Below are 128602 nucleotides of genomic sequence, written 5' to 3'. Positions count from 1 at the left end.
GGCCTTTATTTTAATGTGTGACTTAGTTGCAACTGTGGAATGGTGACTAGTAACTAAGAACGCCCCGTGCTCCCTAGGGCTCTGTCTGGCTGCTCTCTGTCATACTACCCTAAGGGCAGAGGGTACCCCTAAGCCTCACGTTTATCCTCAGTGATTTACCTTGTCCAGAAATGCCTGGGGATTGGGTGACTTTACTCTGCCACCTACTAGTGTTCATGGTTTCCACTGGAGCCTTAACAGTTGGCAACACTCACAATGTTATTGTGAGTCACACAATATTTGATGCTTTTCTTACAGCTCCAGCATCTGGAGTCCTGGGATCAGGTGAGAAACTCAGCTTTCATTTTTAAAACATCTAAGTTCTCAGCCCCCAGGATTGCAGAGAAAAGCTTGAAAACATGAACCCTAAATGTTCTGAAACCAGAAGGAAAATAATAAGAATCCCAAATGTATTATTGTTAAAAAGATCTCATGATTCTAGGGGGGTTGTCTCACAATTTTTAAACACTTACGGTTTTACAGTATGATTTTCAGATACGTTCTGCACTTTGGTGTACAGCTTTAGAACTTATTCCAGTAGGATAATCTCCTTTGACGCAATGCTGTGATATTATGTTCCAATACCACGGTATATGTTATACATCATAGCACCACTGTCTGAGATGTGTGCATTAGATCATCTAGGCCAGGGGTTGGCAACCTTCCGCACACAGCCCATCAGGGTAATCCGCTGGCTGGCCGTGAGACATTGTATTTACGTTGACCTGCAGGCACGGCTCCCCCCGCAGCTCCCAGTGGCCGCAGTTCACTGTTCCCGCAGCTACCATTGGCCAAGAACTGCAGGAACTGAGCCATTGGGATCTGTGGGGGACCATGCCTGCGGACGGTCAATGTAAACAACATGTCTTGCGGCCCGCCAGCGGATTACCCTGATGGACCACGTGCCAAAGGTTGCCGACCCCTGATCTAGTCCCTCCTCTTGCCATTGCAGAATAGCTCCACCAATTTTCTCATGCTAGTTTCAGAGGCAACGCATGAGGGGCATGCAGGGTCATGTGACCATTTGCTGTTTGGCTTGTACTAAGTATGGGCATGCGGACTAAGCATGCTAAGTAACACTGCTGAAGATGGCTGCCCTCACTGTCCCCCCCTCTGTCAGCAGGCGTGGGTCATCTCTGGCTAGTTTTATAAACCGCTAGTACAGCGGTTCTCAAATTGTGGGTTGGGACCCCAAAGTGGGTCTCGAACACGTTTTAATGGGGTTTCCAGGGCTGGTGTTTGACTTGCTGGGACCCAGAGACGATACCCGAGCCCCACCACCCTGGGCCAAAGCTGAAGCCCGAGGGCTTCAGCCTGGGTGGCGGGGCTCAGATTACAGGCCCCCTCATCTGGGGCTGAAGCCCTTGGGTGGGTGGGGCTCAAGCTTTGGTTCCCCTCCTGGGGTGATGTAGTAATTTTTGTTGTCAGAAGGGGGTCGTGGTGCAGTGAAGAAGAGGAGGAATAGAGTTTTGGTATGAGGAAGAGGGAAGGGGTCAGAGCTCCCTGCCAATATCTTCCTGATGAGGAAGTAAAGTGTCTTAAGGAGGAGGGACAAATTATTAGACACTTCATTTATATTCTTGTACAGCAGCAAGGTGCATTTTCAGTGACAGGCACTACATAAATTATGTACATAAAAATAAGCCTTTTCTATTCACTGTAGATTATGAGTGACTCCCTTTAAAGTGCTTTCTGAGGTACTACAGAACATGACCCTCATCCTGCAAGCTGCTCTGTATAGGCAGGCCCCTGAGTCCACTGCAGAGTCCCTTTAAGACAATGGGGCTCCACAAGGGTGCATAGGATCTGCCTGTATGCACGAGTTTGGAAAATCAGCTCCTATGAATAGGGCCATACCAAATTCATGGTCCATTTTGGTCAATTTCATGGTCATAGGATTTTAAAAATTGTAAATTTCGTGATTTCAGCTATTTACGTTTGAGATTTCAGGATGTTGTAACCGTAGGGGTCCTGACCCAAAGAGGAGTTGTGGGGGGGTCGCAAGGTTATTGTCGGGGGGTTGAGGTACTGCTACCCTTACCTCTGCGCTGCTGCTGGCGGCGGCGCTGCCTTCAGAGCTGAGCAGCTAGACAGGGGCAGTTGTTGGCCGGGAGCCCAGCTCTGAAGGCAGCGCCACCACCAGCAGCAGCGCAGAAGTAAAGGCCTGGTCGGGTATTGCCACCCTTCCTTCTGCGCTGCTGGGGTGGTGGGGTGCTGCCTTCAGAGCTCGGTGCCCAGCCAACAGCCGCCACCCTCTTGCCGCCCAGCTCTGAAAGCAGCTCAGAAGTAAGAGTGGCAATACCGTGACCCCTCTAAAATAAACTTGTGACCCCCCTACAACTCCCTTTTGGGTCAGGACCCCCAATTTGAGAAACGTGGGTCTCTCCCATTAAATCTGTATAGTATAGGGTAAAAGCACACAAAAGACCAGATTTCACGGTCCGTGCTGTGTTTTTCATGGCCATGAATTTGATGGGGCCCTACCTGTGAAAGATTTTGCATACAAACACATAGTTTATTCAATTCCTGGTATAAAGAAGCATCTACTTCATTTCTACCAAAGTATCAATATATGTAATGTAAGTAGAAGGTTAAGAGCTACATTGGTGGGGTTTAACGACAAATCCAAAGCAGGCGTGCAGCTTAACAGCATGTGAAGATAAATAGCATGCGGAGAAGACATGAGAATATGATGGGGTCTGATGGAGTGGCAAACAGTGCAAATACTACATGGGAACTAAAACCAAGAAGGGTATGGTATCTCCATACTGCAGTTGTTTGTTACATGCAACTTATTAAACATTTCTAAAGTTTTCCCAGTATGGAGGGTGGGGGAACATGCTTACAAACGGAGATGTTACTGAGTTAAGGAGGTTCAGGGTGGTTACCTTATCAAGTCCACTTTGGCTATTTATTTTTCAAAGGTAATTTACTTAAGACACCTCAGTTTTAAAAGTCCTCATTAATTCTTAATTTGCTTCTCCAAATGCAGTAGCTTCCAATAATCTCTGTTAGTTATATATCTTTCTGTGAGATGGGGGACAAATAAGAAACAATTACAGCAAACTACTATTAAACCATTTTCCTAGCAAAGGGAAGTTTCACATGGAATTTAAACAGTTACTGTATTGATACTTAGTACTATATTCAACACATCTGTGCTGCTGTCACTTTAAAAGGCCTTTGCTCAGTAGTAATATTTTAATAGGACTACACTGGGAATTTTGGTGAGGAAGGAGGAAAAAGGAGTTTAAAAGTTGGTAAAAATATGTCAAAAGCTTAAAGGAAGGAGAAGCAGGAAGAACAAAGAGGTCAGGCTCAAGGAAAGTAATGATATGTCCTCGCTACAGGGAAAGGTTTGTTAGGCACTAAGCAAAACAAAGGGTAAGTAAAAGACTAATCCATTCAAATGGCTTCTTATCACAGCTGTTCCCTTGAACTACTACTCCCTACATTGATCTAAGCCAAGAGGTGTCACTTTGTAACAGATAGTTTGCTCCCCTCTTTATTACAAAACTTTGGGAAATCCCTGGCTCTAAGTATTTAATGCATTTCCATGTATAGAACAGAGTTAAGGCGAGATGGTCAAGATGGTATCTCTATAATTCTTATTGCCTAAACATCCTATTGGTCACTTTTGAAACTCCCTAACAGATGGATGCTACAAACTTACTGGGGAGATGTTTTGATTATTGAGGAGCTGTTTCTCTGCTGAAGGAGTGTCCCTCCCACATCACTACTAGTAGGGGTGCTGGAACAATTTTTATAGTTGAGGGTGCTGAGAGCCATTGAACCAAACTGTAAACCCTGTAGAAATGGAAACCACTTCAAGCCAAGGGGTGCTGCAGCATCCCTAGTTCCAGCACCTTTGAATTCTGCTGACTTTATGACCATTTTCCTTTGTCATATGCAAAAAGAAAGTAGTAACTGTCTCCAGTAGACTATAAAATAACTAAACAACCCCCACTCTTATTAGTGTAAGTACTCTGGTGAACTAACTCACAAAAACAAAATGGGCAAGCATTTGAAAACAGCATACTTCATCAGGTCATGGAAACAACGTTAGGATAACAGCAGCTACAGCTCCACTGGTAAGAGTTTTTTAGCTCTTATAAACTAAATGTAGGACTAAATCAAAGAGGAGTGGAAAAAATGGAAAACTGGAATATTCCTTCAGTTTCCCAATCTACACTCCATTATAGCTGAGAAGGCACTTTAATTTTAAACCTCTGATTTCAGCGATGTATCTTTCCTCCAAAATGAGCTTTGTCATGCTTTGTCTCCACCTAGCTCTGAAACTATTGTATGGCAGAAAATGTGGGGTTTAGATGTCCTTTTGCAATGCAATAATCTAAACCGTTTGGTTTCATAATTTTAGATCTCGCATGTGATAGTCTTTGGTGAGTGAGAAATATGTATATTACTATGTTTTAGGGAATAACTGAAAACCAATAATAACGAGTTAAACTTGGTAGAAACTCATACTAAGTATTTGCCTTAACAAGTTACTTCATTATTGGCTTTTTATATCTGGATGTCTGCAAACACATAATCTCCTCAGGCTCCTTCCATCACTGGTTTCCCCTCTGTTCTTAAAGTCATAGCAAATCTGATGGCTTCCCTTGAATCACGTTGGCATGTGCAGTTTCAAAGTTTGTACATATTGGCGTATAAATACATCCTGTGATGTGTTGATCAAAACCCCGCATGAGTTGAAATGGCTTGATTATGTGGAGGCAAGTAAATGCACTTTACTTTTTTCTCTTCTAAATATTTTTCCCTCTTTCCCTTGGGCTGTTCCTTGTTAATTTGTTGCAGAGAACAAAGAAATTCATGCAAGCAAATTGTTAATTTAACTTTAGATTTGAAAGTTGTAGAACATTGCCAAAACTGGAAGTTCTGGTTCCCACAGTGACTTTAATCTAGCTACTCTGAGCATATATAATAAATAATTAGACTATGAAATAGACTGTAAAATGAAATATTACTCATGTGCAAGTATGCAAGAGTTGTGGCTGCTGTGAGGTTAAAACCTTTAAATTTCTGCACTTTTGTGCATTTACTGTCTCAACCATAATGTTGCATTAAGGTTACTTTTCTTATACAACAACATGAGCTGAGACCAGCAAACTGGACAGAGAACATCACTTGGAAAAACAGGATCTCAAATTTTGTCAAACTGCCACTTTCAAATATGTAAACATGTATCCAGCTCATCCAATGTAACCCTTATAAAAGTCAACTCAATATCTCTGGATCATTTTCTTAAATTCCCAGAAAATACATGTGATAAAAGACAAATTACATTGATGAATTTGAAAACCAGAAAAAATGTTCATAATACAAAACAGAGGGATGTCTATTGAGGAATATTTGTCACCAATACAATGCTCCATATCTAATTTACCCACTACAGTTTTTTTATATAGTTGAGGCTGGTTGAGAGATTCCCAGTTTTGTGTTTTAACAAAAAGGTTATCTCTCTTTTTGGCAACGGGCACCTTTCTGACAATCTTGGAAAGGCCAAGGATTTAATGGGAGGTTGAATTAATAAACCTCACCCTCACAGGAGGGTTTAGGCCAATTGGCAGAGCTGTAAGGGAAAACCTCTATGGCTTACAGTCTGCAATATTTCACCTTTTGCTAGCAGTAAATTACCAAATTTAATAATATCTAGGTAAGAACCCAGGTAGTTACTGCAAAAGGAAAAACAACTATTTACATATAGACAACAGTCTCTATTAGGATCACACAGAGGAAACATCTCTAAAGATAGCAAAGAGAAAATATAACTAATATACACCAACAGAAGGACTTGGGTATTGTACCTTGCAGCCATGATATCACTCAAATCTGCTTCTTACAGTAACTGAACTTTCAAAAAAAGAAAAGGAGTACTTGTGGCACCTTAGAGACTAACCAATTTATTTGAGCATAAGCTTTCGTGAGCTACAGCTCACTTCATCGGATGCATTCTGTAGCTCATGAAAGCTTATGCTCAAATAAATTGATTAGTCCCTAAGGTTCCAAAAGTACTCCTTTTCTTTTTGCGAATACAGACTAACACGGCTGTTACTCTGAAACCTGAACTTTCAAATTCCCTCTTGCCACATGCAGATTTTTTTGAGACCATATAAGACTCCCAATGGAAAGTTTCATTGGGGTTACCAAGGCAGTGTTAGATGCCATTCTTGAACTATGGGCCTGCTACTGTTCTGTAGTTATAAGTTTCCAAAGGACCAGCTGTGACCCAGGAACCTCTTAGTGCCAACTGGGAAGTGGCACGGAATCTCCTGAATCTGGTATGTACATTCTAATGCACCAAATCGTGTCATGTAAAGACTCAAATAAAAGCTGGTGTCACAGTGGTCATCAATATCACTGTAAAATGCATGCATGTATGGATGTTGTGTAAGGAGTTATTTATAGGGCCCTCCCAAATTCAGGGTCCATTTTGGTCAATTTCACAGTCAGGATTTTAAAAATAGTAAATTTCAGATTTCAGCTATTTAAATCTGAAATTTCAGGGTGTTGTAGCTGTCGGGATCCTGACCCAAAAAGGAGTTGTGGGGTAGTTGCCAGGTTATTGTAGGAGGTGTTGCAGTACTGCTACCCTTACTTCTGCACCGCTGCAAGTGGCGGTGCTGCCTTCAGAGCTGGGAGGCTGGAGAGCAGTGGATGCTGGCCGGGATCCCAGCTCTGAAGGCATAGCCGCTGCCAGCAGCAGCACAGGACTAAGGATGGCATGGTGTGGCATTGCCACCCTTACTTCTGCGCTGCTGCCTGCAGAGCTGGGCCCTCAGTCAGCAGCCGCCACTCTCCCGCCACCCAGCTCTGAAGGCAGCGGCGCAGAAGTAAGGGTGGCATGGTCTGGTATTGCCACCCTTACTTCTGCCCTGCTGCTGGTGGGGCCCTGCCTTCAGAGCTGGGCACTTGGCCAACAGCTGCCGCTCTCTGGCTACCCAGCTCTGAAGGCAGTACAGAAGGACAGGTGGCAATGCCATACCCCCCCAATAACCTTGTGACCCCCCCACCCCCACCCCTCTGCAACTCTCTTTTGGGTCAGGACCCCCAGTTTGAGAAATGCTAGTCTCACCTGTGAAATTTGTATAGGATAGGGTAAAAGCACACACAAAAGACCAGATTTCATGGGGGAAGACTGGATTTCACAGTCTGTGATGTGTTTTTCATGGCCATTAATTTTGTAGGGCCCTAATTATGTATATACAGTTAAAATTATGTTCTTAATGTCCGTGTCTAGGGCCAGGTCACCAGCAAAGGTGAAAAACAGATGAACAGTTTTTTGTCAGACAAAAAACCTATCTGTCTCTTTACATGTAAATTTAGTATTTGGTCCTAGAGGAATTCTCTGTCAAAAAATTAAAAATTCTGTGCACAATATTTAAAAATTCTGCATATTTTATTTGTCAAAATAACACAATATAATCACACTGTTTTCAATTATTTTGGTAATTTATTTCAAAATACCTGTTAGCAAGTATGTCTCTAACAATATAGACAACAAAAAAGATTCAGGAAAGATTTTTTTGACACATAGATTTCTTACTAGGCATATTAATACAGAACTTTGAGTAATAATTCATTTAAACTACAATATAGAAATGTATTTCCTGCTCCCTTCTGAAGCAGTGCAAAGGCTTGGGGAAGTCAGATTTAACAGAGGAGCTGAGGGACAGGGAAAGGTTACAAGATTACACGGAAATCTGAGAAACTAATGCAATACGGATTTCAAGTCTGTGTGACCAAAGTCTTCTAGGGAAGACTTTTTACTATATGCAAGGGAAAATGGGCATTTAAATTAATCTGGAATCCATTCCTTGAATCCCTGGAGAAAAAAGACTGCATAATATATCCCAAGTCAATCTGTGTAATACATCCAAATTTGTATCCCTTGCCTTTGTACTCTTTGCACCAGTAGTATACTCCATGCTATGAGACTCCACTCCCCCCCTGCCTCTGCCTGCAGTTCAAAGGTTACTTTTGTCTGTACTCCTTTTCCTCACCAGTAGGGTAGACAATGTTCCAAGCATGAAAGTTTAACCCCAAAGTTAACCATGGCCAGCTAATATGTTCTTAAACATGATCTGCACCTTGTCCACAATAAGAGCAAAACCTGGTGCACTGTAGATGCTAAAGCTTGAGTGCTGGTAACACTACCATTCTGCAATGTGGGCACAGGGTGATGAGGTAGGGGTGGTTTTAAAACATACCTTAACATGTTTACATTAACATGTTTTTAAACATCACTTAGCACCTAGCATAGTCAAAGACAGTCATATCTAAAGCATGTTAGCTGGGTATGGTTAACCTTAAACTCTCCTCCCTCCATCCCCAGGATTAACAAAGTCAGTTAGCTGAGCTTTGTTATACATCAGAACTGTGCCTATATTAGGAAAACGGGTTTGTGTTTTAAGACACATTCAAAAATGAGACTAGTCTTAGTCCAGACAGGACCTAGTTGTTAAGGCGTTAACTCACATTTAATTAGAATGTTTCTGAACATTTAAATCATGCTTGCACTCTATTTGTTTTTAAAGCTCGGGTTCACTGCTAATTAACTAAAGATAAACCGACCTCTAATGAAGACAAATCCTAAAATGCCCCTGGTTTTCCCATGGTAGAAAAAACTGTCTCCCTTTGTCCACCTGTAAAATGCTTATCTCACATCCGCCCTCCAGGACGTTTAACTAGCCGATACTTGTCAGGTGCGGTGCTTTGGATGCAAGATGCTATGGAAAGAAAGTACTAAAACCATTGCATGCATCCGACGAAGTGGGTATTCATCCACGAAAGCTTATGCTCCAATACGTCTCTTAGTCTATAGGGTGCCCCAGGATTCTTTGCCTACTAAAACCATTGTTCACCGACCCAGTAGCTACAAGCTTCAGCGCCGCCGCAGCTGCTCCGTGGTGCCCAGGCCCTGGGAACACGCCTCGCTCTCGGTGCCAGGCGCCGCAGCAGCTGCACAAGGCGAAGCCACGTTTGTGGTTTTAAAGCTGTCTAAGCAGCGGGGCTGCTGCCGCTGTCCCCGCCGGTGGGTTGAAGGCCGCTGGCTCGGGACTCCACGGCAATGCTAGGGGCAGTGCGGGCGGCTGGCTGAAACGGAGCAGCACGCTCTGTCCCCACAGGTCACAGATCCGGCCTTGCAGCCCAGCCTCCCTGGCTGTGTGCACGGCTCGGGCGGCTCCGGATTGGGGTTCGGGGGGTGGGTGGGGCGCGCCTGGTCTCCGGCAGCCTCCCCGGGGAGAAGGGAGGGGAGTTTCTCGGAGCTGCTTCCGCCTCCAGCTGAGGCCTGACCCGGGAGTGGATCGCAGCGGCTCTGAGCGGCGGGGCCAGCATGAGCTGCCCCCGGGAGCTAGCGGGGGAGCTGGCCCGGTTCTACACGGTCACCGAGCCCCAGCGCCACCCCCGGGGATACACCGTGTATAAGGTCACCGCTCGGGTGAGTCCGGGGCGGCGGGGACCTGGACAGCTCCGCTCTTAGCGGGTCGCTCCCCAGGGGCCGGGAGCAGGGCGGGCTTAAAGCAACCCCTTCCCCCCGGTCCCCGACCTGCCTCTGTGAATGGGGGGTGGGGGGCAGAGAGCATCCCTGTCTCCCCCCCTCCCTAGTCCCGGACATGCCACTGTGAATGCGGGGCGGGGGGCAGAGAGCATCTCTCCCACCCCCAATCCCCGACCTGTCCCTGTGAATGGGGGTGGGGGACAGAGAGCATCCCTCCCTGCCCCCCCCACCTGCCCCTGTGAATGGGAGCAGGCAGAGAGCATCCCTCCCTTCCTCCCACCCCCAATTGCTCTGTGAATGGGGGGTGGGGGGCAGAGAGCATCCCTTCCCCCTCCCGTCCCGGACATGCCACTGTGAATGCAGGGCGGGGGGCAGAGAGCATCTCTCCCACCCCCAATCCCCGACCTGTCCCTGTGAATGGGGGCGGGGGACAGAGAGCATCCCTCCCTACCCCTCTCCACCACCTGCCCCTGTGAATGGGGGCAGGCAGAGAGCATCCCTCCCTCCCCCTAGTCCTTGACCTGCCCGTGAATGGGGGCAGGCAGAGAACATCCCTTCCTCCTCCTGCCCCCCCAGTCTTGGACATGCCACTGTGAATGGGAGGGGGGCAGAGAGCATTCTTTCCTGCCCCTCTGAAGGGGGGGAGTCAGAGAGCATCTCTCCCTCCCTCCATCCCCGACCTGCCCCTGTGAATGGCAGCAGGCAGAGAGCAGCCGTCCTCCCCAATCTTCCCCTCTGAAGGGGGGGGATGAGGATAGAGAGCATTCCTCCTTCCCTCCCCACCAGTCCCGGACATGCCACTGAATGGAGAGGAGGGCAGAGAGCATCCCTCCCCCCTCCCTGCCAATCCCGGACCTGCTTCTGGGAATGTGGCCCCAGGCAGAAAGTATCCACCCCATCACAGAGCTTCTCCCAACAGAGGGCCCAGATGAAGCTTCTCAGACCTGCCCTCATGCATGGAAGTGTGTGGGTGGCTAGAGCAGAGATCATCCCTATTCCTTACCCTAGACTTGCATCTATGGGGGGCTTATCAAAGAGCATATCCACCTCATCACCTCCTGCCTCCCACCTGTTCCCTAATGAGAGGAGGATGAGAAAGAGAACATCTTCCCTTCACCTCACCCATCTACCCCAAATGTGGGACAGGTTCTGAGCATCCCCAGCATGCCTATCCAGCTTCATTCAGATCTGCCGCGAGTCTCACATGTGATGGGGATAGATGGGTGAGGAGAGGAGGTGGGAGGAAGGAATGAATGAGACTTCTTCATAAGGGAGTCTGCTTTACAGTATCTCTTTGTCCGTCAGGGGATTGGAAGAAGATGATTTCGACATGTCAGTGAGACATTTAAAATTAGATGCTTGCTGTAACTCGGCCTGTACTGTTTCCCCTTTGCTGTATACTCATCTTAATTTTTTCATAAGTATTAACTCAAGGAGTTGAGTCCACTTCAGTAATATTCCACCCATGCAGATTATCCCAACAGTTAAAGAGCAATCGTAACCCTGACACTAGGGAATGCCCTATCCAGCCTAAAGCACATTGCCTCATGCTCTTCTGGTTTTACCAGGCCACTAGATACCCAGACCTGCTGTGTCTCAAGCTCTGGTACTTTGAATGAAGGTGGTTTTTATTTTATTTAAAAAAATTAAAAAAGCAAGCTTGGTCCACTGAGGGTCAGACTTCAGCAGGTGTCATCAAAATGAATCTTCAAATGAGGGCCCCTGCCACTTCCAAATGAATGAGACTGCAGGTCTGCTTAATGTTTCCTCAGTAGCACTTGAAGCTGATTGTTTTATTTTGAATTTCTCTATCCTGTAATTATTTAAAAAAAATAAAGCTAGAGGGGAGACTGTGTTTGGATAAATGTCTCCAAAGTGCATGTTACACAAGACCAGTGCTTAATTTATAATGAAAGAGGTGCTGGGACTCAAGCAATTTTTATTTTACTTTAATAACTGAGCTGCAAAGCCCAGAGGTGCTGGGGCTATGAACTGCCTAGCTCAGAGGTGCTAAGCCCTGGCACAACTTAAGCACAGCACAAGACCAAATGTGCTGGAGTTGCGAAAAGCCTTAAATACCTTCATAAGTGTTCCTTGGACTTGCCCTAACCTGACAGACTGGTAACCTGAACGTTTGGACTCTAGTGTATATGCAGTAATTCTTGATTTTGCGTGTTTCTTAGTTGTGCATCATCGGTCAGAAGCTATGAGACAGTGTTGGTTTCTATTGTTGAGTTTCTGACTTACACAGGTGTTCTGATAGCATCTTAAGTCTGGTAATGTAATGCTGCTTAGTGACAGAAAATAGTTGTTCTGTCTGATGGAACTGTTAATGCTGTCCTAGAAATTGTTAGCTGCCTTAAAACTGCAATAGTGGACCAGTCCAGAAGTCCATCTAACACAGGATCCTGTATCTCACAGTGGCCAGAATCACAGTTCTGAGGAAGATGCAAGAAGCTCTGTAATGGACAGATAGGGGGTAAGAGTGGGATCCACAAAGGGTCTTAGGCGTTGCAAAGTGAGTGGCATGGCACCTAACTTTTAGGTGCCGAGAAAATCACAGGAACAACACTATGACCCACAAAGCCTCAGTTAGGCATCTAGGCTCCTGTACACTGGGGAGAGAGAGAGAGGTGCCTTAGAATGGGATCCAGAAAGCCAGCGTGCTAGGCGGTGAGCTGCCTAAACTAGCCAGTGGGAGATGCCAATGAGAGGGGTATGTCCCAATCCCTGTCCCCTCCCAGGGATAGGCACCTAAGTCCAGGCTACAGGGAAGTGCCTCTCACAGCATAATGCTTCATGAATGGAAACCCCTCTCTGGGAGTCAGATGACTTAGGCAATAAGGCATTTCTTGTCAGAATGAGTAAGACTCCTGTCTTGCTCTACACAAAATGGCTAGAGGAGGCGGTGCCCACCTTGTAACTTAGCCCAGTTCAAGCACTCAGCTGGGATGGGGAAGACACAGGCTCAATTCCGTCCTCTCTGACAAAGAGGGAGACAGGATTTGAACAGCGCTCTCCGACTTCTCAGGACACTGTTCTAATCACTTAGCTATGACATATTCTGAAGTGGGGCTCCTTCAATCTCTCCTGTTGAAGCTAATCCACTGTGGATAAATAATGAAGAGCGACTGGAGCAGGGGGACTGTACCCTGGGTCTTCCATCTCCCGGGTGAGTGTCCTAAACACTGGACTACATAGTCATTTTCTCTCTCTCTCTCTCTGGCTAATGACTGTTTAGTCACTGAGGAGTATAAGTGGAACTAATTACAGAGCAAGGTATTACTCAGTCTGAGTAACGCCGCAGAATCTGGCCCTTGTAAGAGGGGAGGATGGCCTTGCGTTGGAAGAAAAAACTGGAAATTAGGAGACCTGGTTTCTGTTCCTAGTTTTGCCAAAGGCTTCTTGGGTTCCCTTGGGTAGGCCTCTTACCTTCTTTGTACCTCCACCTTCTTTTTTCACAAATGGGAATAATGCTGGATAGCAGTGAGTGGGAGGGACTTGTGAGTTCAGTTAATTAATTTTGAGATCATTGGATAGGAAGTGGTATAGAAATGCAAACTTTTATTGAAGTGACGTGTCCTTTTGCAATCACTGTTGCTGTAAATTTTCTGCCTGTGCGAGCTGTCCATATTTGCACATATCCTATCTTTATATAAGGAAGAGGATCTAGAAAGTTATCTGTGTAGAATGTAGATATATAAATAAACATAGCTCTCAGGCTGTTTGTCTCCGTGTCAGTTTTCTGCATTAACTGTAAGACCATAGACGACTTGAATAATATTTTGTTCTAGATATGATATATTATTCCATCATAGGGTAATGTAAGATGTTTAAACACTAATTAAAGTGCAATAAAAACGTGGTGTTTTTTTATTGAGAAAAAACACTTTTTCCCCTGTAGGTTCAGTGCTAGAGAAGCTTGTCATGGGACAGAGGCAAGGAAGATAAGGCATTTAGTTTTTCCACATATCATCCTGATTAACTCAGTTCACAGGCTTAATCCAAGAGGTCAATATAGTGGCTTAATTTCATTGGTGGAACTGAAAGCAATGCCCCTTTAGTCAGGACAGTAGAACACAGTCTTGTATTTATCTTAATTCTAATTCTTCACTAATTTTTGTATTCTGCTTGACTTATATTAATTTGAAATACAGCATCACACAGCTGTAGTACATGTGCTGAATTCTCCAAATCGGAATGAAAGTTGTATATAAGTCAGGGGGAATGTCAACATTTTATCAGGTCTCTGAAGTTGCAGGTTCTCAGCTTCTACTCCAAGTGACACATGGCAGTTCACACAAATTGCTGGTGGACAGAGTAATTCAGATTTTTCTTAATTTAAAATCCCAAAATATTAGTTCTTTAAAGTATTTTAACCTTATAGCCCAGAGGTCATAAAATATTATTCATTGTGCCCAAACGTGCTTGGGATTTCACAAACACAGAAATGTTCAGAGCTCTTGCCTCCTAAAGGCTTATGCTCTAATCGGACATGTAATAATAACTGGGCTGGGGGTAAAAACGTGGGACAGTGGAGAATATTAAAAGAAGCTGTTCAAAACTATGTAACAATATTTTGTTTAAGTCTGACCCCCACCACTTTTTGTTTTCTCCCTCCCATCCATGCAGTTGGCTGGCTCCATGGTTGATATGACATCACTACCACAGTGCTTGCTGGGGCTGTGTCACTCATACCGTGAACTGGTGATCTGCAGCTTTGGGTGACTGCATGGAAAAAAGTAAGGTTGACCTGCCCAGTGTACTGAATACCCCTCTTATGCTAGCTATTTTGGGTATTCAGCACATTCTACTAGAGATCTCTGATTTCTTTTGATTCTGTACTTGTGGATCATCTGTAAAACTGGTTTAATAGGTTAAGAGAACTTTACTGTCAAATATAAAATATCACTTTAATATTCGTGATTAGGAGAGTTGCATGTTGAAAGTGTCCTGAACATCTAAACCAAATGCACAGGTCTCATTGGAGACTTTTCTGAATGCTAAGCTGAACTAACTTTGGGAAATTTTTCTTAAGGTCTGTTCTTAGGAGATGATTTTAAAAGAAAGCCAGCTTTAACAGTGTGGAAGCCCTGAAAACATTCCTTTTATATTTTTAGCAAGGCTGGCACAATGTGGAAACTGTATGTAAGATGTGAATTCTACATAATATATTTAAACTTTTGTACTGTGAAAGACATTACATACATCTGCGAAGTTAGGCCTAGTTTACATTGGGGGGAGGGTGGGGGGATCGATCTAAGTTACGCAACTTCAGCTACATGAATAACGTAGCTGAAGTGGGCGTACTTAGATCTACTTACCGCGGTGTCTTCACTGTGGTAAGTCAATGGTTGACGCTCCCCATCAACTCCGCCTGCGCCTCTCGCTCCGGTGGAGTACCGGAGTCTATGGGAGAGTGCTCGGCAGTCGATTTATTGCATCTAGACTAGACGCGATAAATCGGACCCCTCCCTCCCCTGGATTGATTGCAGCCCGCCAATCCGGCGGGTAGTGTAGACAAGCCCTTAGAGAAGCATTACAGGTCCTGTATTCATTTCCAACAATTGAATTCAAGAAAAGATATGAAAGGATTAAAAAAAAAAAAAAGAGGCACCACAAGAGTATAGTATCCAGTGTAGAATTACGAGAGATTTTAAAAATTAGTTTCTTATTAAAAAAGTCTGCTATTTATTGATGCTGAATGTTTACAGAGCAGACAAAAACATAGGATATTCTGACCATCTTGTTAAGTAACAAAGGGAGATTCCTATGGTCCTGTTTTATGATTGTTGTTTCCAGAACTTACAGTATTAGTTATGTATTCATCAGTTTGTATATGCAGGTATGCTATCTATTGATAGCCTATTGATTATTGTGGATGAAAGCTGCTTTCATTAAGGATTTACAAATGATGCTGGTTGCATCATTCCATGCTGAGATTTTTCTGTGCAACTTTTTATCTTCCTAGAGCTTGAGATTTATGGGGTTGTTAACCCATATTCCCTCATGCCAACTATCTGAATTGATGATAGGATCGGTAAAAGTGAAAGAACTCTGTAGAGGTCTCTGGCCTGTGTTGACTTTTATGAAAAGGCTATGGAGAACAAATTAGTCCAGCATATAAATAAATAATTACTGTACAGTGACTTGCAGATGGAATTGGGCAATAGATATGGAAGACGATGTAATCTGTAGAAGAAGGGACTGTGAAACATATGGGTCCTATTCCTGACTCTCACTAGCTTGTTGTATAATCACTCATTGCTCTAGGTCTCCCTTTACCCATTTGAGTAACTTATTTACTGTAACCTCACAAAACTGTTGTAGGCTTTACTGAAAGGTGAACTGCAAAATAAAAAAGTTTATGCCATTTACTGCTTCTTTTGTGATGTGTAAAGATTGTTTAAATTGCCATCACGCACCCCTCCACATGGTTTGCCTATGAAGTGTTCTAAAATTCTCACCAGGGAGAGAGTATAAACTCTTTACTGAACTAGCTATGTGGACTCTGCTATAGACTGAAACAAACATGAAAGTAGAGTGAAAGGAAAAGAACAGCTGAAACATAACTGCAGTAAAGAGGCAAATAGGCCTTCAGACTAATCACAGCAAGGGAAAAGGTGTGTAAGGTTTTGTCAATTGTCGGCTAAACTGGCACAGGAGAGTTTTAAGGTGCAATTTGAAAGAAGTGACTCAGTGTTTGGGAAGAAGAGTGTTTCAGGTTGATGGGGTAGAATAATGGAAAAATAACCCCGTTCTCCTCAGTCTAGTCCCCTCCAAAAACCAAATGGAGGATGAATGGGAACACTACAGTGAGGTTGGGCAGTAGGCTGAAGTTAGGGAAGCATGGAGGAATAAGTCACAGAGATCCTTGAAAACCATAAGGAAGATTTAGAAGAGTAAATCTAATAAAACTGGGGGTGGAGGGCTGGGAGATGAGAACAGTCTGGCTGCAGCACTGCGGATCCTCCAAGTAGCTTAGAGGAGAAGTTTTCAGGTGGCCTATGGTCTGGAGCTCTCCTGGGTAGTGTACTTTACCGCTGAGACAGAAACAACACTGCAGTTCAGGGCTTTCTTACACACAAGCAAACCAAACGAAGGCTGGTTTAATTCACACCTTTAATTATCTTAGTGCATGTCAGTGTATGGACAGTGTTATTTCGAATGAAACTGTCCATACGCTGACTTATGGCGTGAATTAAAGCTGACTTAGTTTAGTTTGCATGTGTGTAGACAAGCCTTCAGTCTTTGAGCAATGGACTTTATTGCTATTTGTAAATCTAATGCAGAACTCAGGCATTCTAGAGGCTCTCTTGACCAATATAATATATATTTCTTTTTTAAAAACACCAAAATCATATTTGCCCGGTGCTGCCATACCTGTCAGTCTTTGTCAGGTATTTCTTTGGGGTAAAGTCAGTGTGATCAAATGTGCAGAAAACACCAACATGTGACAGGTAGCAAATACGCACGAGGACAAAATCAAAATGAAAAGTGATCTGTAGAGAACTGAGCTGTGGGTAGCATGGGGAGATTTTGTCCTAAAAGATACAAAACCCACCCAGGCTGAGGTTGTGTGCAATCTGGATTTCAAAAATGGCTTCGTTACAGCTACCCATATCTATTACATTAATGTTACTTTCCTCTCGTGTTTCTAATAACAATTTCTTCAGGAAAGAATTGGAAGAATGGATGGGACGATGGTCCATATGTGCCCCAGTTCTGAGTGTTCCCTAATAAGAAACTTGCTTGGGGATGTAGCCCTTAGAAGAAGGCATAAGTTATCTATTTTGTAATTTATTTGCTAGTTTCTAACATACCAATTAGCTTTGTTACTAAATACTTCATCTTTTGTTCTATTTCTTATTTTGATAGGTTGAACTTCACTTAACTAACTTAAATCTGCTGAATGCAAATTGAAAAAGATATGCACCTTCTGTGTGGTTTCTTTTTATCAGCAACAGATCACAGTATATTCCTCTTTTAACTCTGCAGACTGAAATTCAGACACTGATCAGGTTTTTGTTTTGTTTTACAGGTTGTTTCAAGAAGAAATCCAGAAGAAGTCCAGGAGGTAACACATTTACATTTGTGAAAATGCTTCAGTTCATGTTCTCATTACTAACTTTTGAAGTATCTTTTACTTAATTTAGTATTTCCTGTGTGTTTTGTCAAAGAAATGAAGCAAACCTTTTTTGTGTCCATCTGTGTTTTTGTCTTAATAATTCAAAACCAAATAGCTAAGGTAGCCTATTGCAACTTTGCCGTCAGTGATGAGTGTTGGGGGTGGGGTGGGGTGGGGTGGGGAAATTATGAATCATGACTTCAAACAAAATTTTTGAGGAGTAAAGTGTCTTTTTATGACAAAACTTCTTTGATAACTTTTTAGCTCCTGTTTCATGGCTGAAATTGGAAATGGAGCTTTACTTTAACCCTTACTGGTAAAATTAGATAAGTTCACTATCAGAGTCTAGGTGTCAGCTGTAAGTGTTCTTTTTCCCTCTTTACCTAATACGTCACTGAAAAGCCTACATTAGTGCTGCCTGTCTGTTAGGTGAACAGAGTAAACTGAAGAGGATGAGGGTGATAAAGAGAGAGAGGGTAGATTTTAATTCTTTCTTACTGTAGGGTGCTCTCAGGCTTCTTAAGAAGTAGCCTGTTATACAATAATAAAAACTAGGGCTGTCAAGCGATTAAAAAAATTGATCGTGCAATTGATCGCGCTGTTAAACAACAATAGAATACCATTTATTTAAATATTTTTGGATGTTTTCTATATTTTCAAATACATTGATTTCAATTACAACACAGAATACAAAGTGTACAATGCTCACTTTATATTTATTATATTTGCACTGTAAAAAACAAAATAAATAGTATTTTTCAATTCATCTCATACAAATACAGTAGTGCAATCTCTTTATCATGAAAGTTGAACTTACAAATGTAGAATTATGTACAAAAAGTAACTGCATTCAAAATTAAAGCATTGTAAAACTTTAGAGCCTACATGTCTACTCAGTCCTACTTCAGCCAATCACTCAGACAAGCAAGTTTAGTTACAATTTGCAGGAGATAAAGCTGCCTGCTTCTTGTTGACAATGTTCCCTGAAAGTGAGAACAGACATTCATTCGCATGGCACTGTTGTAGCTGGCGTCGCAAGATATTTACGTGCCAGATGCACTAAAGATGCATAAGTCCCTTGATGCTTCAACCACCATTCCAGGGGACATGCGTCCTGCTGATGAAAGGTTCTGCTTGATAACAATCCAAAACAGTGAGGACCAACGCATATTCATTTTCATCATCTGAGTCAGATGCCACCTGCAGAATGTTGATTTTCTTTTTTGGTGGTTCGGGTTCTGTAGTTTCTGCATCAGAGTGTTGCTCTTCTAAGACTTCTGAAAGCATGCTCCACACCTCATCCCTCTCAGATTTTGGACGGCACTTCAGATTCTTAAACCTTGGGTCGAGTGCTGTACCTATCTTTAGAAATCTTACATTGGTATCTTCTTTGCCTTTTATCAGATCTGTAGCAAAAGTGTTCTTAAAATGAACAACATGTGCTGAGTCATCGTCCGAGACTACTATAACATGAAATATATGGCAGAATGTGAGTAAAACAGAGCTGGAGACCTACAGTTCTCCCCCCAAGAGCTTCAGTCACAAATTTAATTAACACATTATTTTTTTAACGAGCATCAGCATGGAAGCATGTCCTCTGGAACGGTGGCCAAAGCATGAAGGAACATACAATTGTTTAGCATATCTGTCACATAAATCCCTTGCAATGTTGGCTATAAAAGTCCCATGCGAATGCCTGTTCTCACTTTATGGTGACATTGTAAATAAGATGTGGGCAACATTATCTCCCATAAATGTAAACAAACTTGTTTGTGTTAGCAATTGGCTGAACATGAAGTAGGACTGAGTGGACTTGTAGGCTCTAAAGTTTTACAATGTTTTGTTCTTGAGTGCAGTTATCTAACAAAAAAAAAGTAAGTTGCATTTTCACAATAAAGAGATTTCACTACAGTACTTGTATGAGGTGAATTGAAAAATACTATTTCGTTTATAATTTTACAGTGCAAATATTTGTAATAAAAATAATATAAAGTGAGCACTGTACACTTTATATTCTGTGTTGTAATTGAAATCAATATATTTGAAAATATATTAAATATCTTTGGATGTTTTTCTACATTTCAATTGGTATTCTGTTGTTTAACAGTGTGATTAAAACCGCAATTAATCGCAATTAATTTTTTTTAGTTAATCGCATGAGTTAACTGCGATTAATTGACATCCCTAGTTTACATTCCTGCTTTTTCGCGAAAAGCCAGTTGCCAGTTGTTGTGGAACTTCATACAGTATAAGTTCTTATGCACTCTCGGGATTTTGTGTGTAGTTTTTTACTTGATTTCTCTCCTACGTTTTTAATAGGAAGTCTTCCTAAATTTGAGCTCTGGCTGAAGTTTTTCTTCAGGAGTCCTACTTTTGTTGTTGACTATCTTAAAAATAGTCTATCCAAAATTTAGTAAATAGGTGGCTCCTGAGTAGATCTTAATTTTCAGATGCTCGAGTTAGGATCACTTTTAGCTATTATTCATGTTATAACTGAACATTTAAGCACAGTGCACACAATCCTGTCTAGTGGCCAGGTATGCACCCAACCTCCATCAGGAGCTTTTATATCAGATTTTTATCCCACAACAGAGAAAGATTTATGTACAGTCACTGAAGGACTATCAGCAGCTGCTCTTCCATCCTCTCCCCCTAATAGGGTCTATGCTTATCACCATTAATCATTTTAAAAACCCTAGAAAATAAATACATCTACTTAGTTGTGAAGCAGTTAGGCATGTTGTACATGTAGCACCCCTGACACAAACCCAGAAAAGCTGAGCCACTTTACAATACGTATTTCCTCCACTCACAACATGAACATTGCTACAACTACTGCTATTCATGGGCCATCCACCGCAGCCTTCAGTCTGCTTCCCTCTCTTTGCAGCCTTCCATCTCCCCTTTTAACAGCCCTTCTGGACGTAACCCTTTACCAAATTACCGTCTCCCATCACAACCAACTTCTACATCAAGCACCCCCAACTACTACTGTGGGGAGAGGGAAGGGAGATAATCAGGTAAAGCCGTGTGTGCAGAAGGAGTAAAGGGGTAATGATAACTGTGTGTGTCCAGCCCAGGGTGGAGAAACCATTGTTTATTGTGGAAGGAAGGTGTGTAAAACAGTTACTAGTGCTCCAATTATTCTAACCATGACAAACAGCCTATCACATCAGAACAGTGTAGCCTTTGCAGAATTGGATTAATTTTTTATACAATTTCAACAGATAATATCACTACTTAAGCATTTTTTCTATTTTTAAAATTGCAGAAATTATGGGGGAGTGTCAACAATTATTTAATGACAGCAGACAGAGACTCAAAATTTAAAGCTTTTATAAACCGTGAAAACACAAGTGGTCAACATCACATGTCCGAATATACAAAGTAAATATCCTTAAATCAAATCATACCTGTTTTTGCTGTTCATTTTTTAGTCCATTTGTAACCAGGTTAATTCAGAAGTTTGGATCACTGGATTTTGACTCTACATTTTCAAACAGCATTTTCCTTACTTTTCCTACCTGTAAATTTTGATTATTATTGGTGGAAATATTTTTTTCATCTGTTTGTGTGTGGTTTGTGAAATTGTTTACTGACATTTACCTTTAAAAATCGAATTCTTCCAAGCCTAACTATAACAACTAACAATATATTCACACTCTCACCAGAAAAATACCCTTTACTGCATTTCTTTAGTCCTCAGATTGCAGTTTGTCATCCTCCCTCCGAACCAGATTCCTCTCCATGATCATGGACTTTTCATTCTCTTGAGCAGTTTTATGTGGTGGTTCTGGGATTATCTATAAAACAGTGCTCATTAATCACCCGATTAGAATTTGACTCTTTTGCTTGTGGTAGCTTGGATTGGGCACTCAAAAACTTGAGGCATCCCTAATTATTAGTCCCTTCTGAAAACTTAGGCCAGGGGATCCTCTCCCTCGGGAAGTCCTAGATTTCTTGTTTTGTTCTCCTGAGCCTGATCGCTGCAAAGAGTGTGCCTACATTACTAACTTTTGCTGGCACAAGTTCGTTGGCATAAAGACACTGCAGTTAGTATATCGCTTGTGCACATGCATACTTGGCTTCTTGCGTTGGTGCTGCGGGCACTCACCAGGGGTGCTTGTGTCAATGCACGGTGCAGTGCACCATAGGTAGGTTTCCCAGTGTGCAACTCGTCACTGTCCAGTGCGCTGTCTTTTGGGAACTGTTGGCAATGTATGGTGGGGCAGAAACAAGTCACACGAGGGTGGCTGGGAGTAAGGAGTTAACTTCCCAGCATGTAACTCTCCATCCCACAATTTTGAGAGACAAGGTGAGTGAGAAGTTGACCCAGTAAAAGATATTACCTCACCCACCTTGTCTCTCTCATAACCAGGGACCCACACGGCTACAACTACACTGCATCCATCCCATAATGTCATCTATGTCTCATAATTGTTATACCTTTTTTAAAAAAAAATTTCACCAACCCCTGTGGCCCTCCTTGCTGTCTGACATCTCTGACAGAAGCATGGAGCCTGCTCAGCTCTGTACTGTTGTCATAAGTGTAGCAGGCACAGGACACAAAATCCTGTGGTATTTGCAGAGCTGTAAGAAAAACTGAATCAGCGTGTGACATGACGATTTCCTGGAGGACATTGCTGTGGGAATGCAAGGCTGATGGTGGTGTTCACAGAGCATCTGCAGATGGTGGAGCGTAATTTCTGGGACCAGGAAATGAGCACTGACTGGTGGGATTGTGTCGTAATACAGGCTTGGGATGATGAGCAGTAGCTGCAGAACTTTCGGATGCACAGGGCCACAATCCTGGATCTGTGTGGTGAGCTTGGCCCAGCTCTCCAGCTCAGAGACACCAAAAGGAGAGCCACATTGACAGTGGAGAAGCGAGTGGCAATCACACTGTGGATTGCTATTGGTCAGTTGGAAATAATTTTGGAGCTGGAAAATCTACTTCAGGGGCAGTTGTCATGCAAGTGTGCAGGGCCACAAATCATCTCCTGCTATGCAGGACTGTGACTCTTGGCAATGGGCAGGACCCTGTAGAGGATGGATTTGCAGCAACTGGATTCCAAACTGCAGTGGAGTGATAGATGGCGCACACGTCCTTCCTGTGGCACCAGACCACCTTGCCACAGAGTACATCAACAGAAAGGACTACCTTTCTGTGGTTTTGCAAGCATTATTGGATCACCAGGAATGCCTCACCAACATCAGTGTTGGCTGGCCATGGAAGGTGCATGACACTCCCATCTGTAAGAACACAGGACTGTTCAGAAAGCTACAAGTAGGGGCTTTCTTTCCTGACTGACACATTACCGTTGGCAACATTGAAATGCCAATAGTGATTCTGGGCGACCCAGCCTACCCCTTCCTCCTCTGGCTCTTGAAGCGGGTACATCGGTCACCTTGACAGCACCAAGGAAAGATTCAACTACCAGCTCAGCAGGTGGAGAACGACAGCTGAATGTGCTTCTTTAGATAGATTGAAGGGGCGATGGTTTTGTTTACTCACAAGATTGGATCTCAGTGGAAAAAAAAATCCCAAAGGTTATAGCTGCTTGTTGTGTCCTGCATAATATCTGAGAAGCAAAGGGGGGAATGTTTGCCACCAGAATGGAGAGTGGAGGTGTATCATCTGTCTGCTGAGTTTGAAAAGCCAGAAACGAGGGCTATTAGAAGAGCTCAACACAGAACTGTACGGCTCAGAGAGGCTTTGAAAGACTGTTTTAATAGTGAGCCACAGTAATTAATTGTGGTGTACCGTGCTCTACCTGGCCCTGCTGTTTTGGGGCATGTTAGGAATTGTATGGTGCTTGCTGTATGTTTGTGGTACTTTCAGTATCACTAGGCATTCTGCAGCATATATTGGGAACTAATAAAGAAGAATTGTTTTCCAAACAATAGAAGTTAAAAAGCAAATATACTAAAAACTTAATAAATCTATGGAACAGAGCTTAAGATGGGGAAAGAACATTCATGCCCATTTTAGCTATGCGTACAGCAACTGTGGCTCTCATAGGTCAATGTACATGAATCTGTGGTTGTCCTTAATGGGGTGGAGTTGTAGGCATAGGGATGCAATCCCTGATGCCATGTTGAATGTTGAGGGAGGTGTGGGGAGGTGCTATAATGGAGTTCTCCATGGACTGCAAAGGGAGGTGAGCCTGTGACTTTTGAACCTGTAGGTCTATACGTTTGCAGCATCTGTGTTTGCTGCCAGAGAAGTCCCATTATGCTGTGGTACCTCTCCCTCTGCTTTTTCTGCATCTGCCACTGTAGTAGGAAATAAATTTTCACACTTATCTGAGGTTCTTTCCGCTTCATCAGGCTCACCTGTGCTCATCTGAACTGCAGTGGAATCTCAAACGGCATAGGTGGACCTCTCTGGTCACATGTCCCCCATCCTCCTCCTCCTCCTCCTCCTTGTGCTTGCTGCTAATGGCAGGGGTCTGTGACTCTGAGATATCCATGGTGGTGTGTGGGGTGATGGTGGATAGAGCCCTGCACGGATACAAAATTTATATCTGCGGCTGCAAAGTGGATATCTGAGGAGCTGCAGGGCTCTACTGGGAACCGCAGCGGCGAAAGCAGCAGCATCTTGGGCCAACGCTTGCAGGAGCCAGCGCCACGCGTGGCAGTCCCTCTGGCGTGGCTCTACTGCCCTCAGCCCCGCCCACTGGAGTGGGCACCAGGCTCGAGGGCAGCTGTCCTTGGTCAAGCTAGTATGTGCAAGTGGCTCTCATGCTCCCGGACAGGAGACCCTTCCACTCCGTGGTCTGCGTCTCCTGTAGAGCCCTGCAGCTCCTTGGATAGCTGCGGATATCCACAAACGTGGTTGTAAATACTGTATCCGTGCAGTGCTCTAGTGGTGGAGTCTCCACCTAGTATAGCTTGCAGCTCTTTGTAAAAGTGGCAGGTCTTCAGCTCAGCACCGGATGGACTGTTGGCCTCCCTGGCCTTCTTGTCTGCTTGCCGCAGTTCCTTGGCCCTGTTGTACCCCTTCTCCTGCATCCCCTGAGCAATCTGCTTGTAGATGTCGACATTTCTACAGCTGGTCCGTAGCTGTGCTTGCAAAGCCTCTTCTCCTCACAGGTCCAGGAGATCCAATATATCTTGTCTAATCCAGGCTGGAGAGGGTCTGCTGTGTGTACCTGGCGTCTTCAGCTGGGCAGTTGCATGCAACAGTGGAGAGCTGCTAAGAGAGCTCATCAAGCTGGAAAACCAGGAAAAGGCATTTAAAAAATTCATGGGGTTTTAAAGTGTGTGGGTGGCTTCCGGTCTCTCTGACTCTGGGCCATGGAGTTCGTGATTGCAACCAGAGAGGTCGGTGTCTGGCATTGTGGGACAGCTGCTGGAGGACTGTTAGTTTTGACGTAGGTAACACAGCATCTGTACTCGCACTGTGTTGGCCTCAGTATATCGACCATGGCTCAATGTTTGCTCGGGGAGGTGGTGTTACAGTGTCGCTGTAAAGGAGCACTTTCGTTGGTGGGAGAGACATTTAAATGTAGATACTCACAACAAGGTTGATGCAAAGTGGCTTATGTCAACCTATCTTTGTAGCGGAGACCAGGCCAAAGTATAGTAGAGTTTGTGGCATAACTGCATCAGGAGAGCTAGTTACAACATGGTTAAAATTTATAGAGTGGCTGGGATGTATCTAGATTAAAGCTTTGGACAGTCCGTTATTATGGCCTACTGGAAGAAATGGTTAGGTCTATCCACACCACTGAAGCTTTAACCATGTTGTAGCAAGCTCCCCTTAATGTTTATATTTTTAGTGTGGGTTGGGATTTATGCATATTCTCATTACCAGTGAGTTTAAGAATGTCCTCTGGCCTCTGCAAAATATGGGTTTTTTTCTACCAAATTGGGTCAAATTGAGGGAAAACCACAACAACCTTTTGACTAGATCTGATTCTTGATATCTCAATACACTTCTGATTTGGTTTGTATGAACAAAATTTGGTCCTTAATTTTGATACTTTCAGATTTCTACCTGGGGAGTAAACTGTTTAAAATCAGTTAAAGGAATATTTCACTTGGAATCTGTCTCATGGTGTTTTACTACATAAAACTTGAGAGATGAATTTGACTGATAAAATAATTGGATATGCTGTTGCATATACTTCACGTGTTTTGTCACTGTTGTTACACCTTAACATTTAATGTGGATTAGGACAGGGCAAAGGGCCTGAATGAACTCAGAGCTGGCACATAAAATGCTTTCATCTCTTTCATAAACCAAAGCTTATTAGGTCTGTTAGATTCAGATTTAATTGCTGAATTCTTTTCCTGGCCCTAATTTCCCCCCACTTATAGTTCAGGCTATTGTAGGGTGAAACACAAATAACTGGGAAGAAACAGTGGAAACTGTATTAATAGCTGACTTTTGTACTTTTCAGCAATTGGGTAGAACTACGGAGTGGAGCTAAATTTTGTTGAATATAGTAATGTAGAAATCCTTATCCTGCCAATGTTATAATGTACCAGTGGTCTCCTTGCCCTCCTGTAATCAAAGGTTTTGCCCAGATTACACAGAACAGGGTGTTGGATTTTTGGTTCAGGGATGTTCATGGCAAACTATTTAAATTCATGCTTACATTTATAGGTAATCAGATCTTTACACACACAAATATTATGGGCCAAATTGTTCTGTCTCTGATTCCCTGTCTCATGAACATTCTCTGTTTTTACTTCTTTCGTCTCTCTCCCCTCCATGATTTTTTTCACCTGCTGGTGCTCAACGTATTGTTGTGTATGGTGGAGGTAGAATAACTCCCCATCCTGTGCAGTACTGAGTCACTGTGTGATTGAAGGCAGCATCATTCTTCCCCTCTTCATCACCTCCGTTAGGCTTTTCCCCTCAGTTCATCTGTACATTATGGTTCTGTTGGTCAAAAGGGGCCAGTGGAACAGGGTGTGTACATATGTAAAGATTGCCTGTGGCTATCATATATAATTACATATGTAGCTGTTCGGATTAGATATAAGAGAAGGAAAGATTCTGAGCTAAAAGACACTTGCCATAGGTAATCTTCATATTTCCTTAGACAATGCATTTGAGGCCAGATGCAGGGGCTACACAGTATATCCTGTCTATTGCCCAAAAAGCATGTTATGCATGCCTGAGTAATTGCTGACTCTTAGAATACAGAGGTAAGGAAAACAGGCCATATAGCCCTTTGTGCAAGTATTAGAGAAAACCATTTTGGTTGATGTGCCATGGTGTGTGTCAGATCAAGGAACTGTGCATCTCACAAAATGAGCTTTTAAAGTAGGAGTAATACAACTTTATTAAGACAGAATTTATGTAGCGAGCACTCAAAAGTAAAGTGGAACGATTTACAAACAAGAGACCGTAAAATTATTGCCTAATTTTTTCCCCTATGGAGAAACTTGCTAAGCTAGCTGTTAAAAGAAACCACTAAAAATACTAATTAGAACCTGTTTAGCATCTTGATTTTCGTAAAGAGTTTGTTGGCAACTCTTTTTGGATGACCTAGTGCAATTATGTTAAACTGCTCTTGCTTTCAGCCACACTTAGCAACAATTACCTCACTGTGAGCTATTAAACTCATTAATGCTTTTTTCCCCCTTTTCTGTTTCAGATTGTTGTTTGGAAGAGATACAGTGACTTTAAGAAACTGCACAAAGATCTCTGGCAAATTCATAAAAACGTAAACAGGCATACAGAATTGTTTCCGCCTTTTGCCAAAGCAATAGTATTTGGTAAGCATGCCTTCTTTTTGAATTTCTAAAACTGTTCAATATTAGCTAGTGAATCATAAATACATCTCATTCTGGAGCTGCCAGCTGCACCTTTGTACATGCTACTGCTAAAACTTACTTGGTTTTAGTAGTTAACTCTTTGTCTTATTATGAGGATCTTAATGAGATATGGGTGGATCACAGTTCTGTGGCTGTAAAGTTATTGACTTGTACTGAAGTTATCAAAATAACATAGACTGTATCCTCTTGTTTGCTTTCAGTTAAAGAACTATATGCTCTGAATGTTTATGGATGTATGTTGCACTTTACAGGCATAAAAACATGAGGTTCCTGTTCTGAGGAGTTTGCAATCTGTAACAAATATTAGCTATGTGACTAACACTTGTATACTGTCAGCTACAAAACAAAATAATTACATTTGTTCTTACACCAAAAAGATGGTTGTAATTTTTAATGATCTATTTATATTACATTATTAAACTATTTAGTGAAGGAAAGGATTTTTGTCTCTTAGGAAATTAATTTTTTGTCTCTTAGGAAATTTGATGTTCATTCCCAGTTTTATCTAATTATGTTTTTGACATCACCATTATATCTAGAGCAACCGTTTATTGCATCAGAGGATTATAACTTCAGGTGAGGAATAAGTAGCAAGAACTAACTAGCTCTTAGGAACACAGATCTTTATATTATTGTCCTTAGTAATAAAAATGAGAAGAGGAAGAGCTTCAGAAAATGTGAGTTATTTAATGGAAACTGTTTATAAATGTGTTTCCTTGAAGAATTATTTTTTAAGAAGTATTTGAGAATTAATTTTTGACGTAGGTGATCAAGCTTTAAAAGTGAAATCAAATGGACATCTAATAAAGTGGAACAACTCCAGGTATTGGAAGTTGTATTGGAACAAACTGTATAATTATAATAAATCCAAAAAAAGTTGAAAACTGTTACTCCCAACAAGAAATGTAATGTTAAGGTTTTAAAGTGGATTAATGTGCTCCATTTTAAGAAGAAATGGGTTTGTCCTGGGTGTCTTCTTCAGTGTAGAATTGCTTGTGTTTTTTGTCCTAACCTTAAGCTTACTATAGGTTTTTCATAGAGGGTACTAAACCCACACTTTTCAATAAGTACATACAACTCCGATTACCTTTAAAACATCAAAGGGAGAATAGGCTCTGTAGCTTGAACCCCAAGACACATAATTAAAAATAAACCTCTTCTTCCCATATGTATTATTTATTACATAGTTGACTCTGAACCTAATTGCAGTAGGAACCTCCCTTCCTCAAATCCTTTAGAAACATTCCTGGTTTTTGAGCATTACGCCACAATAATCATCGTGCAAAATTTTGTTTACTTACACATTTATGTGGAAAATCCAAAGCTGTTCAGGTCTATTTTTGTAATTAGAGTATTCTTATTTCAGAGAGCTTTGTGCTCAGCAAGACAAAATGGGACTATGGCCTCTTATTCCACTAATTCTCTTTCTAAAAGATATTATGCATGTGGTATCTAGGAATGGTTGAGGATATTGTCAATACTAGGGCAGGATATTGCCTGTACTAGGCAGTTTACTTATCCCTATATGGAGTACCTAGCAAACACTTGTATGTATATGTGTCTATAATTTTTAAAATGGAATTATTTTGACCATTTTAATTTTGTTTTTTTTTAAGATTAAAAGTGATTAAACCATTTTTGCCAAATTTCAAATTGGCAAAGTTAACACTGTGTTCACAACTGAAAATTCTAAATTTAAGGATTTCCCCCCTCAAAATAACTATAATTCAGTGGCAATACTATCATCTCTTCACCATACCTGTGTTTATAGCACCCTACAAATACTTAACTTTTCAGTTAAGAACAGTCTAAAGCTAGACATTTTAAAATGTACATAGACTGAAAGTAAAAATCTCACTCTTATTAATGTTTTGAATTCATTCAGGATACTAATTCAATGCTAACAAATACTTCAAGGGGCTTGATTATTGTAATAGTTTTAGGAGCTTTCTGGTGGTTTCTCCACAGTGATTAAGCATGAGTCAGACCCTGCTCTGTGCTCAAAAATCCTGAAAACTTCAAGGAAAGGTCTGCACTCACAATGACTGCAGCATTGGGCTTTATTCCTTAACAGTATCTCTTGGTAGAACTACCACATACATCAGTTTTTTGTCTTTTCAAGATACATTGTGCATTTTCTCTATCCTCTACTTACTATTGCACACAAAAACCTATGTTAAAAGAACGCTAAGGTTGCAAAGTCAAGCACTTAAAAGTCTGGAAATGCCAGAATTAAGATTGCCTGTTCAATCTTAATTTGGCCCCCTTGTGCACATATGTTATAACAGACTTCAATTACATGATCATATACGATATTTTTGTCCCATGGAGCCCCTGCTTTATTCGGAGAATGGTTCAGCTAAAACTTTCCAATTAAAACTCATTTTGAGGCAGATGCCCCGCTTGGAAAAGTTCAGCCTGAATCGTTAAAGTTGCAAAGTCTTTTATAAGCAACTGAAATCAGGGTCTTATAATGAAGCGTGTAAGGTAACCTTAATTATAGGTAAAAAGAACAGGAGTACTTATGGCACCTTAGAGACTAACAAATTTATTAGAGCATAAGCTTTCGTGGGCTACAGCACACTTCATCGGATGCATAGAATGGAACATATAGTAAGAATAAATACACACACACACACACACACAGAGAAGGTGGAAGTTGCCGTACAAACTGTATGAGGTTAATTAATTAAGATGAGCTATTATCAGCAGGAGAAAAAAACTTTTGTAGTGATAATCAGGATGGCCCATTTAGACAGTTGACAAGAAGGTGTGAGGATACTTAACATGGGGAAATAGATTCCATTTGTGAAATGAACCAGCCACTCCCAGTCTCTATTCAAACCCACGTTAATGGTATCTAGTTTGCATATTAATTCAAGCTCAGCAGTTTTTCATTGGAGTCTGCTTTTGAAGCTTTTCTGTTGCAGAATTGCCACCCTTAAGTCTTTTACTGAGTGGCCAGAGAGTTTGACATGTTCTCCTACCGGTTTTTGAATGTTATGATGTCAGATTTGTGTCCATTTATTCTTTTGCGTAGAGACTGTCCGGTTTGGCCAATGTACATGGCAGAGGGGCATTGCTGGCACATGATGCGGATACAGACTAACATGGCTACTACTCTGAAACCTTAATTATAGGTGTCACTACATGTTGCCTGATCCTGTTGCATTTAACACAAAATGGTGTTTCCTTCTGATAACTAATAGTGGATGTGAAACATGTAAGTGATTTGCAAGAAAATTGAGTTGTGATGTGGATTTTATGGATGCCTGCATAGAGTCCTCTGAAGTACACAGAGAGCTTTGGCTCTCTTCCAAAGCTGAGACTGAATTGCATTTAATGTTGTTTTTATTTTGCTTATCTGTGAAATTGGATCCGAGGTGAATATCAGTTCCATGTCAGCACTTGCACGCTGCATAGTTAAGTGGAGAATATATTATCAATATAATCTCGAGTTGATTTTGTATCTAATTTACAGAGTAGCATGGTCATTATCCAGGATGCTTTCAAAGCTGATATTTGCTGTCCAAGATTTAAATGGAAAACAAAGATATGCTCTAGGAGTGGAGAGGAGAATAGATCCCTATATAAAGCCATATAGGGTAAGATACCCAAAAAAGAAACTAAGAGTTCTTGAGAGAGATTTTAAAAGTAATTAAAATGGATGGAAATCTTAAATCTGAGGCTAGCCAGTCTTGCTCAAGCCCTGTGAGCTGGAGTAGAATTGTGGGTGAAATCTCTTCTGAAAGACAGCCTTATTCTATTGTTTTATACACACACAAATGGCTACAGTATAGAATATAAGGGGAGAGAATCTACAAAAGTATTCAGTGTAGTTCTTTTTCACTTCTTGTACAAAGAGCCTTTCTTTTAAAAAAATCACATTTGAAATAAGAGCAACAGAAAAGCCCAGGAAAAGAGGTAATGCATAACAAGTTAAAATGATAAGTTATTGGAAAGCTAAAAAGGAATAAAAATGGATGAAGCTGCCTTTTATTCCAGTTGAGGCATTTCTTAAAATTATTCAGGGCATCTTTCTTCAGAGGATCAGTTATGGTTGCTTGTTTAGTGGAGGACAAAGTGAAATGTTGGTATATTTTGAGTTGTTGCATATAGGTATTTTATTTTCATGAGTAGTGTTTTATTTTGAACTGCAAGATCGGTCCCATTTGTATATTAATTCCTTTTCCTCTAACTCTACATTAGCAATTGATGCTTTTCTGTATTCTTCCTTCCATCATGTGATTTTTGTCCCCTTTGCGGTAGCCTTTAAACTGGTTATTTGTTAGCACTGTCATTAGTTGCTGACTTCTGAAAATGTGTATATTTTTTAAAACTTTGTCATTTTAGTACAAAGAATAGCAGATGATGCAGTTTACAAATGAGCTTTAACAGTTGTTACAGCTGCTCTTATTTTCTGTACAGAAAATATTAAACTTGTACAGAGTCCCAGGTTGTAGCACTTAAAGAGCTGAAGAGAACACTCTGAGGCTTCAAGGACTGTGTGGAAATGGAAGAGCCATGATACACTTCCACCTTTAGTGGAATAAATAGTTGAGAGATCTGCAGAACTGGAATGTTTATATTTCATGCTTTAGTCCCACAACTTTTGAAAATGAAAAGCTGTAGTGTGTGTATTTTTTTTTCTGGTGTAATAGTGCTGGTTATATCACAGGATGAAACCCTTTGGGGAAAATTCATATTGCTTTCCTGTACTTCACCTGGACTTTTTCCACCCTCCTCACAGGAAAAAACACATTGGCATGGACCATGGGAATTTAAAATGCTGATAACAGAGCCAGCTGTTAAAACTTCTTTGAATTGTCATGTGGCTGTTACCGTTAAAGTATCCTAGTATCTGTTTCTAGGAAATGACCGTTCTCAGTTTGGCTGCAGAGATTCATTTTGATTCCCGCACAACCATGAAACATGAAGGGAACATAATCTGAGGTACCAGTTTTTGACCCATTGTAATCTCTATGTACAGCTGTTCACATATTTGCAAAACAAGAGTATTACTCTTGTTTATGTAGCATCATGGATGTGCACAGTACTTGAGAGAAAACAGAAGACATGGTGGTCGCCCTGAAGCGTCTGAAACTGTATTTTAGGTTGGCCAAGAGATGCAGGGAATTGAAGGTGACAGTGATGATTTTAGCATAGCATATGGCTGCATATATTTGTTGACTAACAACTACAAGTAAAGGGTCAATACTAGCTACGTTATTATTAGACAGAGCGGGTTTGGTGATTTCCTCCAATGCTCCCCACTACCATTCTCCATCCATTGCATTGTAGTTTAAATAAATTACCAAAATAATTAAAACTAGCTGGATTGTATTGAATTATTTTGACAAAAAATATGCAGAATTTTACAGAATTTTAAAATATTGCACCCAGAATTTTAATTTTTTTGGTGCAGAATTCCCCGCAGGATTTATGGTTGAGACGTTAGAGACAGATCCATCCAAATATAGAAGCAGTTAACAAGATTGCCAACTTGAGAATATGAGGGGGAGTGGGGCAGGAGAGTGTAGGAAATGGGAGCCATCACTGTGATCAGTTTTTCTGACTGCTGTCAGTGACATGGCTTTACTCAAGTGGGTGCGCTTATATATAGTGCACAGACAAGCCAATGCGATCTGATATTTCTACCTCTGACCGCCGAGTATTATAGTTGATAGTGGCCCTACAGAGACGGCATGAGTTAAAGAACTAAAAAGCATTGCAATTGTTAAACTTTTAATGGGATAGTTCAAATGCGCAGTGTGCTTTTTGTCGATGTTATAGGTTCCAACTTAGCTGGCTGTTTGACGTCTTTTTCAGCAGGGTTTCTGTTATTTAAGTCAGTATGTTTGTTGTATTTAGCGTTCAGACTTGTAAGACCATGCGATTTCAGTCACTGCAGTTTACTGAGGTGAGATTTTTTTTCCCTCCATATTCTGTCCTTGTTAGTTTAGAAAAACAAACCACTCCACACACCAAACGCTGCTTTGTGAACTTAGACATTGATCCTGGTTGGGGGTGGTGCGGGGGAGAGGGGCTTTTTCTTTTCCCCACTACCATGTGGAAACGGTTCATTTGAGGGACTGCTGAAAAAAATCCTACTTTGACACTTTCTATCTGGATTATTATTATTAGTCTTTTTTGCATGCCCCTAATGTAAATGAGGTTTGGTTTTTTTGTTCTATGTGGTTTTCTACAGTCATTTTCAAAGTTAGCTTTCAGTGTTGTCAGGCAGCCTTATTTTATGCCATGCTTCAGTGGAGGTGCTTTTTCTTGAATTTGTCTCCCAGTCTCTTGTTCCTCTATGCAGAAGTGCGTGCCATCTATTTTGTGCTCTCTGGTCTGTTCCCCTTAACTTCTGTCCCTTTATCTTTTGTTTTAAACTTGTAACTGTCTATTTTGCATGATAAAGTAGCTGTGACATAATTGGTATGAAAGCCTATAGGAAGTGAGGTTCAGTTGCATAGTGTGTGCATATAATTAATAGGCCAGATTATTCCTTCACTGCTTCCCCCAGTCGTTGGGAGGGAAGGGAAGGAGGGGACTCTAAGGTGAGCCTTAATAATCTCTCCTTCGGTGGGAGGGACTTGGGGCATGGCATGGGGAAGCAGTGTGAATTTTGAAGGCTGTGCTGCCTCGCAGCTCTGCAATCCTTTTGTATCCATGAGGAAAGGAACACCCTCCTGCGTGGAGCCAGGAGCTATCCTGGAGGGAAGGCTAGTTCTTTGTTACCATTCTTGGTGACTGGCAGCGTGGCTCCAACATGGCTGGGTGTCCCTGACACTGCTTATCGTCTCCGTAAAGGACTTCCAAGGCAATAGAGAGAGAATATTATGGAGATCTATCATCTGGATTTTAGTAGCACTCCCTCTACTCTTTCCCTGCATGCTTTTTGGAGAGTGAGTGGCGAGTGCTCAGCTCCTTCCAGGATTGGGGCCATAATTAAGACTGACATTGACGAGTGTATTGTCAAATAGAGCGTGTATCAGTTACTTTTAGATCTCAGTGGACATATGTTAGTGTCTTTTGGCTAATCAAGAGTGTTGCCTCACATATTCTTAGAACGAGAGAGCCAAGGATTCCTGTCATGGCTGCCAGCTTTCATCACTTAAGTGGATTGCAGAAGACAAGACTCTAGGGACAATTGAGACTCCGAAGTGTGAAGATTGCACAGTCTCTCCTGAAGCATTTGAGTGACTCTCATAGATGCAGGGCATTCTCTTCTGAGGGTTTCTTGTAAAGTAAATGTTCGCTTTAGTTATTTCTAAAAAAATGTCAATTCATATTTCTGTTCTAGGGAGGTTTGATGAATCTGTGATTAAAGAAAGAAGACAATGTGCTGAAGATCTGCTGCAGTTTTCTGCCAACATCCCTGCTCTATATAAGAGCAAACAGTTTGAAGACTTTTTTAAGGTTTGTTAATACTTCTGTGATAATTCAGATGTGCTTTGTCTAAATAGCGATACAAATAAAGTTTTAATGCTGCTGCTCCTTTACTCCGTAAATTGTGAAGTGACTTTAGGCCTGATCAGATGCCCTCTTCAAGGTAAATGGGAGTCTTTCCATTGACTTGGCTGGGAGCTGGAAGTGGTGCCCTTAGAGGGTAAGTACAGTGTCCTTACTCGTTAAGTTGCCAGTATTCTGTAGGGTGCTCAGGGAAAGGGCTTTGATTTTTTTTCATTGACTTATTAAACATACTGGAGGTCTGGAAAGCAATACCAATGCTATTTGATCCAGGATGCTCTGGAGGGAAATAATAAAGTATAACTATTTCTGTATTTTTATGCTGCTATTAATATACTTTGAACCAAGGGAAAACTAGTTAAACTTTTCAGTATTGACTGTCATTAGGGATTGTAACAGTTCTGTAACAAAACAAATATTGTATGTAGGAAGCCATGTGCAAACCACTACAGCTTTTGCAGCGCATAACTGTTTATGGTAACCAAACTCCAGGATGTGGTTTAGGACAGTAATTAACTTGTTTGGGATTTTAATATAAAAATCCCAGCATATAGTTCTTTCCATATTGAAAGCACCATATGCAGAGTAACATTTTAAAATGTTTTGATTTACAGAAGATAAATCTAAAAGCTTCTTACAATGTATGTTTTATTATTAGTCCCCAATCCTGTAAACACATATATACATGATTAACTTTAAATACATATCAGGGGGTAGCTGTGTTAGTCTGGATCTGTAAAAGCAGCAAAGAGTCCTGTATAAATAAATATAAATATATATACCTGCCTCTGGAAATTTCCACTACATGCCTCTGACGAAGTAGGTATTCACCAATGAAAGCTTATGCTCCAATATGTCTGTTAGTCTATAAGGTGCCACAGGACTCTTTGCTGCTTTTACATACATAAATAGTCCAATTGAAATCAATGAGATTGCATAGATGTCTGAAGTTCAGAGCCTATGTGTTTATAGTGATATAAAGATAAAAATCATACTTCATATAGGTGAGTATTTTTACCTTTAACACGTTATGAAAAATGAATTTTAAAATGCTTATTTTAATTCACATCCAGCTTTGGTATTGACACTGCTAATAGGCTGGACTGTTCCACTTTGTTGTCTTGTACTGCAACAACTGCATTTTGTCCTTGGGTTATTTTTTGAAAATATTTCTATTTTGATTAGGTTTTGTGTGGTTTAAAAACACACAATAAAAACCCCTTTCTTGCTTAAGAAAAATAAATTTATGACCTAAAGTACTTGAGTGTCCATCTTAAATTAGAAAAAGCATCTGTACTTAGGGTTGCCAGCTTTGTAACATTTAAAAACCGGACACTACAGCAGGAATGCCGGAACCTCCTCTGCTCCTTCCCCCTGAGGCCCTGTGCCCATTTGCTCCTCTTTCCGTCTCCCTCCATCACTTGCTGCTTTTCCCCTCTCCCCCCTTCCCTGCGTGGGTTAGGAGGGACTCGCCTGCAAAGCCGGGGCTGGGAGCTAGGGCCACTTGAGTAGAGGCTGGCTTGGGTGATGAGTCAGTTCCTCCCACACCTGTAGTGACCAGACTTCCGGTGTCTGATCAGTAGACTTTTTTTTTTATTTTAAGTTGGATTTTAAAAAAATTATATACAGTAGTTTTTTTTAAAATAAACCTATGCTAAGGCATAAACTTACTATAATATATTAAAAGAATTTAAATTAAATACAAAAATAATATTAAACAGTACAGTAGAACCTCAGAGTTACGAACACCAAAGTTACGAACTGACCAGTTAACCACACATCTTATTTTGAACCAGAAGTATGTAATCAGGCAGCAGCAAAGACAACACCCTTCCCCCCCCCCCAAGCAAATACAGTTCTGTGTAAAACATAAACTACTAAAAAATTAAGGGAAAGTTTCAAAGCTGTATTGAGTCAAGGTTCAGTTGTGAACTATTTAAAGAACAACCATAACATCTTGTTCACAGTTACAACCTTCATTCCCAAGATGTTCGTAACGTTGAGGTTCTACTATACATGTTTGCTGCCACGTTTTTAAGAAGTCAGACCTCTGAACTGGTGGAATTCACTGGCTAAGCATCTGGAACCAGAGTTTGTTGCAGTGCAGAACCAGCTTTTGACAATAGTAACCTCTACAGCAAATACAGGGAGAATATTTTCTTCATTTCAGCTTATTCAATTAGTTCAGTTCAATGACTAGTTGATTTAAAGTTAAACAAATTGGAAGCTGAATAGATCTCTTAAACCCAATTGACCACGTCCTCCTTCTTTGCTGTTGTACGATAATGAGACTGTACCTGGTACATAACAGTTAAATGCATATTTTTCTTCCTTTTTTCAGGGTGGTGAGGTGCATGATGGATCTGAATTGATTGGTCCTGTTGAGCCTTTATCTGATTCCCTGATTGACAGCTTATCTGACTGCAGTTCTGAGGGTTGGTTTTCTTCTGTGATATAATCTGACCTCTTTGGTTTTTTTATAAACTATTTAAAAAAAAACAAAAACAAATAAAACACCCTCCAAAAGCTTTCAGTGCTAGAAGGCTACAGGTTATGTGGCCTTTCTTAGAATCTCTTGATGTTTAAGTCTCACAATTACTTGTATAGTATATTCTATGTATGTGTTGATTTAAGTTTCTTAAAACTTACAGAAGCTAATATAATAATGACTGACTATTTTGCTTGTCCAAACAAGGGAACAAACTGTTGAGCTGTTTAGCCCCTGAAGGTAGCTATCATATCTAAACGTAATGACTTTTAAAAGGGCACTGTTTGATTATTTTTTCTAAACCCCAGATTCCAATGTGCAACCTTCACACCGTGTGTCCTTTTTAAAAATTCCTTTGTAAAATGTTTACAAGGATCTCTCTGCTACTTGATTATATTTTAGGTATTTATGTGGCCTCTATCATAGTAGCTGAGTGACTCACAACCTTTAGTCTAGCTATCTTCACAACACCCCTGTGAGGTAGGGAAGTGCTGGTACGATCCTCATGTTACAGATAAGGAACTGAGACAGAGAAAAGGCTAAGTGACTGACTTGCCTAAGGTCACATAGGAAGTCTGTGGCAGAGTAAGAAATAGAGCCCATGTTTCCCAAGTGCTAGGCTAGTGCCCTGACTCCTGGACCATTCTCCTTCTCCATGTGAAATTTACAAGGGCCCTTTTTAGGAAGGGAGAAACACATTGATTATTAAGGAAAAACTGAAACTGATTAGACACTGTGTTCTGTAGAATGCAGAAAGTGAACAAACTTGAAAAAATACAGAAGTATATTTTCTTATTCCGATATAGTAATTTTCTATAGTGCTTGCAACTACAGGATATACATTGTCAGGCATAAATGTAGTTTCCAGGTTGCTGTCCTTTCTTAAAGCCTATAATCTAACCAGATTACTGGGATAGAACAATTAATTCAAAAGCAACACTGAAAACGAGAAATAATTATATTCAAATCCTCTAGATGGCAGTACTAGTACTCAACTGTGACTTCCCCCCCCCCCCCCCTGATTTATGCAAACGTCTAGACTTGTATTCCTGTTCCAGGCATGTTTAACGTTGTTAAATGCAAGTGCTTCCAAGTCCTATTCTGCCACCTCCCGCCCACACACACACTCTGGAGCCTTGGGATGACTGCGGGTCCTTTAAATCATTTTAGGACTCCCTTTTTTGAAAGGGAACTGATGAAGGGATTTACTTATGAAGGATCTGTAGCATTCTCTCACTCTTGACTCTTTAGTTCCCAGGGGCTATAAATGCGGACTCTGTAGCAGTCCTGCAAACCCGGCTTCGGAAGATGAATTTGGGTTTCCTGCATGGCATTGTCAATGACCCCGCTAGATCAATGAACAGGCTCTCAGTTGCCTTTTTAAACTGCGTGGTGCACTAGTTAAGGGCCAAATCTTATTTAAAAAAAAAAAAAGTGTGTGTGTGTGGAGAGTGCCTAACGTTAGGCTCCTGAAATCAGAGGCCTTAGTTTTCAGGAGGGCGGAGTAGCCACAGCTCCCAGTGATGTTAAATACACTGCTTTGGATGTTCAGCCCTTCTGAAAAGTCAGGTTGCTGATTTCAACAGCCTAATTTTAAGCACCCTCCTTTTAAAATCTTGGTTATGATTCTTTAGACACTTGGACACTACAGTGAAGGGGACTAGTACTTAAATTCATTTCATTATTTTGGCTTCTGTTAACTTCAGTGTTTCAAAACCTGGGTGTAAAGATGGAGGCTTCATTTCCAGAGGTAAAAAGTATTTTAACAACAAATAGAGAGAGTGTGAACAACCTAACAAAAAGCATTTCTAAAGTTCAGAGAGTAGGAAAATCAACATCTATTTTGTACAGTTTTTTTCTGAAACAGAGTACCTTGGAGAGAGAGATTTTTTTCTTTCAATATGGTTTATGTATAAAGATTTCATTTGTTGGAGTTCTGTGTATAAAAATGAAGAAATCTTTCAATATGGTTGAGTCAGCATCTGAAACTCCATTCCAAGCAGAAAACTACATGTGAATAGAGGAGTGCCTACACCAGAACAAGCCAGTGCATCTGGCAGTGGTCCGTAATCTTATGAGGAGTGCAAATTTCCTCAGCTAGACCTGGACAATTGTTTGCAACTTTATTTATCACTTCATAGTAGCTGATGCTTGAAGGATGAGGGTTAATGGCCTTCATAATCATTATTCATACTAGTATGGTGGTAGATGTTAACAGTATGCTCAGATAGGATGCCATATTAATTCTGAAACCTCACTCCATAGAAAATATTAGACTGGACCAAATACAGCATTATAAGCAATGTGCAATCCCACTGAACCCAGTGGGATTGCATGGGGTGTACACAAGTACGGTAATTTGGCCTGTTAATTTTTTTTAACCCTGAGTACTCATCCCCTGTTAGCTGCGTCACAATACAAATGTGTAATGTTCCTTTATCTCCAAACAAGCAGTGGCCCCTCTTCTACCTTGCAAGCATGTACATATACACATCGTACCAACCTCTCCCCCTACACCAATTGCCAAATCCTCTAGACAAGTGACTTAGGGAGTCTTTCTTTCTATATGCATTATCATGGCCACCTTCTCTTCCCCAAAAATGAATCCATTCATGGCCTTGCCCCACCCACAGAACAGTTTCAATGTATCATCCAGCTGGAAATTGGGAAATATTCTAAGGACTAGTTCAGAAGTGACCTTGTCACTTATTTTTGTGAACTTTCTTAACATCTTAACCATTATTTCCTCTCTTGTGAAATTCTTGTTTATTTTTAAACAGGCAAGTATAGCTAAGCCATCCACTTCTCAGGACACTAATAGGAAAACATGTGATGATGGGTAGGTCTACGCTGCCAAAAAAAAGACGCGTGGCTGCAAGTCTGAGAGCCTGGACCAACTGACTTGGGCTCGCAGAGTTTGCGGCATGGGACTAAAAATAGTAGTGTAGATGTTCTGGTCCTGGCTGGAGCACAGGATCCGAAATCCACCCCCTCACCAGGTTATAGAGCCTGGACTCAGCACAAGAGGGAACGTCTACACTGCTAGTCTTAGCCCCGCAGTATGAGTGAGCCCAAGTCAGTTGACCTGGGCTTTAAGATTTGTTGCTCCGGGTCTGTTTTTGCAGTGTTGACATACCCTTTATTTACAATGGGGGGAAAAACTAAGTCTGCTAGTCTGGAGGGCCTGTATACCCCTCATCTAAAACCACCCCTATTTAACATATATTGCCATATCTACATAACTTCACCCATAAATCAATGCTCCTTCAACCCACACTCCTAGCTAATCGCTGTTTCCCATAAACAAAATCAACTGACCACCCCAGTTAATAAATTCTGGGCTCTCAGCACCTAAATTATGGGTTCACCTATAAATGCACAAATGATAGATTCTCCATGTGCACTCTCCCTTATTAATGAATTGTCTGCTCTCCCCTTGCCCACCTGGTAAGGAGTTCAGGCCCTCTCCCTTTTGCAGAGCTCTAGGACCCGCAGGAGACTCTCTGCTTCCCAGCAATCTCTGTTCCTCCTCCAGCTTCTCTTATGCCTTGTCTGCACTTCCTCTTTACAGCGCTGCAACTTTCTCGCTCAGGGGTGTGAATAAACACACCCCTGAGCGCTGCAAGTTTCAGCGCTGTACAGTGGCAGTGTAGGCGCCCAGTGCTGGTAGGTACTCCTCTCGTGGGGGTGGTCCTGTTTACAGGGCTGGGAGAGCTCTAATGTTGCTAGTGAAGACATGCCCTTAGAATGGAAGGGGTGTCTGTACCACGCTCCTTGCCTTCTGCAAAAGAACAATGGTGCCCTGCACTCTCTCTGCCTTCCCCCAGGCTTTTTCCTGAAAGAGCAAATGGGAGTGGCTCTACTTCCTGCCTCCTCTTCCCCCTCACTCCCCTTAAAGGAACTAGTGTCTCCAAAGACCACTTTTCTAGGCAAAAATTCTGATCATCCTTCATGAGAAGGTGAGTGGGGTTTTCCCCCCAAACTCTGTCTCTAGAGCTTTGGAGAAAGTCTAAAGGAGTTTGTTTTTGTTTATGAGAACCACCTGAGTCATGAAACATTACCTGGTGGTGTGGAGAATCTCTTGCCTGCAATGATAATGCACAAGACAGCAGACTTCAGGGTTTATCTCAGAATTTTCTTTTGCCCATTCATTTATTGCTTCAATGGGTATGTGTGGCAAGATGATAAAACAAACTCCCATTTGCGGTCCAGCTGGCAGTGCCAAGTTCATGGCTTATTCCAGACATCTGGTGCAGGATGTTATTCTGGAATATTGTTTTCCAAATTGAAAGCTTGTGCGTTGTCTTAAAGCGTATGCATGTTTGCAAGTCCCTCAAATCTTAAATTTCCATAAGAATTGTGGAGGAGCAGAATAGTCTATATTGGGATTAAATGCCATCATCACAGTTGAATTTGGATACACTAATGCGGTACTGAGGCTTCATGTAGTTCCCCTAAATAGGCACCTTTGCTGTTTAATCTTTTTAAACCTTTAAGGCCTCAAGGAATTGAAAGAATTAAAATCACAGTTACGATGATGTCGCTGTTTTGGCAATCCAAAATGAATACATCTGAAAGCAGGTTTGAGTGCAGTTGCTTCGGATACACTTCTCTATCTGCCACAAGACTGCATCAATAAGTCTCTTCTTCCCTTTGCTTGATATTAAATTAACTTATATTCTGTGATGTAAAAATATATCTAATGCCTTTCCCCTCTGTCCTTTTTAGTTCAAAAGGATTTAAGTGGACTCGATGATGTGATGCTTACCAGCCAATCAGAATGTGGAGGTGAGATCTAGAAATAGCTTTGTTTATATATCTGCCATATAGTCAAATACCAAAAAGAATATTTTTCGAGTTGAAACTTGGTGCCTTTTATACATGATAATATATACAGAGAGAAAAATGATAACCTATATATTAAAATTGATTTGAAACCAATGGGTCACAAATATCTAATTGGTAATTTAACAACTTGGGCCACTTAGTCTTACTAACTTAAAGCAACAAGTGAAGTGTTTGTTTTTTTTTAAACAGTAAACAGTTGCAGCCTGAATTCATTTTGTAGCATATTCTACACAAGTAGGGTTAGCTGTGTAATTTCCAGGAGCCCAAATGAGAGTGGGCTCTGAAGGTATAGATTGGCTGCTAGTTGCTTATTCTCCTTGCATTCTCATTGTTATAGTGAGGAATTTGGGCTGAGAGTTGCTTTTGGAAGCCTTTTGCCAACTTGGGGAAAATTGGGCTTCTTCCACAGGAACTCAAAAATCTTGAGGTCCCAAGAGAGTGCTGGTATATAACGCTAGTTTTACCCTTGAAGTCTTGTGATGATATATATAAAAAAAACAGGTGAGGTAAAGAGTCTGTAGGTTTGAAATTCAAAATGGAAGGGGAATGGCAAGTCTTGTGATAGAGAATTCCAAAGGGCACTTATGGTAGAGGAGGAAATCAGATCATCAGTAGTCCTTCTGACCTACACCAGAGATGCTACAAAAGTTATGGAGGCTTAACTTGAGTATACATGGTGGGTAACAAGAAAGAAATTTTCTCAGAGTATTTGTAGAAATACTAATACTAGCTGCTTTCATTTCTTTGTACACACTTTTGATCATACTTCCAGGTTTCTCCAGTGATAGTGACCTCATCTCTTTGACAGTCGATGTAGACTCTCTTGCTGAATTAGATGATGGAATGGCATCCAACCAAAATTCTCCCAGTAGAGCTTTTGGTCTCAGCCTTGCTTCAGAATCCTTAGGACAAGGTGCTGTTGCTTATGATTGTGAGTGGAGCAAACCTGAAGGCGAGAGGGAGAGCGAGAGCCGTAGTCTGTTTACTGGGAGCTTAAGACACAAGCTTGGAAAACATGATTACTTGGAGAAAGCGGGGGAGCTGATAAAGCTGGCCTTGAAGAAGGAGGAAGAAGAAGATTATGAAGCTGCCTTTAGCTTTTATCGGAGAGGGGTCGATCTGCTCCTGGAAGGTGTTCAAGGTATGGATCTTCCCACTGCATTGGATGACTTCTTTGATATGTTAGTCTTCTATTAATAACAACAATTTAGTAAGTGCTAAAGAGGTTCTGTTAAATGGCAAATGATATGTGTAGCTGAGAACTGAAATGTGTTTTCTTATCTGAGACTGTTTTCGAACAGAAATGCTGAGTGTCAAATACCTGTTCTCTTTTCAAACCTGAAGCACAACCACAATCTAAATGCTGAGTTGCAGTTTGTCTTCTCTGTCTAGTATACTCCTGTAAATATTCCTTTTATTACACATGAATTATTCTTTATGTACCATTGGGAATGATTATCTATAATACTCAGAATTTGCAGAACTGTTGTAACATAACTTAACTTACATGGTTAATTGAGGGTTAATTATCCCCTTTTGACACATGGGGAAACAGACTCAGGTTAACTTTCCAAACACATCAGGGAGCAGAAGTGTTTCTGCCTCCTAGCCTTCTTCCTAGTCCACTAGACCCTTTTGCCTTCTCTAGCTGAAAGACGCAGATACATATAAATGGTTTTCCAAATTCTTTATTATAGAGCTATTTTCATTGCTAGAGGAGAACAGAATTGTATTCACACATGACCTCATCCCTGTAAAATGTCAGTTTGGAAATGCTGAAGTTAAACAACAGAACATCCTGCTTGCCACTCAAGGAAGGGTTTTCTCTCTTCCATCTCTGATCCCTAAAAGCCCCAAATTACAGCAGCCTTTCAAGCCAATGAAAATTAAAATATATTAGTATTAACTTCTGGTCTGGCTGCAGGAATTGTAGCAGAGCAGTTGCATGTGACTTTGTACAGGAGTGAATTCAGAGCCTGTGCAGTACTCCCATCCCACGCTAACCTGCTGAGAACAGAAGACTGGAATCCAGGTCCAGGTCTCATTTGACAGTGCAGAGCCCTAACCACAGATCGACTGGGTGGATTCAGAAATTAACTCCAGTAGTTCCAGACAGACTGGCTTTCAGATTTTTATTGTATTTCATAAGGACACACAGCATCGATCCGCTGGAGGGGCCCCTGTATGGTTCTGTGAATGGATGTTGCATATTGTGCTGCTTTTTACACTGGCCGCAAGAAAATACTAGGAATAGTATTGTAGGTGATGGAAAATGTAGGTGATGGACAAGAGTATGTGCTTATCCTCTGCTAGAGATGAGCCAACTCACTGTTTATAAATCTACCTCTTTCCTTCTCTCTGGGAGTCATGTCATTAGGATGACGGCACATCATAGCTTTTCAATGGCATCTTATCCCTACTTATCCATATTATCAACATGCTTTTCATTCCGGACGTTGAATGTGTTGGGAATCCATCTGTTGGTAGCAACCCTGCTGTTCATTCTTTATTAATACACTTTCGTTTAGGATGATGTGCCTTTCACTATTGCTTTTCTGAAGGACATTCCATTTTGTCATAACCACTTCTGCTTTTTAACCACAATGCAAGGGCCTTTCAAACAGGCATTTGCAGCTTCAGCATAAAAAGGCCTTTCTGACAAATCTACCTTTAAATTCTTAGTTTGCTGCAATCGCTAGAGTTTTCTCTAAGAACTTGAGATTTCTTGCTTTCTCCTACTCTCTCTCATATTTCCTATCTCTTTGTACAGCTACCTAGCAACAGTCCTAATTCCCAATCTTATTCTCTAATCCATTGATATCCAGGATTTTCAGCCTGATGGCCAAACATTATTTCAAAAAAGTCAAAGGGTCCCAGAAAGCGTGGTGAAAGTGAATAAGGAAGCATTATTTACCCCTTTACATAACACAAGAATCAGGGGTCACTCAATGAAATTAACAGGCAGCAGGTTTAATACAAACATAAGGAAGTTCTTCTTCACACAGCACACTGTCAACCTGTGGGACTGGTTGCCAGGGGATGCTGTGAAGGCCAAAAGTATAACAAGATTCAAAAAGAATTAGGTAAGTTCATCGAGGATAGGTTCATCAATGGCTATTAGCGAGAATGGTCAGGGATGCAACTCCATGCTTCAGGTGTCCCTAAAGCTCTGATTGCTAGAAACTGGGGCTGGATGATGGGGGGGATGGATCACCTGGTAATTCCATTATTCTGTTGATTCCCTCTAAAGCACTGGGCACTAAACACTGTTGGAAGTCAGGCCGTTGGACTAGATGACCATTGGTCTGACTCAGTATGGTCATTCTTATCATCCTAATGGTTTTCGGCAGATTTTCTGCCCTTTTTTTGCTTCCTTTCTACCACTTGGGCAGCACAAAGGGAGTAGTAACCAGCTGCAACTCCATGCTGGGGATACCCCCCCAACATGGGGGATTTCTGTGTGGGTGCAGAATTAGCATAGCTGTTACCTACACTTTACTCTTCCCATATGACAGGCTCTCTGTGCCAGGGATTGGGGATCAGGGACGGAAAGTGATTGGAGTGTGTATCATTCTGTCCATCTCCAGCTGGTATGTAATTCCTTGGAGACCATAGCCAGCTAATTCAGGTTAGAGCAGCCCCTAAATTGCTCTAAACTAGGCTGGGGCAGAGAACCTGGGAGCTGTAACTGGTTGCTGGTTCTGAGCTTGTCATCTCCTCTGTGAGGGTGGGATGAAAGAGAGAAGTCATCCTTTGCTAGACACTCCCCCTAGGCTCAGGTAGAGCCAGCTGAACTTGTATCCAGTTCTTTCTGGGGCTCTCACAGCCTGGCAGAGAAGTCCCCAGCCTCTTTGCCACAGTGACACAGCTAATTCAAATATTTCAGTTTCAAAATTCCAGGGTGTGGTTCAGAGAACATCTTTTCCATTCCTAATAAAATACATATTTTCTTATTACAGTCTCCTTTGAGGGACACAGGTGGCCCCCAACCCACAGATTAAACGACTGTGCTGTAACTCTCTAATCTCTCTGAAGGGTTTGAATTCATCATATTCTTAACTAGCCCTGGAGATACTTATGTCAGTATATCTTCATTTAAAATATGCTGTTACTGTTAATATTGACAAGTGAATATTCACTCTACATTGCAATAATAATCTTAACTCTGACTCATAAAACATGCTTATTATCTTTTCCAACATATATGTCACGTGGTCAAAAACATGCATGTATTAGTGATATGCATGTTAAAATCCTTTGTAAATGTCTTGGGTGTCAATAGTTCGTGGTTTACTTATAGAATATCTTCATTTTGTGTCTCTTTCCAGGCCAGCCAAAACAGTTATCCGATCTTAGGGTGGGTTTTTTTTTTTTCCCTTTTTCCCCACATGCCATCACTACATAGTGTGTGTGGCCTGTCGTCTCAGATTTGACACTATTAGATTGAAGGTGTCCTTTCCATATAAAGTGACAATTCAGAATGCTGCCACTTGGTGGCACCAAGAAAATAGAAATTGATGCTTAAGAAGCAGAATCACAAAATGCAATCTATGTAGCAAACAGTCAATCCCTTCTGTTTGGAAGTTCCCTCTGACTGCTTTTCATATTGTAGTTTAGTAACTTGGCATCACAGACCTGGAATTTAAGTTTCTTTTTATCCTGTTGTTAAGCGCTCCTATTGATTTGGTATAAGGTATACTCACTCGTGCTTCTGACCTGTCCCAATGGTATTGCCCATGTTCCTAACTGTAAATATTCTTGAAGTTATTACATGTATTACTTTAATCTTGCAGACTTGCAATTCCTTAGCCGATGATAAATAGCTATAATTTGTCTGCTCTTCCGTAAAGGCAGTCTCTGTAAATGGAAAATCTGACATACCTGATGACTCTTCAGCCCTTTGACTTTATGGCGCTAATCCCAGAGGTGAAAAATTCTGCATGTGCTGAAGCCAAGGAGATAAGGATGTTGACTTGGTTTTCAGTTTCCTTTGTGTATACAGTGGAAAGCAGGGTTCTGTTAACTGCATTGTTAGCAACACACTTGTATCTTCCCCTGTTACTCTTCTGTGACATTTTAGCATGAAATCTTTAGTGTTCAGTTTACTGTCCTGGCAAGAAAACTGATCGGGGTGCCTTTCAGGGAATAAAGGGGGTTGTATGACAGTGTTAAATTCTGAGAACTAGCTGTACTATTTTTGCTCTGGGCATCAATACAATAAACATCTTAGGCCAAATTTTGTTCATGCACAGCCCATGTGCATAAAGAGATGAAATTCTATAACCTGTGCCCAGGCTCGAAATGGCACCAGAGCCCATGGGCTGCAGTAGTATCTCCTGTACTCTAAGTACACCTCCAGACTGAAATGGATAGAGTACTTATTGCAGCACGGTTCCATGGCGTACAGTGGGCAGCAATGGCTGTTTGCATCCCTCTCCCCCTCTCCTGAAGTGGAATCCCACTGGTGCGGCTTCAGAACTAGTTTGGCTGACAGATATGGCTATTTCTTTATTTTGTTAGCATGGTGAACAGTCTGTGTTGCTTCAGTCCTGTTGATGATGAATTACATGAAGAAAAAAAAAATCAGCAACAGCAAGCCTCGTGCTTCCCAGCTGTCCCTCATTTTGCGGACTTTGGTCATTTTAGTCCCAGAGTTAACTATGAAGCTGGTGTCCCTTCATTCTTCTTGCTGGACATAATTTACATTAGTAAGAAACTAACTGGGAGGCTGAGGTAACAGAAAATGCTATTTGTACTAGAGAAATTAATCCCATCTCTTCAGTTCTTTCCTTATTGTGTGACCATCCCAAATTATACCCCCAGTTGGGCGTCGACAAATTGAGATGTATCGGGAGCAGATAGTTAAACATGATTACTTATTTTAACCTAAAAAAGCCGACAGTGCCTAAGATGGTGAGGCAAGAAAGATACAGAGATATAGGGGAACCAGATACATGAGTAAGGGTGACAGAATCTGTCCTATTAGGTTGAAAAAGTAAGGACTAATAGCTAACCCTTTTTTACAGGTCTCCAAGTTATACATGAAAATCTGGAGGAAGATTATATACCTAATCTATGGTAGATCTGGAATGCTTGTTCCACTTTGGGACTGTACATTCTTCACTTGCATGTGTATATATCTGAATGATGAACAGTCTTGGTTGTGTGGAGTGAGCATTTGTACAGTGTAGTCTTCAAGGCTGAGCATCTGATTAAATAAACCATGATGCATACAATTTGTGTGGTGTCCTTGTAGATCATAAATAGATCTTAAGATAATTAATTAGTTCTATCTGCCAGGTCTTGGACACTAGTTTTCATTGGCTATCCACAAACTATGGATAAGCTTCTGGTGTCAGGGAAAACATTTTGATTAGGGCTGTCAAGCGATTAAAAAATAATCGGACTGTTAAATCATAATAGAATACCATTTATATAAATATTTTTGGATGTTTTTCACATTTTCAAATATACTGATTTCAGTTACAGCACAGAATACACAGTGTACAGTGCTCTTGTGTAGAATTAAATACAAAGTGTACAATTTATTTTTTACAGTATATTTTAATATAAATATTTGCACTGTAAAAAATAAAAGAAATAGTATTTTTCAATTCACTTATTTTTTCAATTCACTGTAGTGCAATCTCTTTATCATGAAAGCTGGACTTACAAATGTAGTTATGTACAAAAAATAACTGCATTCAAAAACAAAACAATGTAAAACTTTAGAGCATACAAGTCCACTCAGTCCTACTTCTTGTTCAACCAATTGCTCAGAGAAACAAGTTTGTTTACATTTGCAGAAGATAATGCTGCCCGCTTCTTGTTTACAATGTCACCTGAAAGTGAGAATGGGCATTTGCATGGTACTGTTGAAGTCGGCGTTGCGAGATATTTACATGCCACATGTGCTAAAGATTCATATGTCCCTTCATGTTTCAACCACCATTCTAGAGGACATGTTTCCATGCTGATGATGAGTTTTGCTCACTAATGATCCAAAGCAGTGCAGACCAACTGAGTCAGATGTCAACAGCAGAAGGTTGATTTTCTTTTTTGTTGGTTCGGGTTCTATATTTTCTGTATCGGAGTGCTGCTCTTTTAAGACTTCTGAAAGCATGCTCCACACCTCATCCCTCTCAGATTTAGGAAGGCACTTCAGATTCTTAAATCTTGGGTTGAGTGCTGTAGGTATTTTTAGACATCTTACATTGGTACCTTCTTTGCGTTTTGTAAAGTCTGCAGTGAATATGTTCTGAAAACAAACAACATGTGCTGAGTCATCATCTGAGACTGCTATAACATGAAATATATGAATGCAGGTAAAACACAGAGCAGGAGACATACAAGGAGTTCAGTCACAAATTTAATTTACACATTATTTTTTTAACAAGTGCCATCAGCATAGAAGCATGTCCTCTTGAATGGTGGCCAAAGCATGAAGGGGCATACGAATGTTTAGCATATCTGGCACATAAATACCTTGCAATGCAGGCTACAAAAGTGCCATGGAAATGTCTGTTCTCGCTTTCAGGTGACATTGTAAATAAGAAGCAGGCAGCAGTATCTCCTGTAAATGTAAACAAACTTGTTTGTCTGAGCAATTGGTTGAACATGAAGTAGGACTGGGTGGTCTTGTAGGCTCTAAAGTTTTAGATTGTTTTGTTTTTGAGTGCAGTTATGTAACAAAAAAAAATCTACATTTGTAAATTGCGCTTTCACGAATAAGAGATTTGCACTATGGTACTTGTATGAGGTGAATTAAAAAATACTATTTCTTTTATCATTTTTACAGTGCAAATATTTGTAATAAAAGTAATATAAAGTGAGCACTGTACACTACACTTTTTGTATTCTGTATTGTAATTGAAATCAATATATTTGAAAATGTAGAAAAACATCCAAAATATTTAATGAATTTCAATTGGTATTCTATTGTTTAACAGTGCAATTAAAACTGCGATTAATCGCGATTCATTTTTTAATCATGATTAATTTTTTTGAGTTAATCGCATGAGTTAACGGCGATTAATCAACAGCCCTAATTTTGATAATATCAGTTGTATACCCACTTACATTAGTTTTGCTGATATCCAACAAACAGAGCTGGAATGAAAGGTACAAATACGATTTGAATGTCATTTTGAACTTCGACCCAGAAATTTATATATAATGAGGCATTCCCACAAAAAATGAAATAGGGTTGCCTTAGGTGCGTAATATTTTTAGACCTCTAGATGATATTTCTAGCCATTTTGGAAACGAACTAACTTTCCAGTTTAAAATGTTACCTCCGCTTTTGATGGGGGAAGATTAGGGTTTAAATCATCTATTCAGAGGAACAGGGCAGCATGATTGGAGATTATTCTTGGATCTGTTAGGGATGCCACACAACTTTCAGAATATAATATAGATAGAAGAAATAGATCTAGTCTAGTATGTCTGGTATCTTAAGGTGTAGTAACCGGAGGTTTTGCCTGTAGAGTTTAATGCCTCATTGAGTGGTGTCATTGAGGTAAGCCTTTACTGGTGAAGGAAAATTGGGTATGGGTTTGAGGTCCGGTCTGGTGCTACGTGACCTTGTTGAATACAGAAACAAGCAATGTATTTTTTTTTTTTTAATAAAAAGTATAAACTTTGGTGTCCTAAAAGCAACCAACTGAATAGTTTATTTCCACCTCCTAGCTACTGAAGTGGGCTTCCTACACAGTTTTGCATAAAAAATTAATCCCTGCTCCTCAATTTATGTAAACCAATGCAAAATACAGATTTAAATCTGGTGATTTTTAGTCTCAATTATCCAGGCCCATCCCCACCTATAGTACTTTCTGGTAAGCAGCAGAATATACAAATACTAGAATACCTGATTTTAATATAGCGAAGAGCTTATCTCTGTGTTGAAGGTGTAAACAGTTCTCAGAATCTAAGGATTCTTGTGAGGGTTTTATGTTCGTTCCTGGTGAAGATTTTTAAAGAAGCTGGATAGATGGGGCTGCATCTGTAACCATATTGCCTGATGATGTTCCTTACTGGCTTAAAGTCTGCGTAGTGTGAAATCCTACAGAGACATCTTGGAAGAAACATGCTCATGCCATTGTGTAGAGGAGTAGTTCCTTTTTTTTTTTCTTTCCCCATAGCGGCTTAAAACAGCTTGTCTTCACAGCTGTGGGGCTGGGCCAGCATGAGTTGTAGCCTTTTAGGAGGAGTGTACGGTCTACTCTTTCAATTTTGGGTTTGCAATTTTTGTTGAAACTTCAAGTAAGTGGGAAGCTAGTCTTCAAATAAAAAGAAAACAGAGAGAAGTAGGATTAGGCAGTTCACTACCTTCTGGGAGTACTGTAATATGAATCTCTCTCCTTCCTCCCCCCCCCCCCTCCTGCAATTCCTCATTCTTCAGGCTGTTGTAGCTTCTTTCTTGGAGTCAGGAGTGTGTCTTCAAACTCCTGTTGGATTTCCTCTGACCTGTAACAAGTTTGGTGTCACATTCACTGACTTTCAGTCATATTTCTCTGTTTAGTAGAACGCCCCCCGAGAATAGACTGAAGAGAGGCTTGGAAACATTTCGTTTTTCATTTCTCTGGTAAGGTTCTGTGTAACTACGTCCACTATTTTGGCTGCCAAAGCTGTCTCCTGTTTCTGTGTTGCTAGTGTTGGAGGACATGCTGCTGCTGGCACCATTTTGTTTTCTTATCAATGCTAGGAGGCTGCTGCTTCTCCTTCTGTTTTTGTGCTGATGTAGGTTCCAGATTTTATTTTTTTAACAGAAGAGTATCCAGGGATGTTTCTTCCATTGTAGAATCCATGTAGTTTGACTGATTATTTTTTGTTGTTAACTGCTCAATGGGAAATAGAGCCAGAGCTCAGTGTGAATGCAGATGCTAGCTAGGTTTGCCTCACATGACCAGATCACAGGTTTCTTTGGACATTTACACACATACTACAGATTACCAGCTTCTGTCCTGTTTAACACAGTTATGAATGCAAGAAACATTTTTATCTGAAGTGAGATACTCCTATGAATAAAACTTTTGAAAAGCTATGTCTTGTATGTACTGTGAAATTTGTGGTTCTTAACTGATACCTGCCTGTTAGTCACTTGAGCACTCCATATGCAGAACACTTTCCTAGGTAGCCTTAACCTTTGCACTTATTTCTACATATTTTTCCAGATACTCTGTTCAGATTTGTGATAACCCATTGGTGGGTTAAATTTTGTTTCACTGTCTGAGTTGGAGTTGGTACCTTCATTCAAGGTATATGGGTTCTAAATACCTAGGTAAACATGCATTAAATGTGGTGTACTCAGAGTCCTTAAAAGAACCCAAATGTTTGTCCTGGAAAGTTATGAGGGTTCTGTGTTCCAGGGAGTCCACTTGATGCCACAGATTTGTGCTTCAGACTTTAAGGCTTCACTTAAAAATATGCTATTCTTCACGGTTGTGTAGATAACCGATGAAGTCTGCAGATAGCGAGAAAAAATAACTCAAAAAAGTGAACTGCACTATTATCTCAATCAGTTAGTTACTCTGAAACCCGAAGAAGGCAAAATGTCAACATTAACTGTTTCAATGCTGATCATTAACAAACTGCCAGCGTATGTGCTCATCCTCCATCCCAAGCTGCTTCCAGGTGCTGAAATTACTAGCTGCCTCCTTGACAGCTGCCAACATGTCCAGCAACTAATTATGCAGTCAAATTAAAAAGCATTCTAGCTTGCTGTGGCGTTCAGGGGGACTTGTTCGTGACTCAGCTCCTCCTCCCATTCCTGAAACAAATTTCCCAGAAGTGTGCTTGAAATTTCAGGGCTACAGAATAGTGGCCACAGTGTCAAGATTTACAAATTGCATGTTCACTTACGGTGTGCACGAGTTTGTTTGGTTAATAAGGAGATAGCAGTCTCATTCATATGAGGTAAGAAGTGTTTGCACTAATAAAAACAGAGGTCCTCAAACCAGATAAGCAAAAATAACAGCTGGGTTACCCACTAATGAGGAAGGTGTTGCTAAACCTCCTTTCACTGTGGGAAGGATAAGTCTTTTAAGGCTTCCCCCCTTGCATTTTATTACTCTGTGGGAAAACAGAGGCATTCTTTGAAAAATCCAATAATCAAGCTGGGGGAATATATATGGGGTGGCGGTGAAGGACATAGAGAAACTTGTTTATATAACGAAGAGTATTTAACTGTTACATTGGGTGATTATGAGTGACTTATTCAAGCTTTTAGCATCTGAAAAAAGTTTTACTGTTTCAGTCAATGGCCCAATAATTGGAGTTTGGGAGGAATTGCATAGACAGATCCTCCATCAAATTCCTGGTATGATTCTTTAAGAGAAGAAACTTCCAACCTCTTCTGGTTGGTTCTTAAATCCTGATATGGTCTAAAATATTTGAGTAGTCATGAGAGAGAAAACAGAAGGGTATGAGATACCTAGAAGCAATAACATATCAGTAGAGAGATAATGGTAGCTTGTTGGTCTTATTCCTTCTGTGGAAATGTCCTTGTCGTGTGCTGAGGTTTACTGCAGATAGTTGAGGACAGGGGAGAGAGAGGACATCATCTGATTAGATGATTTTCTAGCAAAAATGAAAGTGATCTGATATTTATCTGATAAATCTTGGGCCCCGGCAGCACTGTGAAGACTGGAAGGTGGAGACATGGAATGTCTCCCCTCCTCCAAATCTCACTTGGGCTACTATTTCCAAAAGCTCAGTGCAATCAAATGATTTTCCTGCGTGGTATGAGGCGTCTGTGTATTACTCTCCCACATCTTTTGTGGTACCTACAAAGTATGCCTTCTAAAAATTACAGCAGTGGAATGTTCTAACTTGAAACTCAATCAATTGCCATGAATCACTCTGGGGGAAAAAAACCAGGCCCTTCTTTTCTCTAGGCTAGGGCCCTGGCAATAATGTAAAAATCTAACTTTGATGGCTGTGCTGGTCTCTGAGGTGAACAGAAGTGGTTCTGTTTGGTTTCAGTGATGCACATAGGAGCGTCTCTCAAGGAGCTTGCAAGGTTATTCTTTTTTCGTAACATTCCTTGTACATTCTTGGTAGAAGAGGTGATTGTTTAGTTTGATCTTTAATTGTAAATCAGATCCATTTGGAGTGCATCTGTTTTTCCTTCACAAGAATAAATAGCTCACGAATCTCACTTCCTGAAATGGGATGCTCCAACGCGATTGTCTCATCTTGCAAGAGATGGACCAAGCTCATTCTGGAACGTTGACTGACTTATTTTTAAACTGGAGGTTTGGTCTGAACGATAAAGATTTATGTCGTATTTTATTTATATATATATATATAAACCTACTTAGGTGGGGTAGCCTCCCCTGGCTCACCAACTGGTTGAGAAAAGTGTAGGTTTGTTCAGTGGTCACATTAATAGAGACCGCAGTCTTCATTCTTAAAAAATGTGCAGGGGGGCTCAAGTCTATATCTGGATGGATATTATCTCTTGAATTACTGGAAACAAGGGGTTCTAGTTTCTGAGCCCATGGCAAGTTTCTTCACTGTTAACGTGTATAAAAAAACAAAGTTAATGGTGACCTGCAAAGGTTTTTTTTAAAAAAAAACAAAACAAAACAAACATATTTGTGTTTTATGATGTATAAAGGGGACGTGTGTGTGTGTGTGTGTGTGTTTTGAGGTTTTTTCCTGCTTAGTTTGTACCATAAAAATATCCTGATGTCAATTTTGGTTGTGCTAGAGGAATTATTGGAGTCTCTGAAGATGTATATTATGTATTTTTCCTGCTTTTGTAGTGCTTCTGTCCAGTCAACAGGTTTTCCAAATCCAGGATAACTGGATATATTCCATCATATATGTTGCATCAAAGTTATTTGATAAGTGATATTATTTATTATTTAAGTGATAAGGAAATATACTATTTCTAGTGTCCTTCAATTGGCATTGCATCTGTGCAGGAGATTCAGGTGCATAATTAGGCAACAGCAATTTCTCACCTAGCTGGTATCTTCTCTTTGAATCTGATTCTTTTCCCCATTCCTGGATGCACTTAGTGATTCTCATGAAGGGCCGTGTTTTTTTTAAGATGTGACCCTTAATCTACCTGCCCTTTTTTCCAGGGATGGGAATCAAAGGTGACCGTAATTGTGGCCAAGAAGTAGGCAGGCGTATCTCTGATGGAAGCATGGGCCAGTCGGTAGACCAGAGTGTTAATCCTGCGTCTGCCAATGATTGGCTGTGTGATTTTGGGCAAGTGTCTGAACAGCTGTGTAGCTGAATTACTCCAATCTGTTAAATGAGGCTAATGGGGTTTACCCACCTTTGTAAAGCACTTCAAGATCTAAAAGTTCCCAGTGTATTTTAAGTATGATAGTGGATCTGAGTGGGAGAGATGAGCAGCTTTTGAAATGGATGTTCATTTGGAAGCTTGTATTTTAATCTTCAGAACAAGTTTTTACTTTTTCTCCCTTTTGCTCTTTAGCAGCCAAACATGGCACTCTAGTCTAGCATGTTTTTTTTTTTTTTTTTTAAAAAAGAGGGGGGAATGGAGGGAGAGGAGATGGCCTTGTCTTCCCACTTGCCAAGAGAGAAACAGTGTGGGTCTGTTGGACTAAGTATAGGATCGGGAATTAGAAACTTCTGATTTCTAATCCTGAGTCTGCCGCTAATTTACTGTGTCCTTAGGCAAGTTGCTTAACCTTTCTTTTTCACATCAAAATAATACTTCATCTCTGCTGTATTAATTACAATAGTTAACATGTCTGCAGTCCCTTGAAGATATAAAGCATTAAGTATACCGAACAGCAGAGAAGAAGCCCTAAAGGTGTTTTTCTTCTTGTGAGGTAAATGAAGGTACAACCAAACTCCTGCATGTACGAAGGCATGAGGTGCTTGCGTCAGAAAGAACTGATTTATAATATATTACTTATGAGACAGGTGGAGGCTTGGAGGTTGTTAGACAGTTGGTGAGAGAAGGAAATGAGAGAGAGAGAGAGCGAGAGAGCGAGCGCATTTCTGACCTTATGTTATACTTGTTGTTTGCTGGCACCCTCCTTTTGATTACTGTGCCTTTTTCAAAGCTTGTTGGTTGCATCTCTCTATATGGGGGATAAGCCATTTGTTGACCCTATGATGCTGTATACATCTAACTTTAAACGTCTTGCAGACCTTTTCAGTGATTTCTTTTTTCTTCCTCTTTCTGTTAGTACCTGCTACTTACTTATCTACCTGGGCAATCTGAATCTTCCATCTTAGTCCAGGCTGTCCAGTATCCTTGGGGAAATGCAGCATGTCACTCAAATGTCTAATGACGCAAGTTGCAGGGCACTTCTTGCAAGTATTTGAAGCACAATTTGAGGTTACCAAAAGGACTTTTTGATCAAGGTACATGTTTACCTATAGGCCTTTTCTGATCTGTAAACTTTAAATACAAGTTTATTTTATAAAGTCACTTTCAATAGCTCATTGCCAACACCTCAACATAATTCCTTTTTATATCTAAGAGGATCTTCTGACTAAACAAGTAACCAGCTGGGGTTTGAGTAGCCAGCACATCAACATCCAGCAGATTGACAATTGAAAGATATATTCACTGCATGTTAGAACCCAGATATTCTTCATAATATTCCTAGCATCCCATGTGCTACCTCTTGTAATTATTCTGTGAAAACGCTTTTTGCGCCTATATATGTCATTTTTCATCAGTTGACCACAGGGTGACTAAGGAGGGGCATGGTATCCAATATTCATGCTCTTTGTCTATGTCAGACCCTCCAGATTATTTGAATATTGTTGAGAATTTCTTTTTTTGTGAGTGTCTGAGTTAAATAATTCTTAAAAATCTAAATAGCTAGCTGCTGGCTTATTATCCTGTATTTATAGAGTACCGCTAATGGGTCAGAGGTGTCCTGGCCAGCTGATCTAACACCAAGTTTGATTTTAAGAAATGTATTTTATTACTTGGGAATATACAAAGCTGTTGGGAAATGAGGGAGCAGACTGCTTCTGCTTGTTTAGATGGAGGCTTATGCGCAGCGAAGTAGCTGTAGAGTTTTTATATTCTGTTTGCGGTAACAGTAAACAGAGCATCTAAAATAACCACTTGCACATTGCAACAAACACATCATCATTTGCTTAAAAAGAGTTCTAATTACAGTTGACGAAGCATGGACACCATAAAAATGCATTAGTTTGGCTTGACACATTAATTACCTGTTTTTGCAGATGTTTTTATATATTGTTGTGTGAAGAGTTTACAAAATAATTACAGGAGAGTCATATGGAAAATAAACTAAGTGAGTGGTTTCTCGCCTTAATATTTTCATTCATGTGAATCTGTGTGAGGCACAGCTGCTCTGTAGCAAATGCAAAGAGAGAGAGCGAAAAAGAGGAGGAATCTCGAAGGGTTTTTATTCAAAGGTCTCTGTCATCATCATTACCACACTTTTATATCTTGCTTCAGCAGCACAGTTTGTAAACATTTAAAATGACATGGCTGATTTCATCCCAGTGAATGGGGTGGGATGTGGGGAGAGCTTTGATACTGATCAGATGAAATGCAAATCTTTTAAAAAAAACAAAAAACAAAACGAGGAGTCCTTGTGGCACCTTAGAGACTAACAAATTTATTTGGGCATAAGGTTTCGTGGGCTTCATCGGATGCATGCAGTGGAAAATACAGTAGGAAGATATATACTTATACACAGAGAACATGAAACAATGGGTGTTGCCATACCAACTGTAACGAGACCAATCAATTAAGGTGGGCTATTATCAGCAGGAGGAAAAAAAAAACTTTTGTAGTGATAATCAGGGGGGCCCATTTCAAACAGTTGACAAGAAGGTGTGAGTAACAGTAGGGGAAATAATAAGCATGGGGAAATAGTTTTTACTTTGTGTAATGACCCATCCACTCCCAGTCTTTATTCAAGCCTAATTTAATGGTGTCCAGTTTGCAAATTAATTCCAATTCTGCAGTTTCTCATTGGAATCTGTTTTTGAAGATTTTTTGTTGGAGAATTGTCATTTTTAGGTCTGAAATTGGGTGACCAGGGAGGTTGAAGTGTTCTCTGACTGGTTTTTGAATGTTATAATTCTTGATGTCCGATTTGTGTCCATTTATTCTTTTGCATAGAGATTGTCCGGTTTGGCCAATGTACATGGCAGAGGGGCATTATTGGCACATGGTGGCATATATCACATTGGTAGATGTGCAGGTGAAATGAGCCTCTTATGGTGTGGCTGATGTGATTAGGTCCTATGATGGTGTCCTTTGAATAGATATGTGGACAGAATTAGCAACGGGCTTTGTTGCAAGGATAGGTTCCTGGGTTAGTGTTTCTGTTGTGTGGTGTGTGCTTGCTGGTGAGTATTTGCTTCAGGTTGGGGGGCTGTCTGTAAGCAAGGACTGGCCTGTCTCCCAAGTCCTGTGAGAGTGAGGGATCCTCCTTCAGGATAGGTGGTAGATCCTTGATGATGCCCGGGAGAGGTTTTAGTTGCGGGCTGAAGGTGACAGCTAATGGTGTTCTGTTACTTTCTTTGTTGGGCTTGTCCTGGAGTAATTGACTTCTGGGTATTCTTCTGGCTCTGTCAATCTGTTTCTTCACTTCAGCAGGTGGGTATTGTAGTTGTAAGAATGCTTGATAGAGATCTTGTCGGTGTTTGTCTCTGCCTGAGGGGTTGGAGCAAATGCGGTTGTGTCGTAGAGCTTGGCTGTAGACAATGGATCGTGTGGTGTGGTGTGGATGAAAGCTGGAGGCGTGTAGGTAGGAATAGCTGGAGGCATGTAGGTAGGAATAGCGGTCAGTAGGTTTCTGATATAGGGTGGTGTTTCTGTGGCTATTGCTTATTAGCACTGTAGTGTCCAGAAAGTGGATCTCTTGTGTGGACTGGACCAGGCTGAGGTTGGTGGTGGGATGGAAATTGTTGAAATCATGGTGGAATTCCTCAAGGGCTTCTTTTCCATGGGTCCAGATGATGAAGATGTCATCAATGTAGCGCAAGTAGATTAGGGGAGTTAGGGGATTAGAGCTAAGGAAGAGTTGTTCTAAGTCAGTCATAAAAATGTTGGCATACTGTGAGGCCATGCGGGTACCCATAGCAGTGCCGCTGACTTGAAGGTATATATTGTCCCCAAATGTGAAATAGTTGTGAGTGAGGACAAAGTCACAAAGTTCAGCCACCAGGTTTGCCGTGACATTATCGGGGATACTGTTGCTGACGGCTCGTAGTCCATCTTTGTGTGGAATGTTGGTGTAGAGGGCTTCTACATCCATAGTGGCCAGGATGGTGTTTTCTGGAAGATCACCAATGGACTATAGTTTCCTCAGGAAGTCAGTGGTGTCTCAAAGATAGCTAGGAGTGCTGGTAGCGTAAGGCCCGAGGAGAGAGTCTACATAGCCAGACAATCCTGCTGTCAGGGTGCCAATGCCTGAGATGGTGGGGCATCCAGGATTTCCATGTTTTTGGATCTTGGGTAGCAGATAGAATACCCCTGGTCGTGGTTCTAGGGGTGTGTCTGTGCAGATTTGTTCCTGTGCTTTTTCAGGGAGTTTCTTGAGCGGATGGTGTAGTTTCTTTTGGTAACCCTCAGTGGGATCCAAGGCTAATGGCCTGTAGAGTGAGCTTGTATGATCAGTTGTCAAGGGGTTTAACAATTCCTGTTTGTTACTATTTAAAAAAAAAATCTTTCTAAGGTGTAAATCTTAATAAAAGATGCTCATATCAATGATTCAGGGCTCCATATTGAAGAGTGACCACATGATCTCTGTTGGAAATATGAATAAAATGTTCCCAATAAACACTTTAAAATAAAAAGCTTGTATTAGAAAAAATTACTTTTCCCTCCTAATTTTTGAAAAAGTTTGGCTAGTTTGATCAATAGTTCATTCCTATAAAACATACAAATACAACCTCTCTGCATTTCTCTGACGTGTGAAGTATGCACCACTGTTGCGAAAGATCTTGAACATAGAAGTTTGTCTGTCTATCATCTTATTGTAATATCTTATTTAAGTGAGGAGCTACAAGAAATGAAAACCTGGGATAAATGCTAGAGTCTGCGTTTAGTTTTCTGGATTGTTCGTCATCACAATCTAAGTGTTTTGTCACAGTTTTTAAAACATTTTATTATTCAAATCTTCTTGGAATTTGGTAGCCTATTTTTCCTTTACATGGTCCACATGTGCTATATATTAGATGTGCCAGAAAATCTTGGTATGTTAAGAAGTGATTGGACTGATAGGCAGCTGGTATTTTTTCATAACCTTTCTTGGCTTTTTAAAAATTAGAGATCAAACTAATGTAAATTTAAAAAATAAAATAAAATAAACCCAGCTCCACAAACGTATTTGATTCTCCTATTCTGGCTCAAAGACAGACCTTGTGTTTAAGCATTTAAAGCCTGAATTGGTAAGTATTGAGATCAGATTTCCTGTCAGCCACGAGAGAGATGTGACAACCCTTCGAATAGAACCCTTTTTGCAAATACAGTCCTTACTGGTATGGTTAAGTTTTTAATGAGTGAATAACTCATAAATTTAGTATTTTGAAAAATAAATATTACTACACTCTTTCCTATCCTGAGTGACAAAGTAAAATTAATGTTGAATGAAAATAGGAGAGAACAACGAAAACTCAAAGGGACATGCTGTCTTGTGTGTTAGTTACTCTAAAATAACTGAGGCATTGGGGAGAAAAATAGGTAAACAGTGATAAACATTCAGACTAAAAACACATAATCAATAATTACAGCAGTAGCTTGACTTTCATACTAGTCTTAAAATCTTCTGGTGAACTGAAACTGCTGGCTGAAGAGAAGCCAAATATTAATAATATAAACAAATTAGCTGTTCCTGAGAAACCAGCTCTTGATGGATGTCAAAGGGGTTGATGACTGTCTCTAAGGAAGTTGCAGACATCTGTACAAGATTAAGTTTCCTTCTGCAGACAGAAGCAACAGGACTGGAAGCAAGTTTTGAGAATTTAAAAAGTATATTGTTTGCATTTTTACACACATGGGCGGCACATGAGCCCCCCCTTTGGGGCGGCTAGTCATGAGGCCCCATCCCTTCTGCCCGAGCCCCAAGCACCCCCTCCTGCAGCCAGAGGTGCCCCCGCTGAACTGCCCCAGATCCCCCACCAGCCTCAGAATTGGCCCCAATGCCAGGCCTCTGACCTCCGTCTGGAGCTGAGCTCCTGCTGCCTTGTGGGAGAGGGTGGAGTATGGGTGGGGCTGCTAGAGCTTGGCTTAGGGGAGGTTTAGCCTCCCCTGGCCTGTTATACCCGCCTATGTTTACAGACAATATATACCAGTGCTCTTATCAATAGCTTACGTTTGTTTAAACAAGAAACATTCAGTTTATTCTTTCCTAAATGGAAGACAACACTGACAGTTTGGAAAAAATTTCCAGAACCTTATTAACCAGTGGTTGAGATGAAAGATGATGAAGCTGCTTGTAAGATTCAGGCACAATGCCTATTTAGAAGCCCCGCTCTGACTCACAGCTGCAGGGAGGGGGCTTGAATTCTCATCAGGCTGCTACTGTTGTATCTTGCCTGCGGGCAGAGTGGTTTCATCTTGTCATCCTGGCTGGTGACCATCTGAAACTTATTGGCCTCTTAGCCAAAAAGGAAGGGGTCAGCCAGCAGCTGAAATCTGTGTGAGTTCTCGGTTTCACCAGGCTATTAGTGGCATTTCTGACCCCATTTTCATGGAAGTATAGGTTGGAAGGATGGAAATAAGCAAGTTTTGCCTCTTCTGTTTTTTTAAAGTAGTAATTTATAACCTTTACCGTATATGCACTAATCTGATTTCCATGGATACAGAATCCATTTCACTGCTGCCTCCGGTTCTTAATTTTGTTTCTATGGAAACTGACACCAAATTGGCAAAAATAATGTAAGAGTTTTCATTTACTTGCGTATGTAATGAGGCTTAAACTGTATCTTTGCCAGAATACCCAAATCCAAGAACATGGAATCGAATATTATTGTAGGCTTGGCTATCAGAATCCATGAATAAGGCTGGATCCAAAGACTGCAAAATCAAGTCAGTCTTTCTCCAAGTGTTTGGAAACACTTAAAAAAAAATGAAAACAAAGAACCTCACCATTTTCTGTTACTCTGTCTAGGTGAGTCAAGTCCAACTCGTCGAGAAGCAGTGAAGAAGAAGACCGCAGAATATCTAATGCGTGCTGAAAAAATTTCCAGCCTATACCAGAAATCCTTCTCTGAAGATGGATCAGTTTCTGGGGTAGGCTTCAGTTTCATTTCTCTGAAATTGGATCTGTAAGATTGTCTGTCTGAATTTCTTGGCTTTTAGTTATCTCAAAACTGTTTTTAAAATTAGATAACCTTCTGTATGTACCCTAAACATAGTAGTTCTTTCTGGTAACTTTGTATAGGGTTTAAAAAAAAATTCTTTGGTGCTTCTTGATTTAGTTTACTTTTTGTAATATTATGCAAGATACCTGGTTCTAAAAAGTGCTGTCAGTGGGTTTTAAGTATTTTTACTTCATACTCCGCAGTTTATAAAGTAAACTGAGTTGGAGCATTCAGCAGCTTTTGCCAGCATTAAATTGCTTTTTGAGGTAACTTCCACCTTTTTAAGCTTATATCCTTAGCTGAGCTTACTTGTGCAAAAAAAAATCCTGTTTCAAGACATTCTCAATAGATCTCTACTTTGCCCTTCCCAATCCAGTTCCCCTGGGACCCATCTGTTCTTAGTTTAACCAATTTATTTGAGCATGAGCTTTCGTGAGCTACAGCTCACTTCATCGGATGCATACCGTGGAAACTGCAGCAGACTTTATATATACACAGAGAATATGAAACAATACCTCCTCCCACCCCACTGTCCTGCTGGTAATAGCTTATCTAAACTGATCATCAGGTTGGGCCATTTCCAGCACAAATCCAGGTTTTCTCACCCTCCACCCCCCCACACAAATTCACTCTCCTGCTGGTGATAGCCCATCCAAAGTGACAACTCTTTACACAATGTGCATGATAATCAAGTTGGGCCATTTCCTGCACAAATCCAGGTTCTCTCACCCCCTCACCCCCCTCCCAAAAACCACACACACAAACTCACTATCCTGCTGGTAATAGCTCATCCAAAGTGACCATTCTCCCTACAATGTGCATGATAATCAAGGTGGGCCATTTCCAGCACAAATCCAGGTTTTCTCACATCCCCCCCACCCCCATACACACACAAACTCACTCTCCTGCTGGTAATAGCTCATCCAAACTGACCACTCTCCAAGTTTAAATCCAAGTTAAACCAGAACATCTTGGGGGGGGGGGGGGGTAGGAAAAAACAAGAGGAAACAGGCTACCTTGCATAATGACTTAGCCACTCCCAGTCTCTATTTAAGCCTAAATTAATAGTATCCAATTTGCAAATGAATTCCAATTCAGCAGTTTCTCGCTGGAGTCTGGATTTGAAGTTTTTTTGTTTTAAGATAGCGACCTTCATGTCTGTGGTTGCGTGACCAGAGAGATTGAAGTGTTCTCCGACTGGTTTATGAATGTTATAATTCTTGACATCTGATTTGTGTCCATTTATTCTTTTACGTAGAGACTGTCCAGTTTGACCAATGTACATGGCAGAGGGGCATTGCTGGCACATGATGGCATATATCACGTTGGTGGATGTGCAGGTGAACGAGCCTCTGATAGTGTGGCTGATGTTATTAGGCCCTGTGATGGTGTCCCCTGAATAGATATGTGGGCACAATTGGCAACGGGCTTTGTTGCAAGGATAAGTTCCTGGGTTAGTGGTTCTGTTGTGTGGTATGTGGTTGTTGGTGAGTATTTGCTTCAGGTTGCGGGGCTGTCTGTAGGCAAGGACTGGCCTGTCTCCCAAGATTTGTGAGAGTGTTGGGTCATCCTTTAGGATAGGTTGTAGATCCTTAATAATGCGTTGGAGGGGTTTTAGTTGGGGGCTGAAGGTGACGGCTAGTGGCGTTCTGTTATTTTCTTTGTTAGGCCTGTCCTGTAGTAGGTAACTTCTGGGAACTCTTCTGGCTCTATCAATCTGTTTCTTTACTTCTGCAGGTGGGTATTGTAGTTGTAAGAAAGCTTGACAGAGATCTTGTAGGTGTTTGTCTCTGTCTGAGGGGTTGGAGCAAATGCGGTTGTATCGCAGAGCTTAGCTGTAGACGATGGATCGTGTGGTGTGGTCAGGGTGAAAGCTGGAGGCATGCAGGTAGGAATAGCGGTCAGTAGGTTTCTGGTATAGGGTGGTGTTTATGTGGCCATTGTTTATTAGCACTGTAGTGTCCAGGAAGTGGATCTCTTGTGTGGACTGGACCAGGCTGAGGTTGGTGGTGGGATGGAAATTGTTGAAATCATGGTGGAATTCCTCAAGGGCTTCTTTTCCATGGGTCCAGATGATGAAGATGTCATCAATATAGCGCAAGTAGAGTAGGGGCTTTAGGGGACGAGAGCTGAGGAAGCGTTGTTCTAAATCAGCCATAAAAATGTTGGCATACTGTGGGGCCATGCGGGTACCCATAGCAGTGCCGCTGAAAGGTATACATTGACCCAAATGTGAAATAGTTATGGGTAAGGACAAAGTTCAGCCACCAGGTTAGCCGTGACATTATCGGGGATAGTGTTCTTGACGGCTTGTAGTCCATCTTTGTGTGGAATGTTGGTGTAGAGGGCTTCTACATCCATAGTAGCCAGGATGGTGTTATCAGGAAGATCACCGATGGATTGAAGTTTCCTCAGGAAGTCAGTGGTGTCTCGAAGGTAGCTGGGAGTGCTGGTAGCGTAGGGCCTGAGGAGGGAGTCTACATAGCCAGACAATCCTGCTGTCAGGGTGCCAATGCCTGAGATGATGGGGCGCCCAGGATTTCCAGGTTTATGGATCTTGGGTAGTAGATAGAATATCCCAGGTCGGGGTTCCAGGGGTGTGTCTGTGCGGATTTGATCTTGTGCTTTTTCAGGAAGTTTCTTGAGCAAATGCTGTAGTTGCTTTTGGTAACTCTCAGTGGGATCATAGGGTAATGGCTTGTAGAAACTCGTGTTGGAGAGCTGCCGAGCAGCCTCTTGTTCATATTCCGACCTATTCATGATGACAACAGCACCTCCTTTGTCAGCCTTTTTGATTATGATGTCAGAGTTGTTTCTGAGGCTGTGGCTCCTTTTCTTTTTGCGAATACAGACTAACACGGCTGTTACTCTGAAACCTGTTCTTAGTTTGTTTTTTTTTGCTGCAGTCACACTAAACTGTGTGTGATTGTCAATGACTGCTCCCAGGTAGTAAACATAAAAGTGTCAAACTTTCTGTCTGTCTACATTTGTATCAAGTAAGGACAAAAAGGGCAGAAAATTCTTTTGTCTTATTTTTCACAGCCCTAAGAGCAGTTTAAGGAGAGTATTTCAGTTAAAAAGCAAAGCCTTAGAAAATTCAGATAAAATTAAGCTCCCTAATCCAAAGTAAATCTTAACCTCCACCCACCCCCACTCCTCTCCTCTCCAGTCTTGTTTTGAAGGGGAACTAAGAGACCACAGATACATTTATGGGGACATTCTAAATGAGAAACATTTTGTGAGAGTTAATGTCTTACTACTTGTATCAGTTGTACTTGAGAGAATTGTAACACTGTGGTCTGTTATCTGCATCTGCATAGCAATGAACCACTCTCTTTCAAGAGGTGTCAAAACTAAACTGAGATGTTATGTGAACTACCTGCTGGTTGCCTTTCCTTGGCCAAATGCTCTTGGAAGTGGGGCAAATCTTGACTGAATGCAAACCCAGTATTTTTGGAATCTGAGCAGGGAAACAAGTTGAGGAACCCATTACAGTTTGTATAGTAAAAATTCACTATGGCTGGGTAACAGGAAGAAAGAGGTATTACTGTACAAGGACCCCCAAGGGCAATGGAACTGCCCTCTATCATTTAGTACTGAATTGGACAAATGCCTCCTTTGCAGATCTTAAAGGGATACATCCAGAGAAAAAGGGGAGGAAAGAGAGAAACCTGCATCTCTCCTTGATACCATTCAAAGCTGACTAGCTAGGAGAAGCTTGACTTTAGCTGAGCAAAATTTTGCTCTTGACTTAATCTCCTTCATAGCACAAACTTTGTCCATCTAGTGGCACTATTGTGCTAGTATCTAAGCATTTATTTTATTTTACTTATTCATTCTTGATTTTTGTCTCTTTTCTACTCTTGTGCCAAATAAAGTTTTTTGCTTTTATTTGAGATCATTGGAATTAATTTACATAGATTGTTACATTGGGAACAACCACTGTCCAATGGCCCACAGAGATGGAAACTGAGTTTTGATCAGAAGTGGGAGTGTGGTGACAACTGAGACGCATAAAAGAGCATGTTAAGTGCTGTGAAGAAGGAGGCGGGCATCATTGTGGGCAAAAAGAGAACCAAGGGAATAAAACTGACACCTTGATTTGTCGCTCTCAAGAATTAGGTAACATGGCTGATCTTCTTGTCTACAGCAATCGTAAGAAAACATATGGTGAGAATAGTGACACGTGCCCTCAACTGTTGACATATGTAGTGTTTGATATGAAGTTTGTCTAGATGAGAATGAAGAGGGTGGCTTTTTTTGGACAGTGGTTACTTGCCAGGCTCAGAGGCTCACTCTTTTTCAGGAATGTTTGTCTTGTTATTCTGGATCACAGTTTACCTCTGATTTCCCTTCACTCCTTGCTGTTAGCTCTTTATTTCCATCTGGCAGGGTGGGTTCATCTGGAGTTAGTTTTCCTCAACGGTAGCTGCTGAAGGTGATAGGTTTGGAACTTTCCTTTCCTCCTTGTTCAGGAAACTAGACTTCTCCACAGGGAAAAAGATAAACTTTACAAAAGAGCTTTGCTTCAGTTCAATTATTTTAATCGATAAAGCCACTGGAAGCTGTCTTATTTGTAGGTAGCGGGTTAGGGTCTGTGGCTCTGTGTGGAAGCTGCATACTTGATTTTTTTGGGGGAAGGATCTGATTATTCTTTGTTAGGGCAGGTAAGTGGCTAGACCCTTTTGAAAATATGACTTGTTCAAGTGCCATAGGTGTGCATGGTGATCGGTGGAGCAAGTAAACCAATACAGGTCCCTGACCCGAATTGCGTACACTTGAACCGAATCTCCCCTCCTGCCACAACTGCTGGATAGACAAATGGAAGAGAGCCATCACCTGGCAATCTAACATAGACAAGCAGGTTAGTGCAGAAAGGAGTGTGTTTTCTGTGGCTTGGATTCCTTTCTCAGTGACACAATAGAAGCCATTCTGTGGCTTCTAAAGGGATGGAGCAAGGGATGTTTCTGGCAGGTCTCAGCTGGGTTTCTCCCACCCCAAACCCCTGGGGCACAGCACAACACTGCAGGTAGCCTGTCTTCTTTAGTTGAGCTCGTGCTACAAATTGCAGAATGTATTCCCTTTTCACCACAAGTGCTGTCGGGAGTAAAGTCCAAACTTTAGTTTTCAGGTGAAATTCTGTTACTTCAGGTATGGAAGGAAGTTGGAGAGAATAGCAGGGCTTGTATTCTGCAAGTGTGTGTATATAGCAGTGAACACACATGCCTGACACATAAAATGGGTAAGTTACATACTGATAGGTCACAAAACACAGTGGGGACAAAAATACACGTGTTAACTACTTGAATAGTTAACATGCGCACTCATCTGTTTCAGTGTGACTTATTTCTGGATGGGTAATGCATAGCTACCTTTGGCTAAGGCTGTTTTGGGGATCATTGTGTTGTGTACCTTATTACATCAGGGTTTATGACTGACATGAGTAGAGAGCACTTGCCATCAAACAAAAAGAGCACTGTTAAGAATTCTGTATTTTGTGTTCTTGTAATTTATAAAGCTTCTAATTTCCTTTTTCCTGTCCCTTAAGACCTGAACTATTGTGAATCCAGAATAACTATAAGACTATGATTGATTATTGTTGCCAGGTGGGAGCTCAGCTGTTTGTTACGAAGTTTCATTACCTCTGCAAACCATTGGAAACTATATAAACTCATTTCTTTTTCTATTTTAAAATTTTGAATTCAATGTTATCTTGATTTATTTACTTGCAACTTTTCTTACATTTAAGGACAAACAGAAAAGTTCTCCTTTCATCTCCACTCTCTCTGATTTATGATAAATTTCGTTTCCTTCGGCCTGGCATTTGCTACAGCAGGCAGTCTTCCTTCAAGTACCGCCCTGATTGATGTGTAATCTTTGATATCTTCCATTAGCCTCCAGGATCACTAAGTTCAAGGCCCTCTTGGAACCTAAGGAGCCCTGCCGAGGAACTGAAGGCCTTCAGAGTCCTTGGGGTGATTGACAAGGTAATTCTTCAGTGTCTCTTCAAGAGTTCAGTCATAAATCGACTGCATGCTGACATTTTGTCTTTGAAGCTGTGGATCTTAAGGATATGAAACAAAAGGGGAAAATGACTCAAATGCATCTGCACTTTAAAATAACAAAAGTAGAAGAAAAAAGGCTTTTATCTAAGCAATTCATGTAAGGTCATGCAAAATATATTTGAGCTAAAGGATAAGGTACATGTTTGGTGGCATTCATTAGGATGGGGCCTGCTTTTTGAAAATAATGTCATGGTTACAATACCGGGATAAGGACATGTCGATACATTTTCAGTTTATTAAACTGATGGCTATTTGAAATACAGAAGGGTAAAAATTCATGCACTTTCCCACAGTCAGTGCAATATGGAAACTTGAGGAAGGGGGAACCCCTGTGAAAAAGAGATTTGCTTTCTCTCTTCTTAGAACCTGGAATTCAAATCCCCAGCCAAGGCAGAGATCTAGAAGAAGTCAAACTAATTTTTGACTCATTCAGATAAAATCTCCCAAAATCTCAGGGTAATATCCGACTATCGTGTAAATTGTAATGGACCATACAGATCTTTTGCAAGCCCAATTAAGTGACTGAAAGAATAACAGCTCATAAAGTAGCTGCACTGTTTTGATATCGCTGATTAGTTATCCCCTTACCAAGTACATTTAAGATGATGTATTATTCAGTAATGAGACGACGACTAATTCAACTTGTAATGACTCATTTCCTTGTTGCCACTCCATTCCCCTGATGCCTTTTGATTGTTCCTTGAGTGATCCCTGGCTTGTGTGCTTCGTGTTTCAGGTCACATGACACATTTGTAACTTGTATTATTAAAAATTGCTGCTATACTCTTCGTTCTGAATTTGTTCCTCTTTTGTTAGACTGAACATAGCAATTTGGATTTTTTTTTGCCTATGCTGTTTTAATTGCATGCATAACTATTATGTTGTCTCCTCTGGGCTATATACACACAGATTTTAACCTTGTTTTCACAACATGCAAGGACCTTTTAGCTATAATATCACATACATTGTATCTCCTTTCATTTGATGGCAAGTGTCTAATCTATTCAGTGTTTCTTCCCTGTATATTTATTAAGGAGCAATTGAAAGACCAATTTGATAAGCTGATTATAGCTGTTAGCTGTGTGCATTGTATAAATCTTTAAGACTATGGGGGATTCCAGGAACTACCTAACCTCATAATCCCTCATAAGGAGAGATGGAGCAGGCAGCCTAGGGCCTTAGGAATTGTCCATACCTGGGCATACAAGGCTATGATATTATTGTAAAGAGGTGGAGTAAGACCTCTTCAAATGTCTTTCAGTTTTAAAGACCACAAAATACTGGAAATGCTTAGTAACTTGGAGGTGATGCTCAACACCTTGTAGGGCCAAGCTCCTTTATTCCATGGGCTAACTGAATCTCCCAGCAAGAACAGTGAGGAGTTCTTGTGGCACCTTAGAGACTAACAAATTTATTTGGGCATAAGCTGTCGTGGGCTAAAACCCACTTCATCAGATGCATCTGATCAATAAATAAATACATTTATTAGTCTCTAAGGTGCCACAAGGACTCCATGTTGTTTTTGCTGATACAGACTAACACGGCTACCTCTCTGAAACCTGAATCTCCCAGGTGTCACTAGATTCCTATTTAGCAAGCTTCTAGGTACAAGCCTGATATATCCAGATCCTGGAATCCGAACTTATTCTGCAAAGAGACAAGGTTACTGTGGTAACAAAAAACAAGCGATTTAATATTGGAGACATCAGCATGACATGCATTCTAACAGTGTTTTGTTGTATAGCCAGCCAGCTAGTATGCCATAGTTGGCAGAGTTAAGTTTGAATTATTGTTCAGAGATGGAGCAAGAGGTTTTCAGATATCTGTCTACTTGTATACCTGCTCCCAGGCTCTCAACTCTTCTTCTAAGTTTTAATCTTACTCTGAGATATAGTTTGTTTTTATCATTTGATTATAGCGTCATAAGTGTACCTAGTGTTTTAGGGCAAGTATAAAGTCAATCTCTGCCCCAAAGGAGCTTAATCATACAGTATGTTGTGTGAATATAAAATATGTGTGTGTATAAAACATAATAGTGTTTATTACATATGTAGTACAGGGACAGTGTTTTTACCTTCACTGTAAATCATTGTGTACACTTATGTCCCATTTCTTCATGCACCCCCAATACGCTCACTCTAAGGCTCCAATTTTGGGAGAGCTTAAACATGTGCGTAAACTACTTATGTAACTAGTGACATTGAAAGCAAGCATATTCCAGGGAGTACAAGTGTGTATGTACTACAGACATCAGGTCACAAGTAAATTTATAAATATTAGGTTGTCCAAAGGATCCCGTAATACTCTGAAGTTTCACTCATCACAGAAAAGCAGACACTACTGGGCTAGAGTACATAAATAGATATTCAGCCAGTGCACGGCACAACATTTAGTTTTGGTCAAGGATATGGAGGCAAACCTCTGCTCCTTCTATGGGATCTTTAATATCTCTGCAGAGCAGACAGTCTCATCTCTCACTGCTAAGGCATGGCACAGGGTATAAGGCCTTGTCTATATTACAGGGGAAATTCGATCTAAGCTACGCAATTTGAGTTACGTGAATCGACGTAGTTTAGACCTACTTACCGCAGGGTCCACACTATGTGATGTCGATGGGAGACGCTCTCCCATTGACTCCCCCTACTCTTCTCAATCCGGTGGAGTACAGGGGTAGACAGGAGAGCGATCTGCAGTCGATTTAGCGGGTCTTCACTAGACCCACTAAATCGACCACCGATGCATCAATCTCCTGGTAAGTGTGGACAAGTCCGAAGAGTGCCCATTGCTGCTTCCCTTGTAAAACCACTTCTAGAGCAAGATGTGGGAGAACATCCATATGCAGGAAACACCCTTTGTGTTGTGTGTACCTCTCCAAACCATTGCTACGCTCCTGATCCATTTCAGCAGCTGGTGTGGTCTATATCTGTAACTTGTCAGCCTGTTCCTGGCTGCAAAACAAGATATCCCATGTTAACCGGTCTCCCTCATATGAACTCTTTAAATAGTTTTTGCTCTTCCCTGAACAGGCTTGTGATGTGCTGTTAGCATCTACAGGATGCAGTGTCCTCTTAAAAATGAAACAAATGGCATCTCAAAAGCAGGGTTTTCTGAGAAATAGGTACTTTAACACACACTGTATTGTGTGTTGTAGTGCTTGAGTACAAATCAGCAGGCTCGTGACACTTTGGTCTTGTCTCAGTTGTAGCCACGTGGGAGCATCCATTTGCAACATTTAGCCCAAACCATATTATAATGTGTTTTGTCTGTGAAGAAGGGGCAAAATCATGTGACAGCCTGATCTTTCAGAACTGTAGCACAGTTGCCTTAAAGTAGTTTATAATGGTTTGGGACACAACATGGGGTAACTAGGTTTGCATCACACAGAGCTTTTTCTGATGAATTCCGAATCTTTGTTCTAGTCATGATACAACTTCCTTGGTATTAATAACAATAAGTGTGCTAATGGAGATGGACTAATGGAATTTTTACCACTGTGGTGTCTAACTTTGCTCAAACAAATCTAGATGATAATACAGTAAAAATGCTGGTGACCAGTCTATATCCTAGTGCTCCCACTGTTGCTAGATGTCGTGGAGTTGCAACAGTGGTATACCAGTGATGACGCAGAAAAAACAGCTTCTCTGGAATTTTGCTCAAACACTGCGAGAGTCCCTGGTTGGATATGCTGCCAAGATTGTAAAAAGGAAATGGGGCGACTTTTTGTGTGTGTGTGCGCCAACTGAGATGCCCAGAAAGGGCCTGATTTTCAGAAAATGGGGTGCTCATCATTTTCTGAAATGCTGGCTCCTTCAAGCTGGGCACCCAAAACCAATAGTCAATTCTGGAAAATTCTGGCCATGGCTTTATCTTATCTTTTTTCATTTGGGCTGTTTGCTTCAAAAGTAAGCGGTGTGCTGCTTTATTTGCCACAGGCTTTTATATTTTTAAAAGGGGAAGGGCCCCCCTGTGAATAGATTTTTGTTGTTGTTGTTGGTTTTTTTTGGGAAAATGGTATTTTAATCTAATGAAAAAATGAGGCTCTTGTCTTTTGAATGTTCAGGGCTCGAATCTATTGTGAATATGTGAGTGTAACTCCTGTGAGCATGAATGTACCATGCCAAAGAGTGGGCTTGTGTGTGTGTCTTGCTATAGATACCCCCTGACCAAATGTAATCAGTTACATGAGCACAATAAAGCATCTTAAACTTGCAGATTTCTTTTTGAAGTAGAAAACTTTTTTCTTTCAAAACTTATTCAGTAAAAAATATTTCTGTGTTGCAGAATCTATGCTGAGTTTCTGCCCCCCAAGCAACTCTTTACTTTGAAACTATAATCAGCCCCTGAAGAAACTGATTTGCTGTGGTACTGCAGACACCTTAACAATGCTGTTTCAAGCCCAATGTCTTATTCTTTAGTGGGCAACCCTCTGTTATTTAGATTCATTTTGTTTAAAGATTCATCTTGTATCCCTTAAAAGCAGAGTTCATTAAGCAAGGACTATGCTACTATAAGCAATGTCTCATCACTTTTTTCCCCAAACAGCCAAATTTGATGTAGTTGGTATTGGTGTAAATCTGGAGTAACACAATTGGCTTCAGTGGACTTTTATCTGGATTTTCCCTGATGATTCTGATATCAGTAACAGGCTCAATCTGCCAAGACTTGTGTGAATTAGGTTTATTGTTCAATAGATTCATGGTTAAAATGTATATAACATAATCTGAAACACTAAGAATTAGCAAAAAGAAAAGGAGTACTTGTGGCACCTTAGAGACTAACCAATTTATTTGAGCATGAGCTTTCGTGAGCTACAGCTCACTTCATCGGGTGCATACGGAGTTTCCACGGTATGCATCCGATGAAGTGAGCTGTAGCTCACGAAAGCTCATGCTCAAATAAATTGGTTAGTCTCTAAGGTGCCACAAGTACTCCTTTTCTTTTTGCGAATACAGACTAACACGGCTGTTACTCTGAAACCTGTCACTAAGAATTAGAACACTATCATCAGTGGTCCTGATAAAATTAATTGAGAAGTCTTTAAACAGGGTTCTCACATGGATGTAAATCTCTCTCTGTAATTTTTCTGAAGAACTGAAAAAAATCTCATTGCCACTATATAACTTTACTTCATTACAAATATTTGGTTTTCTGTTCAGTGTTACTCTGTATGTGAGAAATCACACCCCCAATGTTAAATTATTATGCTCTATTTCTAGGGACAAGTCACCATGACGCCCAAATCAGTATTATTAATTATTTAAAAAGTATGATATGATTATTACTTATATCAGCCTCAAAAGAGGAAATGCCGAAAAAAAAGGCACAATGTAAAGAACACATGTGGTGCTTATTGCATAATGCATTTTTTTTAAATATGCTGCAGCACCATAGTTAGTTGAATTCCACAGGTTATGGTTAGTTTAATTGAGTTTAATTAAAGGGTAGGAAAAATGGGCTTGTGTTATGACAGTTCCTCTGTTGTACATGAATGTTTAATATTGCAGTAGTTATGACTTAGTCCATGTTTACTAATTCCCCTTAGAAGCGTAAGTATTTTAATCCTCAGTTTTACTTTGAGTAGAGTTTAAACAGTACTGCAGTTGCACAATTTATATTGACATCAGCTCATATTTTGGCATATGGCAGTCAGATAAACATTCTGCTAAATTTTGATGATCTTCCTCTCCCCTAACATTAGTTATGGGTTTGTACAGTAACTGTGAGCATAAAAGATTTAGAGAAAATGTAGCTGCAACAATCGCATGACTATTTGAATTCACATATTACCTCTATTGTGGCATTATGATGATGATAAGAACCAGAAAGAGAAACAAGTCTGAAACTAATTTTTGTTTACAGTTAAACTGACTAGTTGTATTTTCATTGCCCAACACATAACACAATGGAAACAAATGTCATAGTTGTTAAAAAGCAGATTAAATATTTACAATTTGATTAATCTAGTTATTATTAATAACGTAAATAAGAAAACTTGTTTTAAGAGTAGTTTTTTGTAATCTGAGTGTTTTAAATGACTATCTTGTTTTATAGCAATTTCAAATCTATGATAATAATCATAGACGTTAAAGATGGAAACGTTGTATTTGGATCACTCAATCCATTTCGCTGTCATTACAGAATTGTTTCCTAAAATACATTTTAATATCTAGTCTAGTTTTAGGTCCCAAGACTTGGAGCTTCCACCACTTTCCTAAGGAAACTGTTTTACAACCTAACATATCTCACAGTTAAGAAGAGTCTCATCTCTTCTGCTATTCAGCCTTTTATTTTCCATAGTTTCATTCTATTATTCCTAGCTCTATCCAGTTTATGAAATTTAAGAAAATAATCTCACTCCTTGGAGTTTACACACTTGACATATTTAATATGTTTTCGCTTAGCCAAACTATACACACACAAGTTTTTGAAATCTTTAATCATACTTCAGTCCCTTATAGCTCTCTGATCACTTCTGTTGCTCTTCTCTGAACTCCCTCAGATTTGTCAATAACTTTCTGGTAATATGGTGCCTGGAATTGACTGCAGGTGCAGTTATACAACAATTGTACAGACAGAGATTATTACCTCCCTGCTCTGACATATTGCCTTGGGGTAGGCAGTGTTGAATCACCCGCGCTTGCCTTTATAATCCCATCACACAGCAAACTAATGTATTTGCTCTGTTAACCCTCCCGTAGGTCTTGCTACTGGTTCCCAGACGTCCCCTCCCATTGAGTATGTGTTTAAGATTATTTCTCCCCTTATGTATTGGACTGCATGTTTTCATCAGAATCTTTTTTTTTTTTAAACTTGCGTTTCTAAACTCTCTAAGTCCCTCTGTATTTCAGTACTCGCTGCAAATATTTGTTGTACTATTGACTTGATTTCATGTAATTAATAAAGATGCTAAATAAGAACAGTCTAAAGAACAGTTTCTTCTAACTCAGAAGACTAACATAAATTTAACCCCTTATCTCCACTCCCCACCCCGCCCCCCAAATCAAGAATCTAACAATGCATGTTTAATTTCTCTGGTTCATTATAGGCCATCTGCCAGCTTCCATGTAGAAGTAGTTTGTTCTTTGGGAAAAGGACCTCGTCTTACTAAATGCTAATAAGTTGCTTAGCACAGTTGATGCTTTATATTTAATAACTATCTGATCATGGATGATACCCTGTAGTATAATCCACTGGATATCCCCTCCGGCTTGATATTTTGCCACATATAATTTTTGGCTAATTTCCAGTCTATTTCAAGGGAGTAAGCTTTCACCTTTTACAGCACAACTAAAAGTCTAAAAACATAAGTGAGTTTTCATATTTTCTGCTCTCTGGCACTTTCAGTAATTAAACCAATAGAGTTTTTCTTTTGTTAACTATAATATTGCTCATCAAGAGACTCCACAAAGCATAAATTAATTATGGATAATCACTAAAAAAAAGGGGGATAACTGAAGGCATCACACTGACTCCACAGATAGTGATGAGCACTAATCTGTTTTTTTCACAAGTATCAGCCAAGTGCTTTACTAAAGTTGCCTTCTTGGCTCTATAATCTTTGAGTGCATGCATGTGTGTGCAAGTATAAAACAATATAAATAAAGATGGGGGGTAGAGCTGCTCTGAAAACTGACTATATTTAGTGGCAAAGTAAATTTCTGTTAAATAGACCATTTACTCTGATTAGCCTTGCACAGCCAACACAGCTGAGGGAGAGTAAGGTGAATTTTATTCCTACTTCTGAAGCATCAACAAAATTATGTAGCAAATTCTGGTCAGTTACCCCTGTGCAGTCTCTTGGATGGCAATGGAATTTCACAGGTATCACTGAGGTTATTACTTGACTTTTTAGTCCTGGAAGTGATAAGCAAACAAGAAAAAAAAATCCAGCGTGGTCATCAGATCCCAACTTGAGTTTGCAGGATTTGTGGTTCGAAAAACGGTGTCATAAACGGAGCATATTTGGTCTGGAGTTATACAATAAGCATAGAACCCAGTGATGACGTTATTGCACATTTATTTTCAGAGTAGAACTGCAATTCAGTAACAGAGGATAAAGCCAGCTTTTTAAAGTATACTCTAGGTGGTAGCCTTATCTCCAAAAACCTTAAACGACCAGGATAAGTAGTTAAAATTGGTAATGCATTTTCATTTGATTATACAGGAGGTATTTGTAGCCCACATCAGCACACTTTAACCCACTTTTTTAGGAAGCCATTTTTTAATTTATTTTAATAAATGTTGGTCAAGTAAATAGAACAAACTCAAGCTCGTGTAACTATGTTAGGTTTCAGAGTAGCAGCCGTGTTAGTCTGTATTCGCAAAAAGAAAAGGAGTACTTATGGCATCTTAGAGGCTAACAAATTTATTTGAGCATAAGCTTTCGTGAGCTAAAGCTCACTTCTGTAGCTCACGAAAGCTTATGCTCAAATAAATTGGTTAGCCTCTATGGTGCCACAAGTACTCCTTTTCTTTTTGTAACTATGTTGTGTTCTGTTCTGAAAATGTGTAGGATTGAAGCAGCAACAGCAGTAGATTAAAACAAGGCAGAACCTAATTGCAGTTGGTAAGGTGACTGCATTTCTGTTGAAAACCACCCGAGAGAGAGCAGTGCATTTATAGCAGCTCTTAGTTGATCCAGTAGTGTCCCTTGTGACCTTGGTTGGGTGTTTTATAGGGTGACTAATGGCTCCCCATGTTCTCTTTTTCTGGTGACTTGCCTATTGCCTGCCTCTGGGTTTGTGATTCCCCTTATGCTGACTTCTGCAATATTCCTTCAGTCTCTTATCTCAAGGCTTTGATGCATATGTTCTGAAGGTGGCCACCGTGACTTTGGGTGGCAGCAGATGGTAAACCTTCAGGCTGCCACCGGCTATACTGGTGTTAAGTTGGAAACTTAGCGTTTGATGAAGAATCAGTAGTGCATATGAAAGAGCTTTTACTGCAGAAATATCTTTTAATTAAAAAAATTAGCATACTGAAACACTTGCTAATTTCTATGCATGTAAAGAATCCTAAAATTACCTGTTTTCTTAAAGCTAAACTATGGTTATTGACAAGTTAGATTTTATTATTTCTCAAATTTTTTGTACATAATATATTTAAATAGTTGTGTGTGTTTGTTTGTAAACTGAGCTGTTGGACACACTTATAAATCAATTATCTGAAGGTCTTTGAAGTGCAATTATTTTTAAGAGTAGTTTCACCTAACATCAGAATTAACTTCCAGTTTTAAAAATGAAATGGGAAATCTTGCTTACAAACCCACAAAGAACTGGTACGTTATTACCTTAAGTATTACTGATTCCCCCTTTGTTGTAGTAGCTGGATGGCAATAATTCCTTGTTTATATGCATTTTGGGACACTGCATGGCTGCCTGGGAGAGCTAAGATACTGTACAAAGCACACTTGAGTGTGCTGATGAAAGTATTTATTTGGCCTATTGGCAATGCTCTTTTCCTGTCAACTTTCTGTGTCTTTTTGAATTGGCTCTTGTAGCACTGCCTACCTATGTTTTTTTTTCTTTCTTGGTGGTAACATGCTATATTGGAGGATTTTAAAGCCTAAAACAATAGCACATTAGTATGACAAATAGGGTTTGCATAGTCTCGTTTTGTATCACAATCCCACTTGCCGTGAATGGCGAATGTCTGGCGTAGCACTTGGTTGCCTCCCTTTTGAGGATGGATGTGGATGACGGTTAATTGTTATAAGGTATTAGACGTCACAATTCACGCTACAGTCATCCTTACACAACAGCTTCCATCAGCATCCGAAATCCAGGAACAGATTTGCTTCCTAACATAACATAAGAGAAGTGCCTGTACACAATCTGCTGTTGCTGATACTCCTGATGCCATCGCTTTGGATAGAGTATTGAGACAAGGAACATGCTATGGAACTTCATGTTCTCAAGTCGCGCTTGTTCATGGGGGAGCTCACTGACCCTGGTTGTTCTGTGTTCTGAAGGGAAATCCTACCAAAAATCCCTAAGGAACATACATCTGCACTCTCCTCTGCAGTGGGAGAGGGATGTGGAGGAATGCCAGTATACATAACTCCTACTGTGACAATACCAGTAAACAATGTTTGGCCCCAAAGTCTGAGGAGCGAAGCCTCTGATGTTGAGAGCAAGTCAGTGCTTAATCCACTGGATATATGTTTCATCTTTGCAAAAGTACCTTACAGCACTAGTCCTGCAAGGTAGCCCAGAGGAGGTTGTTTTTTTTCTGCTGTATAAATATAATGCTTTGTAGAGTAGATGTACTGGAGTCTAAATAAAGTGGTTGTGCCTCTTTCTTTCTCTGGCTCATCCCCTTTTGGATTTGCATGCTATTTGCATGTTATGGTAATGCCAATAATAGTGTGGTAATTACCCATTTTTGTAACTTGTGCAGATAGGCCAATTATGGACTACGTTTTGATAAATTGCATGAGCATACGTGTTTCAGTACAATGTTAGGGCCCTACTCTGCAGTTATTTCAAAGTAATTATATATAACCTAGATCTACCCAGTCAACTTTGGCTAAATGGATGACACTAGGAGTTTCTCTAAACTTCCATCATGACAAAATAATCACTTATGCCAAGATATAGAGGTACTTAATAAATGGTAATTCTCTATCAAACAAAATGGAGCCATGGATTATTTTCAAATCTGTGGAAACTGTTTTCAGCTTTGAGTTAAACAGAGAAAACAAGACCAAACAGGAGTGAGTATAATGCTTGCTTGGGGAGAAAAAGTGAAGGAATGGTGGGTGGTTGGAGAGACTGGTGAATCAGTCTAACTAGTGAACCTCAGCAACGCGGAACTATTATCTGTTAAAACCTGTTCTGTTACGGATGAAAAAGAGTAGCTGCTAGTCTTTGTGATGTTGTAATATAACAGCTGAAGCTAGCCCGTAAGGGGCAGGTTGTCTGCTTTATTTCAGCTAGTGGCAGTCATTCTATATGTTACTACAGGGCGAAGAGTCGGAAGTCTGCTCTGTTACACCACATGTTAATACAGTTCTGATAAGCAAGTGTGAAACATGAAAGGGAGGAATACATTAATTGTATTTGTGCAATAAGGTATGCCATCAAAGGTAATTATTTCATGACAGTTTTAGTTATAGCACTTGTTTTATCATGAAATAAAATATGGCTTTAGGAGCCTTTTATTGGAAAGACAATTGTATCAAATTAGTACCAAATTAGATTTTTGCCTTTACAAAGGTGAGCAAACCCATGAGCAGTTTTTAAATTGGTGTGTTGTATTCTACAAATGAACAAATCCTGTCTGAGGGTTAAAGAAGCGATTATTTTGTCCTTTATGCTGACAGCTTCATTACTGATTGGCCTACTGTTGGTATTAAAAAAAAAAAAAAAAAAAAAAGTTTGGCTCCTTATGATCTTTGTGCATGCAGCTATAATATTAATACAGAGCCATAGAACTGTTCATTAAGAAGTGACTTTAAATGAGGTTGATGCATGAGATACAGATGTTAAATGCAGACATTCCTTTTCGTATACAGCCGTACGGCTAATAATTTCCAAGTGGCTAAAGCTCTTGTTAGCAAGGGTGCTGGTGTGTTAAGAATGGCCCTATAAATAACTTTAAGAGCCGAAGTTGAAGGTGCTTTTTTTTTTTAAAGACTATTGTTAACTAAACATTATTGCCAAACAGATGGAAAGCATTCACCAGCCTGATGTTTTTAGGTCTAATTATATTATCACCAGTCCTGTATGGCTCAGTTGAAGAGGTGTATCCAGAGGCCAATTTATAATCATTTAGCCAACACCTGTTTGGGAGAAATTGACAGTCAAAGGGCACATTTAAAAAAAAATCACATATGTTCTTGTATTTATTGCCTCAATGTGAATAGGACCTACCTACAAATAAACTTGGTAAAAGAAGACAAAGTGACTGTAAACAAAATATCACTTCCTAACAATTTTTATCTGTCTTAATTTGGCATATCTTGTAAATTTTATTTTAAGACTGGTGGCTAAGCAAGAATAGTAAAACCAATGTTACTGCTATGATTTATTCCACTGGCTTCTTTTGTTACTGAGAGCCCTACAGAGCAGGCTTACAAAATCATCATGAAAATTCACGTGCTTAGGCACATTATCTACTCACCAGCCTTCCCATTATGATGAAAATGACATTCAACACATCCCTCAAAAAAATTAATCCATTGAGTGGGCAAATAGAATTTTTAGAGGCTGCTATAAAATATTTTATATCTTAGATTGCATAAACTCTTGTTTTATAGGTTTCAGAGTAACAGCCGTGTTAGTCTGTATTCGCAAAAAGAAAAGGAGGACGTGTGGCACCTTAGAGACTAACCAATTTATTTGAGCATAAGCTCACTTCATCGGATGCATTCAGTGGAAGCTTCATCTTAAAACAATCAAGTATTTTTGTACACTGTACAATGAATGAGTATTACAGGAGGCGCCGGTAGTGACCTCTGTACTTAGGCTTCCATTAGAAAAGATTATTGCAACCTTTCCTTAAGAAGATCTAACACATCCACTGTTTGCAGCAGGCCTTTGAAATTAGGCAGGGAGAAAATTCTTGGGCTGGGGAAGTGCCTTGTCTTCATCCCATGAAATTCTGTTCAGGTTTAGCAGAGTTATAATTGATTAAAAAATCACAATTTCCCTTCTCTTGCTTGTATTATTCTGGAATATGTTGGCAGTCTGCCCAGATAATTGAGTATGAACATTCTAAAGAGCTAGGCCCACACTGCTGTTACTTCACTGGGAATACCTGTGAGCTGCTGTTTGGGCACCATTATTCTTGGACCCAGCATGTGGCTCCAGCATTCCATTCCACCCCCTTCTGGGTACTATGTGGGACAGGATCTTCCCCCAGCTCCCAGAGAGGAGAGAGAGCTGAGTGGGTTTCCCAGAACCCCCAAACCACCACACAATCCCAGCAGATCATCCCTCTTTCGGTGGTGCCAGCTGGGGCAGGAGTCCTCCTCTTTCCAGAAGTGGGGAGGGCAGGAGGGAGGGGCGGGAAGAAAGCTGGGCTGGCCTGCTCCTGCTACCCACTGGCCCCAGAACTTGGTGCCACTGGCCCATCACCCCTCTGGAATGTCTTCTGCTATTGCCAGCTAATATGGTTAGTCCTATAGCTCAAGTTGTAGCAGCCTGTACTGCAATGCTGCAGGTTGTATGGATAACTGTAAATCTGGCATTTCCTGTGGTTTTTTGTTTGTTTTCTTAAATGCTTCACTTTGCAGTTTAAATAATGTTGTAATGTATTTTTTCTTTTTTTTAAATGTAATTGTATTTACATTGGAAGCATAACAGTGTGGAGAAATTTAAAGAGTGAATATTCTTGGTATGAAAATCAAATATGACTCAGACTGCACACGCTCTACTTCAGGGGTGGGCAAACTTTTTGGCCTGAGGGCCACATCTGGGAATAGAAATTGTATGGTGGGCTATGAATGCTCACAAAATTGGGGTTGGGTTATGGGAGGGGGTGAGGGCTATGGTTGGGGGTGCGGGCTCTGGGGTGGGGCCAGAAATGAGGAGTCATGGGTGCAGGAGGGGGCTCTGGGCTGGCGCAGGGTGGTGGGGTATGCGTGTGGGAGTATGAGGGCTCCGGCTGGGGGTGTGGGCTCTGGGGTGGGGCTGGGGATGAGGAGTTTGGGGTGTAGGAGGGTGCTCCAGGTTGGGACTAAGGAGTTCAGAGTGTGGGAGGGGGATCATGGCTGGGGAAGGGGGTTGGGGCACGGGGGGTGAGGGCTCTGGCTGGGGGTGCATGCTCTGGGGTGGGGCAGGGGGTGAGGAGTTTGGGGTGCAGGAGGGTGTTCCAGGCTTGGATGGAGCAGTTTGGAGGACAGGAAGGGGACCAGGGTTGGGGCGTGGGGGGAGGCTCAGGGTGCAGGCTCCCGGAAGCAGCAGCATGTCCCTTCTCCAGCTCCTAGGCAGAGGCGCGACCAGGTGGTTCTGCACGCTTCCGTGTCCACAGGCACCGCCCCTGCACCTCCCATTGGCCGAGGTCCTGGCAGTGCTTGGGGCAGGGGCAGCATGCAGAGCGGAGCCCCCTGGCTGCCCCTATGCGTAGGAGCCTGAGGAGGGCCATGCTGCTGCTTCCGGGAGCCGCATGGAGCGGCCCTCAACCCTGCTCCCCGGTTGGAGCACCAGAGAGGGGCAAGCCCCAGACCTCGCTTCCCAGTGGTAGCTTGTGGGCCAGATTAAAATGGCTGGCAGGCTGGATCTGGCCCGCAGGCCGTAGTTTGCCCACCCCTCCTCTACATGTTTGATCTTGGAGTATTGGTCTTGTACATGTACCATTTTAGGTTATTGTACTGAAGTGGAACTCTTCAGATATGCCTGGGCATCTATAGTCTTGGAATTCCAGGGTAACATGCTCAAGAGTCTGGGGGTTTGCAAAGAGATTTGGAGAACTTCAGTTCCCTAAAACTGGAATTTCTGAGGGTTGTCTTTCAAACAAGTGTCAATACTAAATTAACTAATTAGATTTCTTCTCCTACAGAGTAACAAAACGTTCTTTAGCACCCATGGTGGTGTCACTAAGTTATAGATGAAGTTGTCTATGATGTGTCTGCAGCAGAGCCAGTATACTGTAATGAAGACTGTCTTTTGCAGCTATATCTTTCCACTTTCTACAAAGAATCCATTCTCTTTTCCTAAATAAATATTCTTTTTCCATCTTACTGTAATATTGCAGTCCTAACAGCTGGATTTCCCTGCAACAATTTGTGTTGCCAGTTATAAATGCACCAAAACTGTAAGGTTGTGGAGGAATTCAACCGCAGTGATAGTAGAGTTGATTAAGGCATTAAAAATTTTAGGTGTTGCCGTAATCAGTATGAGCTAGAACAAGCCATGTTGTCGTCATAATGCACAATTTGGTTTGTTTCTTCCGACACAAACAGTCTTCAGTTGGACTTCCTGGGAGGGACCATCAGCCTCACTCTAAAAAACAAAACACCCTCTGCTCTCTCCCAAGAAAACAGGGAGCCTCTGGGGAAGGAACAACGTTTGGGTATAAGAAACCTGGTGGTGTGAAAAGAAGTCTTATTGGGAGAAGGGAGTGTTGGACTAAACTGAGGTAACACAGCTTTTTATGCAGTTATCCTAACTTGAGTTCTGCTGAATTATACCCTCACTCGTAAAACACCAATTGGTGTTTTGGGGTGTCTTTTGTTTAAGTCAAGTTTTAAAATTTTTAGGCAGCTGATTGGTAATCAGATGAAGTTTCTGCAGTATTCGGGAGACATCGTTCATGTCCTCAAGCATAAAAAAAAAGATCAGTAAAGTTCTTACTAATATGTTATCAGAATTTTTTGTATTTTAGTGTGCCTTGTTTTTTAATAACATGCAGCTGTTGGTCTATAGAAATGTTCAATAGTTGATTTCTGAGTTGCCTACTGTTAAGTAGCTATATACTAATGAGAACCTTAAAATAATTTTTTCTTTAAATTATGTGTTTGTTTAGGTTTTACTTGTAATGGATACTAGAACACAGCAGACGTTTATACTGAAAGTAAGTAAAATCTTTATTCTACTTTCCTAAACAACTTGGCCTGCTAATTTACTCCACACAAAGAAAATATTTCCTATTTTTATGGTTGCCATCTCTGTGAATTTTATTGGCACATTAACATTTCTATCTTCTAAATGTATTTGAAATATATTTTCACTTTCTTCCATCTCCTTTTCTTTCCTTTTTCTCTTCAGTTCTTGTACACATAGCATTACCACTGATCATGATATTGAGGCCAGTATCTTAGCAGGCTTCAGTAAAGGATCATAGTTCTGTTAGAGCATAGGAGACATAAACCCTCATGCTTCAGTGCATACGTTAGGAAGAAATTTCTCCTATACACAAGCTACTCCATAACTGTTCTTTACAGGGCTTGTTCCCCTGAGGCATCCGATATTGGCCACTGTGAGAGACAGAATATTTGATGAGGTGGACCACTGCTCTGATCCAGTATGGCAGTTCCTATGTTCTTAAAACTATAGGCTACTATGCTGTGAAAGGTCCGTTTAATGCCAGTAAACTACTGAATTAACAATAAGGACCTCCCTGCATGGGAATTAAATCCTTCAGGTTTGCCTCCTGTGATTCATGTAGATCAGGTCAAAATTCTTTTGAGAACCCAGTGAATCCATCACGTTGGGAATTGGTTTAGTTTGAGGGCTTGATGCAGGCCTTATTCACACAAGGAATTACATTGCTTTGAATTAGGCTCCTGACATGAGTAATGGCTGCAGAACTGAGGCCCAAAAACTATGCTGTAGGTAACTGCTGAAACTTTATTTACACCTCAGCTTCAGGTACACTGTGTACACATGCTGTAAACTGTTCTAATTCTATTTATCTTGCGTTAGAAATCCTAACACCTACAGTGCACAAAAAATCATTCCATTTATAATTCACAAATGTCTATTTGTAAACATTATATAGTGCAGATATTAGACCCTAGGTAAGGATGCTCATTGTATCTACAGGCAGAATAGATGAACTTTATACTTTTCCATTTTACTCTTACATCCTCTTTATCAATATAATAGTAGGTCATACTTACCTCTCTCCCCCTCCTTTCCAATAACTTCATCTGTGTGCCACCTTCCAAAATCATTACCTCTTCAGGAACTGAATCTTTTCCTATTTTTTTTTAAGTATGGTGGAAATATAAAGATAACACATGAATCCAGGGTATTCTTTTGTCTCTAGAACATAGACTGATTTAAACAATGTCTTTTGCTTAAAAAAATGAATTTTTTAAAAAAGGTCATAGGGAAATAACTGTGTGTCATCCTGATGACTTAGTTTGAGAGAGATTCTAATAAAAACATTGACCCATGTAATTGATTTTAATGGCAGCTTTGTGCCATCTTCTGTTCTCTGGAAATGCGCCAGATGCCATCAGCAGAGCCTCGGGGGACTGAGGGGCATAGAGCAGCAGATGAGTGGTTTCTCTGAAGCCCAGAGTAACTCGGATAGATTAGTTTGGTTGATAAACACAGAGCACAGCAGGCTCCAAAGGCAACTGAGGGTACAACTGACCTTTTTGTTCTCTGTCAGGGTCTAAGGAAAAGTAGTGAGTACAGCAGGAACAGAAAGACCATCATTCCCCGCTGTGTGCCCAACATGGTGTGTCTGCACAAGTACATCATCTCTGAGGAGTCTGTATTTCTTGTGCTGCAGCATGCAGAAGGTTTGTCTGTGGTTTAAAAAAAATCAAGCTTTCAATCTATGATAAATTTAAATATCAAATTACTTTCTTGTGTATTTTTCTAAACAAAATATTTCAGTCTTAGAATAACAAAACTATATAAATAATGGATTTTTTCCCTTATTCCTATTCTGAATCTCATTCCTGTTTTGAATTTCCCTAAAAGCTTTAGTAATATTGTACATTTCTAACCATTTATTTTCTACAGGACAGAAACTGGTTTGGTTGAAACTGCAATCTATAGTATGTACAAGTCAGCTCTAGGAGATAAAATCTTTTTGCCACTTTTGTAATCTTTGGCAAGTAAATCTTTTTAATGTTATGTAGCTAAAATGGGAAGTATTCCCATAAGAATTTAATAATTGCCTTCTAAAAAACAAGAACATTTGCCTATTACTTAACATTACATAGTTATTCTGATCTGGGTTTTTAAGAAAATAGCCAGTGGTGTCAAATAGGAGTTCAAAGCAGAAGCACAGAGTTGTGCCTTCAAACTATTTATAAAATTCCTGTTATATGTACAGGGAACAGGTGGCAAAAAATAATTACATTTTGATTTTTTTCCCCCTCTGGATTTAAATATTCCCTAATTTTAATGACTCCTTTTTGTGTAGAATGAGTTCAGAATATAAATTTCAGTTCTGCTAATATATCTCTTCCTTTTTAAGGGATGCTGCTAATTCAACCAGAATGGGAAAATGCAAGGCACAGAACTAGTTTATAGAGAAGATAAGTTTAGAGGAAATATTATTCCTTTTGTTTTAACTATTTGGGATTTGCCTAGGCACATGTCACTTTTGTCACATAAGGGATCACAGACCAACAAAAGTTGACTCTTTAACATGAAGAGGTCTCTGTTTCTGTAGTATGTTTTATTTTTTTATTTTAAACTTGACTGTACAATGTTGCATGAAGGAAGACCTTACGTTACTAGGCTACAATGTAACTGTATGTGAATTCTCTACCTCCCAAGAGACCATCCTGGGAATTTGAAAGCTATCAATTGACCTCTGACCTGAATGTGTATTGGTAGTTTTTGACTGAATCTTTGGAGAAACTTAGAAAATTTGTTGGGAATTCATTGATGCCAATGGACTTCTGCTCCCTGGAGTCTGCAGGGGCAAGGGATGAGGAGAAAAAATATTGGTGGGATGGGGGTGGGGAGAGAAATCAGTTGATTATTATAACTTCAGGTCCCTAGGATTTTTAATTCTCTTGAGGAAAAACTTCCTTTGGTAGCACAGGATGAAGATGGGATGAGAAGAGGAAAAGGTATTTCAGGGAAAATTATTAGGGTGGGCAATAATGAAACATCCCAAAAAGAACTTTAAAGTACACAGGAAACTGCCACAGTCCAGTGCAACCTTCTGGAAATGGTTACTACTTCTCAGTAAGGAATATCTTCCTTTAGCTCTGGTGAATGAAGAGGGGAAGGGAAGCAGAGATGTTTCATACCCCAGAACTCTTTTGTATGTAAGAGCAAAGAGGTGAGCTGAATGGATTGGACAGGACACTTGTTGTAAAAGGAAAACTTTACATCTTGGCAGATCAGGAGAGAATAACAAATCCAGTGAAAAGTTACTGTCCTGGCCTGCTCATTCTTGCCGAAACCAACCATAACAAGCGTTGAGTTCCCGAGGTAAAATTAATTTGTTTCAACTGCTGCTAAATCCCTACTTTGTATAAATTGTATAGGGCAAAGTGTTTTCTCTCAAATCCCTTTTGTATATGAGGAATAATAGAGCAACATATTGTCTAGAAGTGGGTACATGATAAGCTCAGTCACTGTTCAGTTAATGATTCCTTATAAAAACTACTAATTTTGAGAGATAAGTTAAGCTTATTTCAGTGAGCCAAATATAAAGGAAAAACAATTGCATTTTAAAAGTAATATGCCCTCCTTAATAGAAGACCTATTTGTGTACGCGGAAAAAACATGCAAAAGAATGTATTGTAAATAAGCACTTATTCGTTCTTATCTAAATCTCAACTATACACAGTAGCACAAACACTGTCACAGCCTGAAATCATCCTGAACACCTCCTTCAGTGTGTCCTGTTTATCCTTGAGTGATGTACTCGAGTGATACTGGAGAGGAATTGTGCTACCTCAGATTCTAATTCACCTTCCTTTGAGGCATAGCAAGGTGGTCAAAGTTCTTGGATGGCTATGCTTCCATCATCCAAACTCCAGATGACCCAGACTTACTATTGTGGTTGTTGATTTATTTATATTCTGATTAGTGCCTAGATGCCTCAACTGAGGTCTGAAGTTCTTTTGTACTAGATGCTGTCCATACACATTATAAGAAAAAGTCCTTGACCCTGAAAGCTTATAGTATAAATAGACAAGGCAAAGGGTGATAGAAAGGAAGTGGTGTTCCCATTTAAAGAGGGGGAACTGAGGTACAGAGTGATACGGTGACTTGCCCAAGACTATGCACAGGAAATGTCATAGATCCAGGATTTGAACACAGATCTTCAGAGTCCGTGTCCAGTTTCTTATTTAGAAACCATCCTTCTTCCCTGACCTTTGTCAGTCAATAAAGTAAAAAAATAAAAAATAAAAAAATTGCCATTGTGTTTCTAGTATCCATGGTGATTCTCTGACATCGGCCCTTGAGTTCCCCAGCTCATCTGGATTCCCACACCAAAGATCGTTTCCCAGCTCTGTCTTAGTAAAGCATAGCTGGAAGACCGTGAGCACAAGAATAGTTGGAATCCTGTCAGTCCTGATACCCAATCTGAGTGGCTTTTTTGAATTTTGTCAAGAAAAATAATTGGAAGGTGATTGACACTCAGGATGGGGATTTTGATACGGGCTGATGCAGTGGATAGTGGCTGACTCAGTAAGACCTTTTAAATTGTTGGACATTGTAGAAGTAGAAATCATGACTGTAAAATGGGGTAAAGTTACACTGTATTTGTATGGGGAAGTTAGACAAGAACACCATGCTGTGTTGATGACAGGAGAAACCTATTAGTTAATAGCAGTCAGATTGCCAGAATCTTGTAAATTTCTGGGGTAGATAATCTTATCAAAATCCCTACAAAGGAGGTTTTCGTAAATTATGGCTACCTCACACTCATTCCTCTAAAAGCCATCTCTTTCTCTGCTTTTCAGGTTCCCCTGATCAGTCAAAAGCCAAAACTTTTTAATGATCCAGAGCTCCAAGGTGTAATGGTAGAGCTAAAAAGGCTGCTTAGTCACTTAGAGGTACTAGCATTACTGCTCCCAGTTAAAAACAAAAAACGATAAACAGGCAGAGTATGCTTTGCAGTCATCTTTGGGAATGGATAAAAACTTTAGGGTCAGTGCCTGTTTTGGTGTAAATGCCTAAAACTGCGTGTCACTCCTGTATTTATCCTTTGCGTCCAAACTTCAAAAAAAGTTCTGTTTCATTAGAAAGGAGCATTGAGCGAATAGAACATTTGGTTTATATATTGCTCCATGGTGGCTTATCATGCTTAGAGGCCAGTGTACCATTTGGAAGTTCAAGGATAAAAATGTTAATTTTAACTGGAAAACCGTTTGGATTAAGGCCTGTTCAGAAGAGGTTGTAAAGTTGCCTATGAAGGTAGCCGCTTATCTGCGAAAGGCTTTGCTGTTGATTTTACACCCACTCCCTTTACTGCACAACTTGTATCCACTGTCAGGTTTAAAACTATTGGGTTTTAAACTTGACTCGGAAAACTTGACCCCAAACATTCTTTGATTAAGAAGAAATGAAATTCTCGTTTTACCCAGAAGTGGTGATGCTGTCATCCCTCCAAATACAGTTAGTGGGGCTGGTGGATTCCCTTATAAGCTCTTCCCACGGTCACAAAACATTAGAGGGCTTTAGAGAGGCGTGTTAGAGGCAAGGAAGTCCGAAAAGGTATCTGGTAGCTTTGTCAGAAAGCATTTGGCAAGCTGTCCTGTGGTGGAGAGCTGGTGTGATGTTAACAAGGCCTTAGTTTTTGTTGGCACTCCCAGTGCCAGAAATTTTAGAAACAGATGCTTCAAAAATAGGCTGGGGGGGCTTCCGTGGTATATCAGAGTTTCCGTGGCGGCTGGAAACTGTCACATCTCTTTAGGCATAAACAAGCTGGAGCTCCTATCAGTCTGGAGAGCGCTCAAGAAACTTCAAACTGAGGAGGCTTTCAGGGTATGGGAACTAATGGACAGCAATTCAGTGGTGGTCTGTCTTGCCAAACTAGGGACTCGCTGGTCGGAATGGATTACGTTACTAACCCTAAAGATTCTATTGCCAGTCCCAAGAAAGTAGTAGTGACTGTTCTGTCCTCGTCCAAAGGCTGGTTTGAAATGATGGCGCGCGCTCTCAATTTTTGTCAGGTGGTGGGCACACAGGCTTCTTCTATGCTAGCAAAGTTTGTAGCTGTTATTCACCACCAGGGTTAGCAATGCTGAAGGCGGTAATATGTGTAGGACTCTGTTTTTAACTATCGTACTGTCATGTTAGAAGTTCTGGTGATAAACTCCTGTGTCCTATGTACACTACAGCATCCACTGCGTTGGTGGAGTTATTGCTTATGTTATGGTAGTGCCCAGAAGTGAGGTCACAGTTATGTTGGGCACTGCACATATATAAGTATATATGTTTTAATAATCATTTTATCTATTATGAAGTTGACTAGTGGCTGCATCTCTTCTTTACAAGATCTGGATTTAATTTTTTCTGCCAGCAGTGCCACTCACAAAACATGAGATACTTTATGTGGCTTGTGATCAAAGGAGCAGTAGGGTGAGATGTATTTTCAGTAGGGTGGAATATCATGATTGTTTTTTTTTTAAAGATATACTACACCCCTACCCTGATATAGCGCTGTCTTCGGGAGCCAAAATTTCTTACTGCGTTATATCGAACTTGCTTTGATCCACCGGAGCGCACGGCCTGCCCCCCCCCAATCCCCCTCCCCCGAGCGCTGCTTTACCGCATTATATCCGAATTCGTGTTATATTGGGTCGCGTTATATCGGGGTAGAGGTGTATAGTTAAAAATGAATTATTTGGAGGAAGTTCTATGGCCTGTGCTATACAGGAGGTCAGACTAGATTATCACAGTGGTCCCTTCTGGCCTTTGGATTTATGAAGCTTGAAACCATTTCCCCCTTTTTCCACTAAGGTACAGAATTTGGGAGGGTTTTGAAGGATGAATTGAGTAGATGTGTCTCAGCACTCCTCTCTCCCCTGTGTGGTCATGGTTATTTGGGAACCCAGATTGTTGTCTTTAACTGTATTTAGCAAAGCCCAAATCCAGTATGTCCACAATTTTTCAGCTATAATCATGTTTTGCAGGCACCGGAATACATAGCCCTGCATTGTAGACTCCTGGGCCAACTTACCAAAAGCTAAATGATTGTTTTTGCGATACATCTGCTTAGTTTTTCAGGATGTGAACTTGCAATGTAATGTGTCTGCAGGATGAGTCAAAATTCAACAGGACATTAATTCCTCTTGTAAACTAAAACTAAAGCATGGCTAGGAAACTGAATTTACTGTCAGGTTTTCTTTCATCCTAATGATACTTATCCAAAAGTCTTTGTATCCTCTTGTCTTTGTCACTACTTCAAACTAGCATACACCCACACCCTCCCTACAGAAAACATTTAAAAGAAAATCTAAAAATTGTGAAACTAACAGGAACTAACTAAAATCTAAATTGTGGAACTCCTGTTCAGCATCACTGCCCACCCACTTTGCTTTTGATTGCATTCAAATTTCCTATCGCTTTTCTGTACACTGACTTTTATGATTCATCTCTTTGGGGGCGGAGATCTAATCTTCTGTCTGTAACGTGCTATGCTGTCTGAGTGACTAATATGCGCTGTGCTATACATGCATTGTTTGCATTTTTCTGCATACAAGTTCACTTTTAAAAATAAGTTTCCATTGTAGCTAATATGCTGCAGTGGTACAGGACTGGGTTAGGAGAGCCAAGTCTATTCCTGGCTCTTTCACTGCCCTATGGTGTGTCATTGAGCAAGCACTCCACCTGTACCTCAGTTTCCACATTTGTACAACAGATACACATAATCCTTATGTGTAAGATGTTTTGAGATTGTAAGGGAACTCAGCCAGGGCTCGTCCCTCAGCGGGGGAGTGGGGTACCACAATGCCTCACTACATTCTCTGCTGGGTTAGGGAATACCCAGTCTATGGCCCAGACTTTGAGGCTGGGCCGTGCAAGCAGTTCAGTATAAACCCAGGCCCTGGGTTAGGGCGGGGCAGCAAACCAACAGTCAAGGGCTCAGGCCCTCCGATAGGGACTGAGCAAATTGTTCACAGCAAACCCCAGGCTCCTAGCTTTAGCAACCGGGGGAGGGGAAGATTGCCTCCTGTGAGGTGGGTGGCAGGGGGGACGCAGGCCCACCCACTCCACTGCGTCCCAGCCCAGGGCCCTGGCAGTGGTCAAAGACCCGCTGCTGTGTCAGTGGGGGTCCTGGCCGCAACACACTGACATTGGTTCTGTCAGTGCTGCAGCCAGCCTAGGGTTGGCTGCCCCCAGGCTACTTCCAGACTCCCCCTCGTAGGGTACCTGGGTCAGGGCGATGTCCTTGGAGGGTTCCAGCACCATGGGTTCCTCTGGGTTGCCGGCGACGGGTAGGCTTGGCAGCTCCTCTGGGTTGCCGGCGAGGGGTAGGCTTGGCAGCTCCTCTGTGTATCGGTTAGCGTCAGACATTGGCCAGTCTGGCCAGTCCTTGGGTCGGCTGCGGCTTGCCGGGGTCTCCCAAACCGGAGCCAGGCCACAGTTGTCTGGCCTCTCCAGCTGCTGCTGCCCAACTGAGCTCCAGGGTTGGGCTTTTCTACTTCCTGTCCTGCGCCTTGACCTCTGGGGGGAGGGCACAGGATCCACTGGCTCCGCCCACTTTGGTGTCTGGGGAGGTTCTTCCCTTGGTGGGGTGGGTACCACACCGCCTCACTACAGAGATATGTGGAGGAAATGTGCTACTTTTGTATAAATAATTGAAAACTAATTGGAGCAAGGGCTAAAATGTGGGTTCCCCACCTCCCTAACCATTGGGCTATAGAGTGATTCTCTCTCCCTCTGGATTAATAAATATTTACCTACTTATCCAAAGCATAATGGTTTCAGCAGATGAAATTTGAGAAAGAGACCCATCAAAGTAACCTGTAGCCCAGTGATCAGGGCATTCATCTTTTGACATTTCTAGGAAAAAAAAAAATTCCAGAGTGAAACAATTTGCTGACATCGACACGAATTCACGAAATGTTTTGGTTGACCAGATCTGCATTTTCTGGCAGAAAGAAGTTTCAGCTGAAAAATGCCTCCTAGCTCTATATAAGAGTCAAATATTATTTTTTTGCTGTGACACCAGTACTTGATTAAAGTAAAATTTACTTGGAATGCACTTTATTTCAGTTAATACTGTAGTGGTTCCTGGTAGCAATCAGTATGGCTGAGTTTCCACTTGCATTCTGATATCCTGCTTTTCAGGCGAACTTAACTTTCTTAAATTCCTTCTGGAATGCTCATCCATGGTTTGTGTAATCCAAAAGGTGGATTTTTGTATAAGGTAAGTATTAAAAAAAAAAAATAGTAAAAATGAACTTCTCCTATCCTGATTGAAGTGATTTGGCCTTATGTAATTAAAAAAAAAAAAAGGCCAGCGTTTGCTAGAAATGTCAAAAATCAAATTACTTTTTTTTTTTTTTTTAAATAAACTAGATTTCAAGTAGGTGTCACTCGGAAGATTTCTGCAGCAATATTAACTCTTCCACATTGCACATAGGAAACACTTCATATATTCCTTGGTACAAATATGTTTTAGTACATTAGTGTTGATGTATTTATACTATAAAATGTATAGAATGACTGGCAACCTTGTGGTAGAAAGATTAGATTAGATTAGAAAGGAAATTTGGTGGCATTGATGCTAGTTTCCTGTGATTCTATTAAAGATGAATAAAGTTCAGTTTTGCAGTGATACTTTTTACCGTTATTTAGTATGTTAGACAATATTTGACAAAGTGACTGAAGCCTGCTTGCATGGACTGACTTCTGTAATTTTAGCTTTTATAGATTCCTGATACAATATTAGCATGGCTTACTAATGGGTTTTCTTGATTTTACCCAACACATGGTGAGAGGAGGGGGAGATTATTTGTGTGTCACTCATAAAAACATAATTATATACCCAGAAACAAATATTGCTCTTGTTTGACCTTGGAGTGGGCATTTTCAGAAGGGAATAAAATTGTTGTTTTTCAGTATTGAGCAAAATTATTGAACAGCATTTATTTACATATTTCCACTTGACCAGGAGGCCGCTCTTGAAATACTTATACATAAACAGCTATATATATTAATTTGGACATTAATCAAATGGTTTTTCATTTAGTTGCACTTAACTGTAAATCAGAAAGCAATAAGCAACAGTTTTTTATCATTTCCTACTACAAGTAATTATTGAATCATAAACTTTTTTCTCTTAAGCTTTTAAAAAGAGGAAGGTTTATACTGGGAATAATTATTGAAGGGTAGGCAGTATGGCCATTAAACTGTTTTCACTAGTGTCAGAATAATAGTGTAAATTTGATTATTTTCATTGATCTTAAGTATAATAATTGGAAGCTGACCTACTGACCATCTTTAGATACCTACTAGGACTAAGGGAATTGGATTCTCTGTTAAAAAGCCAGAAATAAAAACCTTTAAAACCGGCATGCGCTATTCTCTTTTTAAACTATTACATAGTGACTTGAGAGTCTTTTTTGACGTTGATAGGATCAAATGTATGTGAAACATAAAGAAACAATAATGCCCTGGGTTACCCTACTAGCAGAAATAGCTAGGGAGGAGGATGTGGGGATAAAAAACTCCTTGAGAGTTCTCTTATCCCACTGTTGATTTTCCTTGATATATTTCTGAAGGGAATCGGGAAGATATGAGAATGGGAACTGGCTTGGCACTTGTGGATTCTGTAGCCAGAGGAGTGGGCAAAATGCTGCATATGGATGCCCAGGGTCCCCATGCCACCTCTGATTCCCTGATAGTACAGCTCCTATGCCCCAACGACATCTCTTAGACAGGGGGTTTCTTCCGACCTCAATGGTGTATAAAAGCTAAGCCCACATTCTGCCACCTCTTAAGTGTCAGTGGACTGCTGCCTCTCGTCTGGGAGCTCCATGACAGTCCACTCAGGTGCAAGAAGTTCCAGGGTCTATATTTATGGATGGGTTAGGGGAGTGTTGTCAAATGAAGTTTTATTAATTGGTACAGGCAAACCTTTAATATTTCCATTATATGTAAATGAATGAGCTGGTCAAAATTATTTTGCCAAATTTTTAGCATTTAAAAATATGATTTCAACAAAACCTAACAAAAATAAATTATTTTTGAAATTTTCATTCAGAATTGTGGAATAAAAATCCCACATTCACTTTTGCTCCGTCTTTTTTTCCAGTTGTGGGGAAAAAAGTGTGCGGGGACAGGTAAAGAGGGGAGAGTGGTCCCCCAACCCCACTTTCCTCTGCTACTGCTAAAGTGAGAGAGAGAGAGATGGTGGCAGTGGGGAACTCAGAACTGAAAATTTGAAACTATATGTTTTAACAAATTGTTTAAAACATTTTTGTTTTGAATTCTTTGTGTGGGGGAGCGGTAAATGGTGGACAAAGCATCAAACTTTTGCAACCCTCCCAAAATTTGACCAACTCTAAAACTTTTACGTAATACAATAAAATGAGATAACATTCCATATGACTCATTTAACTACAGACATGTATTCGTGATAACCATGAACATCTTAAAATCAAGATCTAAAATTATGATATAAACAATGATTGATTCTCAGTGTTTTCTATATCAGGACCCTCTCCATGTTTTCCTGCCCATGTAGCTGGGACCGTCTCATTTAATTATATGAGAATGTCAAGGTGGTGACACCCTGACACCTGTTTACAACTTGTAGGTTGAGAGCATGTATGTGAATAGATCCAGATTGTCCTCCTTACTATCAGTTTCCAAACTGTTAGAATTTTCTATTAATATTTTTTTTTGTTTGATACAGTTAGCTTCATTGTAGCTACTGAAGATCTTGTTCAATCACACATACTTTCAGGAATTTCAGTAAACTCTGTTATTTTGAAAGGGAACTTATTGAATTCGCATTTTTTTCCTCCTTGAAAGTTTTCTAGGACCTCTCTCTGCCTGCTTGAGGTCAAGTTCTTAGGACCAAGCAAGCACAATAGAACAAATTGGAGAGAGTCCAGGAGAGGGCAAAGAAAATGACTAGGGGGCTGGGACACATGACTTATGAGGAGAGGCTGAGGGAACTGGTCTTATTTAGTCTGCAGAAAAGAAGAGTGTGGGGGGGATTTGATAGCAGCCTTCAACTACCTGAAGTGGGGTTCCAAAGAGGATGGAGCTAGGCTGTTCTCAGTGGTGGCAGATGACAGAACAAGTAGCAAAAGTCTCAAGTTGCAGTGGGGGAGGTCTAGGCTGGATATTAGGAAAAACTGTTTCACTAGGAGGGTGGTGAAGCACTGGAATGGGTTACCTAGGGAGGTGGTGGAATCTCCAACCTTAGAGCTTTTTAAGGCCTGGCTTAACAAAGCCCTGGCTGGGATGATTTAGTTGGGATTGGTCTTGCTTTAAGCAGTGGGTTGGACTAGGTGACCTCCTGAGGTCTCTTCCAATGCTAATCTTCTATTATTCTACTATCTTCTAATTTCATTTTGTGCAACTTCCTGCTTTGTACCCATGATCTGTAATTGTTTATAACAAGCATTAATAGAATTTTCAAGATTTTCAAGAGTAACCATCCAATTTTATTATTTCCAAAGTTTAACTGCAGCCAATACAGTGGTTACATTTAGTGCTGTAACTTTATTGAACTTTTCAGAGATGAGAGAACTAGGCTTGGGTTGTGACAGAGACAGATGCTCTGTCTTATTCCTTCCTCTTTAGCCACAGATTCTGATATCTGTTACTGAAGTGTATTGATTAAAATCCTCCCCCCAGCCACCAGCAAAAAAAAATTGCATAATATAGCGAGGTATTAGGGAAGAAATCTTAACTTGGGAGGGCAGGGGGAGAAACAATCCTGATTTAATAGACTAATAAGATACCTTCAAAAAGCAAGAAAAGAAATATCTGTATCTGTATCCTACTAATAGGGAGCAGAGGGGCACTAATACCCACAAAATTGAAGAGGGGAAAACCTAGAACTTGGTAATAATTCCTCCTTTATTCCATCCCTCCTTTTTTCCCTCCCCTGATGTCACATAGAAGATTGGAGCTGCGATTCAGAAGCATCTCAGGAAATGCAGAATGGTTGCAGGGAACCTTATTTTCGCTGATTCTTGATATGTCCTGAAATGGGAGAGCAGTTGTAATCCTGGAACCACTTGGTTAGAGACCATTCTGTAGGATTTTAAACATTCTTTCTATTTTAATAATCTAAGATGCTGCTACTAACATGAATGTATTAATAAATTTGTTTGAACTATGAGTTAAGTCGACAGGGTCCCTCTAGCTATTCTCTATTGAAATAGCAGTTCTAACCTCCTCTAATTGGCATAAGGAAGTAATTTGCCCTGGTGACTTGTGTATTTTATATCTCATAATGAAACAGTGTTTTAGTTCTGAGTTAAATTGTGATTTTTCTTTTTCTTCCTTCGTAGGAGGCAGACTGTGGTCTTACATCAGTAAATTCTTAAACAGAAGCCCTGAAGAAAGCTTTGAAATCCATGAACTCAAAAGTTCTACTACAATTCACCTGCAGCTGCCAACCCCTAGCCCTACAGAAATCAGCAGTAGTGTTGACTCCAAAGGAAGCAATGGGGGGAACATGCTGAGAGTTATACCTCTGAAGAGCAGCCTTACACCAAGTTCTCAAGATGAGAGTAGTAACCAGGAAGATGGCCAAGAAGGTTCTCCCAAATGGACAGATTCTGGGTCAAGTTCAGAAGAAGAATGCACTACTAGTTATTTAACATTATGCAATGAATATGGGCAAGAAAAAATTGATCCTGGCTCTTTAAATGAGGAACCTGTGCCGAAACCAGAGGGAGAAGATCTTAAAACCAAAGAGTTAGGATGCTTACAGGCACATACTTTAGTTGGCAATGATAGCCTCAGCTCTCAGATCACCTCTCGGGAGCTAAAGTTTTTCACTGAAGATGCTGACTCGGAAGTACTTAGTCCTACTAGGATATCAGACTCATTAAGTAAATCCAAGCACAGCCCTATGGAATTCTTCAGAATAGACAGTAAAGACAGCACCAGTGAACTTCTGGGGCTTGATTTTGGAGATAAATTGTATAGCTTAAAATCAGAATCTTTAAAGCCATTTTTTTCTGCACCCGATCATGACAGGAGCCTTGAAACAATGGAAAGAAAGGTGGGCTTTAGAGCCCAGGACACAATAAGCCGGGGTTCCAATGACTCTGTGCCGGTAATTTCTTTTAAGGATGCTGCTTTTGATGATGTAAGTAGTGCTGATGAAGGAAGGCCCGATCTTCTGATAAATTTACCTGGTGTCTCTGAGAAACTGGAAGAAGTGCCGGTGGTTAGGCCAAAAAAGTTTACAAAGACTGATGTAAACATCTTGGAAAGCAAACTGTTAGAAACCCCTGATGTCTTACAATTAAATAATAGTACAGAGCAATGCAAAGCACTTGATCAAAAGTTAAATCATGTGGTACCAGAATTGGGCCATCCTTCTAGCAAGGAATCAGAAGGACAATATGATGTCACTCAGGAAATTGTCAGGACGCTATTTACATCTGACATTGACCTGGCTAGTTCAGAAGATGTGGCTCAGTTTCAAGGACTCGGAGTAATTTCTTCCTCATCATTAAATGCAACAAGCACAGAAGAAAATTTCTTATTTATTTCTAACCCACTTTCAGGTGCTAAAGAATATAGTTTAGATGGAGGCATTGTAAGAAATCAAGCAGTGTTGCTATTTTCTGATCAAACGGAAGACTTTGGTAAAGAGAAAACAAACCCTGCTGTCTTACCAAAAGCAGAAAGCAAAGAGTCAGCAGTGGAGGGCAAGAGTGAAATAGCACTAGAAGGAGAGAAGGAGATACATCAAATTTTTCAGGACCTTGACAAAAGACTAGCACTAACCTCCAGATTTTACATCCCAGAGGGTTGCATTCAAAGATGGGCAGCTGAAATGGTTGTAGCTCTTGATGCTTTACATAGAGAAGGAATTGTGTGCCGCGATTTGAACCCAAACAACATCTTATTGAATGATAGAGGTCAGGAACTTTTGCAAATGCATTTCTTTTTATTCGCTGTTGCTTCCAATTAACTGGGTAGGCGTTTTATCTTGTAATTAGTATCTTCATTTCCTGTCTAGAGCTTCATTATCAGTGCAGCAAATTCACCCCCAGTAATAGCTTCTAGTACTTAATGATGCCATTATTCTTAATGATACTGTTTTTAGCTACAAAAGGAGTAATTACAGTTCACTTCTGTAGAAAATGGAAGGGAAAAATGTTTTGATTTCTCCTGTCGTTTTGTTTTTAGGACACATTCAGCTAACGTATTTTAGCAGGTGGAGTGAGGTTGAAGATTCCTGTGACAACGATGCCATGGAGAGAATGTACTGTGCCCCAGGTTAGAGCAATCACCTAAAATGTTTCACTTGGAAAACAGATTAGCGGTTTTCATTTTCTCATGGAGCCTATATAACATACTTCTCTTTGGGACCTCAAGTTCATGCAATATCTGATTAGGATTTTTTCTGACTATCGTAGAATCTGAGAGAGCTGGTAACTATACCACTGTTCAACTGACCTGTAGTTTGATGTGTTATGTAGCTCTTCTATAAAAGGTTACTGCACTGAACTTCTTGTTTTTTAGGAAACATTTTGTTTTCGTTAGGATATTTCCAGTTTCAGTGTGGGCATGCCTGATCCCTGAAAAGAGCAATTAAAGAAAAAAGAGCAGTTCAGACTGAAGATGCCACAAAAAGATTTTAAAAATACAAACTTAACAAATGTACAATAATAAGAGAAACATAAATCTTACAACAGCTTTAAATATAAAACTGTAATAAACATACAAATATGTGAGGCACCTATGATAAGCAAAACTGGAAATAATTTAGAGATAGGTATGTTTTCTTAGAACCATTTCTATTAAACCCAATGGGATAAAATATGCATCTTAGCTTTTCTGGTAAATGCTGTGCTTCAACCTGAAAACTGCTAATTTTATGTAGTGGTCAAGTGGTAATGCCTGGCAAAAATGAGATGGCTAAATAGTTTCACTTATGAAATTTTGAAAACAAGAGGTTATAAACTAGCTTAGAAACATACAACAAAAACTTCAAATTATTTTAGTGGCTGAGATTTTTCATTTGTGAGTTCTGTCCACAGATGAACTGTTTGGGAAGTTTGAGCAAAATCTATTCAACTGTTTGACTCTTTGTGAAGGGGAAAACTTCCTTGCTTTAAAATTTAGAATGCCCTGTACACTTCCTGCTGAATTCACACACAGGTTGAACTTTGAAACTTGGCATGCAGGTGGTCCATAACTAAGGCATGTACATAGTCAGTGACCACGCTTGATAAAGATTGGTTGAATAATAGCTTATAAACAATTTAAAAGATGGCTTCAGAACTTAGCATTGAGCACCACTTCATTCTGTGAGTTAGTCCCCTTAAAATCAAATGGAGTAAGGGGCTACACAGTGTGAATAGACAGTAGAATATGGTCCATTGGCAGCTGCTAAAACTTGAATTCGGACCCCACACTGTGACATTGCACTTTGTCTCTGCCCAACCTGACTTGCACTGAAGGTGGTGCTGGGCCAGTTTACAGGAGGAAGATTATGAATGTCTCTGAATCACAGCCAGATACTTCTTTATATTTTCAGACAACACAAAACACCTCACTACCTTAACCTCAGGAACAGGAAAACCTCCAGATCTCTGGTGCCAATTGGGGTTGCTGTGGGAGGGGGCAAATGCCTCCTCCGAAGGTTTTTGCACTTGGTCAAAGTTCCATAGGCCACGGAGCTGGGGCGGGGGGGCTTTCCTGAGCACTTTTAAGCACTGGTCTCGTGCTAAATCAGTCTGGCTACTGCCAGAGTAGCCTGGAACATTGGTTTGGCTGCATGGTTCCAATGCCGCTGAAATTTGACCCAGCTAGACTGAGTGATGACTGGGCCAAATTTCAGTGAGTGGCATTGCGACCGCGTGCACGGAGTCACATTGCTACTCAAATTTGGCCAGGCTGCTCCTCCATCCAGATGGAGGGGCAGTCAGGCCAAATGGTGTTGTGAGAGGGCACATAAGGAGCCTGTTCCTGTGGGGCAGAGTGCAGGGGAGTCAGCCGAGAACTCGGCTGGCGGCACTGGCTCATGCACTGTATGGCTAAGAGAGAAGGGAGACTCTGAGTATGTCTACGCTGCAGTTAAACACCCGCAGCTGGCCCGTGTCTGCTGACTCTGGCTCACAGGGCTTGGGCCATGGGGCTGTAAAATTGCAGTGTAATTATTTGGGTTTGGGCTGGGGCTTGAGCTGTGGGACCACAAGTAGGGAAAGGATCCCAGAGCTCCCACCTGAACCCAAATATCTGCACCACAATTTTACAGCCCTGCGGCCTAAGCCCGGCAAGCTCAAGTCAGCTGACATGGGTTAGCCACAGGCGTTTAACATACCGTTTCTGAAGACATACCCTCTCTGGCTGAGGGAGACCTGGGGTCTGTGCAGGGAAAGGACAAGTGAGGTCCCTGCTGGGGGGAGCGGGAGTGGAATTTGTCCCAGCAAGAAATATCTGAACGGGCGCCACTGCTACAGATCCCCTCATTTTAGAGTTCAAGCAATTTCTATCACTTTTTAAAGGTGAAAAAAACCCAACTTTCTGTTGCCAAGGTGCATCCATCACAGTGCAAACAATGTGCTGCTGCCTTGGTAGCCCAGCCTTGCAGGAAGCTTTCTTCAACAGAACAGTAGTGGTAGCAAAGATGGAAACTCATCCTTTCCCATGATATTGCCTTAATGAGGTGTGAACTTCAAATCGTAACTGTACCCATTTTAATGACTACACGATTGGAGGCCTTCTCTGCCCCTGTAAGCTCTAAACAACCAACCCCACCCTGCAGTAATGTAGTGTTGACCAAGCAGTTGGAATAACATTTAAAAATCACAAAATGCAAGAGTTAAGGCTTCCTGCACCATCATTAACTCTGCTTCAGTGAACGTTGGTAGTACCGATCTGGAGTTGTTTTGGCTAAGCCTCCAGTCCTGCAATTTGGATCAGTGTGGGCAGACCTTTGCATTCGTGGAGCCTCACTGGAACACTGCATGGGTGCAAGTATGTGTCTGCACATATCTCTCCAGTTACAGGATAGGGGTCTTCATGTGTAAATATTATATATGTGCAAGTTGACTGAGTTAATGTTGCTGTAGGATTCTTAGCTTCCACACTTCCTGAATATTAATATTTTCTGTGCAAAATGTAACAATGCATTAATGTATTGTTTTGGAAATTAATACTGCATATATTGTAAATGTTTTCAGTAACTTAACAAGAGAGTGTTGCTTTGAGTGGAGGAACATTTTATTTTGAGTAGCAGTCTCATAGTTGTACCTAGAAATAACCAATGTCACGCAGTTCAGACTTGGTCCTTAGAGCTCCCACTTTTTAATCATGCTCCAAGCCACTTGCTCATCATTAGACAGCTAATTTCAGTCTACGTCCTTCAGGTCCAGGAACACTCCAAGATTATGGGGAGATAGATGGTGCTTGAGCGATCTTCATTCTATTGAGGACCCATGTCTCTGCTCTATCATGACAGCATGTTCCCCGCATCTTAGGATAGTCTATTTTAAAATACTACTTGTACTCCACTACATTGTGAGAAACTGTTCTTTTAAGTTACTTGCTTCAGTTACACATTGCATTCTACAGAGAGATCTTATATTAAAACATTGCCCTCAAGATTCTGTTGTTATAGATACTATACAAATTACTTATTCTTGAGATGCAATTCTTTATTTGTATTAATTTTGGACATGGTTTCATCAACAGAAATGGCAGAAAATTGATCTGAAAGTTTAACATGTAACAAGATATCAACAACTTAAAATCAGACTATGTAAAAAGTCTAAAAAATATTTCAAGTCCTGTGGTTACAAGTAACTCTGGAGATTGCTAGAACTGAAAGAGATGAGAGACAGAATCTCTGTTGATTCAGTAGGTTTACTTTGATTATTTCCACATTTATAGTCAGCCAATTTCCCTGACTGTGTGGATCTTTCATAATAGTCATAGAATCATAGAAGTGTAGGACTGGAAGGGACCTCAAGAGGTCTTCTAGTTCAGTCCCCTTCACTCATGGAAGAACTAAGTATTATCTAGACCATCCCTGACAGGTGTTTTTCTAACTTGCTCTTAAAAATCTCTAATGACGGAGATTCTACAACCTCCCTAGTCAATTTATTCCAGTGCTCAATTACCCTGACAGTTAGGAAATTTTTCCTAATGTTCAACCTAAATCACCCTTGCTGCAATTTAAGCCCATTGTTTCTTGTCCTATCTTCAGAGGTTAAAGACAACAACTTTTCTCTCTCCTCCTTGTAACAACCTTTTATGTATTTGAAAACTGTTATCCTGTCCCCCCTCAGTCTTCTCTTCTCTAGACTAAACAAACCAAATTTTTTCAATCTTCCCTCGTAGGTCATGTTTTCTAGATCTTTAATCATTTTTGTTGCTCTTCTCTGGATTTTCTCCAATTTGTCCACATCTTTCCTGAAATGTGATGCCCAGAACGGGACACAATACGCCGGCTGAGGCCTAATCAGCATGGAGCAGAGCATAGTTACTTCTTGTGTCTTGCTTACAACACTCCTGCTAATACATCCCAGCATGATGTTTGCTTTTTTTGCAACGGTGTTACACTGTTGACTCATATTTAGCTTGTGATCCATTAGGACCCCCAGATTCCTTTCCGCAGTACTCCTTCCTAGGCAGTCATTTCCCATTTTGTATGTGTGCAACTGATTGTTCCTTCCTAAGTGGAATACTTTGCATTTGTCCTTATTGAATTTCATTCTATTTCCTTTAGACCATTTCTCCAGTTTGTTCTGATCATTATAAATTTTAATCCTATTCGCCAAAGCACTCCCGGCTTGCAAACTTTATCAGTATACTCTCTATGCCATCCACAAACTTTATCAGTATACTCTCTATGCCATTATCTAAATAATTGATGAAGATATTGTACAGAACCTGACCCAGAACTGATCCCTGTGGGACACCACTCGATATGCCCTTCCAGCTTGACTGTGAACCACTGATAAGTACTTTCTACGAATGGTTTTCCAACTAGTTATGCACCCATTTTATAGAAGCTCCATCTAGGTTGTATTTCCTTAGTTTGTTTGAGATGGTCATGTGAGACAGTAACAAAAGCTTTACTGAAGTTAAAATATACCACATCTACTGCTCTCTCCCTCCCCGCATCCACAAGACTTGTTACCCTGTCAAAGAAAGCTACTAGCTTGGTTTGACAGGATTTGTTCTTGACAAATCCATGCTGATTGTTACTTATCACCTTATTATCTTCTAGGTGTTTGCAAATTGATTGCTTAATTATTTGCTCCATTATCTTTCCGGGTACTGAAGTTAAGCTGACTGGTCTGTAATTCCCCAGGTTGTCGTTATTCCCCTTTTTATAGATTGGTACTATACTTCCCATTTTCTAGTCCTCCATAATCTCTCCCATCTTCCATGACTTTTTGAAGATAATTGCTAATGGCTCAGATATCTCCTCAGTCGGCTTGAGTATTCTAGGATGTATTTCATCAGGCCCTGGTGACTTAAAGACCTCTAACTTTTCTAAGTAATTTTTAACTTGTTCTTTCCCTATTTTAGCCTCGGATCCTACCTCATTTTCACCGGCATTCACTATGTTAAACGTCCAATTGCTACTAACCTTTTTGGTTGTAAGAAGCTCTTTGTTTACCAATGTACTAGCATACCAGAATCTACTCACTGGAATGGCTTAAGAAAATGTCATTTTAGTATTGAAGTCTCTCTTCAGTGGGGCTCATTATAGGGGCAGAAGTCCCTCCATGTGGAGGTCATTGCAGGATCAAGGCCTAAGAAATCACTCTAAAAACTTATTGAATACCAGAGTATAGAACAGTATCTATTTTTTTTAATAAAATAACCAACACTATTATAGAAACAGCCATCACAGCCTTTAGAGTATGAAAAACAAGCAATTGTCACTCTCACTCAAACCCATCAAGAGCTGAGATGAAATGTGACTGTGTATGTATAAAATATATTGTTTTCCTGCCCTTTATATATATAGGGCATTATATATATAAAGGGCAGGAAAACAATATATTTTATATAAAATAAAAGGAAAGACTCCTTACTAATGGTAAAGCAGCGAGAAAATGGAAAAAAACAAAGATTTAAAAAGTTCCCCAGGATATCCTTGTGACAACATAGTCAACTTTCTGTAAAATAGCAATATAATTTTATATCTTGCATACATTAAAAGCCTCTTTGAGAGAAATCTTTTGCAAGAAGGTACATTTCTTACAGTTGACCAGCAGGTGGCATTGTACCATTAATGGATTTATGCTGTTGTCTGCCTGGCACCCTTCTTTGGCTTACTTTAGATAAGATCTACAGAGTGGAGAAAAGCTTTGTTGTAATTATTTGCATAACAAGAACTGTACTTTCAAGCTTTGTGAGTTGTAGAGCGTTCTAGCATGGTATATATGGTTGAAAGTGGAAAGTCCCTTAGCTCCTTGGTAGATCTACTTTAATAAAGTTCAGGCTGAAATAAATAACGCAATAACAAAGCTATCTGCAGATACTTAAAAGTAGTGCCTATATTATACTTTGATTAATAGCCAACCCAAATCTTTGCTGTCCACCCATGATAAGTCAGTTTTTCTTTCTTTGAACTATAAGGGAAATGACGATGACTTATAATTCATTCCTCATAAACTCAGCACCATTAAGAGTAAAAAATGTGGATTTGTTTTTGGCCAAGATTAATGAACTATAAATAACAAATGTGTTTAACTAACAAATTATAAGGCCACAGATGAGAATTTTCACTGCATTAACTCTGAAATGCATAATGTTTTCTTACAATCCCCTTTTTACATTATTTTCTGTTTTTTAAATAGTCTTAAAATGTGCTAAGCTGCTGATGTTTGAATAAAATGTAAAGTTGTCACCAGATCATGATGACAATGATTCACTTCTGTTTAAAGTCCTTTGCTCTCAGTGCCCCCTGAGAACTCTTATCGCATATTTGTTCAAAAAACAACAACCCCCCCCAACACACAGCCTATTATCCACCCCCTCCCCATGCTTTATAATATCAGCAGAGTAACTTTTTTATCTCTTGGTTAATGTGCCTTGGTATTTTGAGGGGGGAAAAATTCCAGTAACAGATTCAATTTACAAGGACAGAAACTTGAGCAAATGCCAAGCTAGCAGGGGGGCCATTATTCTGCTCTATAAATACGTTTGAAAAAGAAACACACACACACACACACACCTGTGAATCAACATGTTTTGGTCAAAGTGAGGGGAAAGCAAGATAGATAATTTTTTGAAATGCAAATGATCACCTTCTGTTATTTAAGTACAGTTTTTGCCCACTTTGTGATCTTAGATTTGCCTAAGAGTCATTTCCATTTAAATAATGCAGTAATCGTATTACACTCTTGGTAGGACATAGATAACCACAAGTTTGTAAAACTAAAACTGGAACTTTTAAAAGACCCTAGCCATTGTTTGTTTATATCTGTGAAAAAGGCAAAACATGAATGGCTGCAGCCATATCAAGAGCATCTGGAGCCAGACCTGATCAAGATTAGGTCTCGTTGAGAAAGCAAAAACAAGTCGTTTTGGTATATTTTGTATCTCTGAATTCTAAAGCAAAGTGCAGCAGAAAAAAATCTACGGCTTTAACACGTGAATGTGCATCTTGTGCCCCACCCCCCCATACTGCAGGGTGTATTGATTTATTTTAAATCAAGGCGATTTAAAATCATGATTTAAATCACCAAGTGGGAAGCCTCGATTTAAATAATCTATTTTAATCAACTTTTCCATTTGAACTTCACGTATTTTCTAAAGAAAGGTGCATTCTTACTGGTTGACATAACCATTAAAAAGTCAATTTACAATTAAATCGAGCCTTTACAGTAGATTTGGCACACCTTTTTGCTACCAAGTGATGTCATACACGATGGTGTTTCCTGGAATCAGAGGCCAGGCCCCAATGCCTGTGATGACTTTGCCAGTCAGTGTCTTGCACCAGTAGTGCAGCCCCTGGGGCCCCCCACAGGATCAGGCCCTTAATACAGTATATGATCTATTGTGCCATATTTATAAAGCTTGACCTCAAAAGTTAAGATTTTTTCCCCCTTGTTTGATTCTTTCTTTATAAATTGTAATTCAAAGTTTTTGATAGTCTCCTGGATTCAGAATATTTATCTTTTTATTTTAAGGTTTTCAGAGATTTAGGCCTTACTATATTTTATAATGATTTCAGGTTTTATTTGAATCAGGTTTTTTTTTTTTAAATAAAAGCTTATTGTTATAATTTAAAGTACAAAATAAAAAAAAATCTGATTTAAATAAAAAATAAATAATTGATTTTTTTTTAATCCACCTTGCCATACTGTATATGTCAAACATCCAAATCCCCCAGCTAGTTAGAAGGGAAAAGTCCTATCTACTTAGGGTGACCAGGCAGCAAATGTGAAAAATTGGGACGGGGGTGGGGGGTTATAGGAGCCTTTATAAGAAAAAGACCCAAAAATTGGGACTGTCCCTATAAAATCGGGACATCTGATCACCCTATATCTAGTCCAGAGGTCTAGATTTCGCAATTGAAACGTTGTAGATGAAAAGTGATGGGCTTTTCTGAACAAATAAGAAAATCCAATACCACTTTTTAGCAACAGGATTGCAGTATGTAAACTTATGATTCACCTCAGATATCACCCCACCATACAAGGATGGCATTTTTTTCATTGGTATATCACAGCTGTGAAATCTAGCCCTCTGATAATGCAATGGTAATGAGAGAACAGATGAGTTATGAAGTCCCATTTCTCCCACCTGCTCTTTTTTCCCTCTAACAGTGAATCTTGAACAAGCTGAGTGTGTAGAAAGACAGATACATAGTTGAGATTTTCAAGACAGCAAGAAGATCTAACTACATAATTTCCATCAATTTTTCTTGTAGGATATGTGAAGGAAATACAGTCCTAGTCACATACCCTCATGTTTTGATGACTTCACAAGACACTTGATGTGATCAGGATCCCATGTGCATGCTATATTCTCTGTATATGGATGCACACAAGTATATCAGTATATTTGGTTTGATCTAAACCAGTATTTAGTGTATACTATACAAAGCCTACCCAAATAAAAGATTTGTAGATACAAATTTTAGTCCAAAAAAAGCCCAAATTGCTTCATACCACAAGTTGATATCCATGCTCCCAGATGTGAAATGACAGCTTCTCTTCTTCTCTTAGACAATTTTCTATAAGGAAGAAACATGTGGCTGATGGTTGGAAGCACACAATATTAAAAAGTCAAAAATATCAGCAACATTGGTCTTTATGGCATGATGTTTATTTGCTGGACAAATATATCCCACCCCATGTTACCAATTACCTGAAGCCTTGTGTATCTGTATATCTAACTTTCAGTGTGAGGTTGCTGATATTAAGTACTACTGTTCTGTAGTCTAGCCATTTCATTTGGAGTAGATTGTTTAAGAAAGTAGATTAAAATATAATTGACCCCTAGAAATCAAAGGGAGGGTTGGTCTAATGGTTATAGTGAGAGACTAAACTCCATGGCTTCTATTTCTGGCTTTGCCATTCACTTGCTGTGTGAACTTTTATATACTGGTGTGATCCTAAATGCAAAGGAGAAAGCATTATGACCAAATCACTTATGTGATATGGTATTTAGTTACTGTATCTTATGAGATCTTGGCTGACCGAATCTGTGTGGAGTAAATTGGCTTTGGTTCCTTTTATCTGGTTCTTTGCAAATGCTCCTTTACATTTATAATACTAAATTAAAATGCAAAGCTTTTAAATTAGGACTATAAGGCAAATAGATTGTCTGAACTCTAATGGCTATACATGGCAGCAGAGAATGGTAAACACCATGTCTATCATTTTCAGGGGGTTGAGCTTGTCCCTCCCCATTCCTCCCACCCTCCATCAGTCCTCCTTAATGGATTTGGCTGGGTACCACAGTGGCACCTGATGGTAATTCAGACTGGAGTTTTGGGTTCTGAGTTTTGGTTTCTGGCCAATGGAAAAACTATACTAGATGTTTACAATATTTCCACTAGAAATGCAGTATAGATGAAAAGGACTCCTCAAAACTTGAAATAATTATCATGATCAATCAACCAAAAGTCAAATGGTATCTTTTTTTTTTTTTAAGCTTAGGAGAAACCTCTCAGTACAAAACTCCAGAGCTTCTGAATATTAGATTAAGCAATGCCTCTACTTACTTTCAGAAATCAACTTATTTTCATGTGTACTACCTTCAGGACTTTTGCCTGAACTAATTCAAATGTCATCTTTTGGGAATTAGTTTCTCCTGGAAAACTTGACTGAATTTTGTTCCAGGTAATTGAAAGACAAGGAGACCTGGCCTAAATTGCATCGTGACTGCAAGTCCACTGGACTGCCTCTGAACCCAGTATCTTTTGTTCCAAAATCTAGCACTGCAGTGCTCAACAGATCTTATGGGCAGCTCCAGATCAGGTGCATTTGGGAGAAAAAATTTTCCTGTGCCTTTTTGTATAAAACTTTTTGAGATCTTTTAGCATGAAGAGTGGTATTTCAATGTAAGGTATTGTACCATTATTGTATGCATTTTATAAAGGACAACAGGCAAAGTGCATCTTGGTTACGATATTAATAACTGTGTAAAGGATTTGGTTCCAAAATAAATTAGTTTGGGCTCCCCTTTCTACTCTAGAACTGGCTTGAATGTTTGCAAAATAAATTGAAAATAAATAAACAACTCTATCAGCTGCATATCAGGAAGGAAGGTACCACTATGTATAATATAAATGTTCAGATAAATACTGGGGGGAGGTAGGAAGGAAAGAAGGCCTTTCAGTCAAGACCAGCCACTATATCAGAAGAATAGCACTGAACCTCTTCACAGAAGCTGTTTATCTGCACCATCTGTCTGTGAGTGAAAGTGGTTAGCATTTCACAAAGCTTGTCTTAGCAATAGGTGTTGCAGGTAAAGTATTTCTGTGCAGGAATTTAGCACTGTTGTGCTGCATTACCTGATTCTGGCTGTCCCGTGGATATGGTTTATGTGGAAAAGAAAGCAGCTCTTTCCCTTTAGTCAGGTTACATTAAGGTTGGATGAACTACTGATTTGTTCACCCTGTCATCTTTTCCAGTTGAAAGGATCTTGTGATCTTGTATACTGTTAATCCTAGGAAACACTAGCACCTGTGTCCGTGTCCGAATGTGAATAGGGTCCTCAATTTAAAGGTTGATAAAGGACTGGCACAAATATGCCGAAGTTATTCACTTAGTTCTTATAGGCGCTACCATTTATTGTCTAAATTACTTTGCTGATGGATAGAGATGAAAATGTTTTCTTAGTGAGGGCAGATATTGTGGTTCACATTTAGTGCAGTATTAAAGCTTTGAAAAGCATATGCACTGTGTGGTATTACATTAGCTGGCTTCTGTGTATGACTTGAAAGCTCTTCATAATCTTTTTTCTAAATTTTCCCATGAGTGTAGTCGAGATAAAAATGCAGTAATATTGACATGACATTCTGAACTTATTACTATCAATGTATTGCATCAAAAGTAATGTGACCTGCTCAAAGTAACGGAATGTAAACAGCATTTGTTTATATGTAGCATTTTCAATGACTTTTTAAGGAAAACATCTTACTTTGATTTTGAAAGTGAAAACAGTGGGGGGTGGGAAGGCAAAGCAGCACCTAAGGAGGTACGGGTGGTGGTGGAATGGGAGGAAAGTAAAGCTAATTTCAATGTTGATTAGTACCTATGGATGCTTTACCTAGGTGGCTTTTACAGTTAACATTTTGGTTTTGGTGACTAACCATTTAGACTCTATAAACCACGTGAACAATCTTGCCAGAACCCTCAGTGCAAGTTGAACCTTGTATTTGGCGGCTGTTTCTATTTATCCTAATTATATCATTTTAATGGTGTTTGGGGATGAAAGCGACAGAAGGATTTGGTGTCTGAATGTTGTGGCTCACATAGGTAAGAGACTGGAAATGATACAACTCTCCATTTATAATTTGACAGTTTTCTAATGGTTAGACTTCAGGCCTTGGAGTCGGAAGAACTGGGTTCTTGTCCCCACTTTGCCACGTAATCAATCTCTGTTTCAGCTTGACCTTCTGCAAAATGAGTGAATTAATATGTAACCACCTCTTGTAAATAGCTCTGAGGTTCTCTGGTAGAGCTTGATTCTGGGCTTGATTCTGCAAATAACCCATCAGAGTCTGTTACTACCAAGGATTGTATTGCTTTAACTATCCTAGTAAATTTTCTAGTGTAGATAGTGTGTTAGTTAAAGAAATACTGCCCTGTGTGTGTGGTACTAGAGAATGTAAAAAGGAGCTGTATTAAGGGAGTCCTGCAAGGGCTGAGCATCTTCAAGTTGCATTGCAGCTAATGGGAGTGGGAGTGCTCGTCACTCCACATCTTGCAGGATTGGGCTCTCAATGTTTCTGTGCGTCAGGTGGAGAGCTGTAGTCACTGTTCTGCTCTCCCCTGCTACAGGAATCTGATGCATTTGTAGTTCTTTTTCTGCCATCTTCATTTTAATCTGCATAAAACGATACACAGTAGTTTTTTCTAACCTGGCATAATGTGTTTCATAGCAACTGCCATGTGACTGTATACTAATCAATGCTCTGTGTTTGGAATTTGGGGTGGATTTTGACACTAAAGCAATTTTAGTGCAGCTATTGAATTTTTGACAGTCAAAATTAAGATTTTCTTTTTCCTGCAGTCTATTATGCCTCCTGTTTTAAAGCAGACAGCTTGGTTTGTTTGTTTGTTTGTTTGTTTGTTTTTTAACCTGACTTTCAGTCAAGGACAGGTGCTTTCTTTTTGCTATCACCATGGGTGTGCAACTGCGTATGATGTGAGTGTACACAGGCCACACTGCTCTCTGGTGTCTGCTGTCTCCTGAGCATAAAGAATAACGAAATAGTCTGGATGGCTGGTGGGTATTAGGCATGGGAGTTTTTACCATGTAGGTAGGTAGTTGATTTGAATCTGGTCCAGTTGGTAGCAACTTTCAGTTACTAAATTCTGATGGCTGTTGAATAGCCTCTGTGAAATCCTGCATGAGCACAGTGGGCTGGACTAGATGACCTCTTGAGGTTCCTTCCAGCCCTACATTTCTATGATTCCATGAAATGATTTTATGGTCTCAGTCCAGTTTCCAGTGGACTGGTGTCCTCCTCTTAAAGTGACATCCTCCTTGGCAACCTCCAAGATCAAGGATTGGTTATGAGATAACTGAACTATCCTTTCACCTTCTAGAACAGAACTGAGATATTGCAGTGGTCCTGTCATGCCTGGACTGCAGGGCTGGCCCTAGACCAAATGGCACCCCAGGCGAGGAGCATCTTTGGTGCCCACCCCTCCATTTGTTAAACTTTTGAATACCTTATTTTTTATCAAATTTGTGGCTCATTTCATGACTTTGATGCACGATTTGCATGCATGATTTATCCCTGTCATGTAAGAAGATAAATTTGCATGCTAGGATCTGTAAATCTGTATTTATTCATGCCATATATAAGCGAATAAAGACAAATTCAGTGCCCCCGCCACCCCCTCCCCCCAAGCCCAGCACCTAAGGCGGTTGCCTGGGTCACCTGCCCCTAAATCCAGCCCTGATGGACTGTACCTAATTTATGGAGAAATGGATTTCAGTTTTAAGAATGTTTAATCGGTCCCCTTTCACCAGCCCTAAATTCACTAAACAAATTTTGTTGTACAAGGAAACATTGCAGTCCAGTGGAGAGGAATCCTTGCCCATGTGCCTACTGGTATTGAAACTGTCCGTACTGTGCAAGTCATGAGGAAATAATAAATCTGCATCGAAAAATGCAGCCTACGATAGGTGGCTAAAGGGCTCAGTAGCATGCAGGCATAATGAAAGCTTTGTAGTGCTTAGTGTATGCGCAATCAGCATTAAATAGACACCTTGTAAATCAATATTAATTTTGAAGGTGAAACTAACTTTTCAATCTTAATCTAAATGTCTTGTGTTCAGAGGTTGGAGCTATTCTAGAAGAGACAGAAGCTTGTGATTGGTGGAGTCTAGGTGCCATTCTCTTCGAACTCCTCACTGGAAAGGTAGGCACTGGTGCAGGTATGCAATCAAACAAACATGGAGGCACCATCCTTCCAGAAGCAATTGTGCCTGAGCATGCTTTTATTACTATCTCCCCCTCGTCTGTGTTCTTCAGACCTGAGCTGCATAGACTTGCCTGGCTTGCACAGGATCAGAAGAACAGTGCAGGTTTTTCAGGGATTCAAACTTGTTCAAGCTTCAGCACAAACACTTGGTAAAGTTGTATTTACCATATTGCAATTTTGAGGTTAATAATAATAATAATAAAAAAGCCACGATTATTCTTTAATAATCCTTCCCTACTTTTTTCAATGCATATGTCCAGCATTTGTACACTAATACAAATGTTAGTGCTGAAGCTATTGGATATCAGTCCAGGGAGCAGTATAGACCTACATATGTGGTACTGACATGAATTCAGGTTTGAGCTGGGTCTGCAGTGAAATGTCGATTATTTAATCAATTTCTATATAGATTGACCACCCTGTCAGTAAAATGGATTTCACCTCCTCCCCTCTTATTGCTTGTTCTCATATGGCCCAGTTTGACATCTCTCCTGCATATGTTCTAATGCATGCATATACTAGGATCAATAATTTTAAAGTATAATGTATGAGGTTAATGTGCTTAAGTGATGATATGTAGTTAGCCCATACAGAAGCAGGTGGTAGAAACAGACATTACTGCTTATTGGGGAAAACTACTCAGTATTCTAAAAAATGAGTAGCTGACCAAATCAGATTTGTTGGGGGACTTGGACAATCGTAGCAGTTTCATTTTGAACAAAATCCAAGAATCCAATTGACCAAAAGTAGGAGAAAGATAGTCTGGGGGGAGAGGAAGAGGTTTAAAATATAAATTGTATAAAAACATAAAAAGAAAAGGAGTGCTCGTGGCACCTTAGATACTAACCAATTTATTTGAGCATAAGCTTTCGTGAGCTACAGCTCACTTCATCGGATGTAGCTCACGAAAGCTTATGCTCAAATAAATTGGTTAGTCTCTAAGGTGCCACAAGTACTCCTTTTCTTTTTGCGAATACAGACTAACACGGCTGTTACTCTGAAACCTATAAAAACATAGTTCCAGGAGAACTTCAAGTACCTTCATATTATACTCTGAGGTTTGCTTTTTATTCATCAGAGTATTGCTCTAAGTACAGTGTTTGCATCAGTGTGCACCTATACTATCTTTGTATTATGTTGGTTAAGAAGTGTTCCTGATTGATTGTTTCAGACTCTGGCTGAGTGTCATCCAGCAGGAATAAACACTCACGCTTCTTTGAACATGCCAGATCACGTATCCAAAGAGGCCAGATCACTCATTCAGCAGGTAATTTAACAGGGAATGTATTTTACATACGTAAGCATATATATATATATATATACAAACGTTTCTAACTGCTGTAGCAGTGAAATAACCTAACTATAAAAAGCTGACTGCAGGGTTGTAGGCAGCCCTCTTGTCATTGCTTATGAATTTTGCATGAATATATTGTTACATCTGGAAATTCTGACTTCTGATGCCAGACTTCTAAGTAGAGGACTAAGAGTTTAACATTGACTTCAAAGGGAGAAAAGTTAAGCCAATGCTGAGTGCTTTTGAAAATTGTCTTGTGGTATACGACCATTTTAGGAGTTTTGTCCTAAATCCATCCAAAGTATTTCCATGAACATTTTAATTCAATCCAAAAATACCAATACCAATATAGCAAGCTACCTTCAGACACTAAATAATCCGTAACTTACTGTTATTTTAACCATACCTATGACATTGCTATAGTTGAAAATGTGTGACTACTCTCCATGAAGGAAGAGAACTTCAAGGCATCCCTTAAGGATGGAAGACAAGTGTAATTTAAAGTGTGAATAATCTGGCTTTTGCAACAGAAAGATAATTTTTAATACATCGTCCATTAGAGGATTGAAGCAAAGGGGTGCTGGCTTGAAAGAAAATACACAGCCTTCCAGGTCGATGTGTCTTGTATTAAAGTTTTTTAAACATTGAGGGAAAGGACAAGACTTGCTGTTTTCTAGCTCTCCGTGTTAGGTGGTCATGACTGATAACACAAGATGCTGAAATATGCTTATGCATGAACAGCATAGAATTGTAATGAATGCACTTCTCCTTTCTCTCCTCCTTACGTGTTCATTAATTTCAAACAAAACATGGGAACCTACCATAGGTATGACTGACTCCATTTGCACAGGGTAAATTATATATGGTGGTTTTGTAGTTTGGACTTTGGATGAAGAGCATCTGGCTTAAAAGCTACACATCACTTAGGAACTCAGTCTTGATTTGAACACAGTTGAAACCCAAGGAAAGAGAGTTAAAACTTGACCATCTAAAGGAACCAATGGCAGACTGACTTCTGTATCTTTCTACTAAGCCACTGATTTATGGTCAGTCAGTCATATTGTAATACGGAACCAATTCCAGTGCCAGTCTTGCACCCACAGGTGTCATGTTACTAAAGTGTGTGAGAAATAGATGAACAATGCACAGTGAAGGAAATATCTCATGTATGCTTATAGAGCTGGAGACTTACTAGGTGCTGTAGTCCAATTCTCTCTGACAGTGTAAGGATTGGTCTCTGTTGTAAATTTACTTGTGTTTTTGTCTGGTCCACTTGTAAATCTACTAAACAGCGGAGTGTCTACCATTTACAGTTTGAAGTGACACACAGATATATAGTATAGCCTTCACTTTCAGGCAACTTCAAACTGATAACAAGATCATATCTGTTGGGGTCATAGCTCAGGTTAAGTCCTCATGTGCAGTCTGGTGACTTATAGGATGGAGGTTCGGCTCCATAGGCTAGTAAATCAAACCTCTGTTGTGTGACTATCCAAGGAAACTACCATTCATTGTTGAGGAAGCCTTGTCAGGAAAAGGAAGGGTCTCTTGGCATGGTTAGCAATTTGTCATTGTGGCTTTCCTCTTCCACCCCCAAACAGGTTACGCAGGTCAGGACATCACAAAATAGCTTTCAGGGATCAGTATGCAGCTACATGGAAAACCATACCAAGTTTTGTCTCATGGCATACAGCTTCCAGTGCTGATAACTTCACTGCCTTCTTCATCTAGCCAACACCATGTCCTTCACTTAGGAGAAAACAGATTTTTTTTTCTATTTTTTTGTTTTGTTTTGTTAAACAAATAAGCTAAGGTTCTTAGTTTATATTTAATTGGTATTTTGTCCTCAAGATTTTTCTTTAGATACTTCCAAGTTTCACTGGCCAATAACATTTGCACAACTTTTTAAGAAAAAAAGATCTCTGGTATAACTTATGATGCATTTATTTTCCAAGAGTAAAGTTTTTGTCCTGGAATACAGAACTTCAGAACATAAAATTTGTTGTGCTTACTTTCCCACCTGCTGTTGCTTGTTACGTTTCAGGGGAAGGCAGCATGACAGTGACTGCATCTGCTTGTCTGCTGGCTTGTGTAAATTCTCCCAGTAATGCAGTTTGCTCCCCGAGTTATGTCTCGGGAATGAAGTTAGCTTATTTTAAATGGCAGAATCAACTTAAAATGTACAAATTAATATTCTTATGGGTTTATGCTTTTTTTGATTCTCAGGTGTAGGCATTTGAATGCATTGAGATTAGAATTCACAGTACCCCTTCATGACAAGTATGAGAAGAAACTATGTCATTAATTTATATTCTGAAGAAAGGCAAAAACTAAATTTATGCCCTGGAACTGTGTATTTTTAATATAAAAACAATCTCCAAGTCTACAAACTCTTTTCATGGCTCTTTATCAGACTATTTGAAGTTCTGCCTTAACATTCCCTTTAAAGTTACCGTTCTGCATTAAACTCAGTAGGGATAAATATTATGCTTTCCTTTCCACATGGATACAGCCTGTTTTCAATATGCTGTCTTGTTTGGAGATTGTAACTCAAGCAAAGAAGCTGTTTAGTTTTAGCAGTTTTCCATTAAACTATTGCACCAGTTTTCTCCAACATCTCAATTTTAAATTTGGATTTAATGACAACACTGTAGACTCCCTTATTTGTTATAATCATTTTGTGGAAATACTCTTTTCAGGAGATAAAAACCATTCGTAACAGTACCGTGTTCTAGGGCAGTAGAGACAGAATCATGGAACTTAAAGAAACCTCTATGTTGCCATCATCTGTGGCATTACGTTAATGCCAAGGTGTCTAAAGAGTGACCATAGGCCAAATACAACCAACAGAGTTCTACAATGCAATCCATGGCTGCCATTCTCTTAGCGTGTAATGTTCCAAAGCATTGCATGCTAGGATCTTTAGTCTCAGCAGGCTGTAACTCCATGTCCAATAAGGGGGTCTTCAATGAGCTGAGCTTTATATATGTTTGGTGTTAAAGGCTGTACCTTACTCTTAGATCTTGCTGTGACTCTTTAAGAAGCAGTACTCACTTTTACTAACTGAATTGTATGTTGTGTTTTTAAGCTTTTGCAGTTTAACCCTGTGGAGCGTCTTGGTGCTGGAGTTGCAGGTGTTGAAGACATCAAATCTCATCCATTTTTTGCCCCTGTAGATTGGGCAAATCTTTTGAGATGAAAGGAACTATGGCTCTATGAATATGCTCAGGTCTTCTGATGGACGAATTTCTCTGGCACAGAAGCACCTCTGACTTGTCATCGTTAAAGGTGTATTGAATCACTTGGACAATATGAATAAAGGAGATGGGAGTAACCATGCAAAAAGCGAATATTTTTAACACAAATCACTGAATGGACAGGGTACTAGTTTATTTTTATTGCGAGTGGCTGCTATATGTAAACCTTCTCACCAAAGGTGTGCTCTGTGTTGAAACTGTTGGGTAAGCATGTCTAGCTCTGCCAGCTTATGAATTAAGTAGAAACAGGACCTCACTACAGGTGCTTCATCAGATGACAGAAGTGCATAACTCCCTAGTCCACGACAGCAGAAAGTAGGGCCTTTTATAGTGTCAACAGACTATGTCCCTGTGCTAGATGCAACTGTGGGGGAAAGGATCAAATAATTTATTAATGGTATATGCAGAACAAAATACTAAAAGTGCTTTATGCAAAACTTGGCCTATAAAACAAAAATATGTATCCATGGAAAAAAATAAGAGCTGTTGCATCATACTGTGGAATGTGTCTTGAAAGTGGCTGCATATCATTTCAAATAGTGGAAAGAGCTGTCCGCATTGTGCTTTCTCGGTTAGCAATGTCTGTGCCGAACTCTCTCTCCATAACGTTGGATGAGTTTCATGTTTAAGTCACTACAAAAAAGGGAAGTCGTTTTTCCTCAGCCAGGTAAATACTGCTTTACTAACTGAATAAGGACCAAGGAAACATGATGCTAAATAAATGTATGGATATAAAAATGAGACTCTTCTCTCTTAATTGGAGCTACCGCAGTTTCAGTTAATGAACTCTTCCTTGGCGTGTTCTCCTCTTAACCTCTCCCTCTTCAAGACCCCATTGCCCACACTCTTCTTCCTGATTAATCCTCTGGAGTCTTACTTCTTAATGATCCCAACAATATGAGTGGCTTGGCCCACTCTCATGATCTGTTTCCAGGTGCAGAAGAACCAGGGGACTTGTCGGTCCCAACTGAGAGAGCAACAACTAAGCAAACTCTGGGTGGGAATTGGATTGAGACAATTGGCTGAACTGTTTGGTGAGTAGTGGGATCTGAGGGAGGGAATGGAGAGAAGGGAGCTAAGAAATGAAGAATATTTATTGCCTTAGTTTTGCTTTTTTTTTTTATTGCAGCTCCCCAACTATGCCAATCCATGTTCCTGATGTGTACATAAATACAGTATAGACAGATTCTTTTACAGATAATGTATTTGTATTTGTTTTTAAATGTCCCTTTACCCTAGTTTTATCCAGAGAACAAAGGGCAAATCCCTTTGCGAAAGAGAGGCTTCAGCAATCATTACTGTATTTAAAAAAAATATTTTTTTGCTCCTATTTGTATTTTAGCAACATATTTTATGGGCACTCCCAAAAGTGCATCTGCACAGTCTCCATCTGTTAGACACGAGGTCTGTGTATTAAAATAAAGTGGAAAAGGAAAATACTTCACTTAAACAAAGGAAATCTGGAAACTTTTTTTCCTTTTTAAATTATTCCACTCACCTCTTTTTTTTTTTTTTTTTTTTCCCTTCTTGTGATCAGAACTCCAGCAGAGGGGCTGCAACAACAGGGCAGGTTGTAACCAGGTCACCAGTATCATTGCCTATGGAGTGCTGTCCAAGATGACATCACTCTCAGAAATTGCATTTCAACCTACCACCCTCTGGCTTCATAACAGGAACTCCCTCAGGTGAGCCACAGGAACAACTTCCTGTGCCGAGCTGGTAGGAAATCTGTAATGCTCAGACCAAGCTGTTGCAGAGCTTCCTTCCAGCAGTGCCCTAGCTGTGACTTTGGAAGGAGATCTCTTTGCTCAAGTGAATCCTCCCTTCCCTCAGCCACCTGACTCAATCCCTGGGGCTCTCTATACGGTAACACTATCAGATAAATATGGTCTGTTGGCTTATTCCATTGTGGTAGTTTGCCAGTAACTTTTTAAAAACACTTTTCTTGTTGTCTTGGTAATTTAAAGATACCAGTCTAGCCTAGTTCTAACCACTCAGCTTGTGTCTATGTGCAGTTTGCCGTCAAGGGCAAGGCAAAATGATATGTAAACACAGCCTGAAATCCAAAAATCAAGAAGAAAGAAAACGCCATTCCGGAAGCGACCAAATAACCATTTATATTTTCAGTGGAAAGTATGCGGTTTAATTAATGACATCCAAATATATCTTGAACTTTTTATTTGAATGCTGTCAATAGTTTCTCCTTCAGCGGGGGGTGGGGGTGGAATCTGTGTCATAGACAATATAAGGAAGCTGTCACTTGAGAATGCAACTTGCCCTAAATAGTTCTTTGATGTCCTATGTTTTTAATAACCATACCACTAAATAGACTATTTGTATCCCCTAAAGCAAACACAATTTCCGAGCTGATACATGAAAAGGTGGTTTCTGCCATTGCTCCTATTGCTGGATGTCACACAACTTTGGTGTTAAATATATTGGTTTCACAAAGCTGTGGGGCCGAATTCAGCCTGCTGTTTGTGGATTTCAAATTCAGCCATGGAAGGCCAGTGGAGTTTCGGCCATTTCCCCCAGCTCATAATATGGCCCTGGTATCTAAATATATATTTTTGTCTGTTAAGTCCTCAGCATGTCTGACCAGCTGTTGGAGGTTGTGCTGATTTTTCCTCCTTACACGCTTTCCCACTGGGGCCCTGCACTGAAGACTTTTTTTTGGCTGTAGCAGGCTGATTGACCCAGTCACTACAGTATCTTATGGTCCCCGGTCTTTTAGTGATCTAAAGCCCATCCTACTGTTCACTCCTGTTATAGCCCTAACTGCTTATAACTGTTATAGAAAAACAAATCAGTGCTGTCTTGTAGTAATTATTGAGAAGTGTATTTAGTACAGTGGAATGAGCCTTAGGTTTCCCTACAATCCTAATTCAGGGTCTAGGTAAAGCAGTGATCTTGGGACACTTCAACATAGTCCTCACTGGCCAGTTGCCCCTGTTAGAGCTATCACGTAAAAGTTTTTGCTTCCTATTAAGGGAAAAGTTTTGGACTGGTATCAGGGTGCTGAAGTTCTCCATTGAGGGCATTGTGGTGGGGAGAGTTTGGACACCCATCCCTCACTATACAATGTTCCTCCCTTTTGTAAGAACTTGAATCCAATAAAAAAAAATCTAAGAAGGGGGCATTGTCTGGTTCTCCCCCTGAATGGTAAGAAACATCAGTTCCTGTGCTTGTAGCACAGTTCCTCTTTCTTCTTTGCGAATGGCCTCTTGGGAGCTCTGGCTGCATCAGTACTGCCATGCAGCCCCTGTCTGCACCTCCAAAATAGGTGGTCGTAGCACTTCAGATCCAGCATTTTGCATCTCCTCAACGCATGTTCATTTCTAAACCTTCGAAAGGTGGTATAATAAACCCCATGCCAAAAGGCTTCAGAATGAAGAAGGCTGGGGATGTCCGCCCTTTGCAAATAACGGACTAGACCAGTGGTTCTCAAACTTTTTTTTTCGCGGACCACTTGAAAATTGCTGAGGGTCTCGGCGGACCACTTAATGATCTTTCCAAATGTTGTTTGTACCGTTAGCTAACTGTTGTAAAGTGCTTTGGATAAAAGCGCTATATTAAAGAAAAAAACTTAATAATTAACGTTTTTTGTTCTACAAATAAAAGTACACAACCCATATTTTAATATCAGTAGTGTTTACCTTTCTAATGCGATCGATGTGCCCTCTCTCCCAAGCTGGGCCTGGGAAGGAGGGGCATCTCTCCCCGGCAGCTGCAGCCCTGGAGTTGGGGAAAGTCGCCTCTTTCTCTGGCTGCCGCAGCCCTGGGTGTCCCAAATTTCCCCCACCCCCTCTTCTCACCCTACTGCCTCCTCCCACCTACCCTCTATTCCCCTGAAGGCCACCACCTCTCATGTGTGTCTTGTCCAGGCACCTAATTAGTGGAGCCACGCCTGTGTAGCTCCACTAATTAGGCGAGTAGCCCTTCATTCTGTTGTGTGCAGCCACCCAGGCATGCACCTTAGAGGGAACTATCCACAGACCACCGGAATGGAGCTCACGGACCACTGGTTGTCCATGGACCACAGTTCGAGAACCTCTGTACTAGACATAATCAGGTATAGGGAAATGGGAAGTAAACCACTACAGGCATGTGTGTGGTATGGTTTTTTGTTTGTTTTTTTTATTTTTTGGTGAATGTGGTGTCATTTTGTTTCTCAAGGACACTAGACACGAAGCTGGAGAAATAGAAACTTCCTCTCTAGCAAGATTGATGAGTGATTTAAGTAATAAAATGCAAATTTTTGTCAATTTTTTTGCATCTGTGCCCTGTACATTAACTGAATTGTTATGTTCGGGGCTCTCTTCTGCCCCACTGATATATCTGAAAATCCATGTAACCTAAATGTGGAACACCTAGGACCCAAAATTTCGGTTGACACCAATAGCAGCTGCGAGGGCTGAGTACATCTGAAAAGTGCCCTCCAATATCTTATCTTTTCTGAGTTACACATGTTTTTAGATTGAAATCCTACAACTTCTTGGCAAGGACTAAGAATAGATTAGAACGGATTTTGTTTTTTCTTAGCCACAAGGGATTTCCAAACTTTCTGCTGCTTCTCCACCCTTGAGATCTCATTTTGTGTCTAGCCTTCCAGCCTTATTAGATACTGCTTCCCCAGACCCTGTCACCGGTGCTCCTAAATGGTCAGTGGGGTTGCCAGAGATTGATGTGACCAGTGTTCTGCCTCTGCAATAATTTCAGTCCCTAATCCCTTTTATACTTCCCTGTTTCAGGTTTGCAACCCTTCTTCTACATTATGACCTAGACTTCTTATGCAGAACTTCTCTCAGTGTATCACTCGTTACTGCTATGGTATGCCCAGGTTTAATTTTATTGTTATTATTTTTGTGCATATTGTCATAATGAGTAAAGATCTAATATCTGCCTTGAGGAGTTCATAGTCCTGGCTGAGTATGTTCTCAGGATAACCTATTCTATGACGCTAGCCTGAGCATAAGTGAAATAAACAGGCAATGGGAAGGGAGGAGCACATCACTAAGATTATGGGGCCTGGTACACATTGTGTATGTTCATGTTTTATTGTGGTATCAACCTATGGGAGGTTGTTTGAGGGGCTGTCGGGAGTTTTGAGGAGAGAGATGTTGCATAGCATATGGGATTAGCATGGTGACTGCAAATGTAGAGAAAGGGAGTGGAAGATTGTGTGGATCCATATAAAAGACGAGGTGTGAATCAAAAGTCTATGGAATTTGTGTCGATCAGGGTGACAAGTGATGAGATGTAGGCAACTGTATAGAGCTTTAAATTTGAGAATGAATAATTTGGTCTGACTCAGTATGATCGTTCTTATTTTCTAAGCTCAAAGGTCCATCTAGCCCAGTATCCTGTCTTCCAACAGTGGCCAATGCCAGGTGCCCCAGAGGGAATGAACAGAACAGGTAATCATCAAGTGATCCATCCCGTCGCCCATTACCAGCTTCTGGCAAACAGAGGCCAGGGTCACCATCCTGTCTAATAACCATTGATGGACCTATCCTCCATGAACTTATCTAGTTCTTTTTTGAACCCTGTTTATAGTCTTGGCCTTCACAACTTGGCCTTAATCTGGAAGTGGCTGCAGAGCCAGTGGAAAACCTCATGGAGGGGTGAATGGGAGGGGGGAAGTGTTCATAACAGCTGCTATTTCGCAGCAGCATTTTATCTAGGCACCGCAGAACTCCTGTTTCCTGCAGAACAGTCTGTGAAGGGTGGCAATCCTGACGGTCTTTCTGCTAACAGCTTTTCACGTGGTGCAGAGCTGGAATCTCATCATGGCACTCAAATCAATAAGAAGTATCTAAAAGAAAACCAACATTACCTGAAGCACTGATGTAAAAGAACACGTAGCAGATCAGAGCAAGCCTGGTGTTTCACCATGTGTTTGATCTAGATTGAGCTACATTTCCTGAGACCTTGCTGTTAGGCCAAAGAAGGCTAACTGGAGCACAGCAGAGATAATGCTCATAACTCCTAGGGATGGGTGATGGTTTAATGCACTGCCCCAGCAGCACCTACTGGCTGTTGGCGGATTAAAGGTGCTATTTCTCCAAAGGCAACTCTGTCTCCATCTTCTTGGCCACGGGTGCTGTCAGAAGGGATTAGAGCCTTTCTGCCGGAGGGTTGTTACAGCATTGTGTTGGGCAGGAACATTGGTGGAAACATGTCAATGGTGGGCAGCAGGGAATTAGTATCTTCTTGTGAAGGTTTGGGGCAATAACCTTGATTCATTGGCTCATCTGGGGAAAGCCCTTTTGGGCAAATAGACCAGGCAAGCTAGTTGGCAAATGTTAGGCATGGATAAGGGAGGGCCAGCCAGGAAAAGAGAAGATGGCTCAGTGGTTCGTGACCTTCTTAAATGAAGCTGTGCTAAGCTATGTCTGATTTGACTTGAAGTTATCATTGTTCTGGATAGTTTTGCTTTGGCATAAACCCTGATTTATGAGCTTTCTCTGTCTCTCTCTCCCCCCCACCCCCCGAATGTGACTGAAAAGGAAAAAATAATTGAATCCTGCAGCACTTCTGGGGAACTCTAATTCACCATGCAGCACTTCTTATGCAATGAGAGTCTTGCTAAAGCAGCGCCTAGAGGCAAAAAACAAGATCACCCATGATTCTTTGCAAATGCAGATTGTGAATGGCTGCTAGAATGGACCAGAAAAAAAGCTTCATGGTGCGTAGTCTGCAACCTGCCTTTTGTACGGGCTAGTCCCTATGCTATCTTCCCTATTATCCAGTCCTCACTGCAATGAGTGCTGCGAAGGAACCTTGGTTTTTCTTTCACTCTCCACTTTGCTGCTGTTGTCAAGATCTTCTTTTCTTTTGCTGAAACTTATATATTCCCCCATCCCCCTTCCTCAGCTGCAAACCATTGCTCCTGAATTAGGAGTAATTCTCTTTCTTAAGTCAGGTCATTTACCGTGACAGTATGTATAGACTAGGGTTCTCAAACTTCATTGCACTGCGACCCCCTTCTAACAACAAAAATAACTACACAATCCCAGGAGGGAGGACCGAAGCCTGAGCCTGCCTGAGCCTCACTGCCCTGGATGCCGGGGCCAAAGTCAAAGCCTGAACCCCACTGCCCCAGGCAGGGGGCAAAGGCCCAGGGAAATGAAGACGATTAGTCTCCCAAAATGAAAATATCTAATTCAGAAAAGGGTTAGTAAATTGTTTACTCTGGCAGCATGGGCAAATAAGATGAATTCGAGAGTGCTTAAGCATTTCACAGTGCCCTGTACAGGGCTGGGATCACTAGGAAGAAGTTTGACACAAAAAGAGCCATGCTGTGTCGTGATTTAGAGCAGCCTCCAGGTTTGTCTTGGAGTCTCTAGGAATTAAAGATCAGACTTTAATTACAGATTATGTTGTGATTAAACCTCCAGGAATATGTCCTACCAAAACTGGCAACCTGCAAGGTCCAACAGATCTAAGCTTGGGTAAACCAACTAGGGAAGCAAATTCCAATGATAAGGGTCCTTCACGGTATGAACCATGCTATCAGCCTCCTCACAGTTCTGTCAGCAGGTGTGAGCTTGAGCACCTCTGATTATATTAGTTGTTCCCTTGTTGCACCAAGAGAGAAAGGAGCTGTGAGGTAATCGGTAATAGACCACCTTCAGTTTTATAGGTTAAAACCAGAATACTGATGTCGATGGAGCTAGATGGAGCCAGTTCCCTGAGACCAAGAACCCAATAGCTATATTTACTTTCTTACCATCAACACGTCCATGTAGATATTTCTCAGCACAAGAGAAGTACAATGTTCTTTATTTCAAACGCTGAATCAAGTAGTCAACATGGCTTCGTAATTGTGGGCTGTGACCATTGGTGTGATCCCGAATCTCTTGGGGCCACCATCCTTGCCAAAGCCCATACAGCACATCAGTAGCAGAGCAGGTTGCTTGATCCATTTCCCCATCTCAAGGGGGGATGATACTTGACTAACTCATGAGGGTGGGGTGGTGGTTGGTTAGTGTTTGTCGAAGAGGGGAAGCTGGTGGTATGTATTGTCTATTAAGATGCATGGCAACGTGGAAAGGGTGAGATAAAGAGAAGCATTGGTTTCCTTGCACTTTCTTCCTTTTAAATAAATTACCCTAATCATTGCAAACTGGACTCCTATGACATATAGAATAGAACACAAAATGCTTTCTGCTTAAATGCAGTGACATGTAAAGAAGCTAAATAATAGAGTTTTGTCTAAATTTTCACCAGTGAAATCATGAGGCGATGCTTCCCCTCCCCCTCCCTTCTATCCTCCTTTTGTCTCCTCCAGTACTCAGGGTCAGAATCCATAGCCAAACTGAGAGCATGGTTGCTATTCCAGGTCCCAGATGCCAATATGTGGCAGCATCTGGCTCATTGGCAGGCATCACGGGCAGTTGTGCTGGCTGCTCTGGAGCCTGTCATGTGGCTTAGTCTGTTGATGGGTGCGCTGTGTCTTTGAGACTATGGTCCTAACCAACGAAACCAAATATAATTAAAGATATGAAGGGCTGTGAATGATTGGATAAGGTGACTGTAGTCTGAAGCTTTGCTGACTCTGGGCTGGGTTCTGTCTCCTCTTCGGCTGTGTCTCATGTAACCTTACCTTACCTTGTGCTGTTAGTGTTTCAGGTGCCTTAAGGCATGGAGCTCCTTGAAAGAGAAATACAAATCACTAAAAATGTAGAGATAAAATCCTCTCCTTAGAGGCCATGTGTTTGGCATGGGAAACGCATGATAACAGCTTGCTTTAGAAAGGTGACATTTCCACTGAAGGCTGAATAATAAAAAAATGCATTTTAAAAATGGTGCTCTTCCCTGTCTTCTGATATTAGATGTTTGTAATGAAGACAGCATCTGAGTTTGGGAAATCTAGTTTTCCCTTGATAGATGTAGATATGCATGTAACCTTCTTTGGCCCTAATAGGTGTCTCGTGTATGCTTCGGCCTATATTTATGATAAAAAGAACTGTTGGTAGCTTTGGTTCATGGCATGTAAAAGGCTAGTTTTCCTTACCTTCATTTTGGTTCATGCTCACACACACAGACAGCCTTGCCTAAGGTTAAGTCTTTTGTAATATTGAAGATGGATAGTGCAGATTCTTGTGAGTGTTTTTTTTTTTTTTTTTTCAGTTCAGAGCTCATTGCTAAAGGACTCTAGTGGGGTTAGAAGCTAAAAGAGGCTTCTGAGAGCCAAGTTGGGTCTATGTTCCTGTGTTCCAGAGAAAAGAATATCTTTTTACATAAACAGCTGCTCAACTCAGGCAACCATACAGTCTATGTTAAAGATATGCATTAATTCAAAGACAATGTTGACAAATTCCCAGTCAGAGTGCATTACAGTTAGACTTGTTTAGTGGTTCATGTGCTGATAAATTTAATGCTACATGATAAGATTCAGAATAAGCCACTGCATTATACTGTGATGCATAATGAATGCATTGGTATATATATCTTAAAAATAAAAGCACAGAGCAATTCCAGTTCAATATTTTCAGGTTTTCTTCTTCTATAAATCTGTTAAAAGTACAGTAATGTATTATCCAATCTTGTTTTTCTTTTGCTAATGTGTTACTTTGTTTTTTAAATCAAGAAATTCACAAACCTTGCTGTTTTGGTTTGAAATTGAGAGCAGCTTTGAGTTTTGCCAGCCGTAATGTTGTCAGTCTGTGATAAGTTACTCATGGTAGTGATGGTCCCTTTAGGAGTTCCACCCCTTGGTTTACAGCACGTGCACACATGCATGTGAGTATCTGTATGTTTTGGTTTGGCTTTTCTGGCATGGGATATGGAATCTATGCTGCAAGATCTCCTCATGCCCTTAGCTCAGGGGATGGCTTTTGACCTCCCTGCTGTTTCACAACAGCATCAGTATTAGTGCCAGCGTACTATCCTGTCACATTATTGGCATGGTCTTTGGAAATATAGTATCTAAAATTAAAGATTTGTTTCTGTTTTGGAAAATTTGAACTGACCTTTGTCATTGACTGGGGAGAGGTTGGTGACAACTAAAGGCTTATTCCAGCAAAGTTAGCTGGGAAAAATAGAGGTGCTCTTTTAGGCTTTTTACAAATCCTCTGTGAATAGTAATATCTTCATAGGATCTCAAATTTTATCAGGTGACTTTTTTTGTTTAATCAAAAAGTAAGACAGTGATTAATCACAATTATTGCTTAGATGAGTAAATACAGCCACTGAATGGTACAAATTTAAAATGAATTTTCAAAGCAGTTTTTAGAGATACCACCCCTGTCTTTATGTCCACTCAGAGCAGATCTAATTGACCTTGGGCTTCAGATTGCATCAGCAGTCGGTGAGCTATACTACACGAAGGTTCCTAGCCTGGTAGAGCTGAACCAGTCCTGGCAGTGGTGTAGGAAATACTTTACATTTTTCTGTAGTGGACAAAAGGCCAGTATTGTCTGCCATTTTGATATCAAAGCAGTAATGTTCCAGCAAGAAGCCCGTTCTCATTAAGACTGAGGGCTACACTCCCATTTGCACTGGTTTGTTTAAACTGGCTTAGTTAAACCAACACAAATCCCTACTTGGACATACTTTTTAGGCTTGAAGCTGGTTATATCCCTGAAGCTGGCCCCTGTAAATTCATGTCGCCAGGGGCATGGCATTACATGTAACAATAATGAAAGTTATTACAGTGCATGAGAGCCAAAACGAGCAACCGTAAGTCTAGTCTTAGTGTCCAAAGTAAGTGTAGTAC

General features: G+C 40.5%; 1 protein-coding gene across 3 annotated transcripts; it reads left to right on the top strand.

Annotated features, from left to right (window-relative positions):
- Positions 1–9343: 9343 nt before the first annotated feature.
- RPS6KC1 (ribosomal protein S6 kinase C1) lies at positions 9344–118617 on the top strand. Of its 3 annotated transcripts, XM_048843151.2 has the most exons (16): positions 9344–9502; positions 17604–17639; positions 27305–27425; positions 34792–34907; positions 37300–37393; positions 42175–42234; positions 43067–43435; positions 62397–62518; positions 68484–68576; positions 84123–84170; positions 85719–85851; positions 97516–99102; positions 99374–99463; positions 113183–113265; positions 114500–114595; positions 117711–118617. In XM_048843151.2, the coding sequence occupies exons 1-16, from the start codon at positions 9398–9400 to the stop codon at positions 117819–117821; spliced, it is 3264 nt and encodes a 1087-aa protein (XP_048699108.2). In that variant the 5' UTR covers positions 9344–9397; the 3' UTR covers positions 117822–118617. The 3 variants fall into 3 exon arrangements, with proteins under 3 accessions (XP_048699108.2, XP_048699110.2, XP_048699111.2); XM_048843153.2 differs by lacking the exons at positions 9344–9502; positions 17604–17639; positions 27305–27425; ... (2 more) ...; positions 42175–42234; positions 43067–43435 and adding an exon at positions 62197–62314; XM_048843154.2 differs by lacking the exons at positions 9344–9502; positions 17604–17639; positions 27305–27425; ... (4 more) ...; positions 62397–62518; positions 68484–68576 and adding an exon at positions 83637–83735.
- Positions 118618–128602: the final 9985 nt, after the last annotated feature.

The sequence above is a fragment of the Caretta caretta genome, chromosome 3 (assembly GCF_965140235.1).
Source record: "Caretta caretta isolate rCarCar2 chromosome 3, rCarCar1.hap1, whole genome shotgun sequence".
Lineage (NCBI taxonomy): Eukaryota > Metazoa > Chordata > Testudines > Cheloniidae > Caretta > Caretta caretta.
The sequence above is the reverse complement of the archived record's forward strand: the minus strand, read 5'-3'. Positions and strand labels throughout refer to the sequence as shown.

Excerpts from the sequence above, each read along its gene's own strand:
- RPS6KC1 (XM_048843151.2), top strand. The coding sequence starts at position 9,398 with ATGAGCTGCCCCCGGGAGCTAGCGGGGGAGCTGGCCCGGTTCTACACG. Across the intron at positions 84,171-85,718 it reads AGCAGACGTTTATACTGAAA|GGTCTAAGGAAAAGTAGTGA; the intron begins GTAAGTAAAATC and ends GTTCTCTGTCAG. Across the intron at positions 114,596-117,710 it reads CCAGATCACTCATTCAGCAG|CTTTTGCAGTTTAACCCTGT; the intron begins GTAATTTAACAG and ends TGTGTTTTTAAG.